This window comes from Ambystoma mexicanum, chromosome 11, assembly GCF_040938575.1.
Source record: "Ambystoma mexicanum isolate Mex_15411 chromosome 11, UKY_AmexF1_1, whole genome shotgun sequence".
NCBI classification, from domain to species: domain Eukaryota; kingdom Metazoa; phylum Chordata; class Amphibia; order Caudata; family Ambystomatidae; genus Ambystoma; species Ambystoma mexicanum.
In genome coordinates this window covers 1,343,058,572-1,343,202,750 of record NC_090934.1, presented here as the reverse complement: position 1 = coordinate 1,343,202,750, position 144,179 = coordinate 1,343,058,572, and positions in this window count along the sequence as shown.

Genomic DNA, 144,179 nt, shown 5'->3' with positions numbered 1-144,179 from the left:
TCTGTGTTGGTTTCCGGGTTCTGTGTGGAGTCGCGTAGAAGAAGCCTGGGCGCGTTTGCCTACGCAGCACAGTCACGTCACGGATAGAGGCGGGGAATATGAATGTTTTGATAAAGTCTGTTTCAGGGGCGGGGGATATGATTTAGTGCCGCAAACGCAGGTGAGCCAGGTCGATGGGGGGAAATGATAGGATTATCACAAAATGGCGGCTGATTTCGAGTGCGTTAATGGACGAAAAGTCGGATAAGGTCCATAGGAAAGTTTTCTACGATCTACCGATTTATGCTTAAAAACACATGGCCGAAACGTAGGGACAATAAAAAAAAAGTCCCGGAACTTGCCTTTAAAGAGAAGGAAATCATTTCTAAAATGGCAGCCAGGCTTCTCATAGATTTAGCCCAACCGCATTGGCATCAACCGGTCCCAGGTGCACCTAACCTAAACACCCAATCCCTGGGCTCCCACAAACACAGACATGGGTGCAAATCCTCACCTTTCATCCCTATTATGTTCTGTTATTTGGCATTTATATAGCGCTCTATATATCATTGGTATGATCTCAACCTATAACATCAAACCCGTCCAGTCAAGCAGTGTCGGTTGTTGGAGACATTTGTGTCAGGCAGCAGGTGAGTGTTGGAAAGTATTTTGGAGCTGGTAGTGAGTTGGTGGAGGTTGCAACAACTGGAGGAGGTGGTAGTGAGGTCAGGGAGTGGTAACAAAGGAGGAGGTAGTGTGTTGGAAGAGGTGGCAATAACTGGAGGGTATGGTAGTGAGTTGCAGGAATTAGTAACAACTGGAAGAAGTGGACATGAGTAGGAGGAGGTCATAGCACCTGTTGGAGGTGGTAACAATTGGTGCAGGTGGTAGTGGTAGTGATTTAGAGGAGGGATGACAGTGGGCAGAGAAGGTAAACAGCTGAAGAAGGTGATATAGATTAGGAGGAAGGAGGAGATAGAGGGTCTTCTTCTAGAAAGCCAGAACTGCAAGGTTCCGGTTCAGTTAAAGACATTGCCGGGAGGTGGAAGGATGAGCATGCTGCAGTCAAGGAGGGTAGAAGAGATGTAGATAAGCTCCCAATGGGGCTAGTGAAGTAGAGGGGTTAAGAAATAAAAAGCTGAATGCGTGTTTACTGTACATTCGGCATTAGCCAAATAAATCGAATGCCATAATGCCGAGCTGGGGGAGCATGGGTTGCAGGGTTGTCCCCCGCTCCCTAGTTTGGCTTGGCGGGCTTCGCGGTTGCAGGGATGTGCCCCACTTCCATGACATTGGAAGCGGGGGACAAAAAAGAAAACAATAGAAACAGCTCTGTGCGGCGCCAGCTCTGACCCACATTAGTGGGCGGGATCTGACACTACAGGGGTACAGGAGAGTCGGCAGCACACTTCTGTGTGTGCTGAAGAAAAGATAAGTGGAGGTAGGGGTAGGGGGAATGCAAGATGGCAGACAGTGATCTACATGATCACTGTGCAACATAATTTTGCGATTCGATACTTTTCGAATACGCAATTTCCTGATGCGCAGAAATTACGCGGAACCAAGTAGAGAGCAGTAGATCGCAGTGACCAGCAAGCAAGAGGAGGAAGTGATGAGTGACTGTGCCATGCCCCAGCAGAAATATGGATCCAATTCAGGAACTAGTCAGAAGACCTGTGGATTTTTGACATGATGGTAGTTAGTGTTTGGGGTACAGGCCCCTGGTAAGCCAAAATCTATCTAGGTTCCCTGGCAGAAGGAACCTGAACTGAGAAGACCTTTAATGTGTTGTTTGTTTTTTTTGTTTTCATTCACTTTTCTTTGATTATTTGGTATGTAAGGCAAGTCACATTTCAAGTACGGAAAATCTATGGAAAAGAGCCACAAATTAATGAATGCACAAGATATGGGAAAAACAACATTTATTATAACATAGCCTAAGCTGGTAATTGTCTAAAAGACATTAAACTATAAACCATAACATGGCTGGTTTTATAGCAAATCACAGAAGAGAAAAAACAACAAATGTTCACATTTTCCAGGCTTCTGATTTGACCTTGTCATTTGTACTATAGGTGCTTCCATACATTTTCTAATTCTATTGGTTTATTCGAACCTCATGACTAAATTAAAATGTCCAACTGTTAGTTCATTGACATTGAGATCATCTCCTTTCCCAGGGTGCTGATTGGATAATACTCTTTCAAATGCATATCATTTGAGCTTGCCTTGTAATGGTTACTTTAAAAGGAGTATGGTCGAGTGAATGACTGAGTCAATACCAATCCCTATGTGAGGCGACATTGGAATTTTAACTTTTACATCCTTTCCATTGTTCAAGGGGTTGGCACTGTCTTACCATTCTCACCATTGTGAACTATTCCTCACCAGTCCATGTTGCAAATCGTTGTTTTAAACATTACTTGCTTTTCCTTCTTTTCTCATGATTTAATTTATCCTGCCTCTGACATTGTGTGCTAAGGCTTAGCTGCTTGCACACTTCCTTCTCCTACAATGACAAGGATACACATTTTAGTTATGGTTAAGTTGCTAAACTCATAGAAGGAGCACTTTTTCAGTGGCTTATAACTGCGTTCCCTCTGGACCAATCCTCACCAAACTTTGCAAAAAAAGTATATGGCCGGCTCTGAATTTTTTCACCAAGTCAGGTGACGTGGTGGGGGTGAAGTTATAGGGATAGGGGGTCCCCATTTTTTTCCCCACAGCCCGATCAGCTGGATGGATTTTTACCAAATTTGCAACAGGAGCGGGGGCTTGGGCTAGAAAGCATGCTTTTGTGTGTTTGGTGGAAATGCAACCAGTACTTTTGTTGCAAATCACAGAAATGTATGTCCCAAAAGATTAGTGATATTTGAGTCCGCTCTGCGGACCCATTTCCCTGTTCGTTCCGTGGACCGCAGGCTGATTGGCGTGCGGTACACCGTGATGTTGGCAAAAATTGGATGCTGCCGGTGGTTGGCTGGAGGGAAGCGTGCTGTGCGTCAAAGCTTTCAGGAAACGCCGCCATGGTGTATCGGGGGATAGTGTTGTGGTGTGCATGGGAAGGTTGTAAGGCATTGTGAGCATGGCTGGGAGTGTTGTAAGTATTGGTGTGCACACTCAAAGAGTCTGATGAGGCTCCGCTTCGGCGTCCCATTTACCTGTTCGCTGAGCGGAGAAAGGTTTTAGTTCACTGCAGTGTCCGGTCACGGGATGTCTGTTAAAAGTGTTCAATGACGGCGGCATGTTGTATGGGAGGACAATGCGGCGGCAAAAGGGACGGAGAAACATAATGGACGTTATTTGGTCATGGGAAGAAGGGATGGAAACGGTGCGGGAGTGAGAAATGGTTCATGTGATAGACCTCATTTGAAGAAGAGACTGTAGCAGTTCGTACTCCGCCAATGTGCGGTTAAGTGAACAGACAAAACTTTTGCGTGGTGATTGCAGGCAGAGTTCGTAATGACATGGCAGCTGCAGAGTACATGTGTTTCTGTGATGAGTGGTGGCAGACACATTTGCAGAAGGGCAATGCATTGCAGGACACTTGTGGATGTAAACATAGTGCGTACTACGGTGTGCTGTGTGAGGTAAGTCTGTAGCTCTTTTGATGCACAGCTGCAGCCCTAGCACTGAAAAGTGTGTCCACTGGTTGAAAGTAGGTGCTACATTGTGACTTTGTATGTCTGCTTTGGCTGCAGTGCACATAATGTTGGTAGGAAGGGTGTGGTGATTGGTAGAGCAGTCTACACTGTCGGTGTATGGGTGGACATGCAGCAGTGACAAGTCGTGCAGTGTGTTGCATGGCTGCTGTAATGGAATGGTGTACATATGGACTAGGTCACGGTGCACCTGGTTCTTATATGTGCTTGCCTAGTCGGGAGTGCCGAGATTAGTAAGTGTCGCAATGCACTATGAATCATTGGTTGTAAGTACGTAGTGTTGGGAGCAGGTGAAATGTAGTGACGCTTGCATTCTTTGGTTTGGATGTTTATAGGGTTTAGTGATAGGAAGTGGATAGTGGTGCCAAACCCAGTGATCTGTGGCTGCATTACGGTAAGTGGAACATGTGTGCTTGCTTTATGGTGTGGCGGATGGGTGGAAGTGGTGGTGCGTATGTTGCATTTCTGATGCCTGGTATATGACTATATGTTCCACTGCATGGCTCTGTTACGTTGTGGTGGGTGTGGCCTAGGCCTAGACTGTTGGGTACATGGCCGAAGTCTGCAGGCCATAGGCCATGCACCCAACAGGCTAAGCCTGCATGTGAGCCACCAAAACATAATGCACTGATGCAGTTGTTACTCTGCATGCCTTTCAAGTTGGTGGGTATTACACAATGGTTGAGGAGGACATTGTACAATTGGTAGAACAGCAGAAGTGAGTTGGTATGCGTACATTAGCGTATGGTGTTAATGATTGGCCTTGTTGCACACTAGGGAGGAAATGTGACCATTTGTTTTTCCTTCGGTTAGGCCCTTGTAAGACCCTTGCTGTAGGAAGTGTTGTTACACATTGTGTTATGCAAGGAAGTCTTCAGAATGACACATTTGCTATATGGAGAATCTACCCAGCCACTCACATACCATTCTGCACAGGCAACACAATGGCATAGAGCCGTAAGAGGTGACGGTGCACCTGGTTCTTGTATGTGCTTGTGTAGTGTGTATTGCCCAGATTAGTGAGTGTTTCAGTGCCCTACACAGCATTGCGTGCATGCACGTAGTAGAGTGTTGGGAGCAGGGTACATGGTGTGAAGAGTGTCTTGTTTAGTTGGTATGTTTATAATGCTTTGCGATTAGAAGTGGGTCACGGTGGCAAACATAGTGATATGTTTCTGCATTATGGTAATTGCAACACGTGTATATGCCTTGCAGATTTATGGTGTGGTGGTTGGGTGGAAGTGTTGGTGCATATGTTGCCTTTCTAATCTATGGTATATGGTTACATATTTGCCTGCATGGCTGTGTTATGTTGTGCACGTAGCAGAGTGTTGGAAGTAGTCCCAATGTTGTGAAGATTGTATTGTTTGGTTGGTATGTTTATAATGCTTTGTGATAGGAAGTGGGTAGCAGTGTCAAACACAGCGATATGTGTCCGTATTTAGGTAAGTGGAACATGTGTGCCTGCATCCCTGCTTTATGGTGTGGCAGTTTGGTGGAAGTGCTGGTGCATATGTTGTCTTTCTCATGTCTGGTATATGCATACATGGTCGCCTGTATGGCTCTGTTACATTGTGGTGGGTGTGGCGTAGGCCTAGACTGTTGGGTACAAGGCCGAAGGCTACAGGTCATAGGCCATGCACCCAACAGGCTAGGCCTGCATGACAGCCACCAGAACATAATGCATTGATACAGTTGTTACTCTGCATGTGTTTGAAGTTGGTGAGTAGCACACAATGGTTGTGGACAATATTGTACACTTGATAGAACAGCAGAAATGAGGTGCTATGCATACATTAGCATATGGTGTTTATTAGTGGCCCTGTTGCACAACAGGGAGGCACGCATCACCTTTTGAGTTTCCTTTGGTTGGGCCCTAGTACGACGTTTGCTTGAGGAAGTGTTGTAACAAATTGCGCTGTGGAAGGAAGGCATCTGGAATACAAATGTGCAATATGGATAATGTATACAGCTAATTACATACTCTTTAGCACAGGCAACACAATGTCATGGATACATGCATGTGAAGATGTGAACCGGGTGGAAGTTGCCAGGGGCTATTGGAGATGGGGAGTGCATTACGCATGACATGAGGAGTAGAAGATGGGTTGTAGTAGAGTGTGTTGTGTGTTTTGTGTGGTGAGGGCCAAGCGGTCAGTGCCGGTACAGCAATGGTAGAAGGGGTGTACAATGAAGACGACATGAAAATTGAAACTTACACTGTAGTAGGGCGTGCTGCGCATGATACACCCGTAGCTCCTTTGATGGATGGGTGGGTCCAATCCACCGTAAAATATGTGCCCTGGGCTGAATTAGGTTTGACATTGTTGCCTTTGATGTAGTATTTGTGATTATTGCATAACATTTGGGTTCCTGGGTATGGGGATTGGTTGCAATTTTTACACTGCATACTGGATACCTGGACCTCATGGAGTGACAATTTGTGTAGTGTGTCATGTGTGTGCAGTGGTTAAGTACTGGATGATTAGAAGTGGCTAGGGGTGACCTGCATTTACCTGGCCACTAGTTCACTTGCATGACTCTGTTATGTAGTGTTGGGTGTGGCCCAAGTGTATACTGTTGGGTGTATGGCAAAAGGCCACAAGGTGTAGGTGAGGACGCAAAGAGCCTAGGAATACACTGTAGTACGCCACCAGTACGCAGACATCTAGTTTTAAGTATGCATGTGTCAAATGGTGGTGACGTTCAATAAATGGTTGTAATTGCAAAGAAAATGGAGCACAGCAGACTCATTCCAACCTCACCTACAGGGCACAGGACTGTGGCCTCCTACTCTGTTTTGGGAAGCTACAAAGAAATTGTGGTGGAACTTTGCGGTGTGCACTTTTGTAGGACTACTGTGGAGAACGTGCACTAGGCAAACAGGCCTGCATTTTAGCAAAAGATACATATATGTGCAACGGAACATTGTGGTGTGGTTGTAAGCGTGTACTTTCAGAAAAACAAACGTAACATTGCAAAACACTGCACTTTTCTGCTGTCAGAGGGTCCAGATGGTATTCCCGAAATAAGGGCCTACACGCAGCTTTGGTGTGGTTGTATGTTGCCGTCACCACTGCCCTCCTTTGTGAAGGCTGTCCGCAGGACGCATTTTGGTCAGAATATGTTGTGCGCATGAGGAGAAGTGTCCTATACACAACGACTACTGAATAATAGTGTGACACACATGCGCCAACCATTTTAGGAGACATTGGAGTTTTATAGTGCATGGCAGGTGGAATGTTCATGTGTATAGCTACTTGTAGGAAGTGGGAGGGCGCCTCAAGCACATTAAAGTTAATTTGCATATGCAGCAGAGTGGAGCTGTTACTAGGACACACAGGAACACACACACATGCTTGTAATTGCACTACGCACAAACGTCCACTCCCACACGCATTGATAGGTGGTGGACAACATGCAGACATGCAAATCTTGCTGGCAGCATACGGATGCCTCCATTATGATTGTGTATAGGCCGGACAGCTGCGGTGTCCGTGGGATACCTACCTTTTTATTAATTGAGGTCTTTGCAACGAGGACTGTGTGCCGCTGAGTGAGAACCCCATTTCAGGAAAAAAAAAACACCACACAAACCCTCTTCAACTTTTACAATATTACTGTTTACTTGTACACAATCATACGCATTATTGGGAAACGGAAAGGGTAGCAGAAGTGGCTACTTACTGTGGCGAAATGGGGATGTACAGAACTTGATTGTATTACCGTAACATCTCCAATGACATGGTTTTTGAGGGGATGGTGGACTATGACATGGGGAAGGAGTACAGGTGTAGGTGTGCCACTGCTGTTTTATTTTGTTCAAAATATATCCTTATACGCAAACTTTAGGGCGGTCCATTTGTCCACTACATTTTCCACTTTCATCTCCAGGCTGTTAATTTCCCTATGCACAGAGTTTCTTTCCTTTCCTATGCTTGTATGCTGTTGTGCAAGGATTGCTGCTTGCACTGCCTTGTTTTCCTTTGCAATAGGTTCTCTTACCGAAAACAGAATGTGTTTGGTGTACATGCAGCAACAAATATTACATCATTTATGGCTCACTGTACTGTGTGTATCAATGGGGTTACTATATGTTTGCGTCATGAAGGACATTTTTGTCCTGCCACTCTAAGGTGCTTGCTATTGCTGCATTACACAAAAACACGTTATGGTTATGTTCTATTGCATTCTGCAGCAGTTATTTATTACATAAAGTTTGATGTCCATACTACATTGTAGTGACATTGAGGTCTTAGCACTTTCCAGTCGTTACTGTGGCACTTCGTTCTTTGTTCCCATTTACAGTAGCAGTGCAGTACATTGTTGAAGGCGGGCGTCACTTCTGTTGTTCAAGCATTCTGTTATGGTGTACTGCCTATGCCTTTGTCCTGTTTGCTTCATAAGTACACAATTTGCAAACCTACTCTTTTTTCACTTGCAATTCTTGCACATGGTGTGGTTTGTATATGTTCTTTGCGTTTGGTGATTGGTATCACTATGTAAGAGAGCACCTGCCTTCCTCAGCAGGTTGGATGCCACGCAATCTCTGCAAACAGACGCATTAAAATGGTGCCAGCGGTTTCACTATGTTGCAAAGTTCTTCCTTACAAACTAAGGATATCCTGCTAAAAACCAATGAAATTCATTGAGAAAAAACATTGTCAAAACGACGTTATGGTTAAGTTGCGCTACTAAAAACATTTCCCCTTTACTGCAAAAGAATAGCCTAAAACAACGTTATGGTCAAAGTACCCTACTAAAAACCTGTGAAATTCACTAACAAAAACCTTGTTAACAGGACGTTATGGTTAAGTTGCAGTACTAAAAAAACCTATTAAATTCAATGGAAAAACGTTGCTACAGGGACGTTATGGTTACAGGTTAAAACATAAAAACCCCACAAATTTGCAAGCTATGGTACGGTACGCAACCATAACTCACGCTACCACTGTGCACTGCAAGGACTAACACACATGAAATCAAAGATAACATCACAAATGTCATTGATGAAATCACTGATGACATCACAGGTCTGGCTCCCTCTTTTTTTGATTAGTGACATATGTACACTAGGTGATTTTCTTCACTAACAATGAGGAACTACAAAGTGAAAAGGTACTATATTTGTACACCTTACCCTTCTCATATGTTCTTAGACCGCTTTCCTTAGGGTTCATTCACATCACATGGTAAATATACATATGGGAAAAAGGCAAGCCTTAAATACAGCAATCATTTCTATGGATAAAGATAATCAGTTAGGTTATTAACACTTTCTGGTCGTACTGCTACTATTTTGCTTACTTTACTTTCTTTGTATATGATGCCATTGGCATGCGTTGTGGTGTCTTTTAGTTTTGTGTGCAGTAGTGCATTTATGTTGTAAGTGAGGGATTTGTCGGTACTTATTACATGTTTAACAGTCCACAAAAGCCTAAAAGGAAAGCATTCATAATTTGATTATGTAGCATGGGAAGAATTTGGATATTGCACCTGTATTATGCATACTGCACACAATGCCTACGTTTGTACATGACTTCAGTTATGTAATGGAAAGAAATGTGTAATGCAACACTGTTTATACCAATGCATTACCTAATCACCTATTATGTAATGATAGTTCTCCCAGTAATCTCTGATAGTTTTCTGCCAACATTAGAATGACAATCCCTTCTGGAGACTTATCATGACAACTAAATGCACATGCAATGTCATCAGTGATGTCATCAATGACATTTGTGATGTCATCTTTGATATCATGGGTGCACTGTGGTAGCGTGAGTTATGGTTGCGTACCTTACCATAACTTGCGAATTTGTGGGGTTTTTAGGTTTTTACCTGTAAACATAATGTCCCTGTAGCAACATTTTTCCATTGAATTTAATAGGTTTTTTAGTAGTGGACCTTAACCATAATGTCCCGTTAACAAGGTTTTTTGTTAGTGATATATATATGTATATGCATATTTATATATGCACATACACATAAATTCAATGAAAACACTTTAGTTGCAGAGATGTTAAGATAAGAACTTAATGCAACAAACCCTGGAAATTCAGCTAAAGCCACCTTAACTTTGTGCCCCCTGTTGCACAGACTATGACCACAATGATGACATCACACATCACATCACTGATGACATCAAAACACTTTTATATGCTTCAATAAACTATCCAATCACACATTGCGCTGTTTCGACGTGGCTTCACCCACACCGTTTGATGACATCTGCGCATACAAGACTTTCCAATCAGATGTCGTGGCAGTCTGTAGCCGCGAATAATCACCACACCCACAAAAAATAACTTTACATAATTCATTGCTTTCTGCACTTGCTAGTGAAAAGGTTTCTGAGTAACTGCAAGCACTTTTGGCACTTTACCCCTTAAACTCTTCATCCTTTTTTCCCAGTTTTCCCCAAATCCAATTTCCCTTTGTCTTGTAATTTGTTTAGGTTGTCTATTTTTTGTTTTCTTTTATTTTTAAACTTTTCAATTTCTTGCAGCATTGCCTTTTTCGTGTTGTCATTTTTATTCTTTTATATTTTCCTCCCTGGTTGGATATTCCAACACATCCGACCATGACAGTAGGAGCAGTGAGGATGATGTCATCATTTGGGTCGACAATCTTTCACCACCAAAGAAGAAGCACACAGGACTGAATAAAACTGCAGAAAGTTGGCACTTCGTTAAAGTGAAGGAACACTGCACCAGAAAAGAGGTGGAGGAGGTACTGTGCACCTTCTGCAATAGGATCCTACGCTGTGGGTCTTCCAATATCCCATCTCAAAGTCTAGGAACATTGATAATGATCAATCATCTGCTGCAAGTCCACTCGGATGATATCGGTGATGGATATCGTAAAGTCCATGAACATCACAAAAGAAAAATGCATGGGGCCTGTTCCTTGCATAGACAAAGATCAGTACCACCTGCAGAACCTCCATCCACCAGTGCATCAATAACGTCAATTGGAAATGAAGCCACTACATCAGAAGTGGTATCCACTATACTGACTCCTCTGTTACTGACACCCGACTTTTCCAAGATACAAATCATGTGTAAAGGATGCTGCGAATGGGTAGTCAAGGGAGATGCCACAATTGAGCAATGGCTGAAGTTAATCGCTGAACATCAGATGACCTGTCATGCTCAGTATTTTTTAAATGTCAATTCACCCCACTTTTTTTCTAATAAAACAATATTAAAAACATTTATGCTGGATTTTATTTTGATTCCCTTTCTTACATGTTTCATCCTTATGTATCTTCCTGCACTATTTCATCCACTCTTTCATCCCTCAAAATGGCCCTTTTAAGGGCCCCCTTTTACATTACGAAAATAGATAAAATTGAACACAGACTGCAAAAATATATTACAATATCTATTGTAATTTATTTTATGCAGTTTAAGGAATCAAAATTCCCAATTGTTGCCTGTAGCCGCGGTTAACACTCAGACATCATACTAATTCATTGTGGAGGCAATGATTTGGGGAATGTACGAGGGGTGTCCCTCATTTTAATGATGAAACAAGACATGGGAAAACTAATGGAACTATTTTGTCACATCATCTTTATCTTTTCCAGTCTCACTCAGAGGCAAAAATGCCTCTGAGTGAGACTGGACCACCAGTTTTAATGGTAAAATTAGGAAATCCCAGAGAAATGTTAATAAAGTAGTTTCCACATTCATGACAGACCACAACCAATTTTGGATTGCGAACAACAACATACAGTTCTATAGGGCCATTTTCCATAGAAATAACGGAGTACACATAACCGATGAAGGAAATGCAGTGTTCCTTCATAACATCAAAACAGTACTCCTAATGTGCTAAAGTTCTACACTCAGTGTACCGCAAAACAACACTTTTAAGTACTACTTGTATAAAAATACACAAATACAATAAATAATAACACAAAATGTATTATAACGGTAGCTACAGTTCATTGCCTTTTATAATAACTTGGGTTACAAAAAGTTAGTTGACTTCAGGTTTTATAGTACAATCCACCTTAATTGATCAATCAATACTGAACAACAATACTCTTGTACCTATGTAAAGTAACTGCAAAATAAGAAACCATAAAAAAATACATAACAGTAAACTAGATAGGCAAACATTGCACACCCACATAACATAATACCATAAGTGAGAATACACAACCTAAAATACATTGTATGGCGCATCTAAGACTATACTACCATTTCTATTTTTATATTAATTTTATTAAACTATTCTTCTATCTTTCACCAAAGTCTCACAAGCTCAAAAGTCTGAAAACACAAATCCAAAATAAAAAAAAGACGCTCTAATACCTACCAGGTCACTGACGGCCAGTGATTTTTCACCCCGACATCACTATATAAGTACTTTCCAAAAATATAAAACATTGACACCACAAACTATATAGCTGCGGATATCGAACTACATATGCCCTTGGCTATCTGTAGTCCTTTGTAGCCTTGGATATAGCCACAAATATCAGCAAAATGCCAGAAAAAAACACTTTCCTGCCCCCGCACCTCACTAAGTGCCCCCTCATCTTTGCCAGCCCACCCACTCCCCAGATGGCAACTTCACCTCCCATCTCCTCACCCTTTCCGCCCACAACACACACTGCTTCTGTGACGCAGTTTGTTATGAGATGTTCGACATTTTCGGATATAGCCAAGGATATGGAAAGCTTTGTGCTGCAAACTCGGTCCCCGTACTTCCTCCAACTCCCCAATTTCACTCAGTGCCCTCTGGTCAACTCCCACCTCTACCCTCAGGGCATTTGTATGTTTTTTGACCGACGAATAGCTTTTTACTGCGTTTCATTTTCCCATAACCTCAGCTATAGATGCAAATATGTCTCGCATTGAGAGAAAAACAAGATGGCGGTCATTTCATTTCTGAAAACCATGATCCTGCAATTCACCATGGGAGAGGTAACTATAATTTTTGGGGAAGTGGGCACCCCCTTCTTCGTCAAATTTTAAAATAACTAATGCATGGATCGCGAATCAACACTTCGTGCACAAGTTCTTTCGGCCTGGTCCAAATCCACCCAGCAGTTTGGATATGCATTTTGGCAAAAATTGACCTTTTTTGTCTATGGGAAAATGACTGGGACATAGGCCACAGACTTTTAATCACTTTTGAAATTTCAGCTAAATCTGTAACTCGAATCAAAAGGTATTAACAACAGAATGTTGAGGGGTTCCTATGTGTCTCTGACTCACCTTAACTATAGGGTGGTGACCGCCGCCCAAAAATATATGCACGTGTGGTTATATAACTTTTGATTTCATAAAGTTGCCCTTACTGCTATTGTGTACATGCTGTGAGAGTTATGTGTGAGCTTCCGTAAAATCACTGACTCCTAATTGATTCTACTTCATTTGTAATGATACTTTGCATTACTTTTTTTAGCAATTGGAGCTCTGTGAGTGTGATTTATCCTACAGAGGGCTGCGTTGTACCTCAATCAATCTACCTTGAAACGCGCAGTCTTCACTACTCACCGTTCAGTTCCTGCCAACTTGTGCCCTTCATTTTGATACATTATGAATAACCCCCTCTTGCTAGTCCTGTTTTTCTTTTGTGTTTCTATGTGTTTTTGTTGGCTCTCAGATGCCTGCGGGTTTCCGGCGCCATATATAAATAAATAAATTAAATAAATAAATGATTTAGATGCACTGCCTAGGAACATAAATTGTTATATAACTTTGAAACACAGGCTTGGGAACTCAGCTAAACTGATGTGCTTTGACCAAACAGTGTCCTTCAGCTCTACGGTTTGATATCTTGCTTTGTTGCTCTTTCATGACCACACTACTGCAACTCAGGCCTGGGAAGATGCTTGCCCCCCTTGCCTTAACCAATCACTGTGTGACATTTAGTCGTTTGCTCTGAGTAGCTGCAACTTGGGATGTGTTTGTCGGCTGCAAGGGTCTAGCTGATGTTTTCTGCTGAGGGGGTAGGGGTTTCCATGCTTATAGGAAAGCTGACTAGATCTCCAAGCCTACTTGTACTGTGTATTCACTAATGTAAAGGGTAACAGTCATTCATTATCATTATGAATACTTCTTCTATGTTTCCCTAACTAGACAAACGTTTATTTTAATCTATAAGGTGTATGCATTATGGCTTAATGAAGCTGGCGACTAGTACCTTATTGGGCCTATGCAGCAAACCCTTCTTAATATGGGACAGCTTACTTCTACGCTGTGTGTTTTTTATAGTGAGTTTTGCAGTTTGTATTTTCACACACGTTTAGGGCGTTGAATGTATTCTCCAACATTACTGTACTCCCCAACAATTAAATACAGCCTCTTAACCTATAGATCAAATCTTGGTCTCATTTGTATACCACTTGGGCCTCTTGACAACAGGTACAGACAGGTTTTCAATGACGTCCTGAATGCTCGATTTTCTTCCAGGAGATTGGTGTAGGCCGTGAGAGTGTTCCAAATGTTGGACGCCTGGACTGAGAAGGCATAACTAACCTTTCTTCTCAGGCAAATTTTAGGTGTAATCAGGAGTCTCTTGTTGGCTGATAGGAGAGATCTTGGCAGTGTGTGTTTCTGGTGTTTCCCCAAGATAAAACTTGGGACAGTGCCATATTAGTTCAGGTGTACAATACATGTGGTGTGAATTTAGCTCTCTGAAGAATGGGTGCCAATGGAGGGATCAGATATCATGCAAGACATGGTGGTGGCATTAAGGCTGAAGGTGAGGTGGACAGCTGCATTCTGCATTGGCTGAATCTTGTAAATTTGGGTGCTGGGGAGTCCTGGGAAAATGCATTAATCAAGGCCGGATGAATGGTGAGATGTACGTATACACAACCATGATTTTGTGAATCATTGGGAAGAAGTCAACGATATTGCGAAGTGATCTGAGAGAGAAGAAGCCGGTTTTTTATTAGAATATGGAAGTGTGCTTTGAGTCAATGATGCTACTTAGATGTCTGGCTTTTTGGACTGAGATGAGACAAGGACCCATAGCAGTATCTTCCGCCTCTCTAGGTCTTTCCACAGAGTTTGCTGTATATCTGCTGCTGTTCCGAATTGAATTTTGAAAATGTTATTTTCCTTCTTTTAATGATGGAATTCCCCCATACGCCCTATGGACTTCACCTTCTCACCCCCCCTGCACCCCGCACTTTCTTGACTTACACTTATCTACACTCATTCTTCTTCGCTTTATTACTTTGAGCAAGTCTTGTGTTTGATTACGCATTGCATTTCTCGAAATGAGGGACGTGCAGCTGCTTTTGACGCACATTACAAAAATGCGCTTTATTATTTCCAGCTTGGATTATTCAGTACATATATAGCATGAAGACAAGGGATCATTTGTCATCAGTGAGGGGAATAGCCTCACGCGAATCAATGCGTAGGCTATGAACTAAGATGAAATACGAGAAGCAGTTAGTGATTCCCATTGCAAAGATTGTTCCCAGAGTTGAAATTGACAGGAACATGATTGTACATGTGGTGTGACCAAGACTGCAATAATACTATTGGAAACTTATTAAATAAGATATCCAAAGTTTAATCACCAGCATGCAGTCTCCTTCAAACTATGCACCACATAAGAGGGCATGAGCTGACGGTGCCACGATTCCATCTGGATGTAGACGCAATTCATCATGAGGGAAGAGACATTTACCACATTGCAGGTAATGCTGCTTTACATGGGAAACCTCAAAGTAGTCATACAGACAATGAGCCGAGACAAACAATAAATGATAAAGCTACCATTCTACCATAGCAGCCATAGAAATACTGCTTTAGGCGAGATACAATGGACCTATAAAATAACCTCTCTGCATCATGAACCTAATTACAATGTAATGAAGCACACAAGTACAAAAACATCCATGATATGATATGTCATTTATAACGCGCCTGTACACAAGTGTTTCTAGGCGTGAAGCAACATGAAAATGAAAGCAACATGTTCTCTCTCCAACGTACAGAGTGGCACTAGATTTTACAAAATGGCCAACACCTTAATGTAGTGTTCAACATCATGTACTACTCTCTGCATTACCGAGCAGCTTGGCAACAAAAGCTCTAGCAGGCATGACGCTCTCTCTAACCAGAATTAAAAAGAAAACACAAAAACAGAGGCAAAGAGCATCCCAACTTTAACAATGCAGATGAGGGGCGAAAATCCCAACAACCTTTACATACTGAATTCCCAAAATCATAATGAAAACCTTAGAACAATGTCACAGATATTTTTAACGTAGACGAGAGCGAACATAAACATTGGAAAATACACAGAGCATGCAGAAATAGCAGAAGGTCCCACTGCGACCCAAATCTACCAAACCCCAGTTAATTCCTCACAGCAGGACAGGGATTCACACACTATATGGAACGCTTTATTTTAAAATTAACAAGGGGGGTCCTGGAAGTCTCTCAGCCAGACATTAGTCCTGGTTATGAGAGACTACCTATTTGAGTAGCTTTGGGTCTCACCCTAAGTTACTAGGGGAATCCAGAATTGGACCCCTTGCTCACTATTCTTAGATAGGCACAGCTCCACCCTACTGATGAAGTCCAACCAGACTGAAACACGTGTCTGGGTTGCTGTTGGTACTCTTGTTCAGAGGAGAATTGCCTATCATTTCGGTGCTGGACTGCCCCGGGGAAGGTCAAAGACTGATATGTTTGGGATATTTCTTCTCTGTGAAAGATAGTGAGCTAAAGACTCCGGGTAAGTCTCTCGTAACCAGGACTAATGTCTGGCAGAGGGACTCCCAGGACCCCCCTTGTTAATTTACACTTTATTTTGCAGACATGGCAAATGATCACAAAACGCAAGCACAAAAACAAGGTTTGAAACTGAAAAGGTTGCAATGTTAGTTTTTCTCGAAAGGGCGAACGATGTATCTTGTGGGTCTAATTAGCCGGATGCAGAGGGTCTGAGTGTATGGGCAGAGTGATTCATAAGGTGAGGGTGGGTTTCGTTATTGACCGGCCATATTTGCATGACCTTCAATCACGCTGCAAATAATAGCTCTGTGAGTTTGAGTGCAGCTGATTGTTCCTGCGTTTCTATACTAGGACTGATTAACAACCACTGTAGACGAGAGAGGCGTAACCGTATGTAAATCGTTCTCGCTACAATGCAGTCATTATGGAAGAGCTGCCAATCTAGACACATATAGGGAGACACATTGACTTCACAGCCCCTTGATGCATGTAAGAGCAATTTACATCAGTATGAAGGAGAAAGCGCTTCCATGGGAAAGCCAGGATGGGCGAACACAACTGTGCTGTTCGTAGATGGCTGCATACGCCTGTCCAAGAAACCTTAGTACAGGGCTTGAGGGCCGGAATCCGGGCGGGTTTTCTGGATATCCCCCATTAATATTTATGAGAATATATTTGCATACATTTAGAATCCTTGTATGCAAATGTAACCTGAAAATACGACATGTTTCCGGACCTCAAGGCCTGAAGTTGGACAACCCTCCCTTAGAACATCAAACTTAACATTTCAGCTCAAGAGCCAAAACAGGGAACGTAGAAGGCAAAACAGTGGGTGACACAGTAGCCACGTTGGGGACATTATAAAAATAGGGTTATATGTCCAATATACACCCATATGTGCAGCACTGATGCACCAATTGGCTGTTGCTGCATTCATTCATCATCCATCCATGTTTCCACTTTGCCTACCACATGCATCCTACCACCCAAGGGGCACAGAGCAGCTTATATCTGCCAATAGCACTTGGTGGCCGCCACGCTACCATAGACGGATTTCATGTTTGGTTTATGAAACCCATGCACACGCGCCTTGGAAGCCATCACAATTCTGGATTGTCACAGCACCCCCATCCCTTCTTGTGACATCTAGACCCATCCTCAAGATCCAGCCCTCTGCATTATTTAGAAACAATTTAGAAAAGGGTCAGGTCCAAAAAACTACCTTCGGAACATCCTGAAGGAGTGCAAAATCACCTGTGACCTCCATGTGGAGCCTTTACCTTAAAAGCTGACCTGTCTTCATATGCAGGGCTTCAAGGAGCTGTAAGTACTCTGGATCTGAGCGCTCATTCTCATGGGCCCTAATGAACTAAAGCAGCACAGAGGCTGCACTGCCTCCTTGCCAACCCCTGCACTTGGGGACTGTTTTCTGTATCCCTACAGTCCCCTACCAAAACGTGGCACCTGATGTCTGCACTTACCCTTGCACTTGCCACCAGCTGGCTGCACTTTTTACTTATTGCTTTTATTTATTCCGTGTATTTTTTGCTGTCGATCCCATGTACTGCACTGTCCCCTCCCCTTTCCCCCTGCATTTTTCCCCTTCCCCCTCCCCCTGCGTAATATCAATGACACCTGGACTAGTAAGATCGTTGTCTCTGTCTTCCGTCTGTTCCCCCTCCCTTGCCTCATTGTGCCTTGAAACTCTTGTGTAAAGGCACGTTATAAATGTCCTATCATATCTTCATATCATATGAATAAACGCCCTTTCCAATTTCCCCTTGTGGGCAGCACATCTCAGTGACAGTGTGAGGTTGTGGAATCATATTGTGTGGATTTGTATTGGATTCAGTTGTCCCATATCCGTTATGGCTTGTGTATTCCGTGGTAGGCAAGCAGGGACGTTGTACGTTTAGATTTACAGAGGACAGAATCTCAAAGAAAGCTCTGAAGAAAGTATGTCTGGTCTGCAGGGAATGGAGGCTGGATCTACATGGAAGTCACCCCAACCAGACCAGGTACACAAACATGCCTAGGCTGGTTATGAGTATATTTATTAAAACCACAACAACTCTGAACTGGAAGAGGTCAATAGAACCCCAATCAGAATGATCTGTTTTGATGCTGAACTCATCCCTTTGGAAAATAAAGGCGGCACAACTTTTCTAAAAGTTACTGAGGCAATGGTGTGCTTTTGAGAGCTTTCCTGAACTTAAAGTAATCAATTACAGCTATAAAATGTAGTGAACGCGAGATTCACAAAGTGACATCTTACCGTATGAAGGTTCAGCATCCAGTTATCCTCTTCTAAAGGGTTGAGGAGGCCCTCAGGGTTCTATCTGGCATATAATGCAGTACCTTATCTATCGGAAATGCCGGCCACAATTAAGGTATACCGGATGCAAAATTCACAGGACTTTCCGTTCAATGCCTTGATCCCAGGCAACCAACGCAGTGATTGTAGCTCTGGTGCTGATGCAAGCGGAGGAGTAATAGGAGGTGTGTTGCTGGGCTATGCATCTTTTAAAGATGATGGAGGAGAGAGTTTGAAAGTCTGACATAAATACTGTTCATGTAATCAACATGGATAGCGGTCTGACATTACTAGGTGGTGGTTTGGCGCAGTATAAAAGCATATTTACATAACATAAGTAATGGAATTTAAAGGAAGCCTCTGCTTCAGTGTCCTTAGTTGGCAGATTACATAATTCACCCTAGCTGCTATTTAAAGCTTCATTGAGAGGCCTGATTCAAAAATGATTCTCTGGCTCTTTAGCATAGAATGTGGGGCATGGCTGGTTCCAATCCTATAGCCCACATGTTTCTTCACTCCACGGTTTTGGGTTTGCAGTTGAAAAGGTTGACCAACAAGAAGGCTCAGGAAGACTTGTGTTGGCATCTTCACAGTAATGGAGCAATTGGATCCATGCGGGAGAAATCTTGGTGAATTTAAGAAGATCGTCTACGATGGGATATGATGGAAGCCATTACAAGGGTGTAGAGTATGAACAAGGGCACATGGAAGTGTTCCCACTGAAGCAAGATCCCACCATTGGTGTTGGTGCGCTGAAGCGTCTGAAGGAACAAAGCACAATTTAAGTTACCAGGCCCAACAGAAGGGCACCAGTGCTTGATCATCAACCAAGACAGGTGGAGATTTACCACTTTGGAAAAAGGTCTGAAATTAAACCGCCAGCAAAAGGAGCTAAACAGTACCTTTGCCTGCATTCTTGCCCATGTCACTCTAAAACCATGTGATCTTAGCCTGTTTGTGAAATAGTTCTGAATTGGGAGGGCCATGCTGTTTACAACAATAAAAATACGCAATTTTCACTGTTCAGGGTTCTCAAGGATCAAATGTGCGTTCATCCACAATTCAATACTTGAATATAATGGCAAGGATTGGCCTCGGCTGTCGCGTGATAGGCTGATCAAATATCCGGTCAACGGCAGACGTTTGAAACCATTTGCGATGAGATAGATCTTAGAGAACCGAAGAGAATGAAGCTCGCTCTGGAAGACTTTATGGAATGAAATGATTGGCAATATAGAAAGCAGAGAGCCAATCCATCATGTGATGTCATTGGTTTGGTGGTGGTCCCCCTGCCTCTGCCTGTCATGTATCCAATGCTGTACCACAAGCAAACAGTTGCCTACTTACTATCATCCCTGTCACTGTGAAGGTCTAGCAGTATCTAAGCATCTGTGTATAGCGGGCACAACAGATTATGCTCTGTACTCTGCTGGCCCATGGGGTCTATAGATTTTGAAAAGAAGGGGGGAAACGTTACCACCCCACATTACAGGGGAAAAATGAGAACTCTCTCCTTTATTTTCTCTGAATATTTTCTTCCCTTAATATCTTCCATGTTGCTAAATCAATTTACCCATCCATTGCCCTCCCCATTGCTCTCTTTTTCTTCCACATGCACAAGTTCATGCTGTTCTCAGGCCCAAATTGTTTTCTAAATACCCCATCTCTTGTTCAATCTATCGACCCATTTCTCTTCTTTCTTTTCTTTCTAAATTTTTGGAGCGAATAGTCTATGCCTAGGTTTTTTCCTATCTACACCTACACTCTTTACTCTCCTCTTTACAATCTGGTTTCCATCCAGCCCATTCTACTGAAACAGCCCTTCTCCATGTCACCAACATTGTTTTATTCCTCTCGACACCAAAGAATTCTTCTGTTCTTATCCTTCTTAAACTTTCGGTAGCCTTTGATACCCTCAATCACCCCACTCTCGATTGGAGCAAAGATAGCAGGTTCACAAATGTTTGTAAGCCATGTTAGTGAGCCTTTGACCGCTCTATGGAACAAGAGTGATTCAAATTATTTTTGATTCCATACAATAAAATATTTTTTTTATTTTTGTCATTGTGTTTTTGGTACTGATTATATCTTACACAAGTTTATTCACATATAACAATCATAAAATCGCTATACAAAAGATACTCCATTTATTAAGCTGTTCCACAGATTTGATGAAATAACTGCTGAAACTTTGTTCTAATTGTTACCAATGACAAACATTCCATAACTAGATGAAACAAAGTCTCTGTACAATTGGCTTTGCACAGTGTACAAGATCTTAGCTCTCAGGAATGTTCAATTTTGGTACAATAACCTCCAAAGTCGGAAGACAATTCAATTGGAATCTCATGTACCAAGCTATAAATAAATGTGAGGGAAATTTCATTAAGTGTAATTTGATTTCAGGCAAGGTAAGATTCCAGAGGGACCTATCTCTGTATAATTTCAATCTGAGTAGATCATCACTGTCCACAATTTTGTTCCCACCTCCTTATTTTGTGTTTCATGGCCCATTTTAAGAAATTGAAAATAAGATCAATTGCTAGCATAAAACTCCCACAGCATTTACTAAAATTCTAAAGGATACACATTGGAATTCTCTCACGTTGTCTCACCTAAAATAAAGCCTAAGCTAGGATTTTCCATATTCATAAGTTTCCTTTAGAGTGCAATACATTTATTAATATTTGGGGACCACCACGATTGGACTCTATGCTTATGACACTAATTACCACTGATTTAGACCGACCAAAGACTTCTTTCCAAATACACGCATCTAAAATGTCAAAGTATGATCTGTTAGTGAAGGGAACTAATTCAGTTCCATATAGTGCCTTAGAGGAGACTTCCCTTGATAGAATTCTATTAACCTGAGCAAAGAAAAGGCACATAGCCTATGTTTAATCGATTTAATCAAAGAAATACAAGCTCTTGCCTTATCCTTCATTCTGCGTTTTTGTATCTTAAGAGCATTTTAAGTTGAAAAAATAAGACTCAGATAACACAATGATTCGACCTCCTTAATTCTTTCATTATTAATTAACCAAGAACATTTTTCTCTGCACTTATTAAATAAGATATCCAAAGTTTAATCACCAGCATGCAGTCTCCTTCAAACTATGCACCACATAAGAGGGCATGAGCTGTAGCAATAAGCAATATGACCCGAGCGGCGGAGGCATTACCTACTCAGCTAATACCCTGGGGCCCATGAGTCGGTAATGTCCCCGCCGCGAGGGTCATATTGCTTTTAGTACCCCGGCCTGCAAGATCGGCATGACCGGGGCACTAAAAGCAATGTTTCGGGACAAAAAATTTAAAATAAAAAAACCACCAAGAAAATGGCCACCGGGAAAGGGAAAACAGAGTCCGTTTTCCCTTTCCATGGTGGACATCGGGAGTGGACGCACTGGGAACACTTCTGTTCCCAGCGCGTCCGCTCCCAACAAAAAAAGACAAGAAGGTAAGTGGGGTTGGGAGGGAGGAGGAAGGGAGAGAACAAAAAAAATGTACCTTGGTACCCGGCTGGGTACGATGGAAGCTTGCAGCCTTGTGGAGGCTCAGAGCGGGGATGGCCCCGCTTTGAATCTCCACACAGTTAGAGGCTGCCATCGTCCCACGCCTGGGACAAAGCAGGCATTAGGAAGTGGGGTAGGTGGGGTGGGGAGGGCTGGGAGGTGGGAGGAATACAAAAAAAAACACAAGTACCCAGTGGGGGGCGAAGCAGCTTCTCTGCCGTGGGGAGGCTTAGAGCGGGGATGGCCCAGCTTCGACCCTCCTCATTGGCTGAGGGGCTGCCACACCGACTGGTTTATTCGGAGGAGAGACTTTTCTATGTGCTGCAAAAGTTTGTAGGTGGCTATCAACCACGACGTTTTGTCACCCATCATCATTCAAGACCAACATAGGTCTTCATCGCTCAATACGAAGTCTGAAAATAGATGTTTCATGTCGTGAGCTCTCATAATTGAGCTTCCTGTGCAGGAAAGAAGAAGGTGACGAATCGACTCCACCCGCTCTGGCGAGTCACAGAATCTACATCCTACGCAGGTCGCTTTCCCTCGGATGGTCAGAATTTCATTTGTGTGTAATAAGTTGAGCCTTGCTCTCAATAAGAGGTTCCTTGCCTGTTTTCATGGGAACTGTTTTAGAATGGTTGAGTCTCGTTCAGTTTTTTCGGGTTTTGTGGTAGGTGGTGCGTTAATTTGTTTGCCGCCACTTGCCACACCTAAATAGGATGCAACTCTGTAGAGTGAGCGCTGTAATCCGCTCGTGTGAAATCAAGTAGAAGAAGATCATCAGCATATGCTATACTGTTTACTCTCTAATCTTTGCGTTTAGGAGGATAACCACAACATCTAAGAAGTACTTCCCTAGATCAGCTATGTATAAATTAAGCAGTGTTGGTGCAATGACAAAGCCCTGTCGGACTTCTTTCCCTACTTTTATTGTACACAAAATCTCTCCCTCCACACTTAGTCTTACTCTAACCTCGTTGTCAGAATAAAATAACTCTAGCATGTGTAGCAAGCCTGGATCGACACCCACCCAGTCATCTTCTCCCACAATCTTGATCTATCAACATTGTCAAAGGCTGAGAACAGATCCAGGCTTGCCCCATACAACGTTCTCCCCATTGCACTACATGCTTGCGCAATACAGGAGGAGAATGCTAAACCAATAATCACCATACCTATCCCTTTCCTATACCCCATTTGCAGAGGGATATATCTCTCTATACTTTCAGCCCATTTCGTAAGATCTTTTGATACTAAATTGGCCAGTATCTTTAATGACGTGTCGATAAGAGAGATTGGTCAATAACTAGTGGGCAGCTCCCCTTTTCTTTTTCTGTAAATTGGGACAATTGCTTGTTTCTAAGATGCGTGGATAGTAAAGCACCTACCTATTTGTGTAAACAGATTAATCAACACATTGGACCATATTTCAATATTGTTTTTAAGTAAGTAGATTGACATACCATCTGGTCCACAAGATCGTTAATTCTTCAACCTTTCAATTACCAACTTGATATCATCCCTGTCAAACTCTCACGTCTCTCCGGATATTTTAGGTGGCTTTTCCAAAACCTGGTCAACTCCATTAGTACCTAAACTCATGGAAAAGTGTTTCACACACTCTCCTTCAACAACACACAATGATTGTAGAGCCATTTGTTGGGCACCTGGTTAAAAATACCCTCTACTCTGCAATAACTCAAGCATCCCCCCTTACCTGGGGAACCAAGCATGATTTCCTGGAACACACGCGGCCATAGCTCCTTCCTGGCTTAACCAAAGGGGTTTGCTAGGCTAAAGAATGCCAATATATTTATGTTGCAGGAGACTTACCTGACTGGCAGGCTTGCTTTGGATGGTTATATCCTGCTTTCTAGCCTTTCCAAGATCCCGATTGCAGCTCGTCCGAAGGTTGGATTTTGCATGGCTTCAAGTGCTGAGTATGGATTAAAACCCCTTTCGGGTGGATGGTCCCACCCAAATTTCCTCTTTGGGGTAATGTTACACTCTCCGTTTGATACCCATCCCTCACTCTTAATTACATTGTATGATCCCCCAGGTGGTAGCTGTACTTTGAAATTAATGAAATTGGTCAAGGACTGCCTGGGAAATGGATTGCTCAAAACCCTAAGAGTAAAATCATTGTAGCTTGGTATGTATTCAAGTAGGATTGATTTCATTTTTTTTTATATAAATGATGCTATGCTGCAGTGCAACCCAGTGGGAGAAGTATTTCCAACCCATTTAAGTGACCATGCTTCATCTCTATGACGATCCGTGTCGGCCATAGGAGAAAGGATATACTAATGGCAAACCCAGTCGTTAATGTGCAGGGCTATCCTATATGCTGGATGACCTCTAATATTAGGAAATTCAACCATAAAGTTACAAATCTAGAAAAACCCCAAGCTGAGATGCTGGCCATCAAAGACTGGCAGAAATATGGCCTGGTGAGATTGTTTAACCATGACACCCATAGACATGTCTTAAGATTTAGAACCAACGACGTCTGGGAGGGGGTCTTATGACATTGAGATTGCAAAAAGGAAAAGGAAGCGAAACAGGAAATTGAGACAGACCCAAAAGCAAGTAGGCCTAGAATGGGCAGAGAAGAATGTGAAAAGTCACCTTATCAAAAATAACTTTAAATCATGGTTGGCCAGACACCGATGTAGCACTGCCAGTGCAAGCTGGAAATGCATAAACAGATCAATTCTAACTAATCATACAAAGAAGTTCTGGTATATAGTCTATTTTTCAGTGGCTGGCTCCGCTACGAAAGAGATTATAGGCGCCTCAAAGGAGGCATGTGCATCCCATATAAAGAATACTTACCTGGATTATAGGGAGGCCCCGGACACCATTCAAACTCAATCTATGAAAGACATGTGGGTTTGGCACTCTCTCAATGAAACAAACCTAGACGTAATTATAAACACCTTGAAATCTTCTGCGGCCATAGGGCCTGATGGGATGAGTAATATGATCCTCAAGGGAGATCCCTCTCTGGGCAGATTTACTATATCTACCTTTTTGCCACATTTGCGAGACCGGTGCAATACTGGGGTCTTGGAAGCAATCAGTTTTGGGACCGGCCCATAAATCAGGCCCTCTGGACTTTGCCTCCAAATTTCGCTTGTTAGCTATGTTGGATAGTTCCTCTAAAATCTTCTCAAGTATAATGTTGCAAATGATGACAACATGGGTCAAAGGGAGGGCGTTGCTCCACTATTCCAAAATGGGTTTCATGAAGAACTATAGCACTTCTCACCCGATATGGATCATCCATACCCTGATATCTGACTCTTGGCTCTACTCAGGTGCTTTTGACTCTGTTACCCGGAGTAAACTCTGGAGAAAGTTAAGTGGCTGGGGCATAGATCTGTCACTGCTGTACTTCCTCAGGATGTTATACTCTGATACAGAGATAAGAATCTGCCTAGCACAGAAGGGGGAATTATCGGAAACCTTTTATACTAACAAAGGTCTGAAACAGGATTGCCCTCTAGTCCCTTTGTTAGACAATCTTTTTTTTTATTTTTTATTTTTTATTTTGTTTTAATCAAACAAATGATTTTTACAAAACGTTTTCTTTTGTCGATGTGTCAAGTTATCTTCTGTGTTTTAAGATTTAAAAGTTTTTATTCGAATTCACTAGAATCTTCAGCCAACTAGTGGCCCTTTGAATTTGCCGTCTTATGCTGAGTTGGTTTCTAGTTTACTCAGAGCATACTGAAGTATTTTCGTAGTCGCGGTTAGCCAGGTTGATCTATCTCCACTAATCATCCTTGACCACCAGCATAGTTCGCGTTCAAGCGTTAGATCAGATGCAAAATGTTGCATGTAGCTAGACCTAACTTTCCCAATTTCTGTACAGTTGAGGAGAAGGCGCCTTACTGTTTCCTTTTCGCTTGGCTTTTTACAAAGTCTACAGTCGCTGGTAACTGATAAGCCTCGGATAAAATTGATCTCGATTGTTGGAAGCAGATTTAGCCTAGCTCTCAGAAGGCAGTTTCTTGCTTGCCTGTTCGGGAATTGTTTTACGTAACCCTGGAGATCATTCAATTTATTTATATTTGGAGGCAGATGAAGCGTTAATTTATTTTCTGAGGCTTTGTCCAATGTCTGAATCCAGTCAAGATCTTTCAGTTTTCTTAGGATCCTCGATGGGTTAGACCGCAATTCCTCTTCGTTACTTTCGATTGGTTTAAGTAGTGTCAGCATCCTTTCTTTCCAAAACTGTAGCGATTTGTTGGTGCCCAAGTCCAGTTCCATCTTTATTAGTTTAAACAAGGTGGGACTCGTTGTTATCAAGCATTTTCTGTACAGTTTTAGAGAGCTACAGTTTACTGACCCTAACAGGGACAGCAAGCTCAGCTCCCTGCGGATAGAGGCAACAGGCGTAGAGGAGGGCAATCCCAGGACGGTTCTCCAGTAGTAGGCTTCGAGTTTGTGCCAGATAATGGTAGGAAGCTGTAACATAGCCTCCACTCCATATGTTACAGAAGGCACTACTTTAGATTTATAAAAGTTCAAAGCTGGGATCATCGAGAATCGTCCAAATTTTCTATCGATTGATTTGCCTTTTGTAGCTAGTTTCCTCATTTTTGAATGAAGCGCTTCCTGCATGGCTAGTTCTTTTTTTGTACTATCCAATATCATGCCTAGATATTTGAAGCTCTGAACTTTTTCAATCGGAGACGAACGGTAGTACCATTTGTTGTTGTCAGATTTCTTCACTGGTCTTTCAAAAACAAGGATTTTTGTCTTTTCCTTGTTTACTTCCAGGTTATTTGCTGTCACATAGGAGTCGAGGTTATCCAACTGGCGTTGCAAGCCCACTGGAGTCTGATCTATCAGGATTAAATCATCCGCATAAAGGAGTCTACTTATTTTTTGCGCCCCCAATTTTGGTGGGAAAGATCTTACCGAGGATTCTGTTAACTGAAAATCTCCAATATATGCCAAATAAATTGAAGGTGCCAGGGGACATCCTTGTTTAACTCCTCTGTTTGTCACGATAGCTGTAGAGAGGGATCCTTTACAATTTAATCGAATTCTGACCGTGGTGTTCGTATGGAGAGCTTTAATGGGGTCCAAGATTTTTTTGGGACATGCCCATGCTTCAAGTTTTTTCCATAGGAGTAATCTATCCACTCTGTCAAAAGCTTGAGTAAAATCGATAAACGCCAGATATAGCCCAGGACCTCCTTCCATCGTTCTACTTTTGAGAAGGCTCAGCGACAAGATGCTGACTGTGGCTCCCATGTTCTTCTTGAATCCAGATTGAAAGTGGTCATTACACGGAGCCTCGTTGGCCCAAGTTTGAAATCGTTTCAGAAGTAGAGAACCGTAAACCTTTCCAATTGGGTCCAATAAGGCTATTGGCCGATAGTTTGCGGGATTATTTGGGTCTCCTTTTTTGTAGATGGGCACTATGATAGCCGACGTCCACGAAACAGGAATCATTCTGGAATCCGAGCATCTTGCGAAGACTTCACTGAGCAATGTTGTCCAAGCTGCCGGGTGAGCTTTCAGGTCAATGTTGGTAATGCCCTCCAGCCCCGGAGCTCTCGAATTTTTTAACGACGTTATTAGTTTGAAAATTTCATCTTTGTCATCCAATCTATCCCACATATGAACACTTTCCATAGAGTTGGTAGGTTGTCTATCAAGAGGAGATTTGAAGGTTTTTTCTATATGTATTCTCCATGCACTTTCTCCTATTGTGTTTTGGATACTTCTGGAAGACGTCGATGATGTAGCGTTTAACAGGGACCAGAATTCTTTTGAGTTCTTTGAACAGATAGATTTGATAATTACCTCAGCGTCTTGTTGATACATGTTCAATCGGTGAGTTCGCAGCCATGAACGATAAGCGATTTTTGCGTCACGCTTTAGATTTTCAGCATAGGCGGAAGTTTGTTTTGATGCATTTCTCACAGTTTTCCGATAGATCCGTCGCTTTTCGATTACCTGGATATCGTAACTATGGTTTTTTGACTTTGGTGATGAATAGATCTTAGTAGAGGGCTTCTTGTACAGTGTGAGTAAAGGTCCATAGTCGGTCTTGTTGGACTGTTTTTCAAGTTCAAGAATTTTGTAATTATCCGTCAGCTCCTTGATGTTTTCTGCTGAGAGACGGAGTCTGTTTCCTTGCCTATTCGCTTCCAATTGAAAATCCAAGATCTCCACAGGATCGGTCAAGGTTTTCCAAGTAACTGTCAACAAGTTATGATCGCTGTATTTTGTTTTAATTACCTCGAAGGTTGAAATCAGGTCCAAAAAGGCTCTTGAGGTAAATATATGATCAATTGTTGATTCCATCATTCCATTTGACCATGTTGCGATGCGATCCAAATTAGGGAAGACCAGCTCGAGATTGTGTAATTCTCTAGAGTTCATTAAATTCTGCCATAGCCTTCCTCTCTGATCCGCTGGCGTACGGTTTCTTTTAAGTTTTTGCGAGGGAGTAGTTGAATTTAAATCTCCGCAGATTAACAGGTAAGATATTTGATAAATAGCCAGAATTTCGTCAATGGCCGCTTCCATTTCCTTCATGTAAATTCCAGCTTCTGTTTTGGCCGGATTCCAGTAGGTGTTTATGATTGCCACCGGCGATGTGTGCGTTTCGTCGTCAGTGGCTAGCTTATGTGTCCATATTAGGAGCACAGTTAGTAAAGACTGGTTTGCCGTTAGTATTTTTTTCAGCTTTAATCCATGACCTATACGAATTGCCGTCAATAGACCAGATGATGGGTGGCCCTTGATGCTCTTTTTCGCCGGGGCTAGAGTTATTGCATAACCATCTAGTCTCGGTGGTTTGGTGAGCCATGTTTCTTGTAGACACAGGATGTCAAAATCGCCCAAATTTACGTCTCCTGAAACAGTTAGGTGGTGGAAGCCTCTGGTGTTCCATGAGCCAAGTCTTAAGTTAGTTACAGTAGGTAATTGCCGCTCCTCGCTGACATCTAAAGGGGGCTTTGTTGCTATGAGGATTTTTTTTCTATAAGAGCTTTAGGCAGCCAGGCCCAGAGACTCGAAACAGACGTAGATTTTGGTTTTAACTTTTCGTCCCTGGAACCATGTTGCACTTCTTCTCTAATATTTTTCCCCAAACCAGAGGGAAGTGGCACCGTTTCGGCCAATCGTTGCGTAGTTGTCTTATTTGTTTTTAAACAAGACTTTTCACTTTTTATCATGTGGCTCTTTGAGGTTGTTGGCAGTTCATGCTGTCTATGCCGAGGTCGTAGGAACTCAGAGGTTTGTCGTTCCACGTTCTCTGATTTGGACAATTTTCTGCTTTCTTTCGGAATGGTGAGATCGTAACCTAGTCGGAGCAACTCGTCAGCTTCGTTAATCAAAAGATTTTTTATCGTTTCTGATGAGATGTAGAGGTAAGTTTGTGCTCTGCCCTTTTTATGGCTAGGGTCCACAATCTTCAGGTCATCAGTTGTTATTACTCTCAAGCTGCGAACGTGGTGGAGCAAGGTTAGCACTGATCTCCTATTCAGAATGATGTCATCAAAGTTTCCTTTAATTTGTTCCAGCTTTAATTGCCATCGCCATTCCGTTTTTAGTTTTTGATCTTTATGATATTTATCTGTCTGCGAGTGGTATCGATGGTCTGGAGCATAGGACTTTTGCGCATGTGAGTTAGATGGTGAATTTCTTTTTTCATTGCTTCGATGAATGTCTAGGCGATTCAGTACTATAATTTGACCATCGAGCTTTCTTCATTGGACTTCCCAGCATAGACGATCGTTGTCTTTTTTCTGCGGACTGTTGAGCGTTGCAAGGCTTATTCTCCGTTCTAACTCCTTCTTTTTCAGCCGCCTCTGTTCTTAAAGTTTTTTTACGACGTTCTTCAAGTGTCAAGAAAACCTCGGGGCTTTGGACCCTGTTGTTGATGAAAGAAGTCGTTGTTGGGCTATCGGGGGAAACTCCAAAAGTCACTTTTCAAACTGGTGAGAGATAAGGCTCGCCTAAAAGGGTCAGCCGTCCAGGATCTTCTAAGTGTTGAGATAAGTTCATTAGGCTTTCATTTCCCATAAATTAATCCACTGCCTTCGGTGAGTGTGTAACTGGATCTTGGGCTTTACCTGAGAGCTGCTTGGGAGAATTGCTTTCTTGCGGTCCCAATCTTAGTGGCTGAGGATCAGCCAGTTTCTTCTTTGTGCCCGTAGTGGGAACATGAGTCTTTTTTGTTCCAGGGGAATTCCTCTCTGTTGATGATGCTTTTGCTAGGTCAGGAGTCTTTTTTTGTAAAGATTTTAAATGGCTGGGCCGTAGTGGCAGATTGTGGAGTGTTGTTTTCGTCTATAATTAGAAGTACTTCCGTGCTTCTACAATTTTCTGCTGCTGTTACAAATTTTTTTGCTGTTAATGAAGTCTTTGTCTTACAAGATACAGTTCGATGACTTGAGGTTGTTAGATCAATTTGTAATCAATTTGTGACATTTGTTCATAGGACTTATCCTTTACTAAATACAACCATCATTCAATAAAAGTGGTAACGCGGCTGAAGAACGAGTAGATAAATTGCAGTGAAGATTTTCTTCAAGCTGTTTTTGTCAGTCGGTCTGGGCCATTACATATCCTTCCAAATACGTCAATTTTGTAAGTATCGTGGCCTGCAGTGACGTGTGGTCCTTTAAGGTATCATTCATGGACTCGTAGAGTTTTATGAAAGGAGCTAGTGCAATTGTGATGGCTGACATGATGGTAGTCATGTCAGGCTTTTTCGTCGGGTCTCCTTCGCTGGGAGTAAGCCCTGGGTGGGAATCTTCCTTGGTGTAAGAAAGAGAGAGTTTGTCGTACTCGATGGTTTTTGTTGCGGATTGTTCAAAGAATTATCAAGTGAGAGGCCTCTATGTAGGGGTCGCTGATGCATGCCAACCGGTCCTTCTTCCAGACCTTCGCATCTTATATGCCCTGTGCGACATGTGGTTGGGACCATTATGGGTAAAGAGTCAAGTATGGGAGAGAACCCGGTAGTCTCTCTTGCAATTGCTCCAGCCGTCCCCTTTTCCAACAGGTTTAATGGCGCCCATTTCCTACTGGGTGGTCTGGTAGGTAGGGAGCTGTTGGATGCTTGCCCAGCTATTAAACTGGGATCAATGATTTTAAGAGCAGGATCTGGAGGTTGTTTCGTTATCGCTGTGGAGGGGACATCCTCATCAGTTTGTCTCCAGTCTCTGTCGCATTTAGAGCTAGTTGCTAACGTGTTGGGCTCTTTTTGGGATTCACAAACTTGTTCCATGTTTTGCATTTTCTCTGCCACTAAGAGCGATGTTTCACTTTCCTGCTCTTGTGTGGGCGGGACTATATTCCTTCTGTCCTGCAATTTCTTCGTGTTCGAGGAGATCTGTTGCTCCTTTGCCCCCAAGTTGATTGACTCTTTTGGCAAAGCTTCCGGGGCTAGCGAGCTTTGAGAAGTTGATGGCGGGTCAAATGCTGCTTGTCGTTCCAACCTCCTATGTTTTGATAAGGGCGGATAATCTTTGATGGCTTCCAATATTTCCAAATCAGTTATTTCAATGTTAGGGGAGAAGCGGCCGACACTAATGTCTTTGAAGAAGCTCATTAAAGACGGCTGAGAGGGGGGTTTTTCATTCTCTTTCCCCTTTTTCATGTTCAAGGCTTCAGTCTCTCTGCCAGTACTTTCTTTGAGGATCTGATTTGTCAATGGTCGTCCCTTCCTTATGAGGTGTTTCTTTCCTCGAAAAATGTCCCTTGGTCTTTTCTTTGCATTACATGGGGCCGCCGAGTCAGTTCAGTTGGAATTACTGATCTCGGAGGCCCAGCGTCCACGCCGACTCCTTGGCCCGCCTCTCTCGACTGGCCCGACTCCTCCCCGCCCCCGGGCAGGACCAGGCACACCACCGGCAGCTCCGTCTGCTCGACTCCGATGCAGCCATGGATCTGTGCCTGCACGGCAACCAGGGGGGACGGGTCCTCCACTACCCGCCTCTCCCCCGCTTCCACTGCATCTCCCTCCAGCGGCCAACCCCCGCCGTCCCCCGCGACGGCGGCCGGTGTCGTGAGCACAGCATTTCCCGAGATCTCCGGCGGACCAGGGCCTCCGCCGGCCGAACCAGCCAAACCGGGAACTACACCACCAGACAACGCCAACCCGGTCCCCCCACCGGGAGCGCCAGGTAAGCGGGACAAAGGGTGGGAGTTACCCAAGTTTGTCATGGTTGTTGTTGGCGTTTCCATATTTGAAATGCACGAGTTCGTCGTTATTCTTAAAGGAGATTCGAAACTCTTCCTTAACTCGTTTTCGGCCTCGGCCGAGGTCAAGACAGTTGCCGGTGGAGAATTAAGGTGAATTTCAGTTAAAATGTCATTTGGGGATTTAAGCACATCATGCTTAGTGGGTCTTCCTCGTTTCCCTTTTGGGCTTTTCACGCCTACAATTCTTTTGATGTTTGGCAAATCCAAAGGCAGCTGTTCATCGGAGTCCCAGTTGGGACGTGTACTGCGCAACCTGCGCTTTTCCTCAATTGGGGGGGAGTTGGTGGCGAACGCAACTCCCGCAGCCACGACTGCCATGACTGCAGGACTGCCACTCGCCGCCACTCCGCGTCCGCTCCGCGTCCCGCGGGGGTTCTTGTAGGTAGATTAGGTGAAAAGCTCCTCGTCCAACAATGAGAGGCAGGGAGGACAGACTCTGCTTGCACAGTGACCTGCAGGACTGCCACTCGCCGCCACTCCGCGTCCCGCGAGGGTTCTTGTAGGTAGATTAGGTGAAAAGCTCCTCCTCCAACAATGAGAGGCAGGGAGGACAGACTCTGCTTGCACAGTGACCTGCAGGACTGCCAATCGCCGCCACTCCGCGTCCGCTCCGCGTCTCGCGGGCGTTCTTGAATGTACATTAGGTGAAAAGCTCCTCCTCCAACAATGAGAAGCAGGGAGGACAGACTCTGCTTGCACAGTGACCTGCAGGACTGCCACTCCCCGCGGGGGTTCTTGTAGGTCATATATATATACAATCTTTATGTTTCCGACTTGCCAGAGGATTTGGAAAAAGTTGCTAACAATCATCCACCTATCTATGGTCCAAATCCCCTTAATTGTCTCATCTATGCGGATGATACAGCAATATTCTCCAGAACCCCGATCGGCCTACAATGCTCATTAACCATACTATATCAATACGCTAATGAAAATGGGTTGGTAATCAATCCATCCAAAACCAAGATCCTTATGTTTGGAAAGCAGGTCCAAAAGAATAACACTTTTGTTTGGTGGGTGGGCGACTCGCGAAGGGAGCAGGCTGGTGTGTACAAATATTTAGGAATTCAGCTTTCCAATGACCGGTCTTGCAAACCCCTGTCTAGCAGTATCAACTATAAAGCCTGGAAGAAGTGGATGGTCCTGAGAAAGATCATCAGTAGGATTGGTGGAGGTTCAATTGAAGCAATGGTTTGAGCCAACAAGATTGCAATCGTCCCAATAACACTATATGCTTTAGAGGTGTATCCTGAAGATACCATCAAACGGCTGATGCCTCTTGAAGGCAAAATACTACGCTTGCTACTTAGTCTACCTTGTACCACGCTGGTCGAGGTGATCAGATTGGAACTTGGGCTAACATCTCTAACTGGCCATTGGAAAATAGCGGCATGTAGACTTTATGCCAGTATAATGTTCTCAGAGGAAACAAGCAATCAGCTGCTGAGCGCTGCCATGACACATCACACAAGGTGCTCACAAAGTACCTGGTTCACTGACCTTGAACGCATGGTTGGTAATCACTTCTTTGCCATCGGGGTGTTGCAACTCCCAACTAGTCTCATTGAGTTTAATCTCTCTGGCCTAGTAAAAAAAACATGGGATATGATTGAATCCAGTCTCTATCAAAGCTCTCGGCTAAACCTAAATATGAGACATATACACACTTTGCCACTAGTAAGTACTTTAGTGGGGCATTGAGAGTCCATATGAAGAAGCTAAAGGAGCCAGTTTAGCAACTTTTAGTAACCATTTTCTTATTCAAAGATATGATGCCGGGTAACATTTTTACCTATTTTATTGTCTTACTGTTTTAATATGATGGAATTTTGTTGATTGCAATATATTGATGGTTCAAGTGTCTATCATGTCCTTATGTTGTGCTGCTTTTATGACTTTTATTGTCGAAATAAAGCTTATGTATGTTTGAAGAGATATACACACCAGGTTGGATTCAGAGATAGCCCACAAAACTATCTAACTAAGTATCATTCTCCCCCCTCATACGCTTTATTGTATATTTGAGACTCAAACTCTTACCTTTATTTAGCAACACAGGGGCCTGGGCTGGGGTCCCAAGAGAGGATCGAATCTGCAGAATATGCTAAAGGAAAACTGAAATGGTGAGACATGTTCTCACCAACTGTTGAATACTGGGTGATCGCTACAAAACAGGTTATGGGGAATTTCTGAACTATACTTCAAATCAGACTTGGAGTGCCACGTATGATGCCGAAGCACTCATGATTATGGTGGCTGCTTTCCACATATGGAACCAGGTTAAGGACAAGCTGATCTAATCTTAAAACTATGATTGCCTGTGCGGTTGGCTCTATGATAGTGATGTCATAGGTTTTTAGCAAGCTTTGTTCATGAAGGGGAAAACCTTTTTCCTTAACTTCTAGCACTAAAAATATTGTTTATTTTGATCTATGTGATATTGTGATTATAATTTTGTATTTGTAAAGGTTGTATAACCATAGGCACAAATAAAAAAAATTAAATAAAAAAAAATCTTTAACCAATTTTTGTGACTCTGTCTGAGAATCTGTGTGTTTTCTTTCTTATCTTTCCACTCAATACTAGGAGATTTTTTTAACCTTCCTAATATTGGTTCTCACCTTTTGTTTCTAGATATTTACTATTTTATTTAAAAAAAAAGGTTTCTCTTTGTCCTCAGTATTCCTCTGCTGCTTCCATTTAGCTTCAGTGCTAACTCATCCTTTAAGCATAGTAAATAGTGAACTCTTTCGGTGAATGACAAAAATGATTTTCTTCATCAGTTAAATTCTGCCACCATTTAACCAAATCTCTGCTCACTGCAACACAATTTTTACTAAATTATACTAAGCTATTACCTGTAGAGTTAATCACAAGATTGGTTAATGCGCACGTTGCATCATGTTGTCTTCTAAATGGTTTGCAAAAATAAATTTTTATCATGACGTGATCACTGGACCTAATTCTTATTATTTGAAAGTGGCATATATCCTTAGGATCAGCATTTGCAAGAAATATGTCAACTTTCGTTGAAGAGGAAGAAATACCAAACCAAGTTGGTTGAAGACCTGAATATCTACTAAAATATGCGTTACGTTGGCTAAACAACCATCTAGCCATAAATTATGCCCTAGTCCATCCTTTTTTCAGTTTGTTCCCCAATTACGTAGTTACAGTTTCACACCTTTTCCTTCTATCATCATCTAACTCATCAAATAACAGTTCAATACCAGCACATGTGCAGTTAAAAGGCCTGATTCATGGAACGTTTTCCTATGGGATTGCACCATTATAAAACACTTTCATGAATCAGGCCCAAAATCTCCTGCTATTATTATAGGACCCACACCATATTTAACAGACCAATCATTAGATTTTCCAACTCCTTTATCACATCGTCAATATCAACACGCACAGAATCGAAATAGATATTTATCACAAGGGTCCTGGTGACTGTTGTACCACAAAAGTCGAAAGCACCAGTTGCCAACAACATATCACACATGGTCTTAATCTTTTTAATCACTCTACTTTTTTCACTGCTGTGAGAATATCTCAGAACGGTTTACCCTTTTTCCCTTTTTTAGACATTTTGGTATCAAGGATAAAACCATCTAAAGTTGGCGCAACATTCAGCAAGGTCTCTTGGATCAACACCATATCATATTTAATAAATACATTTCCCATATCGGCATTAAAAAAAAAACAGTTATGCACTTGTGAGCTCCAGCACAGCAAATTAACGTCCTCATTTTCCCAAGCACTGGTCAATTCTCAATTGAGGCTTTGAGTGTGGAAGCCAACCAGGCCGAACTCGACGGCTCTTGATCAAACGCAACCTGCCTATGACCCTGACTTTCAATTGTACATTCTATATTCTTTTTCTCTTTCAATTCAATATTATTTTTGATACTCAGTTAAAACAAGGAAGAAGTTGGCTATTCACTGAGCTCTCAAGCTTCCCAGTTCCATCTGCGAGAAAGCCATCCATTGTGTTTTTTTTTTTTTAGATTTCTGGGACTTGTAGTCTTGCCTTTTCCTTTATAAATTTAGGACTACCTATTGCAGACTTGCAAAAAAAGGAAAACGTGACTGGATAACTTTCTCAAGCATTGAACTGGGAAAACAGAGAGCTTTGTATTTGAGGCGATATAAAGAAAATAGATATTCCCTAAGGAAATCATTTTAATTTTGGGACATGGGCCCACATGCTGGTATGGGTCAACAGTCGTTACTAAGGGCACACTTGGTAATCTGTTTTTTTATATATTTGAAAGATCGAAAAATGTGTTATTTTTAACAATACCTAACTGCCTTACACATAATACAGTTTTGAAAGTGGTGCCAGAGGAATCTCAGTCCAACTGGATTTGTGGGTTTGCAATGAGGAAAGTTTGACATTACCACAAAACTTGCCACTGAATTAAGTACTCTCTGCAGTCTAACCTTAGCTACTATAAGAGGTTTTTCGAGGGTGTATTTCTGTAAACCAGCACATCCAGCTCAACTGCTGGGTGTTTTTTCTTTTTCCTCTCGATGTGGTTGGTGTTCAGATGAGAGATAAAAAAAAGACTTTCGGAGAGATGTCATTGAACTCAGGTTCCGTGATCAGATTTGCGCCAAACCAACATCTCAAGGTATAGGCTTTTCTCAACGCAGCAGGTGGCGTCACCCAGGCTTTCCTAAACAGAAGCAAACATTCTTTTAAACGTTTTGCCTAGATTTCAATGACTCTTCCCTGATGATGTTTTGCCACATAATGTTTTCAAGCGCCCCACTAGTGTACAGTAATGTAAATGTTACTCACATTGGCAAATCCCTTATCCACTTCAGTTCCATTTGCTCTGATCACCGCTGATTTGGAAGGTTTATTTTCTTAGCAATATGAGCAAAAAAAAGCCACTGTGCAAAAGATTAAAACACAAGGAAGTTCAGTAGAAAACTGTGCCCTCAACTCGAAGAGGTCTCTCACTGAAACACACTTGTTCCCATTTGTACTTTAATCGGCCGCAGAAAAACCAACAAGGCACATTTGGCTTTTCTTTATGAGCTCCCTGATATCCCGCCAGTAACTCTGGTGGCGGTATACCGGGAAACTCCCCAACTGTCTTCGCCAACTGATATCCTGGTATTACCAGGATATTATGAGCAGCGGAGATGCTGGGAACTCCCCAGTCCATGGAGTCCCATAGGACTCATAGGATGGAGTTGCTCGATTCACAGGCAACATTAGTAACGGTGCCAGTGATTCAGGCATTTATCTGCCGGTAGGGGCCTGATCTACTGGCAGGTCAGCCCTGCCGGTAGATCAGAGCACCTACTGGTATACTTGGAGTTGCCGGGTCCCAAAAGGTTTCAGTATACGTTGTTCCCCGCACTTTATTTCCAGACGGGCCAACTCGTAATAAGGATGTATGTGTGTTGGCAGACTGACCAATTAAACATTTGTTAATCCTTAAACATTTGGTTATGTGATTTTAAATCCTAGAATATGCTTTACACATAAATACAATTTTCAAACGTTATAGCTTGGGTGAAGTGGTGTTTGTTTTAGACCTGAAAAGAATGTCCAATGCAGATCAATTGAATTATTGTTTAACTGCTCACTACTGTCTTCTGGTTATCCATCCAGCAATTGATGAAAATCAACAGTTACTCCATATTTATAACATGCGTTAACTGTTCAGAGACAGTGTGACTTTATGCTGTTTTCAACCCCTTTAAGCTTGACACTCAGTAATGGGAACAGATCGTGAACAGAGTATAAGGACTTCTACTCCCTGATGTCAATTCGCTTTGCCACCAATGGAGTGAAGAAGTAATTCTAAAATGGTTTTATTAAAGCCATGTTTTATCTAGAACTAGGAAACACTTCCTGGTAAAAACACAGACTGAAGCCCTGGTAAAAACACAGACTGAAGCTCATCCATTATCAATCCTACCGCTCCTCCCCTTCGGGGGTGCCATAAGAAGAACAGCCCTCACAAGGAATATGAAAGAAACAGGTTAGAGCAGAGGTTAATGTGCCAAGTGCAGCTTAAAAAGCAGATGATATGCAGTATTTTTGGAATGCCCTGCCATGTATGACATAGAATGAACAGGACATCATCTGTGTATAGTTGTCTGTGTTCTTTTTGCCCACTAAAAACTACGGGCATGATTTACAAAAGCGTTTTTCAATGAGAAAATCCCATCGAAAAAAGCGTTGAAAAGCAGGCCATGCGTGTCACGTTACAGTCCACTTTTAAGGGCCTGTGGATCCTGGGCTCTTGCAAAGAGCACTGGGGAGTGCTGTCGTGTGTTTTAAATGCCCCTGATTGCTTTGAAAAAGTCCCAACATGCCTTGTGTTCGCACCACTGCTGCTAGAGAATTGTACGGGAGAAATGCCCATCTAATGTATTTCTGATGGGAGAGCATTTACTAACCATCACTCTCCGATCAGGCCACCACAGGCATTGTTGTGTGTCGCCCTTTTAACTGGGGGTGTGTTATCACTTTAAGGAAACGAGTCATGACTTCATCAAGACTCGTGTTAGTAAAAGGGGCCTCTGCAGGCACGTGAGGACACTGCAGTGGAGACCCAGTTAGCGTCAACTCCTGTCTGCGTGTCATTTTTGGTGTGCCTGTCTGCCATGTGACCACGGCCCGTGTTTCAGCCCCGGCCAGCGTGTCCACAGAGCCGAGGCTGAGGTCTGCTGGGTGCCCCCAGCACTGGTGTGCAGCCTGGTGAACCAGATGCTGCATGGATCCCCCTATGGTCCACTTTGCTGCGTGCTTGCAGCCTAACACTGTCTCCGGATGATCATGGTAACTGTGTCCCGCTCCGGTGACCCGGGAGCGGACATTACATTGGAGACAAGGTGGTCAGGCCCCCATGCCTGTGTGGGTGCGGGCTGCCGGAGGCTGCTTGGTGGCCAGGAGGAGAGTCGACATTGGCCGCGACACGAGTGGACGTGGCCGAAGATGACTATGCCCGCAGCAGTGAGAAGCATGGAGCGCTGCAGCCTGGCGGGATGAAGCCGAAGGTGGAGAGGATGCATCCGTAGGTGGAGAGGATGAGCAGGGAGGAACTGCAGGTTCTCGCGCGCCGTCTCCATCAACAAGGCGAGCTAAGGCCATGTGTGTGCATGCGCTGCCAGCAGTCTCTGGGGTGAGGGACATGGAGCCCCGTGTGCGTGCGCCTACCCGCAGATATACACGCGCCACACCGAGGGAGGTGCATGTGCTGCAAGCAGTCCTCAGAGTGTGGGGCGAAGTCACGTGGGGCCAGCAGCCCTCAATGGCAAAAGAGACAGGGCATACACTGAAAGCCTGCAACTAACTGTGTGCTACATGAGGGACAAGAGCCACGTGAGAATTTGTATCCCTCATCATCTGCTCACGGAGCTGGAAGCACATGAAGACGTACACCCTTCTGTTGGTGGGAACGGCGCAGAGGCATAAGGGCAACACCAACAGACCTTTAACTGCCCCCAAAAGAAGCAAGCATCTGAAGGGGGAAGACACATCCACGTGGCACTGGACCTGGGCAGCAGGGTGTCAAAAGGACATCAGAAGATAGTGATCGCCGGTGGGGAAACCAAGGAACTCAGAAGGGTAGCGGCTCCCCAAGGAGTGCTTGTGTGCCCTCTCTGACAACTAGCTGAGCCACACCAGGTGCATATCAGCGGTGGGAACAAACTGTTCTATGTCAAGTGCCCATTATGGGCGAGGAGGCAAATGACACCCAAGGGGCATATAGGCAGAATGGACAGATGGTGCCACTACATGCCTTCGGTGTGGTGGGAGCACCTGCCAGTTTGGGTCCTCGTTGGATGGTGTGGGTGGAGAACCGTGAGCTGTACTTTGAGGTGGTGGAGATAAAAGAAAGGGCAAAACGGCCAACCCTCCTGTTTTCAGCCAGTCCAGCTGTCCAGAGACTGTTCAAGACTTTGCTGCCTAGAGACCAAACATATGCCGCAGCCATTGCCGCGCTGAATGAGTACTTCATGCCCATGACCAATCGTGACTATGAACGGTTCAGGATACGGTGCACAAGGCAAGAGGAAGGGGAGAGCCTGGACGCGTTTCATGGTTTGTTTCGAAACAGCACGCTGTCCTGTGTTCTGGGCAACTATGAGGAGGACGGGTTTAAAGCCTAGATAATGTAAGGCTGTAGCTCTACCAAGCTGCAGAAGCAGGTTCTCAGGGAGCCAGGGCTAAGTCTGGACAGAATCCTAGAACTGAGCCATGCCCAGAAGCTGGCAGAGGTGTGTGCATCCGTTATGGACAGCTCTAGGCAGCAGCTCAAGTTGGAAGAACCCATGCAGCGGCTGAAGTTGGGGGATGTGTGTGCCATGGGCAAATGGCAAGAAAGTAAGCCAGCAAGAAGAGGGGAGTGGCCACAAAAAGAGACGGGCGCCATGTGTACTCAGTGTGGATGGGACTTGCCGCACACTCGAGTGCCCAGCCAAAGGACACATGTGTGAGAGGTGTGGAAAAGAGGATCATTTCGTATGGGTATGCCTAGCCCCAGCACCGGCCAGCACAGTGAGGCCAGCAGCAGGGAGTGTGTCAAGGGAGACCAGCTACGGGGAGGAAACCACCCAGAGCTGCGGCGGTCCAGGTGGCAGAGGTCCAGGGGAGGCAGTATGAGTACGCGGAGGATGATGGAGAGGATGTATACCTCCTGTCCTGTGGCAGTACAAGTGGCCAGGGGCGGCCACGGTGAAGGCTGGACAACCGGAACACGACTCCCAGACCGGACAGTTTGATCCAGGAATATAGGGCCGCTGGGCCTCAAGCAGGTGCCTGAACTGGGAAGCACTGTTTGCGTTGCCAAAGTTTGCCGTGGTTTAGTACTGATAGTACGAGTATGTGGACTGGAATGCACCAAAGTTGCAGGCTCGGTTGCAGGGCCACTGTTACTGTGTTTGTTTTTGTTTTGTTATAATAAAGGAGGAGTGTTGTGTGTCACCCCTTTAACTGGAGCCGTGTTATCCCTTTAAGGAAATGAGTCATGACTTTGTTAAGACTCGTGTTAATAAAAGGAGCCTCTGCAGGCACATGAGGACACTGCAGTGGAGAACCAGTTAGCGGCAACTCCTGTCTACGTGTCGGTTTTGGTGTGCCTGTCTGCCATGTGACCACGGCCTGTGTTTTTACCCCGGCCTGTGTGCCCACAGAGCCGAGGATGAGGTCTGCTGGGTGCCCCCAGCACTGGTAAACAGCTGGCGAACCAGATGCTGCATGGTTCCCCCTATTGTCCGCTTTGCTGCATGCTCGCAGTCTAACCCTGCGTCCCGGTGATCCTGGTAACTGTGTCCCGCTCCGGTGACCCGGGAGCGCATTAGAAGACCCTTTTAGGCTCACCAGCAAAATACCCCTTTATCTGAACTGCACAAACGCGTCACGGGAGGCCGCTGACACGGGCAGTGGTATTACTTCACACACATTAGTGGGGGCACCGGAGACACAACAGAAAGGGCTCATAATATTTAATGGCAATCTGCTGTCAAGTTGCTTCGACAAGACAATTGTAAACGCCTGCCTTCTGACACTGCATGGACGAACAGCAATAATCGAAACTAAATATAGGAAAAGGCACACCACTGGCGCATATTTCAAACCCCTTTCTTTCAAAAGGAGGCTGTTAAATCCAAACAAAGCCAGGCACCATTACTTTTTATGACTGCACAGTACAATTACTTTCATGGTTACTGGGACCATTCTTTACTTGTTAATATTGAGTCCCAGCAAGGATTTCAGTGCAGGAACTGAATGCATAGCACAGGGAGGTTCACACAATTTGCAATGCATTCTAATTAACCCTTTGCTGCCAGCAAATACTTTTTCATGTTTGATGTGTTTTGTAGGAGGTTCATAGGAAAATATCTGCTTGTGCACGTTTCCTCTCACGGTCTTTTTTGTATTGCTTCTATATGCAAATGTGTTTCAGTTGTATGCAAGCATTTATTTAAAATAAACTATAACAACGTTATCAGTAAGGTTTTCAATTGTAAAAACAAAACCGATTGGAAAATATGAGAGTTAAGTGCAGTATGAAAATCACATAGGGCCTTATTACAAGTTTGCCGGTCTGGTAACAACGGTACCGGTGTGCTTAATGGTACCGTTGTTACCGGTCTGGCAAACTACGAGTTCTGACCTGGCGGGCTTACCGGCAGCCGCGAGCAGACACTGTCGCTAGCACCGGCACCATTCTGAATGGTGCCCTATAGTGCTCAAATGGGAATGGGGAGCAAAAGTTTCCGGCCCCTGGCAATGGATAAAATACAGGGTCCACCAGGGTTGTAATGGCCCTGTATTTCCCCATTGCCAGGGGCTGGAAAAATTAGCAAGTTTGGCAGCAGCCTACCGGTTTTGAAGCATTGCTTTCAGCTACATCCGGAAATTGAATTCCCCAAGAGTAACTTCTAGAATACAACACAGTTCCAGCCCATTCAGTTGGTCATATTCTATGGCATGCAATACCACATACTATATTGCAATATTGTAAATTGTCTTACATGCAGTATTCTTACAATAAGGATTGGGTGCCACTTGGAATCACGTGACATTGTGAATTATATTAAAGTTACAATTAATTAGGGCAATTTTTAAGCGATTTTGGGGCATGGTGCATAGCCAGATTTGCCATTCTCCCACCAAAATAATGAAGAGATCCAATAATCTTTTGTCCCGTCCCCCAACCCCGCCCCACTTTTTGCAAACACAATCCATAGATTGATATGCTGTGAACGAAATAAACGTGGGCGCTCCCTCCTAGATGTCCTGTTACTCCTTTTATACATGCTGGAATGAAATGAATGATCGAGTGGCATGACTAAGGCAACATTAGCAGTCCACAATGAGTGGACTTGTGTTCTGGCATATATACGGGACACCGTTTAACAAAAGCAGCCCCGAAGAAGGTGTATGGTCTGTCTGAATGTAGGACATGGATTAGTAGCCATATGAAAAAGGTACACATAGAATTGTTCTTTTATAATGTGCTTAATATCTAAGAGGGGAATCGGGATTCGAGCATGTGTTGTGCTGCGTTGTCTTGCTTCCAAGGCAAACGCAGTGCCCCTGAGCTATCATTGCAGCATAGACACAGAACTCAGATTAGCATCCTCACTGAATACACAACTAATCAAGTATGGATATAGGAGACAGGTGCAGATAATTAAGTAATACATCCCGAGCAGTGTGCGCATTACCGGTCAGGTAATGTCCCGGGGCGTAAGTTAGAAGCCCGAGCGAAGCGAAGGCTTTAATGTTAGCCCCACACAAGCGAAGGATTTATTACTTTTGGTATCGGATACAAATAGTTTTGTTTTTCAAGGTAAGAAACAGAGTTTTTGACATTTGTCAACTTGATAAAAACTACAATCCAAGATGGCAGCCATGGAAGAGTGAGAAGGGAACTACACATAGTCCCTTCTCCCTTTCCATGGCAGCCATTGCGCAACTGGGATGTGCCGGGAACACTAGTGTTCTCAGCTGGGGAGGAACAATTGAGTGCTGCACCATGTAAGTGAGGCGGAGGTGGGGAGCATTAGATATGTGGGGAAAGGGGTGTGTGGGGTAGGGGCATGTCAGGGAGTCTTTACCTGCATCCCGGCAGGGAAGATGGCAGCCTCCCGCTTCCGAGGAGGCTCGGAGCCCCTGTGTAAAGCAAAGCCCCTGTGAAAAAACCCTATTTGAGCCTCCTGATTGGCTGCCTCCCCCCCCCCCCCCGGGTACTAATTTTCTGTAAGTAAGGGGTCAGCAACCTTTGGCTCTCCAGATGTTTTGGACTACAACTTGCATGAGATCTAGGCAGCAGATTTAATGGTAAGGGACCATGGGAGTTGTAGTCCCAAACATCTGGAGAACCGAAGGTTGTAGATAGCGGATGTGGATTAGAAGTTATCAGGAAGGTGCACTCTTCCAAACAGACTGAGGTTACAAGAGGGCCATAGTTCATGTAGTGTTGAAATGAGTGAACATAGAAACTAATTACTATTTAGTGTGCAATATATCAATGCCCACTATTATTATGTGTGAAGCAACACCGCAGCCAGTCGAACCATTGGTGAGGTTTTTCTGAAGAGTGCATCCTGAGAACTAAATAACCCTTCAGGGATGACAATTTTGAAGGGTTTAGGGTTAGGCAATTTTAAAAGGTTGGGGGCTATAATTATGATGAAATGACTACGGCTCGGCAGGAGTACAGGGATGATGAATGGCTAAACCGCATACTCAGCCTCACACTACTACTACCAAACCAGCAGTGATCTGAATCATAAGGGTAAAATAGGCACAGCCTGACGAGTCTTATATGATAACACAGGCTGAGGGCAGGCTATATCTTCAGGAGTTTACACTTTTAATTAAACACTAAAAATACAAATAACTAAACTAAAAACAGGCAAAAAGCCATACATGTAAATAAACACAGAAAATGCAACTTGTTGTGGAATAGAACTCTGGGTAGACGAACAGGGGTGTTCAGACACTCAATTGGCACACAGTCAATGTTCAAGAAGGTGTCTTGTAAGAAAAGGACAGAGGGAAGGCTGGGGCGACGGGGTCCTTAAACATCACTATAGTCCCAAAAGTGAACCAGGTGGACAGGGCCTCACAGTACCTTATTGGCAGCTTCGCGCTGGTGTTCTATGCACTTTAATGCCGTCAAGCGGGTGTTGAAAGGTGGACAATCATGCTGATTTTTCAGTGAGTTGGCGTCGAGTTGTGACTGGGTTCTGCATGGTTCGAGTCAGTGATTGAGGCAGTGCCAGCGGATGGGCCCCAACAGGTACTTTGTCAACATGGCTTTTGCATCAGCACACTGCACATTTGTTGTTCTTGTCCAAGCAGATGAGGTTGGTGGCTGTCTTTAGCCGCGGCACCTGTGGCACTGAGCAGTCTGCTTACCCTCAGCATATCTTGATTCCCGAATTTCACGTCGTTTCTCTGCTCACACAGTCCCTTTCGGTGTTCATTGGGTTGGACATAGTTTATGTTTCAGGTATTTTATGGGGAGGTTTGATCTCTCCTGCTTCGGTCTGTTTTCTCACACACTCTGACTATCTGCACTGCCTTATCAAATGAAACATCCTTCTCTTGAATGTACTTGTATTGAGTCTTCATGTTGTGCGTGCACGAGCAGCATGTCTCTCACTGCTTCCTCCATTCTGTTGCCAAAGTTGCAATACACTGACCTCTTTTCATCACATAGTCACCCTTGGACTCAGGTGCAACGTTACCTGCTAACGTATTTTATGTAATGTGTCTTGTAGGTTGGTTGCTTGCTGTTTATTTATTTATTTTTTGCATTTATTTACAGCGCACATAACCCGTAGCTATCTAGGCACTAGTTTCATTTATAACGCGCTTGGTTCTTTTTCTTTCAAGCACGGGTCCGGGATGCGAACCCTGTGTTTGCTCAGCATGGTCTTGCTTCCAAGACCTGCGCGTTGCCACATAGCTATCCTTCCGTCCATGTTGGAAGGTCATGGCTTTGGGGTCAATGATGTGTGAATGGCTGCAATACTGAAAGAAGGCGGGGGATGTGGGACCCATGTTTGTCAGCTGGAGAGTGAGCTGTCAAGTGCTGGGGTGGACTTGAGGTGTTCCTGTGTTACTGTCTCCATGATGAACTGTAACTGCAAACTAAAGAGCAAGGCATTTCCTTTCTTTGCATATCGTGCCTCCTGAGATGCATGAGATGCATGTGCCGGGTTCGAAATTGAGGGGAGCTGGGAGCCATTTAGCTCCGGCTTCTAGCATAGTAGAACTTGGTTAGTTTAGCTTGAAACCAAAAGCCACCAGGAGCTCCTTTTGGCTCTTAAGGCCAACTGGTACTTTCAAAACTTGTAGATGGGACATTAGCGTTGAGTATTTGAGAATGTAAATAAAGAAGAATTAGAACACATCTAATATATATTTAAACACAATGGTTCATATAAAATGGACTAAATGTTAAGGGTCATCTCTGGTAGCTCCTTGTTCCCCTGCGGTAGATCTTGCCTACAGGATGACACCTGATACCCAGGAGCTGGTTTTAGCTCCTGCTCATCAAATCTCAATGTTGAGCCAGGGACGTTGTTTCACCAAAATGCCAGGGGTAGTGAAAGTGACATCACATGACCCTTAGCCTCTGGTGACATCACAGGAAGTGATGTCATTTGACCCCACCCCAAAGTGACATCACAGTAAGTGATGGAACACAACCGTTTACCCCTTGACAAAACAGAAAGTGGAAGCATATAGCATTGTTTCTAAGTACTCTATGAAAAATATGGTTACAATATTACTGTGCCGTGATATACATTTCATACAAGAATGGATCACCATATGTATCGGCAGAAAAAAAATGCTATAACTGCAACTTGCGGATTGCAAATTACATAGTCCGAAATGGATGCTTATTCACCTCTAAATGTTTTGGAGGATTTTGTATGCATTGTGAATTGGAGGTGTTTAAGAACAGACTAAATCAGGTCCTCACCCCCTGAAGTGTGGTTGAAATTAACCTTTAATGAGTCTAGCAATTATCGTATAGAATCCAGAAAGACACATAGCTCAAATAGCCACATGGCATTGGCTACAGCCCAGGAACTTCAATTTGTAAAAGCCATTTTTTTTTAGTGGTAGCAAGGGAGACATCAGCGGTTGCATGTGCGACCCCTAGTGACCCCTAAATGACATCTCTGTGTTGAACCCTGTTGGACACTGGTACCTTTTATTATGACATGCTTTTCCTCTGTGGCGTCTTTTTGCCCATTATGTGTCGCTTGTGGGTAGGACAGGGATTTCTGACTACAGGTCGGTGTTCTGGGATGGTGTCGGAGAGTCCTGCTGCAATCGTTCTGCTGCAGGTTAATGCATTTGGTAGTGGTGTGCCTTTGTTATTGAGGCTATATTACAACCTCATACATAAGAGGTTGTGGCCATTTTTCATATGCACTTTTCTATTGTGTGCTTCCGTGAGGTAGTGTTTTTGTTGTCTGTAGGCACTTTGAATCTTTATACATTTCTGTGGTATTGCCTTTGCAAGACAGGGTGATTGACTGCTTCCCTGCGTTGCTCTGGCCCCCTGTTTCATCCTGACTTGCTTGGCTCTGTGTTCTCTGGGATTATCTCTATTGTCTCTGGCTTTGCGCCGCCTGATGCGGAGGGAATTTGTCTGTTCATCAGATCGTTTGGGTTTCTGTTTGTGGCACTACGCAATACCCAGAGTGCTTTAGTGTAGTTCATCACTACCACTATCTGTAAACCTACAACTCTACCTTGCCAGTGCTGCATTTACCTTTGCTTATAAACTCTCTCTCCAGTTGTGTAGTTGTGTGTGTTGGCGGCTGCGTTGATCTTGACAACAATAATTAGCAGGTGCTTCTTAAAATTTAAACAGAAAGCTATCACATGCATTGAGTTGGCAAATATAATACAACCAAAAAATGATAACCAAAATATGTGATGAGTTGAAGGTTATGAATTAACCTTAAACATTGGCATTGCTCTGGGCAACCTTCCCCACCATTGTTTTTAGCTTGTATGTGCCACTGGCAAGGTGGACCAGCCATATGCAGATCAGTATTGGTCCTGCCTCCATCTAAGGCTAAATACGGGCGCGAGACCGATAGCCAACAAGTACCGTAAGGGAAAGTTGAAAAGAACTTTGAAGAGAGCCCAGCTTGAACTGCTAGTCCACGTCCACTGTGCACAGATACACAAGCAACAACCAAATACGTTTTGGCCTGGATGGGCCCCATCATTGAGGTGCCGCTTGGTTCCATATGGCGCAGCGAGCAATGGACCCACGCCTGGGCATATCCTCATCGCTTATGGAGGCAAACTGTAACCTGAAAATGTGACAGGTGGAAGGTTATGAACTAATAATAACCACTGGATTTGCTCTAGGCAACCTTACTCCACCGTAGTTCAAAATTAATTCAAAACATTCCAGCCATCGCACCTTTTGGTTTGCTTAAGTCACCCCGACGTGGAGCTTGAACTTGCTGGGCCTAGAGCGTCAGACCCAAGCTACAACTCACCGATGACGTCTAATGAGGTTGAAGCATGTTGGGATTGCTTGTGGTCTTGTGCAGAAAGGTTACGACCTGGCAGGTCGGACTTAACTGCCCCTTTTGGGGTGGGACCAAGCCTGATTTGCATAAAATATTTCCTCTTTCTGGCATAGCAGGCAAAAAACGATGGTTTGGAGAGTTTCCCAGAGCAAAGCCAGAGGTTAAGATGAATTCAGAACCTTCCAGCCATCAAGTCTTTTGGTTTGCTTAGGGCATATAAAGTACACACACAGGCCTTTAAGTGGGGTGAGGCTAGATGGGTCCGAGCCCCAGCAGTCCCCGGGGCTCATATAAGCCCCTAACTAGCCCCTGGTAGTAATCGAGTACAGACGCTTCATGCTGTGGGCTTGATGCATCATCTGTTTGGTGAGGAGGGGTATACACAGAGATGATGCATCATCTGTTTGGTGAGGAGGGGTATACACAGAGATGATGCATTTCTGTTTGGTGAGGAGGGGTATACACAGAGATGATGCATCATCTGTTTGGTGAGGAGGGGTATACACAGAGATGATGCATCATCTGTTTGGTGAGGAGGGGTATACACAGAGATGATGCATTTCTGTTTCACTTCCTCCTACCTAAACGAATGCTGATTGGGACTCGTTCTTTTCCAAAGACTTCCGGGTGGGGTGTCAGTGCTGCTGCAGGTACATAACAAAGGCAGATGGAGGCGCACAAAAGCAATGATTGCTGCGCGCCCCTGCCCTTCTCTTGTCTCCACCGCCCACCATGATTAACATTAACTAGTCTTTTGTTTTGAACAGCGAGTGGCTGCACTGTGCCTTTCACAGGGCTTTTGTTTTGAACTGTCGAGACTTGATATGGAGGTCTCAAAATGAGTGCTGTCAGTGCACAATAAAGTACTGCAGTGTTTTGCACTGAACTGTAAAACGTCAGTGAAAAGTACACCTCTGTGTAACATTGCATCTCCTACGGAACATGAAATCCACAATCCAGGTAACAGCGGATGGGGGATTGTAGCAAAGAGGGTTGGGAGAATATCCCGGTGCAAACCCATGTAGCAATAGTGAATGCAAATGGGAGGTTCCACAGTCTCAAGCGGGCATAAGGTTCCTTGTGCTCATTGGCACAAACTTGTAAATGTGTGCACCAAGGCATTAATGGCTGGTGGAGGCAGAAGGGCTATAATGCCATTCAAATATTGTGCCAGATGAGGGTCAAATGTTCATTTTTTTAAAGCGAGTCACAAAGGAGAAAAAAAATAATGTTTGAGTAGACGAATTATACAAGAAATGATCACCCTTGGAATTTTCAGGAACTAATCAGGATGCTTGGCAAGAAGTGTGGCACTGGCAATAATAGATTGTGTTCCCATTTCCTCTGGCTCCAGTGTACCCCATCAATTTCCCTTGCCACTTTTCCCTTCTCCCGCCATGGCCTGTTGCCTCCCTCTATGGCTTTCTGACATACCATAGTAGGTGTTCTGAGTAGAGCTGGGGGAGCCAGGGAATATATGGGTAGGACTGAGCCAGGGCCGAGCCTGGCTCTTAGGGTCCAGCATGAGCCGAGCCTGGGAAATGATCACGTGAAACAGGGCAGGGGCCTGGTTGGGGGGTAAGAAAAGGGGGTGGGTCAAGACAATGAGCTAAAAGGGTTGGGGGTGGCAACAAGAAGGGCTAAAGTGACAAGATAAAGGGCTAAAATGTACTGGGGCAAGAAAAGGGGATAAAGAGGGCAAGAATAGGGGCTGTGGAAAGAATAGGAGCTAAAAGAGACCGATGCAAGAAAAGGGGCGAAACAGGTCTGGGGGTCAACAAAAGGTGCTAAATGGGTCTGGGGTCAAGGAAAGCGGGAAACTAGGCCTGGGGCAACTAAAAGGGGTTAAAGGGTAACAAAAGGGGTATGAACAGGGGCTAAAGGGTGACAAGAACAGGGGCTAGGCGCAGTGAAAGGGGATACATGGGACTGGGAGGGGCACGCAAATATGGGGGCAAACGGGTATGGGGCAGCCAAAAGGGTTAAGGGGCATCAAAGGGGGCTAAAGGGGACTAGGGGATCAAGAAAATGGGACAAATAGTACTGGGAGGAGAAACAAGGGGGGAGCAACCTATCTTTTTTTAATTTGTCACTTCCTCGCAGACCACCACCAGGAAGTGTTCCAGTGCTGCCCCAGCCAATCAATGAGTGGCTGGGGCGGGACAAAAAAAAGACGTGATCCTGGTGTGCTGCCAGCACTTAAAGCAGCATGTCTGCATGACTGCCTGTCCTGCCGCCTGACTTCCTGTCCTGCCCCAGCCAATCAATGAGCTGCTGGGGTGGGACCGGCAGACAGGTGTCCGGGACCAGAAGACAGGCAGATGAGCTTGACCACGTCTTTTTGCTTTATTTAAGGAGTGGGCGAGTACCCTGTAGGGTTTGTGGCCGGCCTCTGCTTTGGGCAGCCACTGGCCTGAGGGATGCCCTATGTGGAGCTTGGGCTGGTCTGAGCCCTACAGGGCTCATCCAGCTCTAGTTCTTAGTGGCCATCATCCTCCCCAACTGAGACACAGAAACGCCTCAGCCTTTGCTCTCACCACTCCATGTGTTTCCAATGCATGCCTCTTTTTCTCCCCACGGCCACCTTGATGAACATGAACAAAGCTTATGCTTCCAACAGCGCATGACTGTTATGTTATGTTAAAGGTATTTATTAGCGCACCGTCACCAACGGAATTGGTCGTCTGGCGCTCTGGCGGATCTGTAAACAAGAAGGTGGGATGGGTTAGTAAGGTGAAGAGGGAGTAGGATAGTGAGAGGGATGGTGTACTGTTGGCAGCTTCAACTCGGTAGACACCGGGTGCTGAGCTTTGGTGTGAGTATTGGATCAGTGTCAGTCCGCGTATGCTGTTGGTGCGGCTATTGTGTTGTTGCAGTGTGGTGAAGTGAGTGCAGCTTGTTGCACGAGAGATGGTTGTGTGAGGTTTTTGAGTGAGATAAGTATGCAGAGAGTTTGAGCTTATATTCGTTAGTGGGTTATATGACATTTAACATGCTAACATTCACAGTTCTAAGTGTAGTACTTGCTGATCTACATAATTCCGTCTGAGTGTGGCACTCCCTAACCATCACAATAATTATCTAGATATGAGGCATGCTAATGTTCTCAATTCTAAGTGTGGCACATGCTCACATTCAAGTTCCATCTACGTGTGGCATATGCAGACATTCACAATCCTGTCTAGATCCCTCCAGGTGTGACATTTGTTTGTCATGAAAAGGTTCAGGCTGGTGGTGACAAATCTTTCCACTTATGCCTGGTGTAAGTCTATGACAGTCTATGTTATGGGAAGGTAAGATAGAGTGGCAGGGTCTTTCTGGAGTAGAGTGATTGCTCTACACCTACACCCCACCCATGCCACACTTACAGTTTTTGTTGATGTCTATTTTCTGCTGGCTTCCCCTGCGGATACCCACCGACACTGTTCGGAGCCATCCTTTGCCTTAGGGCCCTTAGCAGCAGGGGCTGCTGGGCAGAGGGCTGCAATGGGTGTCCATTATAAGGTGTGCTAGGTTAATCAGGTCCGCGGGAGGGAGGAAGGCGGGCTCTAGGAAATGAGAAGGCAGAGAGGGAGTCTCACGTGCGGATGGCGTCTGCCGAGTCTCTAGCCATGGAATATTAAATAAAGAAAACTACAAAAACACATCTGGGGCATGTGTCTTGGTTCTCTGGGCACTCACCTGGGCATGAATTCGTGGTGGAAATGCACATTACATTTCTCGAGCAGTGAATCATTTTCTAAGGAAGTTTTGGAAAGAAAGCATTTCCTTTTGAGCTGTCTCTCAGCTCTTCATAGTTAAACTTGAAAGCAGCCATCATCTAATGTGTATACAGTTACGCCTTGTTTTTGGTCCTTTGGTAGCAGTGTGTTGTGGCCTTTGAACGCCATAAATGATTTAGTGCTGAGCCACAGGGACCTCACAATGCTAGATTATGTATTGTTTTGCGGCAGTCGGCCATTGCACAAGAGCTGCCAGCCACCTCCCATTTGAACGATGCCCACAAATTCCCAGTGCCACGCTACTTCTCAGAGCTCCCCTTTATTTCTCACCCCACTTAAACCACTGAGTACACCAGTACCCACAATTAAATTTGATGCAAGAATTGAACAACACAAATCTCCCTAAATGAGTTCACTCATTTTCGACATGGAAGTACACGGTGATATTGCAGAAAATATGCCCAACGCCACTCCACGCTTTAGTGCCGTTTTTCTTACATTAAGACACCATTACAGAGTCCCCCGGGAGATTGCATGCACGACGGAGTAAAATCCATACAGACGTGTGGTTTGTTTTCCTATTCAATGCGCATTTCTCCACACTGCTTGAATCCATTAGCTGCCTGCTTCTTTCTTGATTAATGTGCGGCACAGTCGACTCCTAATTCTGTCTTGAAAAGGGAGTCTTTCAGAGGCTATTGGTGTGGGCTTGAATGATGTGGCTCCTCGATGCCCGTGTTAGCTCCCTGGGTTTTGTAGATCACGGTTGTGAGTCTCGAGACGAGCAAGAGCAATATTTCTGCTGTTTTTGTTTTTATATTTCCTTTTTCTGTCAATGTATGTTTTAGTATCTACCTCTGCTTTGCTCCTCAAGGCTGCAGCGACAATCGTGCACACTAGTCCTCCTCTCTTTCAAACAGCAACAGCAAAGCAATGTTGGTAGGGATCCCGCAGGGGGCGCTGCTCTATTTAATAAGGCAGCTGTGCGACATCACAAGCGCATGAGGCAGTTTGACGCGGCTCCTTTAAAAACGCAATTCGGGATTCCTGCGAGACAAATACATTTTTCATGTAACTAATTGTGTTATAGGACCGTGAAAGTATAACCGCTTTTTCCGCGTAAGGACTTTGTCTCCCCTTAAAGTGCCTCTATAGGGCGTTTTTTTCACGTTGGGAGATAATATGTAAATACGGCATATGACCTTAACCTTTTTCAACCAAAATGCATCTTTCTCGTTACTGTATTTTTTTTTTTTTTTTGCTCAGATAAAAATCTTGCACCTTGTAAGACAGCGTTGCCCCGCCGGTAGAGCATTTGCAGAAGGCGATATATGCGCAGGTTTAATGCATATTTGCCTTTAGTTCTGCTGAAGTCTGTTTATGTGTGGTGCCGGCACCCCTTTGCCTCTGTGTTTTGAAGGCTTGATTTTTTTCCACTGCCTCCAATCGATCGGCGCTCGACGGCCCTGCCTGGAAGGCAAGAGGTTGATGGCGGTGACAGGAAGCAGGCCTCTTAACAAAGGCGGGAGCCGGCGATGGGATCCAATCTGCCACACGAGACGCTCCGTTGCTTAACTATGCACCATCACAGGGGGATGAAAGGCTTAGGTGCCCGCCACTGTCTGCACAAACTCCTCTGAAATCGCATTGCAGACGACGACATGCGCGAGCAGGCCGGGTGCAAATGTGCCGTCAGTCGCGTGCACTGCTAGACCCAGTTAAATTGTGATATATTGCCTAGGACTAAAAAAAAAAATCCCTTTCTTTCCTCTGCGAATAGTTGTGTTTCAATAATTGTTGCGGATCCGTAGCGGCAATGGGGGGGGGGGGGGGGTTCGGGGGCGGAAGGAGGGGGGGCAATCTACACTCATCCGTTAACACGTTGACATTCATGCACTGCTCAAGTTTGATTTATTCGCTACTGGGGTATCTTATCCCAGAAGGCCAATTTTTTTGCCCCTCTCGCTCCCACAGGGCCCACAAACATGAACCGTGATCCTAAAATTGACTCTGAATGTACACGCAGCGCGGCAGATATTTTAATCAAATAAAACAAGTGCATATAGAAATGGACACACCTAGATTACTGGTAGAACACACTGATATATCAGAAACACAAGTCCTTTGCTTTATTTGTTTGACACATCTGATTAAATATATACAACATCAATATACGGTCATATCTTCCAAGTGGCCCCATGTGTTGAGCGACTGCTAGAGCGAGTTCTGGCTTTTTAGTCAAGGCATATTGCATTCTGGGACTTGCAGAGCTCTCACGTTTCTGGTGGTCATGCGCGAGTAGGCCACCCATTCATGTTTTTGCTTTGAATTCTAAAACTTGTAGTTCCGCTAAATTTCAAATAAGAAATAAAAAAATACAAGTCCCAGAATCCAATGGAAAAAAAGCAGTTTTAAATGGCCTGATGCATGGCCACGGGAAACTTGAGTGCTCTGGGTTACTTGTAGGACCTTTCTTATGATAGGCCGGTCTCAAGATGTCAAGCAGCATGATATGATATGTCATTTGTAATACACCTGTACACAAGTGTTTCTAGGTGCGACAAGACAAGGGGGGGGGCAGAGGGAGGACAAGACAAACAATCTTACAAGGCTTTGGGTTAGTCAGATCGTGTAAGTGCAACAGCATGAAAGTGTAGGGGGAAGGGAGAGGCAGAAAGGGAGAGGGAAAGGGGAAGTGCAATCATTGCAGCATTGCTCTGAGTGAGCTCAGTCAAGGTAGCGCGGCTCTAAGTAAGTGCAAGGGGGCTATAGAGGTTACAGTTACAACCCCTAAGTGTGCAGTAGGCCATAAGGCAGTGCATGTGTAGAGGAGCAGCTGCATGCCTCTGCAGGAAACCCCCCCCTACTGCCTACATATCTGAAACTGTGCCATGTTTGACACCAGCAGTTGTGCAAACACAGCAGCAAATCTTTGAAAAGAGGTATCCACTGAGGAAATCCTATCGAATGCATCCCCAAAGAGACAATTTGAGGGAGGAACTCCCTGAAGGAATATGAAAAGGAGCAAAAGAGAGGAGCTAGTGACGTTACGAGAGACAAGCGTGACGCCCTGAGAATACTGGCTGAAGAGAATGCATAGACTTTACAGAACCTGATGACGAACTTAAGAAACAAGAACACTTTCATGTGCAAGAAGAAGATTGCATGTGTGCGAAGTGCAACAGAAAATCAACCGTTCAATAATTGTAAAGACGCTGAAACACAAGTAGACCAAGTCATCATAGAAGCTGGCTATATGTAGTGAATAGACTGCAGGTGAAACGGCTATTGTATAGAGTGCCAAGTTTTAATCATTTAAGGCATTTAAATGCTGCAAATAGACCAAATCGTGGTCTCTTGTCACGTGAGCCAAGGATGGAAATAGAGTTGAGCTTGGAGTCTAAGAACAATGACAGTGAGAACCTGTACTCCCATACATTCTCACAGACAAGGATACTTTGCAAGGCCAAGTTCAAAGACGATCTTCATGGCAGAAGGAATGGGTGATGAGAGATGTTGGGATAATTGGATGCAGAGGTAAAGTCAAGTCCACCTCTTGGCACCTGGGTCTGAGCTTAGGTGCTGCTAAGTGAACCGAATGATCCAGACATGGCACAAGCGTTCCAACCAATTGTAGAGGGACGTATAATGAAGGGCCTTATAGTTTGAGAACCAATGATGAACTGTATACTTAATAGTGTTGAAGATGACATGTTTTAGAGGTAGGCATAAGTGTTCCACCTGACAGTAGGGCAGCCAATCCCAATGCTAGTCCTTTTGGAATGTATAATTAGATATTCCCCTTGAACCAATTATAATCGCTTATCGTTTTTTCTTATTTGCCATATACTATGACATCAGCGCTGACCACATTTTTGTATAAAGTCAGTGTTTAATGAGAAAATTGACGAGAGCTGAGCGAACATCCCTTGGTGTCCGCTGTAACCTCCCTGTTTTAGATAATTGTTAATAAAACAGCAACCTGTGCCATCTTCCTGAGTTGGTTTGATTATTTGGACTCAGAGTTATTCTATGAACCTGTCATATCCATCAGGGGCCGACCCTTCTGAAGGGCATGGAGGGTTCGCTCTTCACTCGCGTCAGTCATGTTTACTACCAACATGGCCAGCCGCGAGTGTTCGTTTTCAATCACGGCGGCATTGTTTCCTACCAACGGTCTAGTTTTACCAGCGTACACAGCTCCGGAGCTTCAGCAAACCTCGCGTCTCAACGTTTGGTTTCACTGCCTTGCCTACGGTCAGTGTTTTCCTTGCTCAGCGCTCCCCAGACTTCCCTCTTTCTGGTTCTTTGTCCTTCCTCCTGGTTTCTGCTGTTTCCTCGTCCTTGGTTCTGCTCCTTCCTTTTCCTTTGTCTTCCTTCTGAGTCCTTGGAGCATTCCCCTCTGGATTCCTCTTATCTGCTTCCTGGCATTTTGGAATTGGACTACTGCATCCATTACAACAGCAGGATTTTCCCCCTCCATTGTTTTTTTTCTTCATGTTATTGGTTGGTCTCCCCGGGGTCAGTCTGCCTGGTGCTTTGCCTACTAGGCAGGGTGGCGTCGGGGGAGGCTTGCCCTTTTCTTCATTGGACCCAGACTTCAAGGAAAAATGCAAAGAAAACCACTACGAAGAAATCCTCACAGAAGACTTCACAGATGAGCCCTGAACCTTAAACTCCCACATATGTCAGAACCCATCCATTGCATGCACATTACTAAAGAACCATAAGTTCACAGGGAAGACTGATCATGGAGGAGCCTGGAATGCAGTGAGATTAGGGGATAGCCAAGCAACCAGTCGGCACAGCAGACAGGTAGGCCAGCAGGGGAGAGAGAGACAAAGAAGAGGAGAAAATGAAGGTCTTGAGTAGCCTACAGAACTTCAGGTGTTCCAGCTCATGTTTGAGAGGGGCAAGGAGGCGATTCCAGAGGGAGGAACCTGCAGAGGAGAGAGATCTACCCCCCACTTTCTGCCTGGAGAAGCACTGTATGGAGTAGAGGGGCAAGCCTTAAGGCACAACCTTTGATCTTTTGATGTTGTGAGAAGCAACATCACAAAAAAGACAGCCTAGCTGCGTGTACTTGAAGGGTGTAGTGGCCAGACCGTGTTTGTATTACAATCTCCTTTCTTTCAAAACAACAAGGTTATGGATGTATGGGTGATGTTACATTTGCCCTAACTACTAGCCTTGCTCTGGGTAACCTTCCATTCCATTTCAGAATTTGACCAGCCATTTGCAAACCATTTTAGTGTCAGCCAAAAATGGGAAGAGTCCATCCAGAATTGCTAGGCCATGTCCACTCTGAACAGGAACACATGCAATCTCGGGCATCTTTCGGTCCTATTGTACCTAATAAGGGAAGGTATCCCCCTTTACTTTGCTACAAACACCTCGCCAGCACTTACGTAGTTTCCATCACTTCGACATGCATTTACCTCTTCATGCATGTACTTTGTCACACCTTCACCCCGTTTGCATTTTAGTGAGAATGGCTAATGTGTGGTAAGCTGTAAGATAGGTGTGTGATTAGGGTTGGGGTCAATGGGGCAACGAGGCTTATGAAATATCATTCAGTTGGCTCCTGCCCTCCCTTCTGGGGATGGGAAGTGGCAAGGACAGCTGCTAGTGGGGCCAAGCCCTGGGCGAGTCCCACAGCAGGCACATGTGGGAGCAGCAAGTGGCGTCCACATGTCCTGACTGAGAGGAGGGAAGGGAGAAAATACTGAAACACTATGTGGCAGGAGGCAAGCCTCACAATGCCTATGATCCTTGAATACTCCTTCTCCCCTCTAACAAACTGTGTTGAAGTTCGGGACACCATGGCCACAGATACGAAAGAGTTACAGGCTTGAGAAGTGAAACACATAATTGGCCTACGAGTATGGTGGTGCGGGGCGAAAAAAAAGTGTCGGTAACGGAATTACGGCCAAGTTTACCTCCAGCATCCTGTTGGAAGTAAATCCTCCCACTTTCCACCCAAAATCGGCAGAATTACTCCAAGCGGTAATTCTGCCAAAATCCCCAGTGGAGCCCTATGGAGTCCAAATCAGTGGGACCTAACGTTGCTACCACCACTTGTAATCCAGCAGTAAATCCGCTGGACCAAGTACGGTAACGGAAATTTAATTGGGCGTTATTCCGACAGATTTATCGCTCAACTCGTAATGAGGCCCATTGTGCTGTTGGAAAGCCCCTTCGCCTAAGACATATTTTAGTCTATCATTTATTTCGCTTTTCTGTTATGAGCGAACCATGGCTCACGTGAGACAGTGCCCAGAGTAAAGAGCAAACTAAGGAACAATTCAGCCTGTGGTAGGCACTATATACATGATCAATATTATCATTACAAATGGAGCAAACACTGTAGTCTACTAAACCATATATGAGTGAGGGTTTTATGTCACGCGCACTTGAGAAGAATCGCATCCAGGTAATCCCAATTTTTGCAGTCAAAGATGGTAAGACCCATTAAGCTAGCGCGATACATCCGGGTACACATACAGTAGTTTGGCCAAGTGGGGAATCTAAGCTGTGAGCCTCCGCTTTGTGGCTGCGCAGTTTGCGGTTGTATAAGCTTCCAACTTCTCATTCTCCTGTTGCGTTAGTAGTTTTGTGTCGCATAAATAATACACCGACTAGAGTTAAACGAAGGACTGAGCAAATGAAAGCGCTCTATTACTTATTAATGTGAACAACAACATGCGGAAACACGCTCTCATTGGTAGGGGTTGAGATGTTTTGCAACTTCTGGCATATTATCTCGCATTCTGTATTCGTGGCAGTATCGGTAGCTTGGTTTTCCTGCTACAAGTACTGCAATATTATGCTATGGATCTGAAAAGCAGGACTGGCTGGCTGATCATCTCACTCCTGACATGATCCACCCCGAGGTTGCTTTAATTTCTCTTATGGCGTTATATTGTTATGCATGAGGTGAATACAAGTTGCATTCCCACAAAAAAAGCGAAACGTAAAGTTAGTTATAGTCAGTGGTGTTCCATTATAAAAAAAGGGCTTTACTTTTTAAATGCATCTTTTATTTTTAGAAACGTTGCAGTACTGCGTTAGCAATATGAACAGGGTAGCTTGTTGTTTTTCAAAACTAGCAAAAAAGCCATGTGATAAGGTACTGATGATAACTTTAATGATGCACTTGTTAGCCTCCACGAGAGCAAGCACCAGCTTGTTCCGTAATACAGGAATTTCACTCTGCGACGTACATGCGTGCCCCCCCCCTCGCAACCCCCCCTCCCCTCCCCCCACAAACTCCCCTCTCCCATCTCGCTATGTAGGATTGAAGCTGGGTCTGCCGTCCGCCTGCGGCAGAAAAAAATGACTGGCCAAAAAAATGCTTGTATCGTTTTTTTTCTTTTGGTGGGGGGGGGGGCGGGAGGCAGACGATAGCTCACACACCCTGCAGTTGGCATCACAGTTTATGGCTATCAACTGGCACCATCTCACGCGGGTCATTATTATCCAGTCCTTGCTTTTATTCATCAACACGTTACATGCTGGGACTTGTCGCCTCTTAGTTGCCATGGAGAACTTGTAACTTGATGTCACAGCATGCTAAAAAGGCAGGACTTAATGAAAGTGACCCTCCTGCACATTGCCACTTGGCACTTATGGACGTTCTGGCAACTAGCGATTACTAGCCATTATCTAAATAGAAAGCACATGTTTTTGTATTTTTTAATTAAGAGGTTTACATCATACACATTTAAATGTAATCAGCCAATGTGTGGGGAGACAGATCCTCCCATACAGAGCTATATCTCTCACCAGGGCCGACCTTAAGGGCAGCAGCGCCGCGGGCAGGGCTTTAAGTGGGGTAAGAAATCGAGCAGGGGCCCTCATTTGGGGGCGTGGCTTGTGGGAGGGGCGTGGCCTAAAAAGTACTCAAATCGTAGGGTATACACACAAATATATATAAATGTTATATATTTGTGTGCGTACCTTTCTATGGTTTGTGTACTATGCAAGCCAAAGTAACATATTTCTATGTTTAGAAAAGATGGCTTGCATAGTACACAAACCATAGTAAGGTATGCACACAAATATATAACATTTATATATATTTGTGTGTATACGCTACCGTAAACATTTCGGGTTTATAACAGATGGCTTTGAAAGTACACAATTCAAGCCATTTTTTATAAAGCTTTGACTACGGACAAAATTGTCCGTCGGCAAAGCTTTATAAAAGATGGCTTGAAATGTGTACTTTCAAAGTCATCTTTCATAAACCTCGAAAAATGTTGAGGAATCCCCAGGTTCGCTGAGGGTTAAAGGCGACCTGGGGAAACAAAGGGACAGTAACTGTCTCTGGTGAACTCTCGTGCGAGGGGTCACCAGACGCAGTTATTATGACTGACGGAAGTGGCAGCCAGTCACAGCGTCGCTGTGGCTGGCTGCCACTTCTGTCAGCCGCTACGGGATAATGCATCCCGCGATTCCTGCCAATGTTGCGGTAGGACGGGGGCCCCGGCAGGGCCCCGGCTCAGTCCCACTTTTTGGAGACTGCAGGGGCCCGGCCCCGGCAGGCCCCGGCCCACTTTAAGCACTGGCCCCGGGAGAATCGGCGCCCCACCCCCTCGCCCACCACGCCCCCCTGCTTAACAGGGGGTGGAAAGGAATGGGGCAGGGCCAGGAGGGGCCACTTTTATTTATTTATTTATTTATTTTACCTCCTCGCTCCTGCGAGGAGGTTAAATAGGGCGCGTTAGCACCCCATTGCCATTGAATGAGCCCGCCGACACGGGTTCATTTAATGACGATGAGGTGCATGCCACGCCTTCTGCCACCACGCCAGCTCGGGGGAGCCCTTGAAAGACTCCCGGAGCTGCTGTGGTGGGGGGGCTAATGGCGCCTTTTCTTGTGAAAAGTGCCCACGGCGGAGGGGCGCATTTAAATGCATCCGCCGCCGTGGGCACATTTTACAGTAAAATGCGCCTTTTCCCACAACGCCAGTTCCGGGGAGCCCTTGAAAGACGCCCCCGAGCTGGAGTGGCAGGGGCAAAAGGTGCCCTGGGGGAGCGTGGCGCCCCGGCGGTCACCGGGCTCAATCCCCCCCCCCCCCCCAGGGCCGGCTCTTTCTCTCACTTAAAACAGAAGCAAGTGCTTTTGAGTGCACAAGAGGTTTTTTTGATCTGTGAAATGAAGGATATATTTTCTTTCACTTGGATCCAAGTCACTTCAATTTAGTTTGAGCTTTAGACAATGGAACACACTAATTGACCAGACACACCTTTATAGTACGCATGTATGCATGACGTGCTGTGAGGAATTCAACCATCTGCATGGTGGATGTGCGCTCGCCTGGGCTTTTTTGAAATGTTTAATTAAATGGAATGATGCTAGGCCAACCTCAGGAAAATGTGTGGGGCTAATCCACAAACACTTCCCTATGCTTGCACAGCCTACAGGCACAGTCCGCCCTGTCATATATAGTTGGATTGAGACAGCCGGTAGTATACTATGGCCTCTCCAGGAAGGGGGAGGACCAAGCTTCCCCCTGTCATGGCCAGCCTGATTAACTAACAAAGGCTTCATGGATCTGCCCTGCTCTTTTGATTGGCCCTGCAGCTGGTGGATGCAATTAACATACCAATTAGAGCATACTTCAAATAGGCCCACACTGGGACTGGCTGCAGAGGTTAACAAAGGAGACAGGACACCCCAACAACCTTTCACATGTAACTGTGTCAACTTGAAGCCAGCTCCCGCCCTCAGGATCATTGACAGTGACTGGGAGTGCGTGTTTACAGTAGGCCTTCCTTCATAAGGTATGAGAATGTGGTTTGCAGAGGCCAGAGAGTCTGGTCTCTCCGTAGCTTCAAGGGAGTCTTGCCGCTTTAATCAGGAACTACAGAGAGATCCATTACCCAGAGAAACTAGGAAGATGGGTGGGACTTAGTATCACATGTTTTCAACCCTTTACCTTTCCTGTTGCAAAGCACTCTGATTATGACCTCATGCATACAGGGGATTGTTGGTAGGAATTCCAGGATTGGTTCATTAAGGTAGGCTTAGCCTACACCAATTACTGTGCCTCACTTGGCTTTAAAAGAGGGCTGAGCCTCTCTTTTGGCAGATCATCTGAAGGCTTCACCATAAACCTAAAGAAGGTACAGTCTACCTTACATTTTCTGTCAGTGGAGGAAGGCCAGGATTTCCAAAGAGGGTAGCAAGATCCCTCCCCTAAACATCTCCCAGGTAACAGAGGGAGATAAACAACTCAGAGAACCCTACAGCCGCTCCAGAACGAGTACCCAGCCAGCACACAGCATGCCCTGCTCAGCTCTGCAGCAAGCTTCCTGGATAGGAAGTGCCAGAAGGTCTCTGAACCTACAACCAAGGACAAGGCAGCTGCCTGCAACACACTCCACAGCTGTCGACCGTCTGCCTTAAAGGACTTTTTTGAGCCGCTTGATTCGCAATGAACAGAAGTGCTGACTGCTGTTAACTCGTCGTCACTTAAAGACATCTGAGATGTCTCAACCAGTGCTTAAGAACTGTTGATCAGCACCGAGACAATGATTCCTGACCCCAAGAAGCTGTGTAGGCAACCCTGCAGCCGTTTGTCCAGCTTCGCTCCCTGAACTGTCTTGCCACCTGATACCCACAGCTGAATCCCTTTTTCCTTCTTTGCATTCCTATACAGGGTAGGTTGTATATTATAGTACTGCTAGAACTGTCTGTTGTGATATTGATAAAGTAGATATTTTTGATACATCCTTGACTGGACAGTCCCTTTTATCATTGGGTAATAGCTGTATTTTCACTGTGTTCTTCCCCAAGGTACCAGGATTAATAAACCTGAGTTGCTGACCAGCCTCCAAGCTTAGGTAGAAGTGAGGGTGGCTGGGGTGGAGACCCCAGGGTACAGGTTAGGCCCCATGTACCTGAATGAAGGAGACCTTCCAGGAGGGGTAGTGGAAGATGATGAGGAAGACAGAATGAATAGTGTTTCTCACTAACCATCCCTCTGGGAGGCAAATGTGGTTTCCCACCACTCCAGAGTGTCAGGGAGGTCAGGGGATAGTGTGGCATCCTGCAGATCCCAGCCTCGGCACAGCTTCTAAGTGGCCCAGTAATTGTTCCAGCTGTTAACAATGTAGCAGCTAGAATGCTCATGTTTGAGGAGAGGAGACTAGACTGTAGGAACAAAAAGAGCAGGACAAGGTCGCCATAAAGCGGGACAGGACTGCCATAGAGCTGCGCAGGCTGGCACTCGAAGTGAAGAAGGAGTTCAACAGATCCACCTCTACTGAGGGCAGCAGTAGTGGGTCAAACCAAGGTGACCGGGATAAGACCCAGGGCCACATCCCCAAATATTTAGTGCAGCCTTATGAAGTGGGGAAGGATATTTTTGATTGGTTTGAAGTACTCGAGCTGGCTTTTCAGCTGCAGGAGGTGGAGAAGGTACTTTGGGGTGCAGCCCGATGAGTCGCTAGCGACTCAGGGGACTTATACAATTCCTCAGTTAACTCCCAAAGAAATGCCTGTTTATGACAGCATGAAGGTGGCCCTTGTCAGGAAGTTCTGTAAGACCCGGAACAGTATCTCAAGAGCTTTGGAGAGATTGGAAAGAGAAGTGGGCAGACAATTGAAGCGTTCTCACACTTGGCGTTGAAATATCTGAGCGGGTAGGTATCTTGTAACAAAGTTGACACATTTAAAGGGACATACAATTTGATTGCATGTGAGCATGTCCTTAAGAATTGTGAGGTTGACCTACATCAGCATCTTGTGGACAAGACTATTACAGGCCATAGGGAGCTTGTGTAGGCTGCCGACAGGTTTGTAAGTACTTGAGTCCAGAGAAGGACTGAAGCGAGCATACTCAAACCAGATGAGAAATCCTCAGACAAGAAAAGTAGCAAGAATGGGAACAACAAAGGAAAACCCCACTTCTCTTCTAGGTCAGGTCCCCAAAAGAATGAAGTGAAATCACAAAACTTTAGTTCAGCTGAACACACAGAAAAGAAGAGAGCAGGCACCCTTAACACTGGACACCTGCGTTCTCACAACCCAAAGGTTGTTTTGTGTGTAAGTAGCTGGGCCATAGGAAGGGGGATCCTGCTTGTAAGGGCTTACCGAAGCAAGCCATAGTGTATGTTGGACTCATAGAGGAGACCATTATTAGTGTGGGGCTCCTAGAGGAGGTCTTTCCACTAGTCCAAGGAGTGGCTGAATGTGGATTGGTTACACTGAGTGGGAATGGTACTGGGTCTCTAGAAGAGATCCCAGTTCCCAATAATACTCAACTGTTCTTATAACATGTCTATATTAATGGACACAAAGCTCAGGTGGTCAAAGATTCCGCTACTATCCTCACTGCTGTCACCCGGCAGTGGGTGCAGCTAGGACAGTATAGCACTGGACCTGATTCTATGGTCCGTGGGCTTGACGGACAGAGTAAGTGCCCCTTGGCGATAGTAGAGTTCTGTTGGCGGGGTGAAATGACCCAGCGCTGTTTAGCAGTGAAAGACTCAATCCCCGTACCATGTCTGTTAGGTAATCATCTTTCTGTCCCCAAGATAGTCGTGGTGGTAACAAGATCGAAGGCCAAAGAGGCCATCAGAATGAAGGCTCTCAGCACCTTAGGGCCAGGAGTGCTTTCAGAGGGCTGTTGGAGGGACCGGCGTGGCCGGTAGCCCCTGGTACAGTTCCACAGACTGCTGAGTCGCCTACTCCTGCAGGAGTAAGGCTTGTGGCTACTGAGGACCCTACTTTGGTAGCAGGGGACTCAGTGACTTCAGAGGTGCCTGGCACAGAGCAGGAACCTGTGGTGGAGGACCAGGTGACTTCAGTTCTGAAGGGCCTGCCCAAGCTGGATGAGTTTGAATCAGCTGGTGGGCAAGATCAGACTGACTTCTTCACAGCCCAGAAAGAGTGTCCCACTCTGGCGGGCCTGCAGAAGCAGGCAGAGGAACTAGCTAAGGACGAGGCCCCTGGTCTGTTCAAATGTGTACTGGGAGAATGGACTCCTGTACAGTGAGCCAAAAGACTCTGAGGGTGAGGGCACCATAAGGGTGGCAATTCCCCAATGCACAGAAAGTTTCTTTTGTATTTGGCCCACCAAAATTCCTTTAGCAGGTCACTTGGGTGTGACTAAGACATCAGACTGGTTGTCTGTGCACTTTTACTGGTCTCAGTTTGGCATAAAAGTTAATGATTTTTTCCGGTCCTGCCTGACTTGTGAGGCTTCTGGCAAGTCAGGCGGTGCCACAAAGGCCTCCTTAATTCCGGCCTTTTGAGAGAATAGGCATGGACATTGTGGGTCCTTTGGAGCCCCATACCAGCTCAGGGAGCATATACATCTTGATGGTAGACCACTACACTAGGTGGCAGAGTTTCGTGCAGAGTTTCAGTCTGCTGCAGTGCTTGAGGAGAGAGGAGCTGCTGCTACACACGGAATTGCCTGTTTTTTGTCCTGATCCCCGTGGGACTGGAACTGTGTCTTTAAGGAAAGTAAGCCCAACCTTCCTTTAAAAACTCTGTGCGAGCACGGAGCGCGGGCAGAGTTTTGTGCAGAGTTTCAGTCTGCTGCAGTCTGCGGCAGGATGTCAGGAGGAAGGTAAGATTCCATTAATTCATGGACACGGGTCCTCAAACCCGTCTAAAAGCAAAACAGGCTTTAACCGTGTGTGGTACTAGTGCTAAAATGAAAAATCAGAAAGTTATTGGAGTGCGTGAAAATCCTTTATGTGATGTTTCTTCGGCACCAAACAAAACATGCGAGCGAGAGGCGGGGAGGGGGAGTGAGCGATCACACAGTGAGTCTCTGGTTCCCCCAGCCCACATCACTTGTGCGCTCGAACTTGATAAGTCCCTTCTGCCTCCCCCTACCCTCCACACGCCTCTCCAACCACATACGTCCCTTGAAAGTATCAACGGTCCTGCAGCGCTCGCTCATCTGGCTGCCCATTGTCTCCCTGAACTTTCAACTACACAAACAGGAGAAAGGTCAATGGACGTAAGACCTTGTCCTTGGATGACCGTGCCACAGGCAGCCTTTGAGGAAACCAACACTGTGCTCAAAGTAGTCATCTGCACAGAGTCAATTGCAACATCAAACCAGACGCTGCACGATGCAAAAAAAAAAGAAAATAAGCTCAGCAAAAATGAAGGAAACGAGTATATAAAGAACGTCAGTGAAACGAGTTTCTCACAGGCGCATGGTTCGTTGGTCTTGGCCCGAAAGACGGACTCCTCTGGCAAAACGGATTCAAAATCGCTGTTTGCGCCCTATGTGAACAAAGATGAGAAAAACGAACTTGGGGAATGTGTAACAGCAACACAAAAATACCTGCAGCTCAACCATTACAATCAGAAGATGGAATAAATGAAGCAGGCGAAGACCTGTTCTATTCCCCATTCGACGTGACAGATGCTGAACTGCTATGTATGGAAACATCACAATCTTTACCAAATCCCAAAATATTTAATTTCCATATTCACCAACATGAACCAAGTTGAGGCAATCGCGTAGAAATCGCACGCTTAACGAGCTCAACACAGCCGCTGCGACTCACGCTGCCTATTGAAGACAGTTGCCATTCAAATATGGTACTGAAACAGCAGGTGAGCCTGAAAGAAAAAAAAAATGGAAAGTGAGAGAAAAGTTGTATCACAACTAAGTGCGAAGGAGAGTCCGAATTACAGTGGCATCGACTTAGCAGGTCGGGAGGCAAGACTTACTCGGAGATTACAAGCCGACTTCGAAAATATCAAAGCAAAGCTTTCAGACAGCTACTCGAGTAAAAAGAAAGATGACAAAATTGGTTGCCCAAATCCGGTACCTATAGAGTCAGTAACCAACACAGATTCAGGTCTTGCAAACTTCCATTGTAAAGTGCATTGTCAGTCGAGCAAAGAATGCACAGTGGAAACCCGGTTGAGTGGCGAGAGGCCGGTGCATGGTCACCTACAGACATTTGAATTTGGTGATAGACCTGCGAGCTCCCTTAGTGAATTACTCGGCCATGGGAAAAAAATGCAGAACAAAATGGATAGAAGAGTACCAAACTGCTCTACCCCAACTAACCAAGGTGTAAATGTAACTGCGGAGCCCTCGCTAAAGCTTCAACAGACACATCTTGTTTGTGACTGCATGGATTCAAAACTACCAGACAGGGAAAAATTATCAGGTGCATCAGATAAAGACAATTAAATAAAATTAAATCTATCTGTGGCAGCGACGATCCAGATTCACAACAATGTACTAGCCGCAACTTCCCGGGCACTAATTCCTTTCATAAAACTGTACGACAACTTAAATGAAGCCACACAAAACAATGTAGTTAGCTTGGACAATCTGGTGGAAAAAGTTTCAAAAATGGAAACTTTAGTTCAAATACAACAACAACAAAAACATAACCAACACATTGAGATAGAAGATGGCTTCAGAAAGATATACGAGTTAATCGAAAAACAGACAAATGAAGGAAGAAAACAAATGGACGACCTTCTAGACTTTATGAAAAGGTCCTTTTCGAATCTAAGCTTGGCAAACTCAATCTTGGCCAACACAGACGATGGACTCAATGTAATCGCCATTTCTACCGGCTCAGAGCCAAAAGGAGAGGATATATTCACACGAAGAGCTTTAACAGCCCCAATTCCTCACCCGGTAGACTCAAATGTAAGTATTCAAATCGCACCTAGCTGCCGGGAGGCAAGTGCTCCATCGTCTTCTGCAATGGCAATGGAAAAGCGTCCCAATGACGCACAAGAGAAAAGTAAAGGGACTTTGAAGATGCAAGTTTCGGAACCTTCGCCGGCTGTTCCGAGTTGTTCAAATGCGAAGGCTTCGTTTGGGATCTTCCATGGACTGGCAAAAAACATCCAATCAGGAAAAACCCCTGAATCAAAGCAGCCTATAGGACATGGCGCTCCTGCATCAGTCATTACAAAAAAAAGAAAAGAAAAGAAAAAAACTTGTCAGTCAAGAACCAAACATCAAACTCAAGGAAATTTATCAGAAACTTAACAACTCCCCTGAAACCAAAGTTATTTGTTTGAGAAAACGCGGTGGGGAAAATGACCAACAAGCCTTTGATTCTAAATGGCTCTGAAGCAGTAAATTTGGATACATTGGAAAAGGAAAAGAAAAACGACACTGAAACATGTCCTAAAGCTCACTATGTCCGCAAGTTACGAAAAATTGGCAAAAAACCCCCAAAAAAACAGATAAGAATCGACTCAGGCACAAGCAGTGCTTCACTCTCTGATGGCATTGAGGAATTGTGCAACCTTTCCACATACTCCAATGATACTGGAGAGGATGAACCTCAAGATGAAACTTACATTTCTTCATCCGAGATTTGAGCATTTTGGAAGCTCTCTCCCGGGAGCATCTGGGCAGGCAGAAAGGCAGTATGAAGTACTCGAGGGCTGTCACAAAACAAATGGGAGATAAGAAAATCTCATTGCCACAGGCAGCAGCTACAAAAATGGCTGACAGGTAGTCGACTATAAACCACCTCACAAAAGAGAAACTGGAAACGGCACTAAATCCAAAACGCACGTCAGCACAAAATCTAACAAGAAAAGAAATGTCAAAATCTCTGCAAGGACAATGTGCATATGCCTTTAGTAAAATAAAAATAATCAACATGCTTGACGACGATTCAGAAGTAAACTTGAACCGAGGCAATGTAATGCGATTATTTCACTCAGTGCCAACACTAAGGATACTCAAGTCTGAAGATATACGAATTGTCGAATACATGTCTGAAGAACGAGTTGATTGTGTTCTTCTACACATTTACTCTGAAGCAGTCAGAAAGACAATATTGACTGCGAAAGAGGAATTGTTATGTATTGGATTCGAGATTTCAGAACAACTGGAGATGTCAACACCGTTGGCTGAAGCTCGCGAAGAAAGAAATGAGTCAAAATAAACTTTGCCTCAATGGCGAGCACAAATACGAACCCACCTGAGTACCAATTCATCATCTGCGACAAACGAAAGGCATCAAATGCAAGCTAAAAGAAGACATTAACTAGCCATACCCGGACAGGACGCCGACGCCTCCCTTATTTCTTGGAATACCAGGGGATTCAGTCATTTATACAACGACTTCCCAGTGGACCTAACGAACAACTCTGCAATCTGCTTGCAGGAAACTTGGATGCGGCAACCACCAGTAAAGGATGGCTATCATATATTGATTAACCTTGCCGATAAAAAACATAACAGGACGTCCCTTTTCTGGTCTTTTAACGTTGATAAAAATAGGAACAAATTGGGAAGTGACTGAAACAATTAATCCAAACCGGCACATACAAGCAACTCTACTTGAAAGAAAGAGCGGAGAAAAAGACAAAGTCCAAAAGGTATTGCTGCTGAATGTCTATTGGAATCCAAGAAAGATCTCTGGCAGCAAATTCATTACCTCCATAACAACGTTAATAGACAAGAACCAGTCGTCCCATCAAAATCTGTGGATCATCGTATGCGGAGATTTAAATCTAGCATGGTTCAATGGAAAAAACAATTAATTGAAGTATCCCGACTAGAAGAACGCAAGGCCGGCTCTAGACGAACAAGATGGAACGATGCAATGGAGGCACATGACTGCATAATGGTTAACGGAAACGTGAAGGGAGACATCCCGCCACAAGTCACCTGGCGAAACATGGGGTATGAAAAAACTTTAGACTACATCTGGACGTCTAATAATGTGACGAAGCTAATTCACAACCTGGCGATAATTCCGTCAAACAACAGTGATCACTCTCTTGTGATCATGTCCTGGCAACCAAGATGCAAGACATTGGCGGGCTCGGCATGTACACAGCTGGAAGTGAACTCTGGGCGTAACAGACTCAGGATAAAAGCAAATCAGATCCTGAAACTCACGTCCGCTTTTCAATTAAAAATCAATGATAGCCCGGATCCATCAAACCACACCGCATTACTGCCATACACAAACCTGCCAAATAAAAGGCAATACTATCAAGAACATGATAATTTGCACACATGGAGTAACATCTTAAGAAACGAAAAACTGAAATTAAGAAAAGACCCACGAGAGCTGAGATCTGGAAGTAACATAAATGCAGCTACCATGATAAAACATCGAATACAAGTCTATCGTAACTGGTTAAAGGTGTTCAACTTTCAGCGTGATCAAGAACGCGGTGAGGCAATGCTAGCTCTAATTAAAACAAAAACCACCAGAGACATCTGGAACATCTTGAACCAAGGCAATATAAAGCACGCAAGCACAATGGCAAATGGTGTATCTGAAGCCTATTGGGTGAGGCATTTCGAACAATTATTCACGTCACAACCAAGCAAGTTGGAAGTAGCAAATGAGCCATCTTTAATTGTCTGGGACACAATTGAGTGTAAAGAGGACATAGCAAGTGCAATATCAAAGTTAAAAAATTTGAGAGCAGCCGGCCCTGATGGCATCACAAATGTGATGTTAAAACAACACAAACAAGAATGGTCAGTTTTCATTTCGGAGTTGTTTAGGAAGATTGCAAAAACCAGGAAAATTCCATCATCCTGGTCTGAAACAATTATTGTACCACTATACAAGAAGGACGACAGAGAAGATCCTGTAAATTATCGCCCAATTGCTTTATTGGACACTATTGGGAAGGTATTTGCAACGTTCTTACAACAGAAAATAACAGCCTGGGCTCGGAGGTCTGAAATTGATGACGAAAGACAAACCGGCTTCACGAAAGGAGTGGGCACGGAAAACAACCTCGCTATAGTAAACATTTTGAAGCTTGAAGCCATTCGGAAGAGGGACAACTTGTACTTCGCCTTTATTGATATGCAACAAGCGTTCAACACCATAAACCGAGAGAAGCTCTGGGAAAAATGAAAGAAAGGGAAATGCCCTCTCTCTCTGTTAAATCCAATACAAGCCTTACATGAATCCACCACAATAAGAATAAGGCTAAATGAAAATGGTGATCTTTCAGAATCGATCGCAACAAATAAAGGAGTGAAGCAAGGTTGCCCCTTGGCTGCAGTCCTATTCAAACTGTACATTGCTGATGTCTCGAAAGCCTTAGCTAGTACACATTAATTTGCCCCAAAAGTAAATGGACACCACATACGTTGCTTGATTTATGCCGACGACCTGGTGCTGGCCGATAGAACACCAATCGGCCTACAGCGACTCCTAAGCGCCTTGGAAGGGTACATGGAAGCCAATGACCTTAAGATCAATGTAAAAAAGACGAAAATCATCAAGTTTGGTCACACAGAGGGAGCAAGAAACAAGAACTTCAAGTGGTACATCAACAAGGTTCCGATCGACGAAGTTAACGTGATCCGTTATTTAGGAATCTCAATAAATACCTCAATCAGAGAATGGAGCTGGGTGAACGAGCTTGACAAGCGAACACGAACCCTTCCACTACAAGGAGCAAGAATTCACACGTTATATGGGAAATTCACGCTTGTTCCAGTCCGCTCATTCTACCTTCAAAAAGTTATCCCAGCAATTACATTCGGTGCAGAGGCAGGCTGGAATATTGACCTAAAAATCTGGACAAAACCTGAAGGAAATTTTTGGTGACGTGTGCTACAACTGCCAAAATACCTATCAATGACAATAATTCGTCATGAACTAGCAGTGGAGCCTCTGTACGGCATAGTAATTTGGAAATCCATGGCTTTGCTAAGAAAGATGGAACTCAATAATGTGGAACCTGCATATAATATCCTCGTTCTCCTTAGAAAAACAAATCAGGACAACCTCTTGAAAGAATGGTCTCAAAGAATAAAAGTCTATATGCGGTCCGCAAATATCACAATGGAGATGCTATTGAAATGGCCCCAAATTGCTAAAAAAAAAAACGGAGGCAGTGACTATGGACACAAGATCTAGACAAATATTACGAGTTGGCAACTGCAATGGATTTGGAGCCGACAATGAACAAATTGGACAATCTACCTAAATATCTCTGTCAATTTCCATTTCGACTCCATAGAGATCGTTTTTTCCGCCTACGAACGAACATCTATAAGTCGCGGAATATGTTGTTTGTGAGACACATGGAAAATACTACAGATGATTCCTGTAGGCTCTGCGGGCTCTGCCCGGAAACAGTAAAGCACTTATTAACAGAATGTCAACCACTTAAGGACTCCAGATCCTTATTTATGGGGCAGTTTGCACCAATAACTGGAAATCCAGATTACATATGGGTGCAAATTCTAAGTGGGAACTCAGTACATCTAATTTGTGCAGCTATAAACTTGTTGGACAGTGTTCTATCTACATCGGAGAATATGATTAGCGAATAGAGTGGAGGCTGCTTTGGTTTGATTTGCTTGCTTTTTCATATCAGTTTTGGTGCTGTTGGAATGTTGTTGATGAGGATGATCTGAATAAGGATATGTGATTTTTTAGGAAATTGTAATAAAAGTTTGTAAGAAACTACAAATTACAAATAAAAAAAACAAAAAAGAAACTACACTAGGTACCCTGAGGCTGTCCCTCTGAGGAGCATAAATACCCCTGTGTTTGCAAAGGCTCTGATTGGGATATTCTCCCGTGTTGGTTTCCCAAAGGATGTCAGTTCTGACAGGGAAACAAACTTCATATCACCATAATGAAGGCTATTTGGGAAGAGTGTGGAGTCACCTACTGGTTCTCTACATCCTTCCATCCACAAATCAATGTGCTCAGTGGGAGGATCAACAAGACCCTGAAAGGCATGATAGGTGGCTGAGAAGAGCACCTAAGGAGAAAATGGGATATTCTCCTGCCGTGCCTTCTGTTCGCATACAGGGAGGTGCCACAGAACGGAGTAGGTTTTAGCCCCTTTGAGCTTCTGTATGGGCACCCTGTACGAGGTCCCCTCAGTCTAGTGAGAGAGGGATGATAGGGCAACCCCTCATTCCCCACATGAGATATGGTGGACTACGTACTTGGCCTTCAGTCTAGAATGACAAAGAACATGGAGCAGTCAACCGATAATCTAAAGGCCAGTCGGGAGCTGATGAAGCACTGGCATGACCAGATGGCCACCGTGACAGTTTATTCTCCAGGCCACTGGGTGTTGATTATGGAACCTGTCAAACACAGCGCCCTTCAGGAGAAGTGGACTGAGCCTTACTGTGTGCTGGAAAAAGTCAGTGAGGTAAATTATCTCATTGATGTGATAGGACCTAATCAGATGTGCAGGGTCTTTCACGTCAACTGGCTAAAACTCCACTACAGACGGGGTGACTTTGACATGGTTTTATTGATAGATGGAAAGAAAAAGGAGGAGGCCAATCCCCTCCCAGACCTCCTCCACACTGAAGCCACAGATGGGTCAGTTGAATGTGTCAACCTTGCATCAGACCTGTCAGAACAGCAACTGACAGACTGTTGCCATTTGCTGGGGCAGTTTGCCGGTCTGTTTTGGCTGATTCCGGGTCATGCAGATTGCTGCACCCATGAGGTGAATGCGGGAGACAGTAACCCGTTGAAAAGCAGGATTCATCGGATGTCTGATAAGGTCAAGGACACCATCAAGGAAGAAGTTTCCAAGATGCTGTCCGAAGGAGTGATAGAGCCAATCCACATCCTCTGGGTTAGCCCAGTTGTACTGGTCCCTAAAAAGACTAGTGGTGGGAAAACTGAAGTCCACTTTTGTGTGGAATACACAGCGCTCAATTCTCTCATGAATACAAATCTCACCCCATTACTCCTTAATGATGTAACTTCCAAGAAAATGCCAAAGAAGGTAACTTGGTCCCCTGCCTGTCAATCCCCCTTTCAGGATTTAAAGGATGAATTGTGCAGGGCCCCAGTTCTGAAAGTGCCAGACTATTGTCAGGAGTTCACTATCCAGGCAGATACCTGTGATTTTGGGATTGGAGCGGTGTCAGCTGAACTCTCAAGGGGTAGAGCAACCTGTCGCCTACATTAGCGTGCAATTGACAAAAAGGTAAACAAACTGGGCCTTTGTTGAAAAAGAGGCTTATATGGTTATGTGGGCAGTAAAGAAGCAGAAACCCTACATCTTTGGGTCTCACTTTACTATACAAACAGACGACTGGATCTACGATGGTTGATGGCAATGCAAGGGGAGAACCCTAAACTTTTGCATTGTACCATATCTATACAGGGATTTGATATGGACATCCAGCACAAGACCGTCAATAGGGTGGTGGTTCACATGTTGAGGCTGGGGGTCATGGGAGGACTTTGACCATCCACACGGTGAGTGTGCGCTCACCTGGGCTTTTTAAAATGTTGTAATAAAAAGTAATGATTGTAGACCAAGCTCAGGAAAATGTGTGGGGCTAATAAACACACATGGTACTATGCTCACACGATGAAAAACGATTTGACCTGTGTACTCCGAGTGGGCACAGCCTACAGGCACAGTCCCCCCTGTCATATTTAGTTGGAATGTGACAACCAGGAGTACACCATGGCCTCTCCAGGAAGGATATCTGTCGCTTTAATCTGAGGGATCCATTAACCAGAGAAACTCTTTGATCAACAACGGACAGGAAGATGAGTGGGACTTAGTATCTCAAGGTTTCACCCCTTTAACTTTCATGTTGCAAAACACTCTGGTTGTGACCTCATGCATACAGGAGACTGTTGGTAGTGACCCCAGGATTGGTTCATTAAGGTAGGCTTACCCTACACCAATCACTGTGGCCCAATTGGCTTTAAAAGAGGGCTGAGCCCCTCTTTTGGCATATCATCTGAATGCTTTACCAGAAGCAGAAAGAAGACCTCATTCTTGGACCATGGCTGAAGCTACAGTCTGCCTTATTTCTTCTGCCAGTGAAGGAAGGCCGAGATTTCCAAAGAGGGAAGCAAGATCCCTCCCTTAAACATCTTCCAGGGAACAGAGGGAGATAAAGAACTCATAGGACCCTCCAGCCGCTCAAGAACTGATACCCACCCAGCACACAGCATGCCATGCTAGCCTCTGCAGCAAGCTTCCTTAATAGGAAGTAACAGAAGGTCTCTGAACCTAACTCCAAGGACAAGGCAGTTGCCTGCAACACACTCCACAGCTGTGGGCCATCTGTCTTAAAGGACGACATAAGCCCATTGAAGAAGCTGGGAGAAGTGCCTCGACAGGCATCTTCCGATGGCCATGTTAAAGGACATTTTCAAGCCAGTGGAGTTCCTCGATCCCCAACCGACGGCAACACTGACCGTTGTCAAACCGCTGTTACTTGAAGACATCAAAGATGTCTTGACTATTGTGTCAGAACCACCGATCAACACTGAGACGATACCTGACCCCGAGCACCGTGTAGGCCAGCCTGCAGCTGATCATCTAGCTTTGCTCGGCGAACCATTTTGCCTCTTGATAACTGCACCTGACTCCCATTTCAAACTCTGTCACAGAAGCCTGCAAAGTGCCCTCAAGCAGACTCGACCCTGTTGAGCACCAAGAACATCTACAGCACAAGGTACATTGTGGTTCTGTCCCCTTGGTCCTTCCCAGAAGGCCCCTAGAAGCATTGCAAGACTCATTGCTCTGTTTCTGCTAAAACCAGGAAACCTTAACCAACTGTTGTATTCATTAACTATACCGACTAACATCTGTCAGTATCCAGAGTGCATCCCTTTTCCTTCCTTGAAACTGTCTGTCTTCTGCATTCCTTTACAGGGTGGGTTGTATTTTGTAATGTTGCTAGAACTGTCTGATGTGATATAAATAAAGTATATATTTTTGATATAACCTTGACTGGACAGTGCCTTTTATCATTGGGTAATAATTGTATTTTTGCTGTGTTGCAACTAACCAATGATCCATGAGCTTTCAGAAATAAGCCTGCCGTTCCATCCACGTTACCAAAATTGGACAAAGAGGTTTATAATTTGCCTCTTATTCCAATCTGTTCGGATCCCTTCTGATCTATTAGAGGTGTCATGCTGATTGATGGTTTAGAAACTGGTCGTCACCCCTGGTAGCCTGGAAGTTGATTCGTCACACGTGCAAACCGAGATGCTAAGTAGTGGAAGTCTGTGTGGGGGAAGGTACAGTGAATCAGTTGTGGTGGGGATTGCAATAAGGAGCAGATGTGCATTGGTTTCTTCACTGCCTTGAGTGTGTTGCAGAAGAACAGCTGCTTTCTATTTTCTCCTTCATGCAACCCTTGCCTTTCAGCCTGGCCATATTTTGGTGTCTAGTGCTGCACCAACCTCTTGGCAAAATTGGTTGTTGCCTTGATCTTCATCGCCTTTTATTGCCATATCTTGAAAATGATGTGCTCTTGGAAGGCAAGCCAGTTCATCTACTTTGTGGGTTCGGGGATTGGATCCCTTACATCATGGGTGAACAACTCCAGGCCTTGAGGGCCCGAAACATATTTGATATTCTGGATACCCTCATTAATATTCACAGGATAAATATGCATACAATGATTCTAAATGTATGTACATTTCTTCTCAAGAATATTAATGAGGGATATCCTGAAAGACCAATAGGATTCCGGTACTCAAGGCATGGAGTTGGTGTACCCTGCTTAGAGCATGTTTGAGTTTGTCCATTCCACAGTGACAATTTACTTTAATAAGGAAAAGGTCTCCCACTCTTCGTTGATTCATCTGTGGACTTTCAAGAAGACAAGAAAAATGTATGAGACATCCAATGGCAGTGCAATTCATTCCACAGTCTTACAGCAGTGAGGCGAAGAAAGAAGGCATCCAAGACAGAGGAGCACTCTCTCCCCTAACTATCCCCTGGGAACACTGGGAACACTTGGGGTGAACTGACTTCTGTAGACCAAGGCCTGGCACTCTGCCAGCTGCACTGAAACCAGGCTCCTTGTTGGTGGTAAATGAACACCTGTTGGTGCCAGCTACACACCCCGGACTCCGAGAGGAGAGAAAAAATAACTTACCCTGTACTTGGAGCCCCTGGATTAGGACTTCATGTTCACACAGCTTCAAACAGCTTTCAAACTGTGTTTGATTCCTTTCAAACTGACAGAGGACCTGCGGTGCTGCTTTTGGCACTTCAGTACTTCTAATTGCTTGCCTGCCCCTTCTAAAACAGTTCAACGCCAATTGCGCCACTAGCACTCTTTGCCGCCTCGGCTTAAACATTGAATCACTGCTGTGGAAGCTTTCGAATCCTATGAACATTCTATATTGAGAGAATGCAGTTTTGAGTTTTGGGTGCAAGGAGATTTGTACTCCGTTTATACAGATTGGAAATCTGGTCCCTCTTTATCCTGAGATGTAGAGCTATACATTGGAAATCTATCCGAATGTTTCGCTCAGTCTGTTCGTGGATAGACGTAACAGCACCATTTCTTGACCTTATATGTATAGACATATTAAAAGTGTGGAAAAAGATTTCCCTTGCAACTTCTTCAGAATAGAAGAAGGCTCCTGGGTAGATACTCCTAACTAGAAGGAAATTACATTGACAACCATTTGTGGTGTTTACTAGACTGTGGAGAGGAATTCCCCCCAGTTTAAAAGGATATTGTGTTATTGAGTACGTTGGGAAGATAAGAAGTCAAAATACAAAAGACTTATCACCAGTATAAACACAAGAAACTTTTCAACCCGATGAATGTCCATCATTTATCTGTGGCTTATGGACAGAAACGTGTGCAAGTTGGGTTTTAGAGAATAGTTAAAAACCTCTTAAAATAAGAATAATAACCCCAGTGTGAAGAATCACACAGAGTATTGATACATACATTAGAAAAGTCAACCCCCATTTCTGTATCCCTTGTGTTTTTGTACATTGTTTTATATAATGTTCTTTATCTAGTTTTACATAATGTGATCATTTTATGAGTGCAAAAAATGTCTAAGTGTCTAATAAAAATTGCTTTTGCTATGTATATAAATTGGATAGTAAATATTTCACTAATTTTGTGTTAGCTTACCTGTGTTGGTGTAGACACTATCTAGTACATCTTCTTTTTGTTGAAAATATATCTTACTCATGTGGTAAGACGTGTATGATCCCCACAGCATGATTCAATCCGTTTGAGAATAGAAGCCTTCGCATCACCACTTCTTCAAACACCACATCGAATGAACAGGACTTTGCCTCAACCTGACTTGAGCACTGACCTGAACCATTGGCAGCCATCGAGTCACACGCTGACTCGACCCAGCAGAAACGTCGTCTTGAACCAACTCGACCACCGACTCGATCCTGTTGGTCTCTTCGAACTGCATAACTTTGAATGCTGACTCAAACAGTACAGAATCCAGTTCCGAATCCGAGTGCATGCCCACTCACCACTGAATCAATGTGACGCACTGCACCTCGAATACGGTTCAACCACAAGGAAAGGGCAGAAAAAACCAGTTCAATGCTGTCAAACCACCTCAGAGCAACAATAAAGTACTATCAATAGGACCTGTCCCCGGTCCACCTTTGGGAACATGCTGACTTATAAGCCCTGTCTACAATACTTTTCCTGAAAGACTTATCGAATGTGTTCTTTGAACTTGCACTGTGCCACTGGAGAGCAGCAGGGGTCTACAACCTTTGATTCGAATGAAGCATACATGAAAACATACCCCATTCCTTACAGGAGATACTAGTCCAGTGCTGGTTTTAACTTTGCATTATGGGACTTGTAGGCCCAAGCTTATAATGGGGATCCAGGGCTATACAGTCCCAGAACTCAAGGTGCAACCCAGGACTGGACTAGCCCCTCCTGTAAGAAATGGGGCATGTTGTTATGTACTACATTTTGCAGAAGCCAAAGCCATTGAGCCAATGGTGAGGGATCATAGGCGTTATAGATACAAAACATCCCTAGAGTCAAAGGTTGCAGACCCCTGAAAATCTCCCATGTATTTGCCACAGAGGAGGTCTCCAATTTCGACCAATTTCCAGATAACCAATTGTGCTCTAGATGATGCAAACCTGGTAACTTTCCCACTATAGGCACGAATTTCCTTAGGAAAGAAAAGGACAACACATTGATTTCAATAATTCAATAATGCATGCAGATTTATAGAAATACAATGTGAGGTATTTCTGAAAATCGTTATCCCTTACACCTATATAAGCGATATTCCTATAATCAAGCTGAGCCCCTCAGAATACCACCAGTTGTCATGGTAATTATAGAGGATATTAAACCGGCCAAAACTCATTTTAAATAGCTCTAATGAGGCCAAACGTGTTAATTAATGATTTTCAGAATGACATGCACTAATCTGCTATAAAAGCGTTTGACACTTGTTTTTTTAACTTTTTAGTCATTGGGCCTCATTATAAGTTTGCCGGTCCGGTAGTAACGGCGCCAGTAAGCTACCGGCGCCGTTACTACCGGACCGGCAAACTACGAGTTGCGCTCACGGGTGTCTTTTTGCCCGCCAGGTCTGACCTGGCGGGCAGAGTGGCACCCGCAAGCACAACTCGTCAGATGCACCGGCACCATTCATGTATGACGCTGGTGCATCCAACCTCTCCATTCCCATTGAACCGTATGGGGCTGAAATGGGAACGGGGAGTAATGAATACCGGCACTCTGCAATGGGGACGGACCGCGTCCGCTGGGGTCGGAATGCCCCTGTATGTCCCCATTGCCAGGTGCTGGTAATTTCACGAGTTTGGGGGCAGTGTTTGCAATTTTCAAACACGAATAAGGCCCACTGTTTGCAATTTTCAGTTTTCCTTCTGAGCCATTCATTTTCCCTTCCAGCATTGTGAATTGCATTTACGCGCATAATTGGAACCGGAATTGAATGGGATGTTATTGACAGGAATGCGGAAATAGGCCAGAGAAGAGATTCAAACCCAATGAAGGAGGAAATTGTACATCCTGACAAGTGGACCAAGTTATTGCACATGAGGGATCCTAAACATGAATTATGGATGTATTGTCATATCAAAATTCTGAATTAGGACATCAGTGGCCGGGAAGCAAATAGAGATTTCAATACAGATAAAAGCAGTAATTCGGTTTGAAATGGATTGTGTCCTCATACGTATTCCTCATCTTTGACACTTGTCCAGATTCAGCTGCTTTGGAAAAAAAATTCAGCAGAGAGAGATGTGCATTGATGGCGTTGAGTCGATGTCCCTCGAAGGCCTTAGTTGAGGGTGATGTCATCGAAGGGCATGTATAGCACACACAGCGCCGTTTGCCTTAGTTCAGTTTTTCTGCGATAGCTCTGAGCGAAATTCGGCGTACCTCATCTTGTGATGTCTTTGTTACAAATTGCCTCGAGAAACTGTCGACTCTGAAGTCCGGTTTCAAGAAGTGCTGGGATTGCAAGTCAAAAATGTCACTCACTGACCCGCACTGTATCTGTTTGTGGTGCCTCAGGGAGGGCCACGATACCTCTGGCTGTTCCTAATGCCAATCCATGACGGGAAAAGCCTTGAGAGAACGGAAGGGTAAACGTAAGGTAGGAAAAAACCCTAAAAAACCACTTTCCCGACCAGACGAGTCAAGAGGTGACTCTCCTTGGAGGAAGAAAGCCGAGCAATCTAGGTCGAGGAGAGGCGCACACCACTCTTCTTTGAAGAAATTGAAGAGAAGGCACCGTAGGTCGCCTTCGTCACCTGACGTTTCCCCCGAAAGAGTTGTTTGCCATACAAAAAAATCCACCCGACTGAAGTGGAAGCCTTCAGGGCTGAAATGTTAAAGATTTTTCAAAAAACAAAGCAAAACTAAGGAAGCCGGAAAGGAAAGGTCTTGTTTGAAATCCTGCGTGCCTGCGAGCCTGGGAAAAAGACCTATTTCACATCGAGAGCCTTCAAGAGACACAAGGAAAAGTCGAGGTTGAGCTAGTCAATGCCGTCGACAGCTTCAACGCCAGTGGTGTCACTGATGCCTGCTAGGCCCTCGATGTTGACGCCGAAACCTTCGACGCCAGCCATACCATACTTTCCAGCTGTGCTGTCAATGCTGATCGCCCTTCCTAAATCGGCACTGATAAAGAAAGTGTTGACAACTTTGCGACGTGGAAGGCTACTACTTCCAAACCAGACAAAATATATGCTCCAATTCCCGAAAAGAATTTCTTTAAATCTCTTGCTTCAATTTTTGAAGAAGAGGACCATTCTGAGGATGATGAAGCCCCATTTGGCTTACAATACGGTACATCTAATGTATTATCTCTGAAGAGTCGAGAATGTAGGACCTGTATGACAACTTATAAATAGCAAATGGGATAGACACCTCACCCGAACTTCAGTTTGGAAAGCCAGAGCCTGGGGAACATGCAGCCGTATCATACAGGCAGCTCGCGTCAAAAGCGGTCGAATACATGGATGGAGTAGGCAACCATTACCTTATGAGCAAAACTTAAGGTGGGAAAAATCCCTAAATAATCACTTTCCTGACCTGCTAAACCTTAGACCGATGAGTCGAGAGGTGACTCTCCTCAGAGGAAGAAGGCCAAGTGATCTAGGTCGAGGAGTGGCTCATGCCACTCTTTATCGTCTTTGAAGAAATTGAAGAGAAGGCACCGTAGGTCACCTTCATCGACTTCGTCATCTGACGTTTCCTCTGAAAGGGTTGCTTGCCCTACATAAAATCCACCCGGCTGAATGGGAATCCTTCAGGACTGAAATGTTAAAAATTTTCGAAAAACAAAGCTATGCTCCTAACGAGCCTTCTAAGGAAGCCGGAAAGGAAAGGTCTCGTCCGAAATCCCATGTGCCCTCCAGCTAGGGAAAAAGACCTAATCCACATCGAGAGCCTTTGAGGCCTCGATCCGATGTACCATCCAAGGATCATGCGAGTCACAAGGAAAAGTTGAGGTCGTCAACGCCCGTTGACACCTTCGATGCCAGAGGTGCCATTGATGCCCGTTAGGCCCTCGACATTGACATCAACGCTGAAACCTACGACGCAAGCCGCGCCATACTCGCCAGCTGTGCCGTCAATGCCAAGCACCCCTCCTAAATTGGCACAGATAAAGAAAATGTCGACAACTTCGACGACGTCGAAACCTACTACTTCCAAACCACACCAAATATATGCTCCACTTCCCAAAAAGGATTTCTTTAAATCTCCTACTTCAATTTCTGAAGAAGAGGAGCGTTCCGAGGATGATAAAGCCCCATTTCCCTTCTAGTACAGTACACCTAATGTTCCAGAGACTATTTATCTCGGAAGTGTCCGGAATTAAGGACCTATATGACAACTTGCAAATAGCAAGTGGGGTATACACTTCACCCTAACTTGAGTTTGGAAAGCCAGAGCCTGGGGAACATGCGGACAATTCATACAGGCAGCTCATGTCGAAAGTGGTCGAATACATGGATGGAGTAGGCAACCATTACCTTATGAGCAAGACGACCTCACTGATATTTTGGACAAGGGTCCAAAATCTGAACCTATTTTGCCTTTTCATCTGGCATTGCAGAAAAGGCTGGCTAGGAACTGGGAGACTCCGGAATCCAATCCGGCAGTTGATAACAATTTGACTAAAAAATACTTCCCTTCCAGTAGTGACCCTGACTACCTGTTGAAACACTTCACTCCAGAGAGTTTGGTGGTGCAGGCAGCTACGGATACTTCCAAACAAGCTGCATACCCTACCATCCCGTCTGATAGGGGCGCCAAGTGCTTAGATGGATGCGCGAGGAAAGTATTTTCTGCAGGGAGCATCGCACTAAAATCTGCCAACTCCACTTGTGCCCTTGCACAGTTTTCGTATACTCTATGGGATTGTATTTCCATGGCGGCTGAGCACATTCCTGAAGGGGATGAAAGGGAGGGCTTCTTAGCTATTATTAAGAACGGCAAAGAGGCCATGTGTGAATCACTTCAATCAGGATTGGATTCTGCGGATAGCATCAGTAGATCCATGGCTACCAGCTCTGTTATGCACAGATTTGCGTGGTTGAAAAAGTCCGGTTTTGCACCTGATGTGTAAAATAGGCTTCTCAACATGCCTTTTGATGGGTGTCACCTTTTCGTCAAAAAGTCTGACGAGACCCTTGAGAAGTTGCAGACCTCGAAGGCGGCAGCCAAATCTTTAGGCGCCGCTATTAGGTAACTTCATCCTTTTCGTCCTAGTGGGCAAACTTGGAGTGGTAGATCTTTTTGCTACTACTCCTCAGTTGGAAGGGCGAGAGGAATGGCCAGTCAAAGAGGCCAGATGGTGTCGAGTCAATGTCCCTCAAAGGCCTCCATCGAGGGTGATGTTATCTAAGGGCGTATATAGCACACTCCACTTGTGCCGTCGCAAAGTTTTCGTATACTTTCTGGGATTGTATTTCGATGACGGCTGAGAACACATCCCTGCAGGGGATGAAAGGCACCGCTTATTAGCTATTATCATGGACGGCAAAGAGGCCATGTGCAAATCCCTTCAATCAGGATTGGATTCTGAGGATAGCATCAGAAGATCCATGGCTACCAGCACCGTTATGCGCAGATTTGCATGGTTGAGAAAGTCAGATTTTACACCTGATGTGCAAACTAGGCTTCTCAACATGCCATGTGACGGGTCTCACCTTTTTGACAACAAGGCTGATGAGAGCCTTGAGAAGTTGCAGACCTCAAAGGCAGCAGCCAAATCCTTAGGCGCTGCTATTAGGCAGCCTTAGCCTTTTCCTCCTAGTAGGCAAACCTGGGGCGGGGGATAGATCTTTTCGCTACTACTACTCAGTTGAAAGGGCGAGAGGAAAGCCAGTCAAAGAGGCCAGAGAAGATTTCCTCGTGGTGGACGAGGTAGAGATACAAAGCCAGCTTAAGCAGCAGCCTCCTTACCATCGGCCTCTGCAGCAGCTGCCACAAAACCACTCTGAGGTCTTGAGTCACAGTTCACCAGTGGGGGCAGACTGTCTCAGCATCTTGAAGAATGGCAAGACATTACTTTGGATGCTTGGGCTTTAGAAACCGTAGCCCACAGTTACTGCCTTCTTTTTATAAAAAGTCCTCAGAACAATCCACTGGGGAACCGCTCTTTGAGGGTTCCAGATCCGCTCCTTGCACAGGACATTTTATCCCTGCTAGAGAAAGGTGCTATAGAACCAGTGTCTCTAGCAGAGAGAAACAAGGGATGGTACTCCCCATATTTTTTGATACCCAAGAAGGATGGAGGAATGAGACCCATCTTGGATTTGAGATACTTGAACAAGTTCCTCAGGAAGGACAAGTTTAAGGTGGTCACAATTACACAATTCCTTTAGGCCCTCCAACTTCACGATTGGTTGGTGTCATTGGACCTTCAAGATGCTTATTCTCATGCGCTGCTCCATCTCAAGCACAGAAAATACCTGAGGGTCTCAGTTGGCAGTTCTCATTATCAATTTAGAGTTCTGCCATTCGTGCTAACCTGGGCGCAAGGGTTTTCACCAAACTGATGGTGGTAGTTGCAGCAAGTCTCAGGAGAGGGGAGATTCACGTCTACCCCTACCTGGATGATTGGCTGATCATGGCATGTTCTCCCGAAAAAGTCCTGCATCATCTCAACGTCACCTGCCACTCTCTTCACAGACTGGGCTTCTCCCTCAATTACAATAAGTCCCAAATGACACCTTCCCAAAAGTTCCAGTACATCAGAGCTGTGCTAGATACATCATTGGGAAAGAGCTCGCCACCCGAGGTGAGGGCTCAAGAAATTCTTCAGATGGTGGCCACATTTCCGAATGCCCACAGTCTACCGGCCTTTGATTTTCTGAGGTTGCTCAGCCTCATGGCATCCTGCATTTTTCTGGTGCCAGAGGCTCACCTGAGAATGAGATCCCTTCAATGGGTTCTAAGAATGCAATGGTCCCCGTTCTCAGGAGAGATGTCCAATCGACTTCAGATTCCAGCCAGGGTCTCAGAGGATCTTATGTGGTGGTCCTGCGAGGACAATATTCTGAAGGAAGAACACTTTTGGCAACCATGGCCGGAGATTGCAGTAGTGACGGAGGCCTCACTCATGGGGTGTGGAGCCCATGCCAACGACCTGACAGTCAACGGTCGTTGGTCTCCATCGGAGTCCAAAATACACATCAACCTTTTGGAGCTGAGGGCAATCAGGTTAGCGTTGAAGGCCTTTCTGCCCTCTGTTCAGGCAAATAATGTCTTGATAATGACGGACAACACAGTGGCCATGTACTTCCTCAACAAGAGAGGAGGTGTAGGGTCACTACCAATGTGCAGAGAAGCAATGCAGCTCTGGTACTGGGCAATTCAAGAAGGAATCTCCCTATCAGCAGTTCACCTAGCTGGAGAGGAGAACACAGTGGTGGACATTCTAAGCAGGCAGAGCACAGTCTTCCACGAGTGTGAACTATCTTAGGAAGTCCTTCAAGAGATCTTCACCCTTTGGGGAACTCCTCAAGTAGATCTGTTCATGACAGAGGTCAACCGGAATTGCGAAAGATATTGCTCCAGGGAATTTCCCCAAAGAAGAGCTCTAGGAGACGCGTTGACAGTGGACTAGGAGTTTCCACTTCTGTACGTGTTTCCTCCAGTCCATGTCATTCCTCATGTAATTAGGAGGTTGAGAATGTTGGGGAAACGCATGATCCTGATTGCCCCGGACTGGGCCAGGAGGACGTGGTACCCAGACCTTCTGTACATGTCCATCTAGCATCCGATGCATCTTCCACACAGAGAGGACCTTCTCCATCCAGAGGTCAAGAATCTCAACCTTCACGCTTGGGTTCTGAAAGGCTGAGATATAGCGATTCGGACCTCCTGGATGATGTATTGGAGGTGCTGCTTTCGGCAAGAAGGCAAGCAAGCATGTCTTTATACCGTTGCCGTTGGAATAAATTCTGCAACGGGTGCAAGGAAAAGAATGTAGACCCTTTTTTATGTAAAGCATCAGGTGTTTTATCCTTCCTTCTATCCTTGGCTAATATGGGACTCCAGATTGGTACTGTAGAGGAGGAGCCAAGTACCCCCACCTCAACCACTTCGCCCATATTGTCTATTTTTTTGGAGCCTGTATGTGAAAATCGTGCAGTAGCAGTGAAAATACAGATGTCTAAGAGAATCCTGGAGGCAAGGTTCCCATTGAGAAAACCGTATCAGCATACAAGGAAATATGATGGCCGTTTGAATGAAATCCCGGAAGAAGCAGAACAAATGAATGGCAAGGACGAATGGTGACGTCACACAGAGCTGAGCTAACGTATCTAGAAATGATACAGAGACTAGAGAATGCAGATATTCTATAAGGCATCAAGAAAGTATCAAGTATAAGTGACATCTTGGGATCAAGGTGAAAAAGCTTATGCCATAAAATGGATGAAGTTATCAAGATTGTTTACACGTGTACAGATGCAAAAGAAATGCAAGCAGACAAAGTATTCTTGAGACTAGCTTTATAGTGAATAGATTGCGGCACGCGTCAATATATAGATATATGCATAAAGAATGAAGGATGGAAGTTTCCACTATGTGTTATACCAGAGTTGGACTTTAGAGCGAAGGCCCCATTTTCAATGTGTCGCAGTAAGGAAACACATGAATTTAAAGTGAATCTCGGAAAAGCATGGCTGGATGAGCCTTGAAGCCAAGCCAAGAAGCCAAGGTCTTATCAGGATGAAGGTAACTAGCATTGGATACAAATCGTAGGAGAGAACAAAACGTTTGTTCAAAGGCACGAACAAACAAAGAAGACGTCAGAGGTTTATTAAAAAATAGTATTCTAAAGACAGTAAAAGCTCAAAATCATGGCCTTTAGTCACATGGAAGGATGAAGTTGGACGAGCAAGATGCGCACACCTACGCATGAGGGCAGAGCGTGCCTTCACTTCCCTGATTCTCCACAGTACACAACAAACTCAGGGCCGAGCTTCAAAGCCTAATTGCCAGCAGACCATGAGGTGATGATAGATTGATATGCTAATTGGTGGGAAGCTTGGGTTAAGACAAACTCACCAGAACCTGGAAGTCCAATCTGTGTGCTGCTAGACATAGGTGGAAAAGTATTGACGAAGGTTAGAGTGCCAACCAATTGTAGGGGACAGCATAATTAAGGGTCCTATAGTATGTGTAGCCAATGGAATGTTGTATATTTAGTGACATTCATAGTGGCCATTTTGAAGGGAGGGCTTAGTTGCCTCACCTGATGTTAAGCAACCTATCACTTTCACTCACTATCCGATACTGGTATAGAACAGTATCTAGTCTTTTCATCGAAATCCAAGGCATCTAAGACCTTTGCATCGAATTCTATCCAACGAAAAGCATTTCCTTCGAAATGCCTTTTCATTGAATATAATTAGATGGAAATTTGATGGATTTATTTTATTTTAAAATTGGGGTTAGGGTATTGTGTAGGGCAAGGGTTACATTTAGGGTTAGGGTAAGGGGTAGATTTAGGGTTAGGGTTAGTGTAAGGGGTAGGGCAAAGGTTAGATTTAGGGTTAGGGTAAGGGGTAGGGCAAGGGTTAGAATTAGGGTTAGGTTAAGGTGTAGGACAAGGGTTAGAATTAGGTTTAGGGTTTGAGTTGGGTTAGGGTTAGGGAGGGGAGGTGTTTTGGGAGTTGGGGGTTGGGGAGGGAACACCCGCACCCCCTCAAAAAAATACAAGGTTACATTAAGCTGGCCAGTGCTAAAATCCTTTGAAGATTTCAGCAATGGACAGCGCCATGTAATGATTTAACCTTATCAAAAATGCCTCGAAATGCTGTTTTTTACATTTAAAATTGCATATCCATATAAATGTGTCCATTTAGAAATTTGATGGACTGGTTTCGATGGTAATGCACTTTTATATATAAAAGATAGCATTTCGATGGAAAGGTATTTGATGCTTTTGCATCGTTGGAAATGCATTTCTATGCATTTGAAATCGATGGATTGACCATAAACCGTATAGAACATATATTTAGATGTTCACTTAGAGCCTATCACAGTTGCCACTAGGTTTTGTAGTTTGCCACGTAGGATGACGTTGGTAGTGACGCAGGTCAACGTCAATGATGACAGGTTTTTGTTATATAAACTCCGTTTTTTATGAATCTCGTTGAGTAAGAGGATTGAGCAAATTCGTTGATGTTCGTTGTGCTCCCTGTTTTAAACTATTGAAAATAAAACAGTTATCCTTTTGCCATAAATTGAGTCATTTTGATTATTGATGTATGAATAAAATCTGCATCCCAATCCATCTCCAGGGTAATTGCTACTCATCTTAAAGGGCTGAGGTAATTCAGTTCACTTGGTAGCAGAGGATGGTTTAAAAAATCCATCGACATAAGTAAACTTTGCAGTCCCGGCAATATCGCATGACCTCTGCCATTCGGCTAACAGGATGTGAAGCTCCCCGTAGATAGTGGTTTAGTTTAAATTGTTAAACTCTTGCAAGTAGGGTGTGATGGGTCCCTCCAGTTTCAAATGGAATCCCCTCCCACGGTCTACGAGAAGCTGAACGGATGGGAAGTTGAAGAGGCGGTAAAAGAGGCGTACGATCCCGAGAGTCGGAAGACGAACATGCAAATGGTGAGTAAAAACTGAGCTAGTTGGCAAAACTGAGTGTGGGCAATGAGTGACGAGAAGTGGTAAGGGAAAGAAGTGTAACAGAGGGAGGTGGGATAAACATAACTTGAGAATAAGAGTGTTAAAATATTGAATAGAAATTGACTTGTGTGGGGCCAACCAATGAGAGGTATCGTGAGGAGAGTGCCACAATAATAGAATATGCCCTGTGCTTGTGTTTTAAGGAACGTAACAGAAGAAATCTTAACCTAATATCTCATAGCGGACGCATTAGACGACCAGTTCGGTTAAAGATGTAACTTTAAGAGGTTGATTTAAACTCTGTAGGAGTATCGATTTAGAGGGTAAGACGAGTCTTAGAGAAATGACCATAAGAGATAAGACATATATGTGACCGGTCGAGTGTGCTTGTTTGTCTGTTCGTTTTATGTATTTATGTGTTGGTGATGACATAATAGTTAAACGTGATTGTTGGAAAAAAGGAGAGACATGAGGTTGAAAAAGTTACTTGTTTTTTTGGATTTGAGTTGATGGTGTTTTGCAGCAAGATTAAAGTAAAAAATGTGATTTAAAGGGATTGGAGCCAGCAACGAATGGTGCATCCTCATAGTATATTGTTTTTCTAAAACATATTGTTCTTCATAGTCTGTAACAAAAGCAAACGAGTTTTGGTGGTCAAGAGTGATGAGTCAAAAATGGAGGATGTTACTCCTCTTGTGCACCTCTGGAAGCAATTGCCCAAACAAGCACCTAAGCTGATAGAGTATAGCGCAGAATGGGTTAACGGAACCGCAGATAAAATGTTTATGCTGTGACCGAAAGGAGGGTCACTAACTAAGGCAGTCCTGCAGCATATAATGACATATTTGCATGCACCATATACGGGAAAAAAGATAGATTAGCGACTAGCTATCTTAGAACTTTGGAAAATGTATCAGGAGGAAAGAGAAGAGCCACCTCCTATAGATTGGATCCTTAATGTATGCACAGAGGGGGGTGAGGAGCCTTCTGCTCCCCCCGCCCTGTCGGAAGTAGACGGCGAAAACAAGAAAGACGATGGGTTATACCCATTGAGGGAACTTAAGGCAGCAACAGGGTATTGCAATCCAGCATATGAGTCACCTGTGCAAAGCAGTGACGAGGGCCTGGAGAAAAATACTTAGAAACATGTAATTCCTAATGTCCCAAGGGACAAGGAGAGATGTGACAAGGAGAGAAGTGATCGAGCAAGCACATCTTTAGTTATAGGAAGAGAAATAAAGAGATGGAAGGGAGAAAGAGATAAAGCTGATGAGTTAGCACTTCGACAAAACAAATGGATGGGTGGTCAGATTTTGCTTAAACTCGATGATAATGGCATCGAGGATGTAAGAGAAAGAGAAGATCAAGATGGGCAAGACAAAAAGGATAGAGAAAGGGAAGAATGATCGAAAGAAGACGAGGCGAAAAGAAAAATAGACAAAGAAGGGAGCAGTTATATCAAGATGAACAGTTGAAGAAGCAGGAAAAGGCAGAGGAGCAGAGAAAATGAGATAATAGACAAAGGGCAATCGATGAGCGGGAAAGGTTAGAAAGAAAAAGAATAGAAGAGGACGAACAGAAGTTAAGAGATAAGAGAATGCAAAGATGAAAGGATGAGGAAATACGAAGGGAAAACGAAAGAAGGGATATGAAGAAAAAGGAGGAAGACAGGGTGAGGCAGGAAGCAAGAAAGCGCAGAGAGCTTGATGATGACATAGAATGAAAGAGAAGTAAAAGAGAACGCGATCTCGATCGCCTGGAGAAGAAGGTAAGGAATCCTGATTCAGAAGTAGCATGGGAGGACATAGAGGAGTTCTTCCCGGAATATGAGTCATTACCAGACCCGTCTAAACTAAATCTAGAGGATGAGTTTGACTCTAGAAGCATTGGGGAAGCCATCGATAAAGTTTATCATGACATGAGAGCCCAGAAAGAATTGAAAGGGAAGGGAAAAATGATCGACTTGAGAGTACACAGCTCATTTAGTACGAGGCACAAGGAGTTGTCTTTAGATAGACCGACTCTACACAGAGATGATGAGGAGAGAAGTTATACAAGTTGGGTGCAGGAAATGTCGGATGAAGACAGAGACACCTTCCGTGGAGAAAGGAGGGTTGACGTATGTGGTCCTCAGGGTTGTTTTACAATGGATAAGGAAGTGAGGTGGTCATATTTAGACATGTCTAGATCTTGGGCATCAAAATCATTGATACAGTCAGATCAACCTAAAAGGCAACCCCATGGTGAGAGGGGGGAGTCACCACCCTAAATGAGCAGATTAAGATTGCTCGCTGCCGGAAGAAGGCGGTGCAGAAATATTGTCCCTGCCGTGAATAGACAGACGATGGGAGATGAGAGTAAGTTTGGGGTTTCCCTTGCTAGAGAAAGGGGGAGCTAGACCACAGTATATACCTTGGCCCCAGATGGACAAGGATCATGTAAGGTGTAAACGTCAGAGTTTTACTTCTGGTGCTGGGAAATGGATACATGAATTAGAAAAGATGACAGGAGGAAATATGTTGGCTATAGGGGACATTAACGGTCTCCTGATTGCCATACTTGGAGAGAAAGCTGATAACGTTTGGTGCAGAGCAGAGTATGTCAGAGCACCATTCAATAACTGTAGAGCGGCACCCTGGAAAGCGCTTAGAGTACTGTATCCAGACATGTCCGATATGGGAGCTATAATGATGAAAAAGATGCAGGAAGGGGAAGATCCGCTTGCTTACATTCAGAATTTTCAGGAGCAGTGGAGCTTGGAGACACCCCAAAGCTTGAGGAAAATCTATACCTGTATTCTATTATGTATTATGCCAAGGGCTGCCAGACCTGGTACAGAAGCAGCTCAAGAAGTTAGTGAGTATGGAGGCAAAACCGTGTTCGGAAATACAGCTGACCCTCGCACATTATTGCAGACTCTTGCAGGAAAAGAATCACAATAAAGATGATATAAGGAAAGGCGAAGAGGCAAAGTTAATGCAAAAAAGTTATCTAAGTATGCTATTCAAGGGGCAATGATAACTAGTGGAGACGGATCAAATTCACAGCAGGTAGCAAACAGGCCGCAGGGAAATAATCAAAGGCAGTTTGATCAAGGCAATAATGGATTTGCTCCACGTGGAAGAGGAGGATTTCGAGGTAGAAATTTTCCATATAATCAAGGCAATTGGCAGAATAATCAGGGGAACTTTCAGAACAATCAGGGAAGGTTTACAAATATGAAAAATGACAATCAAGATATGCAGGATGGGCAGAATAGGAGATTTCCGCCTCCTGTATGTGGGGCATGCGGAATGACAGGGCATCGTATGTGTAGAAGTCAAGGGTTTGTGTAGACTGGTCAATTTTCAGGAGAGTGGAGATGGGTTTTCTTGGAATTAAAAAGTGCAACAGGTACAAGCGCCGAGAATGCAGCAAGATTTGCAAATGCAACAAGCAGCAGTGAATCCGCCACAAGGGCAGTCGCAGCATTCACCTATGCAGATACAGCAAAGCACGAGCCCACAACAGTTAATGAACCCAGGGGATAGGAGGTGTCACTGTAGAGGGAGGGAATCCTTTTACAGGCACAGGAATGAGGCTGCACCCACAATAGGACAGCTCACTTGGAGACTTGACGTGTTCAATACTATCTGTGACGCCTAATCCTCACGAAGAACAGAGGGTAGACGTCAGTATAGTAGGCAAAAGTTTTTCATTTTTAGTAGACACGGGTGCAACACACTCGTGTATAAAAGAGGGAACATTTTCAATGTCTGGCAATGCCATGAATACTCAAGGTTTCACAGGAGCTACAAGCAGAGTTCCTTTTACTGAAGACTTACCAGTCTCTATAGGAGAATGTGACATGTTGGTGCCACTGCGTGTATTCAAGGAAGACACCTGTCAATATATTAGGTTGACATTTAATGACTAAGTAGAATGTGACAATCTCGTTTACAGATAATGGTATAGTGTGTTCAACACCAGGAATGCATTATTTGAATGCGAGCAAATTTATTATGGCATTTGCAGGACAAGTGCCCATGAAAGCAGTCCCGTTGGAACCTGAAGTGTTTCATTATGGGATACGCATTTTGCTGACATGACTACCAGGCCTACTAGGCCGAACTATGAGAATACCTGATGAGTTTCTATTCAGGCAAAATATACCTATGGATGAAGAGGAAGGGTACATGTTTCCCTTGAAATTACAGGCATTCATTGTGCGAGGAAAAATGGCTTTGCTTGATAGGAATGATCATGATGGCAGACAATGGTGCACAGTAATCGCCATTGGGGAGGGATACAGATTAACTGATGTCACTGATGAAGATCTTTTCAGAGATCACCCATCTGATGACGAAGTAGTGCTTGAAATGAGCATAACGTTTTGTGTACGAGCCATCAAACAAGAGGTTCCTCAAAAAATGATGATAGCACAAAAATGTCCTGAGTATTTTGAGGAAGACATGCCAAAAGTGGCAGCTTAATTATGGAAAACAGGCCCCTATGACATAGGCCTATTGAAGGGGGTTGGAGAAGTAAAGATTAAATTGAAGTCTGGAGCAATTTTACCTCGAGCACGACAGTATCCTATGTCTTGAGAGGCGGATGAAGGTATTTTAAGACGATTCCCGCCATGATGGGTCAAAGCATTTTAGTTACATCAGAGTTACTGTGTAATACGTCAGTGTACCCTATCAAAAAATCTAAGGGGGTTCATGCAGGCTAAATCAAGATTTATGCCTGATTAACCAGATTGTAGAGGCCGAGTTCCCTCTAGTTCCTAATCCGGCTACAATTTTATGTAACATACCTGTGGAGGCACGTTATTTTACTGTGATTGATTTGAAAACTGTGTATTTCTCAATCCCCTTAAATAAGGACGCACAGGGTCTGACATCATTTACGTTCAGACAGACTAAATTGAAAACGCACAAGATTACCTCAACGGTATTGTGAGTCTCCATCGATTTGTAATAGAGTTCTACAGATGGATTTAAGCAATATAGATCTGGAAAGTGTTGTGTTGCAATATGTAGATGACATTTTAGTTTGCAGCACTTCAGAGGAAGGGCGCAGATGTGATTTTAGTCAGTTGATGATTACACTTGCTGAAGAAGGATATAATGTTGAGAAGGAGAAGTTACAGTATTGTCAACAAGAAGTGTTGTACATAGGTCAGTTGATTTCGCAAGAATGAAAAAAGGTTACTCCTGAGATAGCTGAGGATAGCTTGAAAACCACAAAGCCACACACGATAAAGCACATGCAGAGATTTTTAGGATTATGTAACTATGTCAGAGCATGGGTCTTTGACTGTAGCTCATATACAAGGCCTTTATTACAAGCTATAAGGAAAGCACAATCAACGCAGGAGAACATTTTTGGACTGAGGAGATGGATGAAGGGTTTGAGGAATTGAAAAAGGCAGTTTGTACAGCTCCAGTTTTAGGGATTCCTAATTATGCTGAGGAATTCTTTTTGTTTTCACACACTGATGGTACCATTATGACAGCAGTCCTTACACAGAGAACCACATTGGGGCATAAGCCCCTTGCATATTACAGTGGGATTTTAGACCCAGTAATGAGGGGTCATTCCCTTGCAAACAATATTTGGCAGCTGCTGTGTTCGCCATTGAAAGGCTGTACGCACAGTGATGGGATGCTCTATGACATTGTTTGTTGAGCATGCATTATCTGCCAATTTGGAGAAACCAAAAGGGACATTGACTTCTCAAAGGGCTTCTGCCTAAGAAGTCAAATCCGGCGATTAAAATAGTTTGATGTAAATTTGTGAATCCTGCCATGTTTGTGGCTGAACCACTGAACAAGGATGAGAATATGGATCCCTAGGACAAAAGAAAATGCATTGACAGGGGAAGAAGTTGTTTTTATTGACGGTTCTTCATGGATCAATCAAAATGATGGCCATAAATATACAGGATCCGCTGTGGTAAAACATACAGCCAATGGGGAATTTCAAACATTGCTAAGTGCACGACTCCCTTCTCACTATTCAGCACAGGCTGCAGAGTTGGTGGCGCTGATAGTTGCGCTTGAGAATGATGCAGACCAGGAAGTAATAGTGTACAGTGACTTTGCCTATGTGATGTCGACAGTACACGCAGGATTAGCACATTGGAAAAGGAGGGGCTACCTCTGAGCAGATGGCACTCCAGTGCAACATGCCGCCTTATTGGCCAGGCTTATTTGGGCACTACGAATCCCAGTAGCCATCGCAGTTGTTAAATGCACAGCACACGCTAAAAAGGCAGATTTTATCTCATGCTGAAATCAAGCAGCAGATGATGAAGCCTAACGGGCTGCATGTTCAGAAGATATTATGTTATTTGATACACCTAATGTAAATGAAAAAATGGTAGTGATGATGAATGTGTCTGAATCCTATAGCAATCTTTCGAAGACACAATTAATAGAGGTTCAGGGAGAAGCACCTCAAGATGAGAAAGGTCTATGGATACCGAGAAGGTGTTTTTAAAACCCTCTGAAGCATTGTGGTGACAAGACAGCGCTGGTAACCCAGTAATGCCTGTAGCTTTATTAAGGGTGGCGCTGGAACAGCTACACTACCCTGCACACAGATCTAGAGAAAACCTTGCTGCAACTATTGCATAGGATTGGTTTGTACCAAATTTGTTAGAATATGTTGCATTCTATGTAGTAAAATGCCTCGTTTGCCAAAAGGTCACCGCTGGGCACACACTGCGCAGTTAGGGGAATTATCCCGAGACCTAATGGCCCCTTTCAGCATTTGCGTATCGATTATGTCAATATGCTGCAAGTATGTAATGGGTATAGATACGTGATTGTAGTAGTTAGTAGTTTGTCCCTTTTCACGATGGATTGAGGCTGGACCATGTATACTCACCTAGACTCCACCTGTGCAGCAAAATTCTTAGTGCGAGAAGTGTTTCCTAGATGGGGAGTATGTGAAGTGTTAAGATCAGATAATGGTCCTCATTTTGTTAACACAGTCATTCAGCAGATAAGTTTGTTGCTTGGTATAAAGCACAACTATTCTTCGGCTTATCATCCACATGGGAATGAGATCTGTGGGAGGCTCAATGGCTTGCTTAAGGAAAGAATTGCTAAGGTGAAGCTTACCTTCAAGAAAGGGTGGTTGCATTGCCTACCACTGGCATTATATGCATTGAGGAACCAACTAGGTTTCGGACCACCATTTTACCCACCATGAAAAGTGACATGGAGGGGAATGAGGACACCCCTCACACCTCCATCCAGAGTTAGAAGTGATGTCAAGCCAAGATCAGAACTGTTAGGAATGGAGTTATGTGACTCTCTTACCTGCATAACTTCAAGTATCTCTGCCATTTCAGATTAGCTATGGTGAAGAGGGTGTTGGGCAGTACAGAACCTATAAGGAGATGCTTCAACAAGTCGACTTCAAGAACTATGTGTTCCTAAAGTGTTCCCTGGAGATGCAATCCTAATCCACAACCATAGGAGAAATAAGTGGGACGAGCCCCGCTTTAACGGTTCATTTATCGTGGAAGACATTACACCATCTGCAGTCAGAGTGCAGGGCAGACGTCTTGGACTTTTTTTAGGAGACGTAAAAATCTATGCTGGAGAGACCCCCTCTTCAGAATCAAGAATCGGGGAAGGACTTCATCACATGCAGACAAGGTCTATGACAAGAAAGAAGGACGCAGAAGCAGTTGAGTAAAGACAAAGAGTTCATTGGACTGTGGCTTATTTCAAACACACTTTTCAGTCATTTGGGGAAGAGTTAAGGGAAGATATTTGTTCTTGAGCCAGAGGAGTTTGTGACATTGGACTGAGGCATGCTTAAGCCTTGATAAGAAGAATAAATATGCCAGATCTTGATTTTGCTTTCGACAATTGGAAGAGGGTACAGTACCCTTATTCATCCCTCACTGAGTTCCTGTTTGGATTTTGTTATGGTGGTACCCAATGACAATGTTTCACAAATCGTTCTTGCTTATTTTGAGTTTGTATTGCGTGCATACTCTTCTGTTGTGGGGAGAAGTACTAAGCATTCATATTTTCCTGCAAGATCCTAAGAATGGCACATTTGTGAAAAGATTGCTTATAGTTATCACTGAACAAATTCTTCAGCTTCCTGAATACAGTAGGGAGAGTGCAAATGCCCCTATCAGCTGACAATGCACACAGACTGGTCAACCTTCTATTTTATTACCTGATTGAAGAATGCCCACAGCTTGTTAATAGACACACAGTTGTCAGTACCTTTTTAAGGGACCGAGAAATAATGCAGCATTGAATGAGATTTTAGAAGACATTATATTTCAAGTAAATGCTTATTCTGAGAGAACGCTGAGATCTGAGTGAGGCTTCCCTTCGAGAGACAGATCGAGGGATTGCTAGCTAAAAAAGAACCCTTGTTTCATGCTGAAAGAAAATATTCATGTTGTCTAGTGAAAGACCGATTTGAGGAGTCCACTGGGAATTCGTGTTCACCGTCCAATAAGCAGTCAGCTGGTCGAAGACATTTTTCAAGTGAGATTAGCAATTTCCAGAAGTAGGGCATAATGGTGCCATATTAAAGTTTTAGTTCTCCTTCCTTAGACAATACAAATGAGCAGTATTAGTAGCAATATCATCATGCCAGATCCAGAGAGATGTCAACGTTGTGTTAAAAATAGATATTGTACACTGTCGCATCTCTGTGTTATTTATGCTTGCATTTTTTTCATAATAATACTGTTTTCACTCACTGTGTGAACAGCTTACTATATAGATGTGAATGGAGCAAAAACTTCTGAGAATCTTCCTAAACAGAAGAAGGTATAAACATGGAAACTACTAGGCAGCCAAGGCCCTATGTAGTTATCCCTGTTCCAAAGAATGATGAAGAGTTACCTAAGTCTGAGGTGAATGTCACTAATAGTCAGTCACATGCTAAAAGTGTCTTGGAGATTAATTTTGGAAACCAGAGACAGGCTTTCCAAGGGATACAAAATAAATGGGTGTTGAAAGGTGAACCTACACAGAACATTAATGTAACCACGCCCAGTCCACTGACAAAGGTGCCTATGATTGGTCCAGTTAGAATGAGTTATGCTGTTATGTTGTATGAGACAATCATGGCAGATCATAAGAGAAGAATAAGACCTAAGAGAGATATTGGGGAAGATGACTTTGAGTTAAATGATCATCTGTATTGTACAGCACATTTTGGAAACAACATATGGTATCAACATATGAGGGAAGTGAGAAGAAGAACCTCAAAAGAGGAATGCTTTACGTGTACACTCTTGCCATATAGTATGGGAAAGTCTAAGATTTTCTTAGCTATTGAAATAGATGCCCAGACAGCACATTGTCTTTCTCACATAGCAGTCTGCCGAACAAAAGGCAGTTTATGGGCCGAGATGCTTTTCTCAAATTGGCAACTGAATGGACAGATCCATATGAAGATGACTATGTCCAGGACACAAAGACAAGAAACAGAGCTCACACTAAGAATCATGTGATCGGATATGAGAAACCTGGAGTGAAAGGAGCTGGAATCAGATGGGAAGTAAACAAAAGACTGGGGAGTCCAGGAACATCTGCAGGAGAAATCCATAGATGGAAGAATAGAGGCCAAATGTAGATCTGGGGATCAGTACTATCACAAGACAGATGGGTAGAAGGAGTGGTGATCTGCAGCGCCTGGGAGGTCCTTGGTTTTACAAACCTACCATTGACATCGTGCAGAATGGTTGTAATCCACTATGGCTAAGACTTGCTAAACTACTGACCTCGGTTGAAGACAGATAGTGCCTTTGGAGTGTGCAAAGCTCTGCATTAGAAATAATGGCACAAGAAAAGTTGGGGAGAATCAGAACTGTGGTTGAATCTTTGACGTACCAGGAATGATACTTGGAACAGCAGTAATCATGGATCACTATTGGGTTTGTTTGTTTGTTTGTTTGTTTGTTTATTGAATTTCTAATGTGGACCAGATCCAGAGGTAACAGGGCGCAGCAATAAGAAGGTGCAAGGCTTACAAAGTTACATAATGAATAGCAATAGGACATAATAAGTGTAACTACAAGACAAAGGGCCTCATTCCGAGATTGGCGCAAAGGGATACCGGGCACCGGTAAGGAGACCGGTGCCAGTAATCCCTTCGCGCCCTATTCCGAGGTCCCCCACCGGGACCCTTAAGGTACGTTTGGTCGGACCAAACGTACCTTACGGTTCCGGTTAGGGGACCATGGTGCAAGAAACGGCCTTGGCATTCGCTGGGCCGTTATTTGCGCCCTCCCCATTCCCATTGAGCCCTATGGGTGCTCAAATGGGAATGGGGATTGCCATTTTCAATGGGCACTTACCGGTCCCGCAAAGGTCGTAATAGACCGGTAAATCCCCATTGAACCAGGGCCGACTCGGTACCGTTACTGGAGGCAGTCATGGCGCTAATAGCGCCATGACTACCTCCAATCTTGGAATGAGGCCCAAAGTATAGATATGAACATTCAGATAAAATACAATTTCAATACAGTGAGTTCCAGCAATAATGTACAATTATTTACAATGATTTACAGTGGAGGGTAGCGATGTATACAGTTGTGCAAATGTCTCAATTTACACTAGTCTTCAGTCCGGTTGAGAAGGGTGATATAGCTCCTTCTAAAGTGTAGATAGGGTTGGTCAGCTCTCAGCTCGTGGGGCAAGGAGTTCCAAAGTTTGGCCGTCTTCACAGGGAAACTGTTGCCGCCAATCTTTGTGGAATTGAATCTCGGTACCACAAGACAGTTTGTATTAATAACTCTAGTAGGCCTATTGGATGTTCTTCTCATCAATTGGTCAGTTAAGTAACTAGGGGCAGCATTGTGTAATGCTTTATGTGTCAAGGAGGCGATTTTAGCTGTATCTTGTTGTGGGTGGACATCCATTTATGTTGGTGCCTGATGGAGGTCATGTGCACTCTTTTGTTGATGCCTAGTGCGGCTCTAAGAGCGTTGTTTTGCAATATTTGTAATTTTTGGATGCTGGATTTGTTGGCGCCACTGTAGAGGGCATTGCAGTAATCTAATCTGGATAGAATAAATGCTCCTTCCAAGATACTGACATTGTTGTTTGAGAGGAAAGGCTTCCCAGCTCTAATAAGCTTGCACGTGTATGCTGTGGTAGAGGCCAGGGATTTCACTTGTTTATTGAAGGACATGGTTGCATCCAGATAGAAACCCAAGGTTTTTACCTCCTTGGCGACTATTGTGTTGTTACCATCAATGATGAATGATGCGTATACATCACATAGTTTAGTGATGTTGGAGGGGGTGCCTAAGATTATCAACTCTGTCTTGTCGTCATTCAGGCAGAGACCGTGGGTGGCCATCCATGCCTGAATGATGAGATAGATCCTATTCACCAGCGCGAGGTCCTTTCCATGATTCCCAGACAGCGGGGGTAGAATCTGTGTATCATCTGCATAGTTAGTGTAGGTGATACCCAGAAGGTCCAGATCATCAAACAAAGGTTTGGTGAATATGTTGTAAAGAGTTGGCGATACGCATGAACCCTGAGGCCCTGAGAGATCAAGTAATAGAAGTAATGCAGTCTTCCCTTTGTCTCTCAGCTCATCAATTTGGGTTTTCAAGTCCATCAATGCAGTTTCCATCCCATGTAATGGTCGGAAGCCTGATTGTCTAACCCCTAGAAGCTTTGAAGCTCAAGGTATTTTTGAATCTCCATATAGGCAGCTTTGTCAAAATTTTTTAGTAGGAATGGTACCGTCGTGATTGGGCGGTAGTTTGTTGCAATGAGTGGGTCTAAAATTTGCTTCTTTAGAAGTGGGAGAACCCAAGATTGTTTAAGGTTGGCTGGGCTAGTACCAGTAGAGAATGAGGCGTTGATCAGTTTACAGATAAATGGTGAAAGGTCTCTGGCCGCATCTTTTATAATGTGTGCTGGGCAGACATCTCCTTTACAGTTAGAAGGTTTGAGTGATAAAATACATTTTTCTACCTCTAGAACAGATGTTTTGGTGAAACGGAAACTATTGTTCTGATCAGTAGTCATGTCACTAGGTGGGAGACAATTGGCCGGCTGTGGTAAGTTCAGAGCGTCTTTCTTAGTTTTTATTTTATTTTGTAAGGTGTTTATTTTGTTAGTTAGATTCTTGTTGAATCTCTGAACACCAGGTCTTATTTTTATTGCATATGTCTGGCGTCGGGATCGGGGACTCCAATTCTTTTAGTATGGTAAATAGTTATTTCATACTTGAGTTGGATTTGGCAATGCGTTCGTTGTAAGAATTTCGTTTTGCCAGACAAATTTCGTTTTTGTAGTGCGTTGAGGTAATAGTCAGTTTTTTTTAATTCTCACTAGAGGGGCATAGTCCGCAGGCGGTTTCACACTTTCTTTTCAGTAGGCGTAGGTCCTTTAGTTGTGGAGTGAACCACTTGTTGAGGTGTGCTTTAGCTTTACTTGATCTCAGTTTGAAGGGGGCAATTTTATCCAATGTGGTGAGAATGATTTTGTTATATTCCTGCACAAGAGTGCTTGGGTCAAGATCATCCGGCAGAGAATTTAGGATAGGAAGAATGTCAGGAAACAAGATGTCTGCTGTGATATTCTTTTTATTTCTAGTTAGACACGGTGGCGCTTTTTGTGAGACCATGAGTCGTGGTCTGGTGGTTGATAGAGTGATGGACACAAGGGAGTGATCGGTCCATGATTGATGGGAGATGGAAGTAATGATGGCTGTGCAATTGTAATCAGCTACCCAGTCCAGGGTTCTACCCTTAATGTGGGTAGGTTTGTTTACTTTTTGCGATAGTCCTAGAGCATTGAAGGATTTGGCAATTTCCTGGGCGTATTTGTCTGCTGGATCATTAAAACCTAAATTAAAGTCGCCTAACAACAGTAGTTGGGAGGTAGGTTTAAGATTGTTGGCAAGTCTATTATACAGGTCCTCCTCAAACGTTCCAAGGGGACCAAGAAGTCTGTATATTACATGCATGGTAAGTGATTGGGAGTTATTTAACAGGAGTTTGACAGAGAGGATTTCACATGATTGCATAGCTTGGTGAGGGGCTGGTCTCACTGATAGACATTCTCTAGACATGATGGCTATTCCACCGCCTCGGGTTCCATCTCTATCTTGTCTGGAAATGGTGTAAACTTCTGGGATGGCTAGCATGAGTGCAGGTCCTGCCGCATTGTGTAGCCAGGACTCTGTTATAGCTACGAAATCCAGGCTACCTTCTGTAATTAAATCAGATATGTCAATGGCATGTGCCATGAGGGATCTTGCATTGAGAAGAGCTCCTTTAAGGGGGTGGTCTTCTATATTAACTGGGGTCAAGCGTGGAGTATGGGTACTAGGAACCATAGGCTTGGTAAGGGGTGTACTAGTTTGATTTACCGTAGCATGGAGAAAGGATGTGGAAGTGGGTCGGTTGGCAGTGTTAGTGACCATACTGCGGTGACAATTTGTTTTCTTATTTGTAGGTGGTAGGGATCTGGTCAGAGGTTCGTACAGTTTAGGAAGTCTGGCACGCAATTTGAGATATCTAGTGATCGTAGTACATGGGGCTGTGGTGTAGTCTCTTGAAGACATGCACAGGGAGTGTTTAGAGGGGGCAAAGCTACAGGTATTAGGAACCATATTTATCAGGTTGTGTAGGACTAGTTTGGTCTCCTCTAGTGTAGTCCCGTTGAGGTGGTCTGAGAGACTGGTGGCAAGGATTAGTAAGGCAGCGAAAATGAAGTAAGTAATACTTTGGCCTGGCATGTTTATCAATGAGTCAGAGTGTGGCTGTGAGTGGAGAAGGTTTTCCAGTAATTCAAATGCAAGTTGTGAGCATGAGCCAAGTGTTACTCAAGAAAGGCAGGTATTCAGCGCATAATCGTGGTCTGTGGGGGATTTAGGGGAGGGATATATGGAAGTAGGTATTCAATACTAGCTAGGCTCACAGTTGGCTAAGGTCTTAGCTACCAGTAGTGTTCTATGCGTGATCACTAGTACAGCAAACAATGCATATAGGTAAATATTCAATAATGGCTCGGCTCACAGTTGGCTAAGTACAGCAAACAGTGCATGGGGTAAATATTCAAGATGACTGGGCTCACAGTTGGCTAAGTACAGCGAACAATGAATAGAGATAAATATTCACAATGGCAAGGCTCACAGTTGGCTAAGTACATCGAAAAATGCATGAAGGTAGATATTCAAATGGCTAGGCTCACAGTTGGCTAAGTACAGGGAACAATGCACGGAGGTAGATATTCAAAATGGTTAGGCTCACAGTTGGCTAAGTACAGTGAATAATGCATGGAGGTGAATATTCAAAATGGCTAGGCTCACAGTTGGCTAAGATCTTAGCTAGCAGCAGTGTTCTATGCGTAATCACTAGCATGTGATAACTGACCTATAGAGACATAAGTGAGCACTATGATCACGTTACGGTGTGGGAACATTTGGCAATGGCATATATGGGCATATAAGTGTAATTGTCAGCATGTGTTTGAATCATGCAATACGTGCACATAAAGTAGTGCGCAACTGACTTAAGGTGCAATAGTTTTACAGCAATGTTCATTGGTCCAGTTGGAGCCTAGGGTGGCTGCAGTGCCAGTACATGTCCCAGTGTAATGAAGCACAGTACACAGGTGAGTACTAAATAGGTGACTAGGCTTGTGTGGATGCTCTGTGTACATAGCCTTACAATGTATTCTATAGAAGGGAGTGACAGCAGGGTCATCGGGACGCGGGAAGGCAGTGGCAGTGAACAGAGTGGGGTCAGAAGCGAGTTACTTAATGTGGGCACAAAGCATTACGCGCACCCAAGGTGCTGGTGCTGATTCAGAGTGATCTTATGTCCCAGATAGTCGTGGTCGCAATGGAGAGCAAGCAGAACGTAGAAGTTAGTTATTTTCATCTACGAAGTGCATTACGATTGCGCGGCGTGTGAGATGGAGATTGGGAAAGTTGCAAACCTCACAAGTAATGTAAAAAAGATGAGGCTCATGGCTAGCACAATTTTTAGATGCTGTTAGGAAATAGTGTTACCTTATAACCGCGGTCGGCAACTGGTTGGGCAGCATTCCTGGTGAACGGCGTGAAGGGTAGTGATAGGCTAAGGACAGGAAGCTGCCTTGTTTCCTGGGCCTTGCTGAGGTGGGCCAGCTTACGCCTGCCGGCACCTGATAGGTGGTGATGTAGGCACCAGCAGCCAATCCGAGCCTGGCAACAGAACTTAGGCTTGGTTGGGTGGAGGGTGCTACGCCATCAAACCTAGGTTGGCCATCTTGGAAAGTGCACTCCTCGTGGTGCTTAATGGCGATTTTGGTATTCAGGCGGAAACATTCAAATTTATAAGCACATTTTCATACGAAATGCAGGCGGTAGTGGATCCAAAGCATACAGGAGGCTACCCAAGTATTGGGGAGGATGATGCTCACTAGTAAATGTTCATGTTCCACCATTGGTGATTCTGAAAAGTGACTTAAACCTTGACAGTTTTCCAAAAGCAGATGCTCACCTGAGAAAGAACAGATCTGTGGAGCTGGTAAGAAGAATGAAAAGAGAGAGTTATTTCTCAGCAAAATATATAGAAGCTTTTGATGCTATTCCTTATGAGCATAGACTATTTAGCCAGACAGCTTCAGTATTTTCTTTGATCTTCATGCCGAGTGTCCAGGTTGGAGCAAATATCAAATGGCTGCAGATTACAAGATGGAAATTGCTACAGACAATCAATACAACCATAAAGGGATTCAACACAATCAGAGAAGAGTTGAGAGCCATGCGACTGATGACTCTTCAGAATAGATACGTCCTGGATATGATCCCAGCTATGGATAGAGGTGTTTGTGCAAAAATCATAGAATCATGTTGCACATTCATACCTTCTCATGAGAATGGAACCTTGACAGAGGCCATAGTATGTTGACAAAACTCCACGGCCAGATGATCGATGAAGTGGAAGACATTATTGATTACAGCTGGTTTGGATCACTTTTCTCTTGGGTTCCACAATGGATGGCAGACATTTTTTAATTTGTTGGAGCTCTGATAATAATGATATTGCTTGGATTTTGTGTGATCAAAATAATAATCTCCCAATGCAAGAAAACAGCCAAAAATGCCATAGGGATGAAGATTATGATCGATGTTGAACCAGGATGTAAGGCCAAAGATCTGACAAAGTTCCTGTATCCAAAGAACCATAAGAAGTAAGTGGGATGATAGATCTCTTGTAGTCCAAATGGACAGTGCAGCCTTATGACATGGAACAAAGATGAGCATGTGAAGTCAGCAGGATGCATGAAGGGAGTTATAAAGATATGGATCCCAAAGAAGCTTTTCTTCAGACCAAGATGTCTGGATGTGAAGGAGGATGAGAGAGTGGTCGATACATCACCCAGAGGGGGTAGTGTAGAGGAGGAGCCAAGTGCCCCCACCTCAACCACCTTGCCCATATTGTTTAATATGTCGGGAGCCTGGATGTGAAAATCGTGCGGTACCAGTGAAAATACTGATATCTAAGAGAATCCTGGAGGCAAGGTTCCCATTGAGAAAACCGTATCTGCATACAAGGAACTTTGATGGCCGTTTGAATGAAATCCCGGAAGAAGCAGAACAAATGAATGGCGAGGACAAATGGTGACGTCACACAGAGCTGAGCTGACGTGTATAGAAATGATGCAGAAACTAGGGAATTCAGATATTCTATAAGGCATCAAGAAAGCATCAAGGATAAGTGACATCTTGGGATCAAGTTGAAAAAGCTTATGCCATAAAATGGATGAAGATATCAAGATAGTTTACACATGTACAGATGTAAAAGAAATGCAAGCAGACAAAGTATTCTTGAGGCTAGTTTTATAATGAATAGATTGCAGAATGCGCCAATATATACATATATGCATAAAGAATGAAGGATTATGTGTTATAGCAGAGTTGGACTTTAGAGAGAAGGCCCCATTTTCAGTGTGTTGCAGTAAGAAAACACATGAATTAAAAGTGAATCTCGGAAAGGCGAGGCTGGACGACCCATGAAGCCGAGCCAAGAAGCCAAGTTCTTATCAGGATGAAATTAGCAAGTATTGGATAAAAATTGTGGGAAAGAACAAAACCTCTGTTCAAAGGCACGAACAAACAAAGAAGACATCAGAGGTTTATTAAAAATAGTATTTCACAGACAGTAAAAGCTCAAAATCATGGTCTTTAGTCACGTGGAAGGATAAAGTTGAATGAGCACTATGCTCATATCTACGCATGAGGGCAAAGCGTGCCTTCACTCCTGTGCTTCTCCACAGTACAGAACAAACTCAAGGTCGAGCTTCAAAGCCTAATTGCCAGCAGACCACTGAGGTGATGATAGATTGATATGCTAATTGGTGGGAAGCTGGGGTTAAGACGAACTCACCAGCACCTGGAAGTCCAATCTGCATGCTGCTAGACATAGGTGGAAAAGTACTGACGAAGGTTAGAGTGCCAACCAATTGTAGAGGACCGCATAATTAAGGGTCCTATAGTTTGTGTAGCCAATGGGACTTTGTGTATTTAGTGACCTTCATAGTGGCCATTTTGAAGGGAGGGCTTAGTTGCCTCACCTGATGTTAAGCAACCTATCACTTTCACTCACTATCCCATGCTGGCATAGAACGGTATCTGATCTTTTCATCGAAATCCAAGACATCTAAGACCTTTGCATCGAATTCTATCCAACAAAAAGCATTTCCATCTCAAGGCCTTTTCATTGAATATAATTAGATGGAAATTTGATGGATTTATTTTATTTTAAAATTGGGGTTAGGGTATGGGGTAGGGCAAGGGTTACATTTAGGGTTAGGGTAATGGGTAGATTTAGGGTTGGGGTTAGTGTAAGGGGCAGGGCAAGGGTTAGATTTAGGGTTAAGGTAAGGGATAGGTCAGGGGTTAGAATTAGGATTAGGTTTAGGTGTAGGGCAAGGGTTAGAATTAGGTTTAGGGTTTGAGTTGGGTTAGGGTTAGGGTTAGGGAGTGGAGGTGTTTTGGGAGTTGGGGAGGTTTGGGAGGGCACCACCCCTCCACTCCCCACCCCCTCAAAAAATGCAAGGTTACATGAAGCTGGCCAGAGCTAAAATCCTTTGAAGATTTCAGCACTGGACAGCTCTGTGTAACGTTTTAACCTTACAAAAAAAATAACTCGAAATGCTGTTTTTACATTTAAAAGTGCATATCCATATAAATGTGTCCATTTAGAAATTTGATGGACTGGTTTGGATGGAAATGCACTTTTACATGTAAAAGATAGCATTTTGATGGAAAGGCATTTGATGCTTTTGCATCTTTGGAAATGCATTTCTGTGCATTTGAAATCAATGGATTGACCATAAACCGTATAGAACATATATTTAGATGTCCACTTAGAGCCTACCACAGTTGCCACTAGGTTTTGTAATTTGCCACGTAGGATGACATTGGTAGTGACGCAGGACAACATCAATGATGACAAGTTTTTGTTATATAAACTCAGCTTTTAATGAATCTCGTTGAGTAAGAAGATTGAGCGAATTTGTTGATGTTCGTTGTGCCCCCTGTTTTAGACTATTGAAAATAGAACAGTTATCATTTTTGCCAACTAATTGAGTTGTTTTGATTATTGATGTATGAATAAAATCTGCATCCCCATCCATCTCCAGGGTAATTACTACTCACCTTAAAGGGCTGAGGTTATTCAGTTCACTTGGTAGCAGAGGATGGTTTAAAAAAATCCATCAACATAAGTAAACTTTGGAGTCCCGGCAATATCGCACAACCTCTGCCATTCGGCTAACAGGATATGAAGCTCCCCGTAGAAAGTGGTTTAGTTTAAATTGTTAAAATCTTGCAATTAGTGTGTGATGGGTCCCTCCGGTTTCAGATGGAATCCCCTCCCACGGTCCACGAGAAGCTGAACGGACGGGAAGTTGGAGAGGCGGTAAAAGAGGCGTACGATCCAGAGAGTCGGAAGACGAACATGCAAATGGTGAGTAAAAACTGAGCTAGTTGGCAAAACTGAGTGTGGGTAATGAGTGACAAGAAGTGATAAGGGAAAGAAGTGTAACAGAGGGAGGTGGGATAAACATAACTTGAGAATAAGACTGTTAAAACATTGAATAGAAATTGACTTGTGTGAGGCCAACCAATAAGAGGTATCGTGAGGAGAGTGCGACGATAATAGAATATGCCCTGTACCTGCGTTTTAAGGCACGTAACAGAAGAAATCTTAACCTGATATCCGATAGCGGAAGCATTAGACGACGAGTTTGGTTAAGGACGTAACTGAAAGAGGTTGATTTAAACTCCGTCGGAGTATCGATTTAGAGGGTAAAACGAGTCTTAGAGAAAAGATCATAAGAGATAAGAGATATATGTGACCGGTCGAGTGTGTTTGTTTGTCTGTTCATTTTATGTATATATGTGTTGTTGATGACATAATAGTTAAAAGTGATTGTTGGAAAATAGGAGAGACATGAGGTTGAAAAAGTTACTTGGTTGTTTGGATGTGAGTTGATGGTGTTTTGTAGCAAGATAAAAATAAATAAATGTGATTTAAAGGGATTGGAGCCTGCGACGTTTGCTGCACGCTCATATTATATTGATTTTCTGAAACGTATTGTTTTTCATAATCTGTGACAAAAGCAAACAAGTTTTGGTGGTCAAGAGTGACGAGTCAAAAATGGAGGATGTTACTCCACTTGTGCACCTCTGCAAGCAATTGTCGAAACATGCACCTAAGTTTATACAGTATAGTGCAGAATGGGTTAAGGGAACCGCAGACAAAATGTTTATGCTGCGACCGCAAGGAGGGTCTCTAACAAAGGCAGTCCTGCAGCATATGATGACATATTTGCATGCAGCATATACGGGAAAAAAGCTAGATTAGCGACTAGCGAGCTTAAACTTTGGAAAAAGTACCAGGAGGAAAGCGAAGAGCCACCTCTTATAGATTGGATCCTTAATGTATGCACAGAGGTGGGTGAGGAGCCTTCTGCTCCCCCAACCTGTCGGAAATAGACGGCAAAAACAAGAAAGACGATCGGTTATACCCATTGAGGGAGCTTAAGGTAGCAAAAGGGTATTGCAATCCGGCATATGAGTCACCTGTGCAAAGCAGTGATGAGGGCCCGGAGAAAAATACTTAGAAACATGTTATTCCTAAAGTCCTGAGGGTTAAAGGAGAGACGTGACAAGGAGAGAAGTGATCGAGCAAGAACATCTTTAGATATAGGAAGAGAAATAAAGAGATGGAAGGGAGAAAGAGGTAACTCTGGTGAGTTAGCACTTCTACAAAACGAATGGATGGGTGGTCAGATTTTGCTTAAACTCGATGATAAAGGCATCGAGGATGTAAGACAAAGAGAAGATCAAGATGGGCAAGATAAAAAGGATAGCGAAAGGTAAGAACGATTGAAAGAAGAAGAGGCGAAAAGAAAAATAGACAAAGAAGGGAGGAGTTATATCAAGATGAACAATTGAAGAAGCAGGAAAAGGCAGAGGAGCAGAGAAAAGAAGATAATAGACAAAGGGCAATCGATGAGCGGGAAAGGTTAGAAAGAAAAAGAATAGAAGCGGAAGAACAGAAGTTAAGGGATAAGAGAATGCAAAGATGAAAGGATGAGGAGATGCAAAGGGCAAACGAAAGAAGGGATATGAAGAAAAAGGAGGAAGACAGGGTGAGGGAGGAAGCAAGAAAGCGCAGAGAGGATGATGATGATGACATAGAACGAAAGAGAAGTGAAAGAGAACGCAATCTCAATCCCCTGGAGAAGAAGGTAAGGAATCCCAATTCAGAAGTAGCATGGGAGTATATAGAGGAGTTCTTCCCGGAATATGGGCCATAACCAAACCTGTCTAAAGTAAATCTAGAGGACGAGTTTGATTCTAGAAGCATTGGGGAAGCGATCGATAAAGTTTATCATGACATGAGAGCCCAGAAAGAATTGAAAGGAAAGCAAAAAAATTATCGACTTGAGAGTACACAGCTCATTTAGTACGAGGCCCAAGGAGTTGTCTTTAGATAGACTGACTCTACATAGAGATGATGAGGAGAGAAGTTATACAAGTTGGGTGCAGGAAATGTCAGATGAAGACAGAGACACCTTCCGTGGAGAAAGGAGGGGTCACGTATGTGGTCCTGTGGGTTATTTTACAATGGATAAAGAAGTGAGGTGGTCATATTTAGAAATACCTATATCTCGGGCGTCAAAATCATTGACACAGTCAGAGCAACCTAAAAGGCAACCCCATGGTGAGAGGGGGGAGTCGCCATCCTATGAAAGCAGATTAAGATCGCTGCCAGGAAGAAGGCGATGCAGAAATATTGTCCATGCCATGAATAGACAGATGATGGGAGATGAGAGTGAGTTTGGGGTTTACTTTGCTAGACAAAGGGGGAGCTAGACCACAGTATATACCTTGGCCCCAGATGGACAAGGATCATGTAAGATGTAAACGTCAGAGTTTTTTTTTTTTTTTTTAAATAATTTTATTGGTTTAAAAAATCAAACCTTTAAAATATGACACAATTCTAAACAAAACATTTAACATCTTAATGTCGTTATCACTCCTCTACTTATGCCCCTGAGATGATCATCTCTTCTACCTTACACGAGTAGTGTACGGACCTTTCTCCAAGGTGTTTATCTCATAGGTCAGACCACACTTGTTATACTTTCATTTTGAAGAATCGGGGATCAGACACTTGAGTTTTTAGATAACCTCTCCTCGATTACAGCCAGGAAAGAGGTCAGGGGCATAATTAGTTTCCAATCCGATCCATTCCACAAATTCTGCCACCACTCGTCCGCGTGCAGTGTTTGATGGTTTGCGTACCACTGCCCCAGATGAACAGATCTTTCATTTTTTAAAGAGTGGCAAAATAACACCAGGTGTTTAAGGGATTCCGGCTCCTTAAGGCAGATACGACAAATGGGATTTGGATCAATGTCGTCTGCTCGCAGTCTGATGCGGTCCTTCGTCTTGAATGAATTCAGCCTGAATAACAAAAATAGTCTACGTGCCTTCAAGTTTGGAAAACGAATCATATAAGGCTGCAGTACGTTGTAGCTTTTTGCTTCAGCGGGCGCATCTTTCATCGCGCTGGCAGCTTGGCGTTCACTACCTGTGTCAATCTAGTCAGCGCGCCAGGTCTTCACTTTAGCTGCTGTCGGGTTTACGTGCAGGGCTTGTAAACTAATGTTGTTGATGGTTAATAAATCTTCACCTCGTTTTACCCATTGGGACAAAATGTCGGAGCCTCCACTGCACGCATTATGCAGGATCTTGAATTGGAGGATTCCCTCTTCAGTTTTGGATTTCCGGAACAACGATAGTTGGTTCCAGCAGACCCTCGCATGCAATGAGACAAGCGCAAGTTCATACCTTATGCGTGCAGTAGATATTCCCATTGGTAGGCTTAGAGCCTTCGTCCAGAACATATGTTCCAGTGATGCCCAATGTGTAGACGGACAACCAAAGGCATTTTCAGCGCTGTATGTTAAAATCGGGACCACTTTCTGTTCGTAAAAATTTCTCAGTGGTCGCATTGAGAATCGCCCATATTTTTTATGGATCACAAGAGCCTGACGTGCCAACTGTCCACATTTCCTCTTTGATTCAGTCACCCAAGGGTCATCACAAATACTGGAGTTCAAAATCATTCCTAGATATTTTACAGATTTTGATGTGCAAAGACCACTTGCTCTAGTGACCACCTGTGTTTTGAGCACCTCTGGTTTTTGCGTGATCTTAGGTTCTCAAACACCAAAATTTCAGTTTTTGCAGGATTTAACTTCAAGTTGTTTGTATTCACATATCCTTGAACTGCGTCTAGTTTGCGTTGGAGGCCGATCGGAGTTTGATCTAGAATTACTAGATCGTCGGAGTACAACAACCAATTTATCGGCCTTGAGTTGAGTTTTGGAGGGAAGGCTCTCACAGATTCGATTGCTTCTCCAATGTCGAAGATAAAAAGGCTGAAAATTGCAGCTGCCAGCGGGCATCCCTGTTTCACTCCCCGAGAGTTTTGATTTTAGCGGATAGGGCACCCAAATGATCAAGACGAGTTGAAATTGAGGTGTCTGTATGAAGCTCTTTGATTGCCGCAAGTAGATCTGCCGGACACCCCCACCCTTCCAGTTTAACCCATAGCGCTTCGCGATCTATCATATCGAAGGCCATGGAAAAGTCAACAAAAGCTGCATACACCTTTGTGTTTGTGCTCAGGGCTTCCATTTTTAGCAGGTTTAAGATTAGCAGGTTCAGTGAGCAACCCACCATTTTCACAAAACCTGCCTGTCTTTCGTCCACTTTTTTCGCTGTTTGTGCCCAATTAATTAATTTGATTTGCAGCAAAGATGTGTAAAGCTTGCCTAGGACGTCAAGGAGGGCCACTGGTCTGTAATTTTTCGGTGACGCTCTGTTCCCTTTCTTGAATATGGGCACTATTATCCCTGACTTCCATGATGTCGGTACTTGCTTTTGCGAGTTTATTCTTGCAAAGAGATAGAAGCACAAATCAGCCCACAGGTCTGGGAACTGTTTAATCATAAAGTTCGATAGAACATCAGGATCCGGGGCCCTGGAGTTTTTCGTTCTCATTATTGCATCTCGTATTTTGTCTCTTGAGAAGTTTAGGTTCCAATCTGATTCGATAGGTGAGTGTGCATGTGGGACAAGGGACTTATGATATAGCTGGACCCATTCAGCTTCCGTCACCTGATTAATAAGTAATGCCTCTTGTGGTGATTCCATCGCGTTTATTGTTCACCAAAACTCACCACTATTCTTATTGGAAAGAATCTTCAACATTGCCTCTGCATCATTTTGATGTAATATACACTGGTAACTTTTAATCAGTTTTTGTAGTGTTGTTTTGTTACTTTGTTTCGTTGTATTCTTTCTTCTTTTGGACATAGATTATTTTTCCGAATTTCGGCTCGCATGGCTCTTTTGCGTTGCATCACCGTTAGATCAAAGGAGTGTTTTTTCTTGAATGATCTGTTTTTCATTCCGTTATTTGTGCTTTTAAATTGCGCCAGTATGGGAGCATACTCAATCTCCAAAGGTATCTGCTTAAATTGGGAGCATATGGTGGCCACTTCGTGTTCTTCCAGTCTTATTCGTAGGCGATTCGATTCTGCTGAGATTTTTGAGCCCCATTTTTTACTCAGGGCACCTTTTGTGTCGTAAAATTTTACTACCAGCATTTCGTGGTCGCTGTTTATCATTGCACGTATGTTCAAAGATTTTGTTCTCGTGTGCACACTGTCAGAGACAAAAATGTAATCGATGGTTGAACTACAGAGCTCAGGCTGCCACGTGGCCCTTGGTGGAATGTCACCTTGGGTACAGCCATTTAACATAGACAAACCTCTTACAGACATTTCGTCTGTCCAGGTTTGAGCAAGGCAACCTTTAGTGACGCTCTGGGGTTTAAAAAAATCGATATTTAGATCACCACAGAGTATCATGCCTGTTCCTCTTGATGATTCAAGCAAATTGTCAATTATGGAGGAAACTTGGTCAATGAAGGAGTAGGACCCGGCGGCTTGATGATTCCAGTATACATTAAGAAGGTGATGGTTTCTCTGTGAGCTTTCTTATTTCACATACTTGAATGTAGGGCGTATAGTTTTTAGAAGTTATCAAGCGGTAACCTGAAGACCGTTTGATCAGTGTTAACAGCCCTGCTATCGGGCGCCCCTTGTCCGCTTTAATAGCAGGGTTCAAAGCACATTCAAATTCGGAGATCACCGGCAGTTCACGCAGCCAAGTTTCTTGCAAGCATATGAGATGTAAATCTTGGGCCCATGCGTTATTTAACAAGTGGACAAAACCACGTGTGTTCCAGGAGGCAAGCAGACATTCTTGGGCCATGTTGGTCTTTGAGCATTAGCTGTGTTGCTTACTATTTAAGGCTGATGCCAGCCAGTTCCATTTCTGTGTTACTTCATTGTCTCGTGTGCCGTTTAGTGCAGTTTTCACTGGGATGACCTCTGATGCTCCGTTATTTATCGTTATTTTAATTTTATCCATCGTGCTTGTTCCGACTTCCTCGTCAAGCTCAATGGTCTCAGAGTTCTGGTAAATATGCGCAGAGTGATGCCTCTTGTTGATTGACTCGTCTTGTCTCCAATGGCTCGACTGAGCCATGCCGAGTGCTTTTGTGCATTGAGAATGTTCCAAAGATGAAGATGTTTCTCTACGTAAGGGCCGAGAGACACATAGTCCTGCAGTCTTGAATGGAATATTGCGTGTGTCTGAGTATAGCAATTTACAGGTATCAAAGCCCAACGACAACAGATCTTCATCAGCCTCTAAAATAACATTTGCAATTATGTGAGAATTTATATGCAAAATCACTTTGTCTGTTTGCCGCTCGTCCGGAAATTCAACCGTTTTCAGGTCTTTCGAATCAAGTGAGCGCAACCGAGGTATATGATGAAGTAATCTCAACACGTTTGATCTGTTCAAAATTAGTTTGTCACCACCTACCAACCTCTCCAGCATTATTTTAATCAAGCTAGTCACTTCGTTCGAACCCCTGTTTTCATAACGGTTCTCTTTCTTCTGATTGTTTGTTTTAGACTGTGCAACATAGCTATTGCCGATTTTTGGTAGTGTTAATTGTGGAACAGACAGGGAAGGCATCCCAGACCCTTCAATTCTTTTTGAGTGGTTCTCTCCATTTACTACATGATGGTTGCCTTCGTCGAGATCTAACTACATCTTCCTATTGTTCAGCCTCTGCCTTTCCCATTTTGCTTGAACCATCATGAATTCTGGGCTCCTAGGTACAAAATCTGATTCTTCTATTTCTCTGACCAGGGGCACCAGCTCACATCTCCTCTGGTTAATGTCTCGTATTGATATCGAGGAATTGCTCTTGCTAACTTCGATTGTTGCTCTTTTTACCATTTGTGTTTCTTTTTCAACTTTCTTAGGAGCATTGGTCGTTTTCGAGGCCGGAAGCACTGACAGGCTTTTTTGTGAGCATAGGTCAACACATGGTATTTCCATACTGGCTACACATTCTGTCTCAGGATCTTCATACGTTGATAAGTCTATTAACTCTTTGTCAATTGCCAAGTCTTCCTCGCAAGGCAATATTTCAGTAGATGTCTTCACGTTTTCTGCTGTTAACGGTTGGTCCAATGTTTTATCCTTAATTGTGTCTGCTAGTTTCAGGCTTGAGGTGATTGCTTTGTCCACCAATTGGAACATATTCAGATTGCGTAAAAATTTCCGTGCTCCTTTTTGCTGGTTTTTTTATGAGCAGGTAAGTTCTTTTGCTTTTTCACCATCCGTGGAGGAGTTTTTTTTGTAATCTTGTTTACTATGGCCTGATTTTGTGAGTCTTGGTTTCCAAAAATGGGAAATATCCCATCCGGAGTCTCGGATGCTGCAGGGTTATCTCTCGTTTCGCCCACCTGAACCTTCTCTTTCCCAGAAGGCATTGAGCCGGATGCTTTTTGTAAGTCTGTTAGGGCCGGATTTGCAGCATTTCTAGCTTGTGGAAGGCCGTGTTAAACGATATGTCCAGGGGGTTAGAGAGCCCAACATTTCCGCGCTGTGGTGTGTTACAGATGCTGGATTTCTCTAACGGTGTTTCGGACGACGGTGGTACAGCATTGCGCCCTGGTAGCTCAGGTGCATTGTCATCAATTACAAGACTTTCTGAAGATGTAACAGTCAGGTGCTGAGATTGAGTCGGATGAACTTGGAAGGCCATCTTCATTGCCCCCTGGACGGCATTAGAAGCAACTTTAGCGGAACAATGTGCCTCCGGCATCTTTGTCACGCTCGAGTCGCTAGCGCAACTATGGCTATCTCCTTTTTGCACGATCAGAGATTTCCGAAAAAGAGACAAAGCTTCTTTTGCGACCTCTGCGAACAGCTTTTTGTCGAATGTGTCATTCTGTTTCACATTATTTAAGGAGTTTATTCCTACCAATATCTTTTGGGTTAGCTCCTCTTGTTTAGCCTTTTGGGCACATTGTGATGCTTCTAGATGTAACACTTTTGAGTTCATCATGGCCAATAGAGTTGTAACGTCTTTCACATTTTCATTTAAAGATTCGTACAACTTAGTGAAAGGTGTTAGCGAAATGGCCATTGCAGATGTTAAAGCTATTAAAAGTTCATTTGCTGGTACGTGACCACAGGGGGCTCCACTACCCTCACTTCGTCGCTCTTGATAAGGCCGGGGTACCCGTCTATGCCACGTCCTTTCTCGACGGATTTTAGGAAAAGGACGTTCAATTAACGACGAGTCTCTTGTGGGAGAGTCAGTTAATGAGTCTTCGCTAGATGTAGCCTTGTTTTCCAGGCTTTGGGGTCTCTTCCGAGATGTTGATACTGGCAATCTTTTCTGGGAGTCTGCTACATTAGTGTGATGTGACGATGTTGTCTCATCTGAGGATACAGAAGTGGCTGCCTTAGGTCTTTTATAATTGCCGGATCCCCATATGTCACGGTTTACATTTGTAATGTTAACACAATTCCTTTTCAGGGGTGCTTTAGATATCGCATCCTGCACGGGGGTAGATGTCACAGACTGTTTAAATGAGTGGGATTTGTTTAGATTAATCAATTTTTGAAGCACTGTAGAGACCACTTCCAAAGAGTTTCTTTTATCACAGGTAGGAGGACCTACATTATTGCCCCTCTGTTCACTACCTAAATATGGATCACACACTAAATCATCCGCGTGCACCTTTGTTCGTGCTTCATCCGCGTTCAGTAGTGATGATATTAAGAGGGGGATAGGCTCAGCAGCATTTGTCATTTTGTTTAGGGAAGAAAAATCGCTTTGAATTATTGCGCCTACCTCGTGATTAGTTTCAGGAACATCAGTACAATTCACTGCACTCTTGGGATGCCATATCTCTGCGAGAGCAGCTGTGGCAGGGCAGACGCGGCGGGCCTCTGCCAAGTCCAACAGGCGCGGTGTTGCCTCTGCGTCGCCGGCCACGGCGTCGCATCCTCCTACTGCATTCGCTTCCTGTGACTGGCTCCGCCCCTCAGCGTCAGTGAGGGCGTCCTCCGCCTCGTACAACAACGCCGCCTCTCCGACCTCCCGCGACACACCACTCGCCGGCCCTGAGCGGCCAGAAGCTCGCACATCACCGGCTGTCTCTATGGAGGGACGGAGCTCACCCACCCCTCTGGTAAGTCCTGAACCACAATGAGCGAAATATCGCCCGTAGCGCTCTGACAACTTGCATTATTTGACATGTGCCGACATATGTCTTCAGCTTGTTTAGGGCTACTTAACACGGGCGTAGGGTGGATTTTTCCACAGGGGTCGGAATTTGGGCGAGCACCCTCATAAGGTGTAATCCCACAAACTTCGTTTGGCAGGGGATGAAATACAATGCCTTGGATCGGAATATCATGGTCCGTAATGTGATCCAAATTTTCCGATGCAGATCGGCAGGAAAAGTATTGGCTCACCTGTTTGTTGCGTGCACCTTTCACTGGCAGCTCATCTTGGAATGCCATGCGTCTGACTCGCGTCCTTAGGGATGTGGATAAGTTCGATGGATCCATCATCAGCGCTGCGCCACTCACCAAACAGCCAAACAGTGGATTCCTCAGCCCTTAGACCTCAGGGCTTAACGCCGCAAGGGTGGGGGAGGCGGCCTTTTGTGTCTGGTGACCCAGTCAGGTGACTTGGTCAGGTGGTAGGAATGTTAAAGCCACAGGCACAACACAGGCACACGCACCTCCTTCTCCTTTCTTCCTTTCTTCAGTTCTCCAGCAGGATGAGTCACTCGCCACAGCCAAACAGTGGATTCCTCAGCCCTTAGACCTCAGGGCTTAACCAGTCAGAGTTTTACTTCTGGTGCTGGGAAAAGGATACATGAATTAGAAAAGATGACAGGAGGAAACACGTTGGCTCTAGGGGACATTAAGGGTCTCCTGATTGTCATCCTTGGAGAGAGAGCTGATAACGTTTGGTGCAGAGCAGAGTATGGCGGAGAACCATTCAATAACTGTAGAGCGGCACTCTGGAAAGCACTTAGAGTACTGTATCCAGACAAGTCCGATATGGGAGCTATAATGATGAAAAAGATGCAGGAAGGGGAAGATCCGCTTGCTTACATTCAGAATTTTCAAGAGCAGTAGAGCTTGGAGACACCCAAAGCTTGGGGAAAATCTATACCTGTGTTCTATCATGTATTATGCCAAGGGCTGCCAGACCCGGTACAGAAGCAGCTGAAGAAGGTAATGGGTATGGAGGCAAAACCGTCATCAGAAATAAAGCTGACCATCGCAAATTAATGCAGACTCTTGCAGGAAAAGAATCACAATAAAGATGATATAAGGAAAGGCGAAGAGGCAAAGTTAGTGCAAAAAAAGTTATCTAAGTATGCTATTCAATGGACAATGATAACCAGTGGAGACGGATCAAATTCACAGCAGGTAGCAAACATGCTACAGGGAAATAATCAAAGGCAGTTTGATCAAGGCAATAATGGATTTGCTGCACGAGGAAGAGGAGGATTTTGTGGTAGAAATTTTCCATATAATCAAGGCATTTGGCAGAATAATCAGGGGAACTTTCAGAACAATCAGGGAAGGTTTAAAAATACACAAAATGACAATCATGATATGCAGGCTGGGCAGAACTTTCAGAACAATCAGGGAAGGTTTACAAATATGCAAAATGACAATCAAGATATGCAGGATGGGCAGAATAGGAGATTTACGCCTCCTGTATGTGGGGCATGCGGAATGAGAGTGCATCGTATGTGTAGAAGTCAAGGGTTTGTGTAGAATGGTCAATTTTCAAGAGGGGGGACTTCAAACCCGCCTGTGTATTCACAGCAGAGTGGAGATGGGTTTCTCAGAATTAAGCAGTGCAACAGGTACAAGCACCGAGAATGCAGCAAGATTTGTAAATGCAACAAGCAGCAGTGAATCCGCCGCAAGGGCAGTTGCAGCATTCGCCTATGAAGATACAGCAAAGCACGAGCCCAGGACAGTTAATGACTCCTAGGATAGGAGGTGTCACTGTAGAGGGAGGGAATCCTTTTACAGGCACAGGAATGAGGCTGTACCCACAATAGGACAGCTCACTTGGAGACTTGACATGTTCAATACTATCTGTGGCACCTAATCCTCACGAAGAACCGAGGGTACATGTCAGTATAGGAAGCAAAAGATTTTCATTTTTAGTAGACACGGGTGCAACACGCTCGTGTATAAAAGAGGGAACATTTTCAATGTCTGACAATGCAATGAATACTCAAGGTTTCATAGGAGCTATAAGCAGAGTTCCTTTTACTGAAGACTTACCAGTCTCGATAGGAGAATGTGACATGTCGGTGCCACTGCTCTATTCAAGGCAGGCACCTTTCAATATATTAGGTTGAGATTTAATGACTAAGTTGAATATGACAATCTTGTTAACTGATAAAGGTACAGTGTGTTCAACACCAGGAATGCATTATTTGAATGCGAGCATATTTATTATGGCATTTGCAGGACAAGTGACCATGAGGGCATTCCTGTTGGAAACTGAAGTGTTTCATTATGGGATACGCATTTTGTTGACATGACTACCAGGCATAGTAGGACGAACTATGAGAATACCTGATGAGTTTCTATTCAGGCAAATGATACCAATGGATGAAGAGGAAGGGCACATGTTTCCCTTAGAACCACAAGCATTCATAGTGCAAGGAGAAATGGCTTTGCTTGATGGGAATGATCATGATGGCAGACGATGGTGCACAGTAATCGCCATTGTGGAGGGATACAGATTAACTGATGTCACTGATGAAGATCTGTTCAGAGATCACCCATCTGATGATGAAGTAGTGTTTGAAATGAGCATAACTTATTTGGTACGAGCCATCAAACGAGAGGCTCCTCAAAAAATGATGATAGCACAAAAAAGTCCTGAGTATTTTGAGGAAGACATGCAAAAAGTGCCAGCTTCATTATGGACAACAGGCCCCTATGATGTAGGCCTATTGAAGGGGGTTGGAGAAGTAAAGATTAAATTGAAGCCTGGAGCAATTTTACCTCAAGCACGACAGTATCCTATGTCTTGAGGCAGATGAATGTATTTTAAGACGATTCCCGCCATGATGGATCAAGGCATCTTAGTTACTTCAGAGTCACTATGTAACATGTCAGTGTAACCTATCAAAAAATCTAAGGGGGTTTCATGGAGGCTAATTCAAGATTTTCTGCCCGATTAACCAGATTGTAGAGGCCGAGTTCCATCTAGTTCCTTATCCGGCTACAATTTTATGTAACATACCTGTTGAAGCACGTTAATTTACTGTGATTGATTTGAAAACTGTGTTTTTCTCAATCTCTTACATAAGGACGCGCAGGATCTGACATCATTTACACTCAGACAGACAAAATTAAAGACGCACAAGATTACCTCAACGGTATTGTGAGTCTCCATCGATTTTGAGTAGAGTTCTGCAGATGGATTTAAGCAATACTGATCTGCAAAGTGTTGTATTGCAATATGTAGATGACATTTTAGTTTGCAGCACTTCAGAGGAAGGGTGCGGACGTGATTCAAGTCAGTTGATGATTACACTCACTGAAAAAGGATATAATGTTGACAGGGAGAAGTTACAGTATTGTCAACAAGAAGTGTTGTACATAGGTCAGTTGATTTCGCATGAAGGAAAAATGTTACTTCTGAGAGAGCTTAGGCTATCTTGAGAACCACGAAGCCACACACGATAAAGTACATGCAGAGATTTTTGGCATTATGTAACTATGTCAGAGCATGGTCATTCACTATAGCTCATATTCAAGGCCTTTATTACAAGCTCTGAAGAAAGCACAATCAACGCAAGAGAACATTATTGGACTGAGGAGATGGAAGAAGGGTTTGAGGAATTGAAAAGGGCAGTTTGTACAGCTCCAGTTTTAGGGATTCCTAATTATGCTGAGGAATTCTTTTTGTTTTCACACACTGATGGTACCGTTATGACAGCAGTCCTTACAGAGAGAACCACATTGGGGTACAAGCCCCTTGCATATTACAGTGGGATTTTAGACCCAGTAATGAGGGGTAATTTTCCATGCAAATAATCTTTGGCAGCCGCTGTGTTCGCAACTGAGAAGGCTGCACGCATAGTGATGGGATGCTCTATGACATTGTTTGTTGAGCATGCATTATCTGCCATTTTGGAGAAACCAAAAAGGACATTGGGCCTCATTACGAGGTAGGAGGTAGCCAAGGCGCTATTACCGCCATGGCTACCCCCTTACCGCATTCCGGGTCCGTGTTCCCAGAATAGGGACTTACTGGGTCATTCCGACCTTGGAGGACCCGGTAAGTCCCCATTCCGGGAACCATTCCCCATTCCCAATCAAGCCCCCATAGGGCTCAATGGGAATGGGGATGGAGCTAATAGCGGGCCCGCTGTTAGTGGGCCCGTTATTAGCTCTGAAGTCCCTTAACGGGTCCCTTCCATAACGCCTGGCAAAACCAGGCATTGAGGAAGGGAACCTCTAAGGGACCTCGGAATAGGGTGGTATGGGATTACCGGCACCGGTGTCCTTACCGGTTCCGGTAATCCCTTACCGCCCACCTCGTAATGAGGCCCATTGACTTCTCAAAGGGCTTCTGCCTACGAAGTCAAATCCGGCAACTAAAATAGTTTGATATAAATTGGTGAATCTTGCCATGTTATCATGCTATCAAAATAATGGGCATAAATATACGGGTTCCCTGTGGTAAAACATACAGCCAATGGGGAATTTCGAACATTGGTAAGTGCACAACTCCTTTCTCACTATTCAGCACAAGCTGCAGAGTTGGTTGCACTGATAGTTGCACTTGAGAATTATGCAGACCAGGAAGTAATGGTGTACAGTCACTCTGTCTATGTGCTGTCGACAGTACACGCAGGATTATCACATTGGAAAAGGAGGGGCTACCTCTGAGCAGATGGCACTCCAGTGCAATATGTCGCCTTATTGGACAAGCTTATTAGGGCACTACAGCTCCCAGTAGCATCACAGTCATTAAATGTGCAGCTAACACTAAAAAGGCAGATGTTATCTCATGCGAAAATCAAGCAGCAGATGATGAAGCCAAACGCGCTGCATGTTCAGAAGATATTGTTATTTTATACACCTAATGTAAATGAAAAAATTGTAGTGATGATGAATGTGTCTGAATCCTATAGCAATCTTTCGAAGACACAATTAATAGAGGTTGAGGGAGAAGCACCTCAAGATGAGAAGGATCTATGGACACGGAGAATGTGTTTTTTAAATCCCCCTGTAGCATTGTGGTGACAAGACAGCGCTGGTAAACCAGTCGTGCCTGTAACTTTATTAAGGGTGGCTCTGGAACAGCTACACTACCCTGCGCACACAACTAGAGAAAACCTTGCTGCAAGTATTGCAGAGGATTGGTTTGTACCAAATTTGTTAGAACACGTTGCATTCTATGTAGTGAAATGCATTGTTTGTCAAAAGTTCACCGCTGGGCACACACTGCGCAGTTAGGGGAATTATCCCGAGACGTAATGGCCCCTTTCAGCATTTGCGTATTGATTATGTCGATATGCTGCAAGTATGTAATGGGTATAGATACATGATTGTAGTGGTTTGTCCCTTTTCACGATGGATTGAGGCTGGACCATGTACTCACCCAGACTCCACCTGTGCAGCAAAATTCTTAGTTTGAGAAGTGTTAAGATCAGATAATGGTCCTCATTTTGTTAACACAGTCTTTGAGCAGATAAATTTGTTGCTTGGTATAAAGCACAACTTTTCTTCGGCTTATCATCCACATGGGAATGAGATCTGTGAGAGGCTCAACGGCTTGCTCAAGGAAAGAATAGCTAAGTTGACGCTTACCTTGAAGAAATGGTGGTTGCATTGCCTACCACTGGCATTATAGGCATTGAGGAACCAACTAGGTTTCGGACCACCATTTTACCCCCATGAAAAGTGACAGGGAGGTGAATGAGGACACCCCTCACACTTCCATCCAGAGTTAGAAGTGATGCCCAGCCAACATCAGAACTGTTAGGAATGGAGTTATGTGACTCTCTTGCCTGTATGACCTCAAGTATCTCTGTCATTTCAGATCAGCTACGTTGAAGAGGGTGTTGGGCAGTACAGAACACAGAAGGAGATGCTTCAACAAATGGACTTCAAGAACTATGTGTTTCTAAAGTGTTCCCCGGAGATGCAATCCTAATCCACAACCATACGAGAAAAAAGTGGGAGGAGCCCTGCTTTAACGGTCCTTTTATCGTGGCAGACATTACGCCGCCTGCAGCCAGAGTGCAGGGCTGACGTGCTTGGACTTTTTTTAGGAGACGTAAAGATCTATGCTGGAGAGACCCCATCACACCTGCACTCTTCGGAAGCAAGAATCCGAGAAGAACTTCATCACATGCAGACAAGGTCTATGACGAGGAAGAAGGACGCAGAAGCTGTTGAGTAAAGACAAAGAGTTCATTGGACTGTGGCTTATTTCGAACACACTTTGCAGTCATTTGGGGAAGAGTTAAGGGAAGATATTTGTTCTTGAGCCGCAGGAGTTTGTGACATTGGACTGAGGCATGCTTAAGCCTTAAGAAGAAGAAAAAATAAGCCAGATCTTGATTTTGCTTTTGAAAATTGAAAGACAATTGTACAGTACCCTTATTCATTCCTCACTGAATTTCTGTTTGGATTTTGTCATGTTGGTATCCGATGACAACGTTTCACAGATCGTTCTTGCTTATTTCTAGTTTGTATTGTGTGCATACTCTTTGCTTGTGTGTACTAGCATTCATATTTTCCTGCAAGATACTAAGAATGTCACAGTTGTGAGAAAATTGCTTAGAGCTATCACTGAACAAATTCTTCAGCTTCCTGAATATAGTGGGGAGCATGCAAATGCCCCTATCAGCTGACAATGCACACAGAATGGTCAGCCTTGTATTGTATTACATGGTTGAAGAATGCCCACAGCTTGTTAATACACACACATATGTCTGTACCTTTTTAAGGGACCCGAGAAATAATGCAGCATTGAATGAGATTTTAAGAGACATTATATTTCAAGTAAATGCTTATTCCAAGAGAACTCTGAGATCTGAGTGAGGCTTCCCTTCGAGGGACAGATCGAGGGATTGCTAGATAAAAAATAACCCTTGTTTCACGATGAAAGAAAATTATCATGCTGTCTAGTGAAAGACCGATTGGAGGAGTCCACTGGGAATTCGTGTTCATCGTCCAGTAAGCAGTCAGCTGGTCGAAGACATTTTTCAAGTGAAATGAGCAGTTTCCAGAAGTAGGGCATAATGGTACCATATTAAATTTTAGTTTTCCTTCCTTTGGCAATACAAATGGGCAGTATTAGTAGCAATATAATCATGCCAGATCCAGGGAGATGTCCATGTTGTGTTAAACATAGATGCTGTACACTGTCGCATCTCTGTGTTATATATGCTTGCATTTTGTTCATAATAATACTGCTTTCACTCACTGTGTGAACAGCTTACTATATAGATGTTGAAAAAGAATCTCAGTCTGAGCAACTGTAACGAGCTACCTTGGTTGTTCAATTCTTGTGTATTATTTCTCTTTATTTATTTGTCTGCTGCATGCGGAGCGGAGGACATTGCGACTGACCAATGTCTGAATCAACATATAACAAACATACTCCACAGATTCCACTATGCGCTCCAAATTATGATTTTTCAAAAATAAGATTTTTCAAAGAAATCCCATTCTTAATGGGTATTTGATTTTGTAATTTTTTCATCCGTTGGGAACATGATAATTCGTTTTCATTCACAACAATTTATCACATCATATTTCTTGCTTGCAGAAGTGATACATCCTCTTATTTCTTTACTTTCAGAAATAGTATACCCTCACATCCTCTTACACCCTCTACACGTGTTTCCCCATGTTTAATTCCACATGGTTCATCAGGAGGGATATGTAATTATAGGCACTTTTTTAAATGCAGTTCAGGCTGTTTCATATTTGGTTTTCAAAATTGGTTTTCACTATAAGAAAAGGGAACAAGACCAATATTGTACTTAGTATGTTGCCCCAAGTATGCCCAATTTCAGTTGTTAGTATATACAGATATCAAAGTTACTTACAAATTGGTTCTTTGTCCTTTGTCCTCATTAAATGTTTGGCAGCTAAGTAATCTGATGTGTAATCTCTAAAAGGAAGACAGGACCATTTTAAGTTCAGAATACAAGGATGTATTCATGTTCTGAATAATGTATAGTCTCTAAACGGCTTGGCAGATTGGGGCTTACCTGAGATCTTTATTGCTTTGAAGTTGTATATTCATGGCTCCATATAGATGTGAATGGAGCAAAAATGTCTGAGAATCTTCCTAAACAGAATGATGAAGAGTTACCTAAGTCTGAGGTGAATGTCACTAATAGTCAGTCACATGCTAAAAGTGTCTTGGAGATTATTTTTGTAAACCAGAGACAGGCTTTACAAGGGATACAAAATAAATGGGTGTTGAAAGGTGAACCTACACAGAAAATTAATGTAACCACACCCAGTCCACTGACAAAGGTGCCTATGATTGTTCCAGTTAGAATGAGCTATGCTGTTATGTTGTATGAGATAATCATGGCATATTATAAGAGACGAATAAGACCTAAGAGAGATATTGTGGAAGATGACTTTGAGTTAAATGATTATCTGGATAGTACAGCACATTTGGGAAACAACATATGGTATCAACGTATGAGGGAAGTGGGAAGAAGAACCTCAAAAGAGGAATGCTTTGCATGTACACTCCTGCCTTATAATATGGGAAAGTATAAGATCTTCATAGCTATTGAAATAGACGTCCAGACAGCACACTGTCTTTCTCACATAGAAATTTGCCAAAAAAAAGGCCAGTTTATGAGCCGAGATGCTTATCTCAAATTGGCAACTGAATGGACAGATCCATATGAAGATGACTATGTCCAGGACACAAAGACAAGAAACAGAGCTCACACTAAGAATCATGTGATCGGATATGAGAAACCTGGAGTGAAAGGAGCTGGAATCAGATGGGAAATAAACTAAAGACTGGAGAGTCCAGGAAAATCTGCGGAAGAAATCCATAGATGGAAGAACAGAGGCCAAATGTAGATCTGGGGATCAGTGCTATCACCAGATGGATGAGAAGAAGGAGTGGTCATCTGCAGCGCTATGGATCATATCCAGGACGTCGAGGTGTTTGTGCAAAAATCAGAGAATCATGTTGCACAATCATACCTTCTCATGAGAATGGAACCTTGACAGAGGCCATAGTATGCTGACAAAACTCCACGGCCAGATGATCGATGAAGTGGAAGACATTATTGATGACAGCTGGTTTGGATCACTTTTTTCTTGGGTTCCACAATCAATGGCAGACATTTTTTAATTTGTTGGAGCTCTGATACTAATGATATTGCTTGGATTCTGTGTGATCAAAATAATAATCTCCCAATTCAAGAAAACAGTCAAAAATGCCATAGGGCTGAAGATTATGATCGATGTTGAACCAGGATGTAAGGCCAAAGATTTGACAAAGTTCCTGTATCCAAAGAACCATAAGAAGTAAGTGGGAAGATAGATCTCTTGTAGTCCAAATGGACAGTGCAGCCTTATGACATGGAACAAAGATGAGCATGTGAAGTCAGCAGGATGCCTGAAGGGAGTTATAAAGATATGGATCCCAAAGAAGCTTTTCTTCAGACCAAGATGTCTGGATGTGAAGCAGGATGAGAAAGTGGTCGATAAATCGCCCAGAGGGGGGAGTGTAGAGGCAGAGCCAATTACCCCACCTCAACCACCTCGCCCATATTGCCTATATGTTGGGAGCCTGGATGTGAAAATCGTGCGGTACCAGTGAAAATACCAATATCTAAGCAAATCCTGTAGGCAAGGTTCCCATTGATAATACTGTATCTGCGTACAAGGAAATTTGATGGCCGTTTGAATTAAATCCCAGAAGAAGCAGAACAAATTAATGGCAAGGACAAATGGTGACGTCAAACAGAGCTGAGCTGACGTGTATAGAAATGATGTAGAGACTAGAGGATTTAGATATTCTATAAGGCATCAAGAAAGTATCAAGGATAAGTGACATTTTGGGATCAAGGTGAAAAAGCTTATGCCATAAAATGGATGAAGATATCAAGATAGTTTACACGTGTACAGATGCAAAAGAAATGCAAGCAGATGAAGTATTCTTGAGGCTAGTTTTATAGTGAATCGATTGCGGCATGCGCCAATATATACATATATGCATAAAGAATGAAGGATGGATGTTTCCACTATGTGTTATAGCAGAGTTTGACTTTATAGATAAGTCCCCATTTTCAGTGTGTCGTAGTAAGAAAACACATGAATTAAAAAGGAATCTCGGCAAGGCGAGGCTGGACGAGCCATTAAGCCAAGCCAAGAAGCCATGGTCTTATCAGGATGAAGTTAACTAGCATTGGATACAAATCGTGGAAAAGAACAAAACCTCTGTTCAAAGGCACAAACAAACAAAGAAGACGTCAGAGGTTTATTAAAAAATTGTATTTTAAACACAGTAAAAGCTCAAAATCATGGTCTTTAGTCACGTGGAAGGATGAAGTTGAATGAGCACGATGCTCACACCTACGCATGAGGGCAAAGCATGCCTTCACTCCCCTGATTCTCCACAGTACAGAACAAACTCAAGGATGAGCTTCAAAGCCTAATTGCTAACAGACCACAGAGGTGATGATGGATTGATATGCTAATTGGTGGGAAGCTGGGGTTAAGACGAACTCACCAGCACCTGGAAGTCCAATCTGCATGCTGCTAGACGTAGGTGGAAAAGTACTGACGAAGGTTAGAATGCCAACCAATTGTAGGGGACTGCATACTTAAGGGTCCTATAGTTTGTGTAGCCAATGGGACTTTGTGTATTTAGTGACGTTCATAGTGGCCATTTTGAGGGGAGGGCTTAGTTGCCTCACCTGATGTAAAGCAACCTATCACTTTCACTCACTATCCCATACTGGTATAGAACATATATTTAGATGTTCACTTAGAGCCTATCACAGTTGCCACTAGGTTTTGTAGTTTGCCAGGTAGGATGATGCTGTTAGTGACGCAAGTCAACGTCAATGATGACAAGTTTTTGTTATATAAACTCCATTTTTTATGAATCTCGTTGAGTAAGAGGATCGAGCGAATTCGTTGATGTTCGTTGTGCTCCCTGTTTGAGACTATTGAAGATAAAACAGTTATCCTTTTTGCCAACTAATTGAGTCATTTTGATTATTGATGTATGAATAAAATCTGAATCCCCATCCATCTCCAGGGTAATTGCTACTCATCTTAAAGGGCTGAGGTTATTCAGTTCAGTATCATTAAAGGCTACTTGGCCGCGCTGTCCAATTTCAAGCGTTCGTCAGAGGAATGTTCCTATTTCAGAATTCCACTGGTGACTCAATTTCTGAAAGGGGTCACTAATTTGCTCCCTCCATCTCCTTTCCAGGTTCCGGTTCAGGATCTAAATCTTGTTTTAAAATTCCTAATGTTTGCACCCTTTGAAACCTTGGACACATGTCCTCTAAGGTTATTCACCTTTAAAACCATCCTATTGGTAGCTGTAACATCAGCCCTGTATAGTGAGCGGGTTGCAGGCACTTTCATCCAAGCCACCATACCATCTTCCACAAAGATAGGGTTGTTTTGAAGGTCAGACCTTCTTTTATTCCCAAAATCATTTCTGATTTTCATTTAGGTCAGAAAAGTGTTCTACCTTCATTCTATACCCCACCTCATTCTAGCAAGGAGGAGGAAAGACTACATAGGTTAGACCCTAGAAGAGCGTTAAGCTTTTACATCTCTAGAATGTCCAAGTTAAGTATTGATGACCAACTCTTCATCGGTTGTACAGGACAGAAGCAAGGTCAGGCTTTTACCAAGCAGACCTTATCTATATGGATACGTCTGGCTATATCAGAATGTTACAGGCTGGCAGGAAAAGACCCTCCTGAAGGTTTAAGAGCTCATTCCATCAGGGGCATGGCTACATCAACAGTCCTTCAAAGGGGCATACCAATTAGGAACATTTGTGATGTGGCAACATGGACTACCATTCTGTAAACATTATTGCCTGGATTCTTCCCTGTGTCAGGATGTTACCTTTGGCAAGGCATTCCTTCACTCTGTCCATGAAAATGTATAAATTATAATTCTACTTCCTCCTTCAAACCTAATACTGCTTTGGGAATCTGTCAAAGATGAGGAATACGTGGGAGGACACAATCCATTCGAAGAACAAGTTACCCAGGTAACATTCTTTTGACTCGATGTTCCTCCCACGTATTCCTCATCGCCCTCCCATCCTACAACCTCAGTATAATTTCCCGTGCTATTACAGCTTGCCTTCCATCAAGGCTGAGTACGGTCACTCCCGTGTTTTATGGGTATCTCTGCTGTAAGAGGAGGAAAAACAGAACTGAGGCCAACAGGCGCTGCATGTGCTATATATGCCCTTGAATTACATCACTCTCGAAGGAGACCTTTGAGGGATATCGACTCGATGCCATCGACGCGCAGCGGCCTCTGCCAAATATTTGTTCCGAAGCAGCTGTATCTGGACAACAAGTGTCAAAGATGAGGACTACGCGGGAGGAACATCCAGTCGAAAGAACGTTACCAGAGGTAAATAACTTGTTCTACTACGTAAATGCATGCCTGTATAAAAGTACGTTGTGAAGCATTAACAGCATTTATCTGCGCGTTGCCCACTTAAAATACATAGCACCGAAGGGTCTCTAACATCACGTAAAAAGGTGTGCAGCATTTGGTAGACCTGTTACATCTTTACAGGGTGGATTACAAGCACTGATTAGCTGTAACGCATGTTAATGATGGCTATGTAAATAGAGTTGTAAGGGAGGAACTTCCTCCAATGTTTTCTATGAACTACACACCGCAAAGGCATTTTTTGAAAGTCTTATGGAGGATAGTAAAGGCTGGGTTTACAAACAAAAAAGAACACAATTGACCATGAATAATCAATATCAACTAAGGTGGCCCTCATGTGGGTCTGAAAAGCAGCAACAGAAGACCAACAGAGGAGTTTACTGCTGTGATTATCAGGAGGCTGCGACCTGTGGCTCTCCTGATATTGTGGACCACAAAACACATTGGGCCTCATTACGAGGGGGGCGGAATGGGTTTAACGGCACTGGTGATGGTGCCGGTGCCGGCAAACCCATCCCGCCCTATGATGAGGTTCCCTTGCGGGACCAGCTCAGAACGTCTGGTCAGACCAGACGTCCTTTGCGGGTCCCGCAAGGGGACCAGGGAGCTAATAATGGGCCCGTTATTAACGAGCCCGTTATTAGCTCCATCCCCATTCCCATTGAGTCCTATGGGGGCTCAAATGGGAATGGGGATGGGTTTTTTGAATGAGGAATTACTGGGTTCTCCAAGGTTGGAATGACCCCGTAATTCCTCATTCAAGGAACCCGGACACGATTTTGGAGGCAGCCATGGCGCTAATAGCATCATGGCTACCTCCAAACTCGTAATGAGGCTCATTATCCCATTCCATTAGCTCCATTGGCTAGTGGTGGTGGGAGAAAAAGTAAAACATCTAGGTTGCAGAACACCTGCTCTAAATAGAGCATTAGCTGATTAATCCCGAAGAAGACCAAGTGAACCATTTATTTTTCAGTTCAATTCAGTGCCCCTGATGTGGGTCGATCAACAGAGGAAACAGCTTCAGGGTTCATTCAGCGAGGCTGGGAGGTAGTCAATGGGCAATAGGCAATGGCCTGTATCAAGAAATAAGAGATATCGCATAATGTCTGAGCGTGGTCATGTCAATAACAGCTACTGTCACTGATTGAGAACAGGGGAAACATGCTCCTGTTTTCAGTTCCTGCAGCAGATGTGCAGTATCGATTCTGCAGCACCTGCAATCTTGAGGTCAACCTTTTAAGGGGGGATCTTAAACAGTGCATTATGGGAATATGATGATTTTTTTTAGATCATTGCATAGTTTACATTTTGCCAAAGACGCTTTCTGTAGACTGAACCCGTATGGGGCCTCTAAGACGAGGTGGCGCTCTTATAACATGGATGGAGATGCAGAAGTTACTCAAACATCAATGAAAAGATTGGCTCAGAAAGTTGGCAAAAGGTACGCTGTTTTATGAATTATTATCTAAAACAGGGAGTACAACAGACATCAACGGACGTCTCATAGCAAGATTGCACCGTAAAACATAAAAACACATTTATATACTAAAGCTTCGTCATCACTGATGTCACACTACGTGGCAAACTGTATAACAAACTAGATTGTGGTTGGTCTATGTGAAATATCTACATATACTTTCTATGGGGGTGTTGGTTGTGATTGGGTCTCTATTGTCAGGTGGGCAACTAAGCCCTCCTCTAGTGCAAGTCATCTTCATCGTCATAAAATACACAACGATTTATTGGTTCACAAACTATAGCACTCTTTGATCTGTGGCTTTCCTCAATTGGTTGGCACGCTTGTACACTTCTGGATAATCCACTTGCTAGCAGCACGCAAGCTTGTACCCCAGGTGCTTGTGGTTTGGGCTTGACCATGCCTCCCCACCCAACTAACCCAACATCCATCATCACTTTTACTTTCTGTCATGCAATTAGCCTTTGAACATGGCCTTGCAAGCCTCACAACTCCTGGGAATAAGAAGGGAGTGTGAGCATGCTCCCTAAGTCTATTTTGTATCTAGGTCACATGAATGGAGAGCACGTTTCAAGCTTCTCCTCTTGTATTTAATGGTTTTAAAACAAATAAAACTTGGAACTCATTTGTCTTTTTGCTGTACCTTGACAGGGGCTCAGCCCGTCTCTTGAATTCATTGTATCTCTTGAAGCTCGACAACCAGTTCTCGGCTGCACTCGGCGTTTGACCCAGCGCCAACCTCTTGGATTCTTTCTTGCTCGTCAGCTACTTTTATTAACTGCGCCACACTTTCGGCTTTTCTACTCATGGGGTCTCAGTTTGCTAAAACATGATGTGGAACATCCAGATTTCCTTTGCATATATACACCTTGGCGCATCTCCAAATCTATTCACTACATATAGCCAGCCTTTATGATTACTTAGTCTACTTGCATTTCCAGCATCTGTACAGTTATAAAATGGTTTGCATTTTCTTCTGTGCTCTTCACACGTGTAATCTTCATTTTTCCATGTAAACGTTTACTCGATTCTTACTTCGTCACCAAATTCTATATGTTCTCTTCACTTTCTCTTCAGTTACCTTCTCCTCCGTGTGTTACTTTGCATCTTGTGACATCACTAGGCAGCTCTTTCATCCATCTTTTCTCGTACTGCAGGGATCTTCCCCAAGAGACTGTCAGCCCTTCGTGGATACATAAGAAAAGGTTTTCTCAATGGATACTTTGCTTCAAAGGCTGCTTGTTTTATTGGCATCATTTCAGGTGTCTTGCTTGTTACCATTTCCGGTTCCCAACATATAGGCAATTTAGGGGCGGGACTTGCAGTAGGGGCTTTTGGTTCCTCCTCTACAAGACTATGAAGCACTAACCTTAAAAATAAAGAAAGTCATTATGAATGAGGTTCACATGTCAGATGAACACTTTTCTTAATCTCTAAACTTTTTCTCTTATGTAAGTAGTATTGATTGGAACGTGACGGCCTTTGAATGCAAAGTTCTACCTTTGTTACAAGTTCATTATTCTACGGCGTATGTCTGCAAAATGTTGCGCTAATACCAAAATGTCTTGACTATCATTTACCTAGTAGTTTGAGTTATATGGCCAGAATGAAGAGTGAAGCGTCCACTCAGAGGGGTCACTGTGCTACTGAGCACAGGATGCCATGTGCACTGTCTTTTCAATAGTTACACAAATTGACCCATTGCGCTTATCAGTGGAAGCCTGACGTAAAACACCAAAAAGCCCAACTTTACAAGCCTGTATATGTTAACGGGGGCATGAAGTAAATATTATTTTTTGCTCTGGTCCTACAGCGGGCCATTCTGATGTTACTAATGAACTTCGAAGGGGCTTAGCATTTCTCCTCATGCAGAACTACCGCCCCTGGCTACTGCGGGAGCATGCATACCCAATATTGTGCTTCATTTCCTGCTCCACCTGCCACACCTGTGTAACTGCTTGGAACCCCTAAGAATTGCTTTGGGGGTTACTTTACCAGTCTGCGGCTACTACCGATTGCTCCTAACTATGATAACAGTGGCGCCGAATTAGGAGCGCCACTTACCACCTTATTTAAAGTTGAAGCATGAATGGTGCTCCTTACAACAGGCCGCCATTCACGCGGTGGAAAGTGCAGGTTGCGCTGCGCCCTGACAACCATGCCAGGGCATCATAGCAACCGGCACTTGATACTCATGCAAAATTGGTGCTGCTCTAGAATTGTGACAGATTTTGTCGCGAATGGTGGCGCACTGCTAACCTGGCAGTCCGTATGAGGGAAAGGAGTGGTGGCAGGGATGGAGCGCTGGGGTAGTGGCCCATCAACAAACGTCAATGTTCAGTTTCAGTGAACATGTAGTTGCAGTTTGTTTGGGGTTGATTTTTCCCCCAAAGAGAACATAAAACTTAAAATAAATCTGTTTCATTTTTATTTTTTATAAATATATTTATTTTAGGCTTGTTTTATATTAACTTTACAGATACTCACTCTAAATCAAATTGAACTTAAGTGTCACTGAAACTGTACGTTAACTCTGCAGCGCACTGCCACAGCCCCCACAATGAGGGAGACCGTTCTGATGTTTCTTCCTCAATGGTTGTGCTGGCTCAAGCTCGCCCCGACCCCAACTCGAAATTAGGAGGCTGCAGGGCTTTATGTGGACCGGGGCTAACAGGGGGCGGGCCCTGGCAGTCTCAGAAATCCCGTTATGAGGCAGCTCCCTAATCTCCCCAGGCAGCCCCGATGGCTACAGGACAATTCTGTTTTTCTAAAGTCTGAAGCTCTCGCTCATGTGTGTGAGCTTCAGGATTCAGAAAAAAGGCCTTTAATCCATAGCGGTGGTACTACACTTGCGAGGCATTTCTTCAAGAGATGCCAGTGGGCCAGAACAACCATTATGGAAGGATGGTGAGGGCCTTGGAAGCAGAGGCCTTTTTTCCTTAAGTCTGAAGCTCCAGCTCATTCATGGGAGTTTCAGGCTTGGCTTCCAGCAGCCTCACCTTTTTCAGCATTCATGGTGACGCTGCCCTTCCCCAACCTGGCGAGCGGCAGCACCACCATTAAGGCTGAAAAGGCGAGGTGCTGTACGCTCCCAGGCAAGCCGTTAGCAAATAAATGCAGAGATCAGCACCCTGTCCCCCACGGGAATGCAACACCCCACCATTCGGCCACACACCCTTGATGAGCCCCGGCTCATTTTCCAGTGCCACTTAAGGCACTGGGTGCCCATGCTGTCGCAATTTGACAGACTCCAAATGTGGGTCAAGGTTTCTTTTAAAGGCATGCAGGTGAGTATTATACAATCTCTTGACTGTTTATTGCATTTTAAAGCCGCAAGAAAACTACGAGTGCCATGATGCATCTAATCGTCTCCTCCAATCAATGTGCTCCTAACAGTATAACTCCAAGCCTCACCCCCAACATTTTCTCTTTTGTTCCGTCTCCCAACCTTCACCTTCTATTCATGTCATCATCCCTTATCTTAATCCTGGTCTTCTGAAATCCAAAAGGTGACATCCTCTAGCAAAGGTGCCATTTTGCCGTATCCCTTGTAGTCTAACATGAGAGACAGACACAATGGTGGGTTTAATAGGAGGAATAATACGTCCCTTTGTGTCTTTTCATAAAACCTCATCCTTCTGTCATCATGAGTAGGAGCAATTAAGTATTTTATGTCACAGCAGGGAATGAACCTATCATGCCCGTTCAAAGCTGTTTTAACACCACATATGAAGCCTGCCCAAAAGGTTTGCAGTGCAAACAGTAAACAGTATGACATATCCGTTCATTGGGTCATTATGCCGATCTAAGGATGTCCTCCAAGTGAGTGGCAGAACAATATGCCATGCCTGCCATTGCACACCTGTCCAAATGCATTCCAAGGGGCACAGTGTCAGCCCCGCCTGGGACATAACTCACCTAACCCACCCCGCTAGAGTGGGAGAGGAGACGGCACGAAAAGGTTTGGAAAAATATAAAAAGTTGTGAAGAGGCTATCCTGAAAGGCAAAGTGCTGCCTTCTTAGCACCTCAACCTCCAAACACATAATTTAGGGAATTCTGCAAAAGGTGGATACACGATCCTTCTGGATCTAGCATTCGTTGTTGTGCTATAGAAAAAGACACTCCTGTGTTAGAAAAGGTACAACCTGAACATTTTTGTGCCCTAACATCTGGTCCCCTCCTGAAGGAAATGAGATGCATCACAGGGACGTCATTTCACCAAAATGCCAGGGGTAGCGGAAGTGACACCACATGACCATTGACCCCTGATGACATCACAAGAAGTGATGCCATTTGACCCCACCCCAAAGTGATATCGTGGGAAGCGATGAAACACGACCTTTCACCCGTTCCGTTAACTAAACAGGAAGTGGCATCACATAGCATTGTACACGACGAAAAATATGGTTATGATATCACTATAATGTGATGTACATTTCATACAAGAATGGATCACCATATGTATCGTTAAGATCAGTGTGTATAGGCCCATATTGCCAAATGACTGTGAATGCAAGCAGACGTCCATGACCAAATGATAATGATGTGTTATTATATAGAACTTACCCTTAAGCACTTTATATAGACGAAAAAATACACCCAATATCACCCAACCTGTGTTGGTACTCATTTATCAACCTCAGAAGGATGAAAGGCTGAGTTGAGGCTTTTTAAGAACAGACTAAATCTGTGACTTACCCCTTGAAGTGTGCCTTAAATAATTCTTCAACTAGTGTCGGAAGCGGCTGATTCACTGAATCTCAGAGTGCTCACGAGATCAGTGTTAGAACAGTGCAGCTTGACACGTATGAGATGCGTTTTCACTGACCTTAAGGTCCTTTTCTCTATCCCAGGCTCAGGCTCAGTGGTCAGCACGGCTGTGACTGCAGCAGCAGATGTTTTGTGTGCCGAAGTTCTCCAGGAGCCAGGAGCGAGGAGACAGGAGCCAAGGAGCGGGTCTGAGACGAGCTGAGCAGAGTGGCGCCATTGCGGGGGGGCTGCCGCCTCACAAGACGCCCACCACTAACACTGCTATCAAGTACTCCGCTCTCTCTCGGTAAGCCTCGCATCCCTTATGCTCCAGAAAAAAAATCTCTTGTTATTTTCTTCTTTTGGGACATCCTTTTGATATTGCAGCGGAGGGCTGCTAGCGGGCTGCCAGCGCGCCTCGCTGGGATCCCCAACAGCTGGCTGTTACGAAAGATGGTTGCAACCACACATACAAGAAAAACGTTTAATGTGGAAATGTTAGTATTGGCGCCAGACGTGCGGTTCGGAGACTGTGGGGTTAATAACCCTTTGATTCGAGCCGTCGTTTTTTCCACTTGATCTTCTGAAAGCAATTTGGTTGGCTTTCATGTGTGTTTTTATGCCAGGTTCAACATAAAGAGGAACCTAGAGGAACCACAGGCTCGGAGACTGTGGCTCTTATTACCCTTTGATCCGTCCCACCCGGATCCCTCTCACAACGCCCTACATAAAGCTCAGCATACCCATCATACAGCAACAGATACTTGCTGCCTATTTTGTAAATAAATAAGGAACATTTCACACATCACAAAAGACATCTCCACATATATTTCCATATATTTCCATAAGGCAGCAGAATACTGCAATCTACGTCAACTTAATAATTACTGCCCCCACAGGCATCTTATTAAGGCCCTGAATTCCAAGTATGCTCCCAAGATACAATCTAAGAAGTGGCCCAGGAATAGATGAGCCAAGAGTCCCGGGTTGGGAGGACTCTCTTATTGGCACATCTTCCAGGCTAGAACTCCAGCAACAATTGCACTCACAACAAAGCATGCCGGCCAGGAAAACCATCGCTATTCAAGTGCAATTGCACAACATAGATAATGATTGTACATTTCAAACAGGCTTAGGGGAAGATACGTCAATGCAGGATGGCCAGAGGGGAGCCAGAATATGACAGAACAACTGAGAAGCAACCCACCTTCTCCCAAGACCATTGGCCACCAAAGGGATAGGGACTCTAGTCCCCCTTTAAGGGAGGCGCGACCATCCCTCGTGAGTGAAGCAACACTGGATGGCCTAAATTTCATTCTAAACTCCCTTGTTAAAGCGTTTGAAAATATCAAAGGTGATGTACAGGTACACACGGGTATCTTAATGGAAATGTCTAAAGACATAGATCAGTTTGACTCAACGATAGTGGCCTTGAGAAATGCAATCAACAACACAGTTTCACCAATATTACAGGCCATTACACAAGCTATGACATTACAAAGAGAAGAGTCACAACATCTGAAAGACGCACCAAGGGATTTGAAAATAGAAAGTTCCGAAGTTAAACATCTACTTATGGATTTTCTACAACAAAAAAGAAAAAGAATTATGATACAGGAACCACAATCAATAGGAACTCCTCAAGAGGCCAAAATACCCCTCTCGCCACTGACTATCCCTCCACATTTGAGGACAGTCCTCTTTCCCAGTCAATCATAGATGAATTTTGCTATCTGGCCCAGTTGGCAGACACTATTCCAGAAAGCATACCTTCCATTCCAGAGGAATCCCCTATCCAACAAGGGCCTGAAGAGAATTTAGAGATGGAGGAATAGAAGGGCGGCTCGCAACAAACCTACAAGCACAGGAGAAGATTGAGGAAAAAGAAGAGGGGAAGAAAGCATAACGTATCTGAGTCTCCAAATCCTAAAGGGAAAAGGTCAAAAAACAGAAAGATCGAAAACCTGGGTGGTAGTAAGACTAATAACTTCATAAAAGCCTTAACCAACCCAGTGGCAAATCCAAAAATCCAGGAGAAGAAGGGATAGGACAGTCAAACAACTACTGACAGCCAACCTGGGCCACAAAATCCAATACAGGAAAAAAGAAAGGCCTCAAAGGAGAAGCCCTTACCACCAAGCAAAGAATGAAGTATCACACCAATAACTATAGGCATACAAACTGATTTACCATTAAATAGCCCCAAAAAGGGACGTAATCAAGTTTGGAAGCTGGAACTATTTCATTAAATGGAGGGAAACAAATGAAGTGGGCTCCGATCTTTCTTTTAAAGAAAACATCTCCAAAAGTGTCAACTTAAGTCCAAGAACACACTTTAAAAATTGCACCCATTTTCTGAAAGCCTCAAAAAAAGACTTCAAATATGCCCCCGGAGTCCTGCTCAATAGAAGACTCCCAAGCAAGACCGTCAGTGACTGGAATAGAAGCCAAAACTGTACCTCCTCTGCCAGTGCTAATCAGTACACTGGGCCAGAAAGTAGAGACTCATAGACAAGAGGAAACATTAATCGGTTCAAAAGATTACAAGGACCTCGATAACACACAGGAGGAGCAGGTTTCTTTTGCTATTCCAAAATTATGGTTCACCTGCAAAAAACACATATTCAATACAAAATTCTTTAATGGGGGAGAGATACTCTCAATAATCAAAAAGGTTCCAGCTCTATACCTCTTTTTGATCAGAGATATTAAATACATCAAGTTCCCTAATCCCAGTAAAATACATTTGGCTGAAGTGGGGTTGACCTCTAGAGCGGGGCCAGAGCAATTGTTACCGCAGCAGACCTCTTGGAAAAACACGACTTGCTGGTGCACAAATCCCTACCGGGGGAAACGAGGAACAAGATAAAGCACACACTCTTAAGGAAAAGACAGCTCAAGTAAATGTTGGACGTCTGCAGGGTGGTCAAAATTCCCCTCCAAAAAGCGGCTCAGATCACACCGTCCTACTATCTTTAATTCCTGAAATGGTTACAGGACAGACTATACTTTAGCAAAGATCAGATTAAAATAACAATCTGGAACACGAGGGGATCAAGTACTTTCAGAAATGCAAAGACCAAATTAGAAGTATTTGGGGTTAATGACTCGATCCTTTTCCAAGAAACCTGGTTAATGCATGCACCAGAATTAGAAGGCTTCACAATGGTGAGTCAAGCAGCAACAACAATGGGGAAGGGCAGACCAAAAGGGGGGCTGCTTATGGCCTGTAGATCAGATTTCTTTAAACAAGTTCTAAATATACCATGTAATCAGGACGGCATCTTAGCTGCAAAATTGGAGGCGCCATCAACCACCGGGATGAAAGAACTGCTGGTGATTAACCTATATTGGAATCACGCATGTACAGAACTCTCGGTCTATCAAGATTCCCTGGGTGAACTTCTCACACATATCAAACCACTTACCCAGATTCACGTATACTGTTTCCAGGGGATCTGAATTCTCAGTGCGTCCCATTTAATCCAGGGTGCCATTTGTGCAAAGTAAGAACAATAAGTGCAAATGGCAAAAAATGGTGCTCTTTCTTTAAAGAATGGGACTTAAGGTTACTGAATAGTAACATAGAGGGAGATGTGCCACCAGCATACACCTGGTCACGTGGCACCAGCAGATTCACCCTGGATTACATTGTTGCATCTCCCAGTTTATTTCATCTGTGTGATGAGCTAGTAGTGGGTGACTCTAATTTAAGTGATCACCGTAAGCTGCAGGACTCATTTTGCTGGACTTCCAAGCTAAAAGCAGCAGTATGGCATAATAGTCTACATGCAAACAACCAGAAGAATAGAGTTTTCGAAATATAGAAATGAAGGCCATCGGTTGAATGAGGAACTCATCCATATTGCTACTGCTTCGGGTCCAGAGTCCATGGAAAGAAAGTGCCATCTGCAACATGTTCATAATTTTCTTTGGTCAATAGACCAACCCCAAATTACACTTCTTCAAAACTTTTTTTTCATAAACATGCATTTGATGAAGACTCTATGAGGAAAAAGCAGGAACCCCGCCGCTCCATTGCAATAGTAAAGAAAAAAATTCTGGATAACTCCACCGTATGGAAAGAAATAAAACTTATTAAAAATGTGTATAAAAACTGGTCCAGACAGCAGCGTTTCAAACGCCTGCAGCAAGATGGCAAATCCATGTTAAGAACATTATCAGATAACAACTCCCGCAAATTCTGGTCACTGATAAACTCTCATGGTCAAGATCAAGAGGCGATCCAAACAAACTGTGTACAAGAATCTGCATGGATCAACGATTTCTCAGACAAATATTTGAAATCAGATAATGGCCCTTTGTTCATCCCTTTTGACTTCTCATGGGTATTTGAAATCACAGAGGAGGAAGTCCTCGGGTTAATCAACAAGTCATCTTCACCCAGAGACGTAGGACCGAGTGGACTTACCTATCAGGTTCTAAAAGCAAATCCAGAACTGTGGGCGAGAATACTATGTCAACTCTTCCGCGAAATTTGAGGACTAACATCATTCTGCAATCCTGGAAGAGTGCACTAATAATACTGATTCATAAAAAGGGTGACCGAAAAGATCCTAGTAATTATAGGCTCATTACATTTCTGGATATTGAGAGCAAGATTTTTGCTGGGCTAGTATTGAAAGAACTGGAGAAATGGGCTAAAATGAAGAATATAATACCAAAACAACAGACCGGCTTTAGAAGGGGGTCACTCAGCGGCCTGAATGGTATTACTCTGGCAACTATTTGCTATGGGAAAGAAACATCAAAACCACCAAAGACATTTGCAGCCTTTATAGACCTATCCAGTGTTTTTGATTTAGTCGATAGAGGGAGAGCCTGGCTCAAGCTCACCAGAAAGGACGCACCTAGGCCTTTAATAAATATCTTAGCAGCTCTTCATGATAATAACACAGCCGTTGTAAAACTAAACTGCGAAGGCCTTCTGTCGGACAAAATCCAGGTGAAAAGAGGAGTAAGACAGGGCTGCCTGGTGGCCCCATTTCTCTTCGATTTCTATCTTGCCGATTTCAGTGAGGAAGTAGATTCAACAGATCTAGCAAGTGCGAAAGTGGGGCAGGAAGTAATCAAATGGCTCATGTACAAAGACAACATTGTGCTCCTATATAAAACACCTGTGGGTCTTCAAAGGATGTTGTCTGCTCTTCAAATTCATATAAAAAAATGACCTAATAGTCAACCCAGGAAAATCAAAAATAGTCGTCTTCGGTGGTAGCGAAAATGCAGACTGATTCTCTTGGAAGATAGATGGCCGAATTATCCCTGTGGTAGATGAAATTAAGTACCTAGGATACACACTGTAAACCAAACCAAGAAGGGAACAAATACTATCTGATATTACATGTGCGACTAAACAACTAAAAGCGCAACTACAAAGAATTGTTGGTCAGTACTGTAAATTCTCATTGAGTCCCGCATTGAAATATTATAAAGCTAAGATATAGAATAGGGGCTAAACCACTGGCTTGGGCATTGGACTGGGATAAAATTGAAGGCTCAATTTGGAAAAAAAGTCTCAAATGGACTGGAAATTGCTTTCCTTATACAGACTTATTATGGATCCTTTACGAAATTCGCTGTAGGAAGACCTTAAAAAGCACTTGGATCAGCATTCGCCAGTCCTGATCAACCTGAAAAACGTGGTAAAAGAGATTCTAACAAATTGCGATAGCAATGAAAATCTTTTGGTGTCAAATCCGATGAAGACAAAGAAACAGATGGAAACAGCAGATTGGATTAAGACAATAAGGGAAATGAGAGCATCATCGTCCTCTACCTCTTTATCCTTACTTGGAAAAATAATTGGGTTTTTTACTGAGATATCTAATAAAATTTCCAGATCGCAAGATAAGACACAATTTTCTCAGAATGTGGCTCAATCTAGTTCACTCAGGAGCTGCTCAAGTCACAAGGGGTCAAGAAAAAAGCTGCAGAATTTTATGCATGGGCTGCAGAGACCTAACATCAGACGCTAGAACATCTTTTGACACATTGCCAAGGCACTCTCAATGCTAGAAAAAACATTTGGGCAAATTTATCTCTAATTGAGATCTAGAGACAGGTCTCTCATCACTGATGTTCTGGAATAGATTGATCACTGAGCAAGAGATGGCACTGACGATAAATGTAATCAGAGTACTTGTAGATATGGAATTCATTTTATCAAAATATTGTTAATATCATAGACATGTCTGTCTGTAGTTTCTTAAACTTAAAAAGAATTGTGTGATTTGGTCTGTTAATAATTGAAAGATTCTTTTTCTTTTATCTTTTTTCTAATACTTTCTCTCTTTGTGAAAAATCAAATTTTGATTATAACACAAATAAAAAGAAAATAATAATAATTCTTAAATGAGTCTAGCAATTATTGTATAGAATTCCAGAAAGACACATTATTTCGTATTCCTATTCTTTCTTATTGAGGGTCAGTGCTGAAAGTGTTAGACTTGTGGCACTCCTGTTCTTATTTTTCTTTTTTTTTTAAGGGGCCTGAACAAGAAAGCCAGCCACTCCAGAAGGAAAGACCGACATGGTGCTGGCCACAGCCCAGGAGCTTGCATTACAAAAAAAAAATATATATATTTTTGTTAGTTTTCTTTTTTTAGAGGTCGCAAGGAAGACCACAGAGGTCGCAGTTATGACCTCTGGCGACCCCTAAATGACATCCCTGATGCATCAGAAAAAACTATTTAGCCGAAAGAGCCTGTAAAGAAAGATCTGCATTTTCTGGCCAATCCTGAAAGAGAGGTAAGAGCAAATTGACATCCCACATTCAAGAATATTTAGGGACTTCCAATTTGCCAACACTGATAGGTTTTACCAGCCAAAGCACCAGGGCGTGTACATCAACCAGATCTGTAACACTTGATAATTCTGTAAGAAATTGTTTTAGCAGTTCCTGTCCAGAGTTCACTGCCTGCACTACTTCTGAGATGTAAAATAAAGCGGTCTTATTTACCACCCTATGCATTTTTGTTGGCGGGGTGAGGGGTTATTTAGTGGGCTAATAAGAGAGACAGATGTGAAACGAGTGGTACTGATGGGTGCCCGTCAGAATTATCCAGGTCCTGAGTGCTGATCTGCTTCCACTTGTTTGGTGGGCACGTTTGGGGGTGCTTTATTCAAAGAGGAGAAACCAAGTTCTGATAGGTTGAAGTGCTTTGGGTATGGCTATCCTTTGACATGAAGAAGTGTAATGAGTCTAAAAATAAGAGGCTGGTCGTAACTTGATTAGTGTTGATGTGTAACGGCTGGACCTTTGGTGCTATCTGTTGGGGATTTGTATGTGTAATTGTAATTATAATTGTTTATTTATACAACATGTATACACAGGTGGAGTGCTTCAAAGCGCTTCAAGGAGGGAAGGGAACAAGGGAATACAAGTAATCGTTCTTAGGCCTTGAAGTTTCCAAATGATTGAAATAGAAAAACTAGCATACCAGGCCTGACGGCATTTATCCTAGTGCAAGTGCATGAAGTGTTACAGTTGCGACCAAGGGGGGGACAGGACAGACAAACTTTGTAGTCCTAGCACATGTAGGTCATGCATGCATACAGACGGAGGTGCGAGGAAGAGGGAGTGGGGGGGAACAAACACGACCATCCAACAGGGCCCTGGGTTAAGTGCAGAGAGGTTGACTCACTCATGGAGCGTAATATTAAAGTGCAATAATGCTGAACATAGTGCAGTGGCCCGGAGGCAAGTGCAAAAGACTGGCGGGGGGGCTGTGGCATGTAAGGCTCTGGAGGTGAGCCAGACAACCAGTCAGCAAACACTGAACAGAGTTAGGGAGGAGAAGGAGGAGGGAGGGTGGAGAGAAGAAGAATGGCAGTTTAGCATGTGAGAGGGAGAGAGAAGAAGGAAGAGAAGAGGAAAGTCTTGAGGAGGTTCCAGAACTTAAGGTGCTCTCGCTCAAGACGCAATGTGGCAGAGAGGCTGTTCAAGAGGGAGCCACCTGCGGAAGATGAAGATCTACCCCCAAATCTTTGTTTGTGAAAGCGGCTCACTGCAGAGAGCTGGAGGAGGACAAGTGGAGGACTCTAGAGGAACAGTATTTAGGAAGAGAGTGTTGTATATACTGCTGCCCCCAACCCCAGAAAGCCTTGTGGATTTATGCAGAGGGTCTTGAACTTGATCCTTGCAGCCCCAGGGAGTCAGTGGAGGGATTTCAGCATCGGAGAGATGCAATCCCTGGGCTTGAAGCCAAAGATAAGTCTTGCGGTTCTGTTCTGGATGAGTTGTAGAGGACGGAGAGAAGAAGTAGGAAGATTGAGAAAGAGGCTGTTTCAATAGTCTAGCCTAGAGAGAATCAAGGCTCTCGAGGTGATGAGTCTCTGGTGGACAGTGAGGAAAGGTACAATACATCTGAAGAGTTGTAGTTGGTAGTGGGACTTTTTGGAGATGTCTGAGATGTAAGAAGAGAAGGAGAGGGTGGAGTCAAAGATGATGCCCAGATTTTTTGCCTCATTGGTAGTTGAGGGCGCAGGGCCAGAGCTAAGGTGGTACATCAGGGAGGAGAGGGGTGGAGGTCTTACAGGGCAAAACAACATGATGTCCACACTGCACTCTTCTTACAGACCTCTTGTAGAAAGGTACAATTTCACTTTCTCACTTCAACCAACCTCTCTCTCTCTCTCTCTCTCTCTCTTTCTCTCTCTC